Here is a 144,179-nt window from a genome sequence, read left to right as displayed (position 1 = left end):
TGAGTTCTTTAAAAGAAAGCTTGGGGAGAAGAAAACTTGGCATGTGGCACAGAAATGCCCCGTGGTGGCTGCAAGAGTCCCCTCATGGAAGGGGCTCCCGGAGTGGGGTGACCTGGGACCTCCTGCTTCCATTCTGTAGCCAGAGACGGAGCACACACAGATATACCTGGACACACACACACACAACAATTGCTTTATAAGACTTCAAACACACCTGCCAACCACACTTTCCCTACTTGACGAAGATGAGATTTTGTCAACAATCAATCGTTTGACAAAATATTGTGTGCTTATTCTCAGCCAATACATCCTCCAAATATAGGTTTGCTCAACACATGTCAAAATCTCCCGAGCTGAAGAGTCTAGGAAAGTCTCCAGAGGGAATTCCATCAATGGAAATCAACCATCTATAATCAATCAAGATCGATTGGTCATTTGCTATGGACTTGGACTGACTATGACCCTGTAGGATGAACAAATAAGCTTTTGCAACATTGTCCTCATAGCAAATAGTCAACTGAATTCTTGTTTTGTTAGTTATTTAGGATATTTTCCTTTGTGTGTATTGCATGTGTGCGAATTTGTAGATCTAACATCCAAGTGAGTTTAAAACATTGTTCACCCCATCCCCGGCATATAGGGCCATTTAAAAATCACAAGAAGACCAATACAGGAGTCTGTTGGTTTTGTAGTCAAGTATAGTACCTTCCGCTGCCTTTCCCTGAAGGCAGAAGGAAGGGGCAAGAGTTGAGTGTTAGAAGAGAGTGAATAAGACTTTATACTTAGTACCTCGGATGTCTCAGTGTTACGAAGCTTGGATGTTTCTTTTTAAGAAGTAATCATTCCATAATATCATGGCCCAGGAGCATCTGTGTGTGTTCCAATCATCTATTTATTTCTTATTTCCACTACATTATTTAAATGGAAAATCAGGGTCACCCTCAAGATGTCAGTGAGAGTAGTTATCTTTGAGCAAAAATAATTTTGTGAAGTGACTAGTTTCTATTATTTTCCAGTTATTTAAATAAAAATTAAAATAGAAAAAAACCTTAAAAATCTTCCAAAACACAAGAAAAGGTGATAAAGTTTCTGAAAATGTAACAATTATTTTACTCAACATTTCACAAATATATAATGGGGCTTTCTATCCAGAAGAAGATACTGCCCCAGAAGCTATGCAAGTTCTGCAAAGACAGATGAGATAGATATACAATATATCTATATATTTCCCCTTCATTGGTCTAACAAGCTAGGCAGGGTAAAGGTAGAGAAATCAGACTCTCAAAATATTCAACCTTGAGCAGACAGCGATCAGTCGGGGCTGCAGGCAGCTCACGCTAATTTTGTAGATACCATGGTTAAATCATAACTGCTCCTGAAAACTCAGGTGTTGAAAGCTCTGTCTTTGGCTTGGGGAAGGGCAAGTGGTAGATCCTCTAGCACACTGGGGGGCTAGTGAGCAGGTGGAATGGTTTGGTATCATGAGCCAGAAGGCAGTTAGGCCATTGGGGGGGTGTCCTTGAAAGGCATGTTGGGACTCCAACACATTCCTTTGCAGTCTCTTTGTTTCCCAACCACCATGAGGTGAACAGACTTCTACTGCCACATGCTTCCGCCATGATGGACTGGGCCACCATTGGCCCAAAGTAGAAGAGTCAAGTGACCATGGACTGAAGCCTCTGAAACTATAAGCCAAAAAAACCCTTTTCTCTTTTAAAATAATTTTCTTACAAATTTTGTCACAGAAAAAAAAGTAACATAGTAGGGTTTCAATTCTACTGTATTAGAGTGAAAGCATTTTTAGGGGTATTAGACAAAGAAAAAGAATATTTGAAAAAAAGAGGCAGAAATTAGGAATCATTGGGCACGACTCAGGAACTGTGAGTCATAGCATTCCACTGTAACAGGTAAATGTTAGGACCGTGCTGAGAATTAAGCCTGACAAGATCTTTTGGGGCTTTGAGTGGCATTGTAAAGACCCCAAACTTCACCGAGCAGAGAGATGAAAGCAGGAAAAGACTTTGGTCAGCAGTGGGCCCTAAGAGAGAATTGTGTGAGTCAGACATGTGGGAAAGGGAAAGGCAAGGAGACACTCACCTACTAGGCTACTGTGGGAGTCCAGCAAGAAGAGAGAATGTCCAGATTCGGGTGACCATAACTGCAACAGAAAGGAGAGCGGGGAGCCAGGACTTGATTCAGAAAACGAGACAAATACAGAAAGGGAAAGGAGCAGGACGAGGCAGTGTAAAGGGCCGAACAATCTGAGCTTGCACGGGTTATGTCTGGGCCATTTACACAAATAAAGGCCCAAGCTGAGAGTGGTTCGCAGAGAAAAGAGTAAAGTGGGTGTGGGAAACGCGGCCGGCAGTGCACAAGAGGGCGAAGTCAGCCGGCAGGGTGACGGCTCTGGAACCGAGAAGGTAGCTGAGCTCTGCAGGAGAGGACTTGGAATCATCACCATGGGTGCAAAGGAGCCCCTGGAATCCCTGCAGAGGGTGAGAGGGAGAAGAGAAGAGAATGAGAGAAGGGAGGGCGGGATGGAGAATGGAAAGCCCTGCTCTGCTGCAGAGAAGCACTGTGCTGCCGAGTAGTTGGAGCGCTGCTGGGAGAAAGCGGCCCGCAGGCCCATGTGCACCTGAGCAGGGAAAGGCAAGAGAAAGACAGGTGGACAGCAGAGTGGACGCGGCTGATCTGAGACTCAACAGCACGGAGCCACTTTGTGGGCTCTTGAGCGTGTTTCAGCACCGGCTTTCGGCCAGAGGGCAGCTGCAAGGGGGTGAAGAACGGGGAGGCTGAGAAAGAGGAGCCTGAGTATGGAAGAGGGAAGGTGGGGCGCCGGCGTACTGTGAGGGGCGCTGTGGACTTCACATGCAAAGAGGAGGAGGAGCTGTCAGAAAGAGAGGGACCAAAGTGACCCTCAAGGAGAGGCTCGGCTTGGATTTGGTCATGACCCAGCTGGGGACATGCAGTTCAGCGAGGTGGACAAACCCTTCCTCCGAGGAGAGAGATGGAAGGCAGGGGATGAGGACTGAGGTGTTCATGAGAGGGAGCAGACAGGTTGACAGCGTGACTGTCCCTGTGACGTGGGCAGCCAGTGGCACCTCGTCTCGGTGTCTGAGAATCACAAAAGCTTTAAACACGAGGCACCTGAGGCAAGGACGAGGAGACACGGTGGCAGTCAAGAGAGGAAGGCGCACAAAGCTGCAGTGGCTTCGTTTCTGTCTGGGCCCTGCGGTCTGGGCGAGACAGGCCTTGACGCTCAGACCTGCAGCTGCTCGGGCCAGAGGCAGCTTCAAAGCCAGGGGCTAGAAAGGAGCCCAGCTGGGAGTCCCGGGCAAAGACCGCGCCACCTGAGCCGTCCTGAGAGCCCACTGCAGGCCCCTGGGGCCAGAGCACAAGGTGAAGTATCACTAAAACAGGATTGGCATCGAGCCACCTTCCTGCCACTCCCTGCGCTGCAATGGCCGATTCAGGGACACACCTGGTCCCCGTCCTGGGAAGCGTGAGACGTAAGTCCTAGAAAGCTCATTGCCAAGGGCAGAATCCTAAAATTCGTACTTTTATAGCTTTTAAATATTCTGAAAGTGGGTGCTTCCAGGAGTAAGGTAAACAGTCCCGTTTTGAGGGGCATTTGATTAAATTCCAAACATATCAGTGCTCCGGGGTGCGCCTGGTGACTCTGATACCTCTCGGCAGGTTTGCCAAGAAAGTGCAAATGCGAAAGGAGCCAGGAGGAACAAGGGGACCATTCTCCCAGGGGCAGGGTGTGGGCTGTGTAAAAGAGAAATGCTCTCTCTGCTCTTGTCTGCCCGGGGGAGGAGACCCGCATGGAATACATTAGCAGGGCAGCAAGGGCTGGCCCTCGGGAACAATCACACTTTGTGCTCCGTTCAAAGAACTCCCAGCCCCTTGACAAGCCCTGCGCTCTGGCTTTCTCTTTGGACCCTAAGAAGACTCGGTCTAAACAGGCCCAGGTCCCTCAGGAGCTGCCTCTCCCACCTAGGTCCACTTCCTCGGCCTGGCTCCTGCTTCTTCTCATCCAGCTCTGGCCTTCTTTCCGTCCTACCTGCCTCTCCCCATCCTCCATCATTATTGCCTAGGAAGAAACAAAACTATCGAACGCGCCCGAGGACATTTCCTTTTGCGATCACTGGGAATTCTCGCTCAGGTTTTCCAGGCGAGTGAGTAATAATAAGGTCTGCCTCCCCGCAGCCAGAGCCTGCGCTGAAGCTGCCTGGAGTGGTACTCAGCCACCCTGCCAGACGTTACTTCATGTTTGCTGGGCTGTGCAAAGTCCCAGCGCGGAGTAGCAGGAACTTGGGGTACCACCTTCTACCAGCTAGAGCAAGAATAAGTCAATATTTCAGCCATCGGTCCTGCTGAACTTTAATCCCGACCTAACTATTTGGTGCATTAGAACGGGGCCACAGAGGTTCCCAACAACTCATCCTTGGCCATCCACTGAGTGCAGGGTTTGGGGCTCAAGGTCTTCCGGCCCGCCCTCCGGTCTCTGGAGGCCACTTCCGGCCTAGCGAGGAGGATCCCAGGTTGGCAGGCGAGGGCTGGCAGAGGCTAGGAAGGCAGTCTCCCAGAGAGCTCGGAAGTCCCGTTAATTTAGCAACAGCAGCAGTAGCAGCAAAGTCACGGTAGATGACTGAAAAGAAAGCCTATTTATTGTCTCCTCTTCCCCTCACAGTGAGGCAACAGCTTGTTTGTTGTTCTTCCTGATACCCCAGAGTCCAGCCCTTGATTGATTCCCGGTACAATTCCATGGACTAAATGAAGGAGGAAAGGAAGAAGGAAAAACAAACTGCCTTCAGCTAAGGTTCCATGGCAGAATTGACCATGGGAGACTCAGGACGGGGTCCTGCAGACTCCCGCTGGGGCTCTGGAGCTCCCATCGTGGAGCCTCCTGCACGATGCACAAGTTAGCAGAATTGGGAAAGCCAAAGCGAATCGCGTCTGCAGCCTGTGCTGTCCTCAGGCAAACAGGAGACCTGGGTTCGGTTCTGTCGCTTGTTTCTTCATCCTCACCCAGGTCACCAAACTCCACCAAGGCTCTGCCTGTTTTCGGGGCTCAGCCACACTACCCAGGTATGCTGCCTGCTCTCACACTCACTGTTTCTCTCTGCCTCTGTCTCTCTCTCTTTCTGTACTGAGGCTTCAACCAAGGCCTTTGCATTGAGCTACAACCCCAGCCCTTTTTATTTTGAGGCAGAAATTCACTAAGTGACTAATTTGCCTAAGCTGGGTTTGGAACTTGTGATCCTCCTGCCTCAGCCTCCCAGAGTGCTGGGATTACAGGTCTACATCACCACATCCAGCTCCTTGTATTTCTTTTTCAAGTGAAGCCCCTGGCCCTGTGGAATTGTGTGTTACTTGCTTAGCACCCTGACTATGTTCAAATATGTCATTCAGTGGAAAGAAAAGACTACCATGAAACTATAGAGAATACCTATTCACCAGCTTCCGCCCTGAGGCCTCCAAAGGGTGGGGAATTCAGTGACTCTGGGCAGTTCCCTCATTTTCCTTCTCACAAAAGTGTGGAAAGTTTGGTTTCTTCCCGGGAAACAATAGCCTCAGGGAGCTGGTTAGAAATGCAGCTTCCTGATTCCATCTTACTTCCTGTTGCCAGACGATCTTCCTGAGACACCCCTATCCCAGCTGGTCCTCTCCCCTGTCCTCTTTCCACTGAGCCTGTAGTGTCCTCTGGTCAGTGGTAACATTCACTGGCTCCCATGGAGTAGGGCCGGACTGGCTGTTCCACTGCAATTGCTTTCAAGAGGAGCAGCTCTGAGTTTGGGGAGCCACCGCTGAGCACATGACCCTGAGAAGCCAGAGGAGCACGCTGCCTCTGAGCTTCCTTTTGCTGCAGCCCCAGGGCTGGAGTGAAGCAAGGACACGGGCCAGTTGCCAACTCTGGGTTCCAGCCCCAGGAGATGTTTGATGTTCCCTCCTGGTTATCTGAGGTCCCTGTTTTCAAGAATTTATCAGAATGACCCAGACTTAGCAGACTTGATCTATGTACCTTGGACAAAACAAAATTTAAAAAGTCCTGTGAGGAGCCTTGGATTGTCAGCTTGAAACCTGTGTAGAGTCGCCTTCCTCTGGCAAACTGCTGTCAGATGCAGAAAACAGCCTCACTGGTGTGGCACAGCCTCAAGGCCTCCACCTTGGCATCAGGTGAGGAGCCAGGGCAGGCAAGCATGTAGCAAATATAAAAATGGAATAACCCTGTCCCTGCTTTCTACCTCCCACCTCTGTCTCTCCTGTCTCCTTTCTCAAATCTCCACCCCCGAAAAGATAATTTGGGGACTCGAGAGGAAGACGATTTCTCCACATTCTGGAAATTCTGACACACTTAAGAGAGAAAGAACCGAGTCCTTGTTCAGCTGCTGGGTTCTCATCTGCCATCCCTGCCTGGATATCTGCAATCGACTGCTCACTGATACATGCTGCCAACCACAAAAATTACTCAACTCCTGGCCTTTATATCTCCATCTTCCTCCCTCATCTAGGTTCCTCAAGTTACAAAAGCACCATAAATGGATGGAGAGACAGCTGAGTGGGATAAGACAGGGATGGCATAGTCTCCATTGAAGACAGCAGGCAAAGGTCCTGGAATGAAAGTCATGAGACTTGAGTCCCAGCCAGGATGCTGCCCCTGGTGATGCTGGGAGATTGTAGACAGTTCCCTATCCACTGTGGATCACTGCAAAATGAGGTTTGAGAAAAACAGATCTTTAGGCTGTTTTCCAACTCTTTGATAGCACGACTAAGCTGATATAACCCAGTTATGTCTTATTTGTGGTGTTTAGTGTCCTTGTCTGAATGCCCAGGGTTAGGGAGAGCAGGTGTAATTCATCGATCGTCATGGTCTGGAATGTGGGAGAGGGTGTGGTGATCTGCAGGTCTGCCCTAGATGGGACACATGGAGAAATGGGAGGCTAGAGAGTTCGATTTCCAGAGCCTTTTCTTTCATAGCTCCGTGACCACTAGCAGTCCTTTTGTGTGTATGTCTGTTTCGTTATAGTTTGGCTACCTAAAGTAACCTAAAGTCTGGTGTCTGGATGGAGCCTGTAACCTGACAGGTGCTTAATAATATTTTGGAGTAAGTGAATGAGTCTAAACAGCTGAATGGCGTGGCTAGAGCAGTCAGGCACCCATCAAGCCAACTTCTGTAGCCCTGGACACAAAAGCAGAAGCCAGCCTCAGTCCACATCTTCTTAGGCCCCTTGCTGACTCTGCATCTTATTTTCTTTTCAGACAGATAACAGTTCTGCAACTTCATGGGAAGAGGGCAGTGATGGTGCAAAGAGGGATTTCACTCGTACTCATCGAATCCCTCTTTTGCATATTGCTTTTTAGATGATTATTTTCATGGAGGGCTTTAATAAGAGGCGATTAGCTCAAGAACACATTTGGAAGGGAGTCCGGCTACCCTCATTGCTCTGAGTTTCCATCAGCCAGGTAGATTATTCCTGAGTCTTAAAAACCTCATTCTGTTCACCTTATTTCTTCACTTGGGTTAGAGAGTGCATGATTTGATAGCTGGGTGTTAGGCTTTATGGAAGAAAGTGTAGGAAGGAGGGAGGCTTTCTTGGTTACCTTGGCTCTGTGGCTTGGCAATCACAAAATAAAACGACTTTATCCCCAAACCAGATGTTTGTTTTAAAAAAATATCTTATGAAACTTCCTCTAAATAAAGAAAAACATACTCTATCAGAATGTTCTCCATGATTAGAAGTTTGATTTCTGCTATCTGGTTTTACCTCACCAGAGAGGAGCACCAAGGTGAATTTGGGATACATCTCTAGCACAACTCAGACTTGGTTTGGGACAATTCAGATTTTGCTCTGGATTCCAAGTAAAAGCACCTGAGGCCATCAGCATAGGTCCCTACGTGGCTCCTGAAGTTTCTAGGAAGGCATTGGTCTCTGTTCCTGGTAACAGGATTGAGGGATGGAATAAATCCTTGCAGTGATACTGATTCATATTCTTCTTGCACAATCAGCTTACTAGGAGCCTCACATGACCTTTTCCAACACATGTGACTCTGGAGTCCATGACTGCTGGGGTCTTTCTACCCCAGTGATCCTAAACCTTTTTGTTAGAATATTTAACTTGTCCAGACTTGTCCAACTCTGCATTCAACTTGCCGGCTATGAACAGTGGTTATACCCTGATAGCCAGAGGCTGACCCACTTGATTCTGGTAGCATTGAAAGTTTTCTCCTGAACCAGGAATTTGGGATTCGGTTTTATATTTTCCCCAATAGCACCTATAATTTTCTCCCATAGCAATACCCCAACTTGTAACTAGACACTTCTGATAAATGTCTAGACTTTAATCCTCTTACCAACAGGCACCAGGTATATTTTTTCACCCCAGTGTCCCTGGCCCTGAGAGAATGCTTGACACAGAAAGATCCTCCATTCATAAATGTCCATTGAAAGAAAAATAAATGAGTGTGTGAGATGAATGAATAATGCATCAGTGAACATCCTTGTGGTAAGGCCCTTGAAAAGTTGGAGGTAAATTGCAACTTTTCCCTAATTAAGTTTTTAGGTAAACAAATTATTTCTTGGGTCTGAGGTACAGGACACTGAGACGGAAGAGTATCTTTCCAGAACTCGCAGACTCGTGGGGGAAGCAGACTAGAGGTGGTGTGCTTACAGCTGAAAATTTAGTGACTATATGAAAAAGAAAAGCAAAGGGATTGTAGTCTTGCAGAGAGCAACCTTGGCTCCATCTAGAGGAGATCAGAGAGCGCGATCCCAGTCTGCAAGGGCAGGTGAGGGAAACTCAGTTCCAGGAACAACCACAGTGACAGATTCTCAACCCAGGAGTAAAACACATTTATCGCTCCTTATGACAGCCAAACATGGGCGGCAAGAGCAGAGAAATGACCTTTCCTAGATGGCCGAGGCAGGAATCCCACCATCTACCCAAGTCATAAGCTGTGACCTTCAACAATTTATTTAATTCTTTGTGTCTCGGTATCTTTATTGTAGAACAAGAATAATATTATCACCAGCCTCGCGGGATTGCAAGAGGAATAAATGAAATGAAAGCTGCAAAGTACTCAGACTAGAGCCTGACACATGGAACCACTCCATTAATATCAGTTGTTATTATCATTGTCTTTCCTGGACAGGACTCATGTCGAGTGCATGGTTCAGGGACAATGGAGAGGCAACAATGATTTGGGGATTAGGGCCATACTAATTTACAAAACTGTACCAGTGGTGTCTGAGTAACGCTGACCCACATCTCCATCCTCCATGGGATGGTGCTGATGTCTCTGATAGTCTGGAGAATGAAGGTGAAATTCTGTGGGTCTTACCACATTGCTTTCAAACCTACCTCCTCACTTCATGGAACAAACCGAGAAGTTAAATCATCCGTATCATCACTGTCATTAGCATATTTATAAAGATGTGAAGATCGGGGTCTACTTTTCCAAACTAAATTCTCTTTTATTTCCTGCTTTTGATTAGTCCTTGCTTGCAGTACATGACAATCACATTCATTGAGAGGAGTTGGTCCATGTACATAGCCCATCTTGATTCTTGTTTATTCCTTTCTCCTCCCTCCCTCCGTCTCCCTCCATCCCTTTGGGGTTCCTCGTAAGAGAAATCATGTGATATTTAAATTCACGTGTTTGATTTATTTCACTTAACATTGTGGTCTCAAAGTTCATCCATTTTCCTACATGACTCAAGTTTATCCTTCTTTATGGCAGAGTAGCACTCCATTGTGTGTAAATACCACACTTTCTTTATCCTATCTGTTGACAGACATATAGGCTGCTTCCAAGATTTAGCTATTATGAATAGTTCTGCTACAGACACAGGTGTGCATGGGTCACTGTAATATGATGTCTTTAACTTTTTTGGAAAGATACCTGGAAGAGGAATACCTGGGTCAAATGAAGTTTCTTTTTCAAATGTTGATTGTTAGATTTGTTTAACCAACCTTTGTTGAGCACCTTTTTCATGCACAGTAGTGGAAGATGACTACAACATGCATGACCCTTGCCCACAGAGCCAGGAGCTCACCTGGCAGACAACCTGTGCAAAGAATATTGAGCATCACAAATGGACACGTGAGTAACCAAGGAGGAGAGAGGAGAGCACCCCTCTGCTGGGAGGCCGGAAGATCTCCACAGAGCAGGAATGTGACAAACAGGGAGGAAACCCACGGACTCTCAGATCCAACCTGATGCAACTTCTAGGCTTAGGAAAGCATCGTGGACAGAAAGGAGTCATTAAATACCTAGGAAATTGTTCAACAATTAATTCAATGCGATTTCACTAGTTTTTGCAGTGCGTCCTTCCTACTCTACCTTCCCACATGACATCTCCTACTGGGGAACCTCCACTTCATTACTCATCCCTTTCAGTGCCTGTTTCCTTGTTACTCTCTTAAAGTCTTCCTCTAGTGTTGCTCAACAAACCTAGGTGCCCATGATGAAGCACACACCACCGGTATCCTGAAGAGAGACCCACACAAATGAGCATTTCCCACTGATTTTCCATGGAGAATATGAAGGTCCCACTCAGGAAAGGGCAAGGTGGCTATGAAGTCATTGCGGCTCCCATGCCGTGTCCTACCTGGCATTTTCCCCTGGACAGCCCAATACAGGAGTGTCCCATCTGGTGAATTTCAAGTCAACAACACAGACACACAACACAAGCTCCTGCCAGAGCCAAGAGGGCTGAAACTGGCTTACCCCACGTCTCCACCCAGCTTCATATGAAAGACAGGGGGCCCTAGAGGTATCTAGGGGAACAGGACCCCGATGCCACCCTGAAGCAGCAAGCACGGAACGCTGCACTCAGGGCAGATGCTTTTCCCTTTCCGACCTCCCCTCCCCTCCATACTTCTGCACACGGTTTAACCCTTGGGGATAGACAGCAGCAGGCAAAGTGCTTCCAAATAAAGTCACAGTTTCTTCTCTCTTCAACCTCTGAGCACGGTACCTCCAAACCATGTGCAGGCTTCACTCCTCATCAATCAAATGCTTCACTGACAGAAGAGGGGCTTGTGTTTAGAGATCACAAAGTCCCTATAACCCGTCTTCTCCAAATGCCTTGATGGTCTATGGTTTTATCAGGAATTTCACACCTCCCACCATCTAGGGAAGGGTCCAACCCTCTCCATTTCTGCAGTCTGAGGAGACCAGAGGACCATCAGAGGTGTGCAGCAAAGTCAAAGCTGTGTGGCCTCCTTTCATTTGGAGGGAGAGGTTCTTTCTTATACATAGAGTGCCCACAGTACTATGCAAAGCACTCTCCAAGTTTGGAGGAAAAAAAATAAGAAAGAAAGAAAATGAAAAATAGAACTTTGAAATATTTGGGGAAACATTCTAGAAAGCTCTAGGGGGAATAGAGAATGGTAAGATTATATAGACAGAGATGGACCAAATGAAAGAATTGAAGCAGAAAGACAAAGAGAATAAGATTAAAGAAAAAAAAAAGCGGTGAGAAAAGGATCTTATCCAGAAGCCTCTTCTTTTAGCAAATCCTTCACCAAAATGCACTTCTAAGTTCATTAAATGCAATTCCAAGTCCAGAATCTGTCCAAATCTGTGCACTGATTTCTGCAGGATCTATTAGAATACTGTGGAGCAAGTAGGCCCTGAAGCAAGGGCCACCGTGTTATCTTTCATCAGAAAATGAAGGCTGTGGCCTTGAGCCCCACCCTCACCTTCACCTCTGGGCCTCATTTCCACACCTTGCACCTTAGCCAGGTCCAGCTGGCCCGGCGACTGCTGTTCCCATCACCTGATCTCTGTCCCAGGGAATTACAGCGGCAGCAGGAAGGAACAGAAAGACCCTTGGCCCAGGGTCCCCATCCTTTGACCAACACTGGAATCACTCAGCAACTTTGCAAAATACTGAGGCTGGGGCTTCCCTGCCCCGGAAGAACAGGGGTCTCTGGAGTGGGACCCCAGATGTTCTCCGGCCAAAGCTAATGTTCCTGCCAGGCTGAGAATCTCTGCTCCAGCCCCATCCCTGAAGAGCCACTCATGAGTGCACTCGAAGGTATCCTGAAGTGCCCATGAGGTGTCAGGAACCGTGCTGAGCATTTAGCATTAATAAGACAAAGTCATTTGCCTTTTACCTTCCATGGGGAGGAGGCAGAAGACACATAGACAAATAAATAGAACCACATGGATCCAGACAGTGTGTGTGTGTCTCACAGAATATAAGCCAGAGGGATGAAATAGAAAGTAACTGGAGAAGAACCTGGCTGACCAAAGAAGACTGCTTCAAAGAGAGGGCATAGGAACTGGGAGTTAAATAACACAAAGATCCTGCCATGGGCTCTGGCTAAAGAGTGAATGCAGGGAGAGGAGTCACATGTGCAAATGTCCTGGGGTGGTTGGCCCAGAGACTTAAATATTGGCATGGCTGGAACAGCGTCCCTCAGTGGAACAGGCCCAGTGCTATCTATACTTTCATTATCATATCATTGCTTTGCAAAGATGCATGAGGTGTGAGAAGCAGTCGGGAAAGAAAATCTCAACCAAAGAAACAACTCAAGGGTTGTCCCGTGTCATTGTTATCATATCCCCCACTGTACTTTCTGTGACCCAGACACCAATTGACTGCTCCACAACATCCCAGTGATCACACCAGGATTCAAGTTCAGATTCCAGGTCTGGACTCTTCTGGGAAGGCCTGGACAGATTTCTGCAGTGATGCAGCTATGTTCCAGGAACCTGCGATGGCAAAAGGCTGAGACAATTTCCACTTATTAGACTCTCTCCTTACGCAAGAAGCAAAGTTGAAAATAAAAGTCGAACGTCCTTCAAAGGTGCCAAAGGAGGACAAGCTGGCCTGCCACCCAGCGAGGCAATGTGCTCCCAGGCGACCTTTCCCCTGTGGCAGTCTCGTCACTCACTTTTGCAACATTCCACAGCAGCCCAGTCACATGATCCCTTTCACTCTACCCAGGAAAGGAACTTTGGAAAGGGGGGTAATTTTTTTGCTAATATTTTCTTCACAACATTTTAAATCATCTTCAATCATATAAGTAATGCAAACTTGCATTTTCCTTATTATAAAATCAAAATAATACAGAGGAGAAAGCCTCTTTGAATATTACCCAGAGCTAACTATCCTCAGCAGACTGTTTCTCTGCATTCTCGTACATATCTTTGTTGCATGGAGAATGTTCAGGAATTTCACACAAATGGCATCACAGTGAAGTCTTCAAAGAAAGTTCCATTCAATGCTTCATGTAAACATTGTAAAAAAGCTACATAGGGGCTGGGGATTTAGCTCAGTGGTTCCGTCGCTTGCCTCACAAGCGCAAGGACCCGAGTTTGATCCCTGGTACCAAAAAGACCCCCCAAAAAACCAAAAAGCTACATAGATGGCCACCAGCGGGAAATGGCTAAATGCACTGTGGTCCACTCAGATTATGGCATTCCATGCAGCTATTTAGAAGAAACCGTGGCTCTAAAAGCACAGTGAAGCTTCAAGAGACATTTCTGAGTGCATTAATCAGGGTTTTCCAGAAAAGCTGCCCTGTGCAATAATGGAGGCTGAGAAACCCCACCGTCCGCCATCTTTAAGATGGAGGCCCAGGAAGGCCGGTGGTGTAGCTTAAAGATTTGAGGGCTGGACAGCAATGGTATAGATTCCAGTCTGAGTCTGAAGGATGAGAACTGGGAGTGCCAAAGCGGGAGGTCGATGTACCAGCTCAAGTAGTCAGGCAGAGCTGGACCCTCCTCCAACTTTGAACCCCATCGGAACCCTCAACAGAATGGACAATGTCCGTCCACACTGGAAAGGAATTCTGCATCACATAGTCAGTTCCAATGCCCAGGCCTCTGGAAAAGTCTCATAGAACATACTAGAAATAGTATTTGATAAGCTATCCCGGCATCCCATGGCCTGGTGGAGCTAATGCATAAAATTAATCATCATACTGAGTTTCCTTAACTTTTAATGGACTTGGCTTTTCCCTTCTGTCAGTCATATATCAGAATTGGGGCAGATACGGCCAGTTACACAGGAGACTGGGGAGAGAACAGGAACAGGTTTCAGTTCTTTTAAGGAAAGAAGCCAAGTCCATTAAAAGAAAGAAGAACACAGAGTGAAAGAGAATTCAGTTTGGCAAACCAGGCATGACATCCAAGGGAATGTAGTCACCTCATCATGGTTCAGAAAGATTGGTTCTACAGGGAATCACAAAGGAAGGAGAGATCCAGGAGGTGGATGCAGGGGAGGAGAGATCCAAGAGATGGACGCAGCCCAGAGATGGTGAATTCTCTTTTCTGCAACGTGCTCAGCCCCGTTAGTGGTACCTGGGTTTGGAAAGTAGGCTGGAGTGAAAGGTCAGAACCTCAGTCTTCACAAGTAGCTTAGGAAGAGCACAACTAGAACATCATCGTTTTTTTTTTATTTATTATTCATTTAACATCAAATTTATCTTCTTAACTGCAAATAGAACTCTTAATAAGAAGAGATTAGTTCTTGCCATCACACAAAAGTTATACTTTTAGAAAGTGATAAATACAAAAAGAGAATCGGGAGCAGAGACAGGGGTCAGAGCAGACTTTCTGAGAAAAATATTGCAGCAGAAGGAATGTAAAGGCCCGTGCTAGGCAGTCGAGCAAGGGCAGAGGGTCTAAGGCCAGGAAGATGACAGGGACTTGGAAACTGGAGACACTGCTATGGAAGCGGGAGGAGGTGGATTAATTCCATCCACCTTGCTTCACTCATTCATACGTTCATCTGTGAAATGTTCATCAAGGGCCGTTGTGCACAGCACTGTGCTAGAACTCAGAATTACAATAATAAACAAGGTAGCCAGGGCTCCTACCCTCATGGAGCTGGCAGTCTATTGGGGACAGAAAGTCTAATGGAACAGAAAGAAATAACAGCCGTAACATGAACGTCATGTGCGAAGACAGAGTTGTGAGAAAGCTCGAGGCTTTGAGGAGATGAAGATGATCTCCAGTGGGATGGGTCTAGAAGGTGAGAGGAGAGATCCAAGAGGGTGGGAGGAGTGAGATCCTGCAGCATCCTGAACATCATGACAAGGAATTTGCATAAATTCAAAACACACTAGGAAAACAGTGAAGTCTTCAAGCAGAAGATGAGCTGAGGACATTGGGTGACAGGATCCACTCTAAATTTTTTAAATACCACTTCCATGAAATATAAGAATGGATTTGAGAGAGAAGGTGGCAGCCGGGGTGTCAATTAGGATGCTACTGGAATAGTCTTGAGAAGAGTTTCAGGAGCCCGGAGCAGGGGGATAGTAGTGGAGGCGAGAAGATGGCATATGTAAGAGGAATCGCAGGATGGAATCCAACACCTCACTGATGGATTGGAGTAAGGGATGAAAGAGAAAGGGGAAGACGGGAAACTCCCAGCAGGGTGCTACCCAGACACCGGGAATGTGGCTCCACATAAAAGCCAGCTGCTGTGGGAGGACTTGCTGCCTGGCGCCTGTCTCTTCTTTTATCCTTCCTTAGTCCTTCCTCCCTTTTAAGAGTGCCCTTTATAATGGCTATCCAGCAGTATACTCTACTCCCTCCATATGCTTTTTAAATTAATTTTCTTCTTTACGAAGAACATATTTACATGGGCCAGAAACCAAAATGATACAGGTCTTACTGAGTACAGTATCCATTGAGAAACCTGGCGGCTGCTTCAGTTTCCATCTACTCTGTTACTCACCCAGTTCTCCATTGTTAGACAGGCCGTCTATTGGCTTTGCATGGGCAGCAATCTTGGCGGTTTAAAACAACTCTTCAGCTTGTGACTCTGGGATGGGATGAGCCGTTCTTCTGGTCTGGTGATGTTGGCCAGACTCTGTTGAGGAGGTTCATGTGTCTGGGTTGGTTGGCCAGTTTCCTGGAAGCTGGATGATTTAGGCTGGTTGGTAGGCACAGTGCATTTACTTAGCTTAACTGTACCATTTTAGAATTCCCTTCCCTGTGGAATCTGGACTATGGCAGACCACACCACATATTGCATGAGATTGGCAAGGTAACGATGCTGGCAGTGTGGGTGCAGGGTCCCTGGCATCATTGCCTTTTGCAGCTCAAGCGTGCTGCTGGTCTGCTGGTTCGCTCTTTGACATGGGCACAGCAACAAGACCCACAGATTCTCCAGCTCCCACTGATCTCCTCCTTCAGCTTCCAAGTCCTGGGCCAGGCACACATGCAGCTCCCTAGCAAAGGGAGGAGAGGCAAGAGGAGACAGATACAGGCTCCTGTTTGCCCTCACTGTTTCTTGCTTTGTGCCCAGATTTTCCTCTGGACCACCTTCATTGCTTCACTGACTTCAGGAATAGCGTCAGCTGCAAAAGCCACAGCCGTTCATCAACTTCTTTTCCAGCTCTCCTTTGTGGTTGCTGGTTAATGACTTTCAATTGTGCAATACCTAAGCCCCACACTAAATCTCTTCTTCCACATGACTATACAGTTGATAGGCTTCCAGCTAGGCCATGGGGGGTGAGGGACAAGGTGGTGGGGTAGGCAGCTGGTCTTGTGTTTCTCGTCATCATCATGGGGCCAGAGTGGGCTTCTTCACATGGCAGCCAGAGGATTCCAAGGCAACAACAAAAAGCAATTTCCGTGTTCAACATTCTTCACCGTGGCCCACGCAAACCCCATCCCCAAGTCTAGAGGCAGTGTGACACGGTGCTGGCCAAAGAGAGTGGGAAAAGCATGGTGGGAAAATATAAGCCCATGGCTTCAAACGCAGTGTGCTGTGAACACATCATGGTGAGGGTTGCTGCCAAGGCTTTAGAAGTGCAGCACCAGGCCACACAGGCCAAGCCACGGGCCACAGATAAAGACTCAGGAGCATCTCTCCTGCTCAGCAGACTGGACTCCTTGCTTCTTTGTTGCTTCTTTTAAATGGAGATCTGACATTTATTTGCAAACTCACAGTGACCCACCACCGTTTCCCTATCTCTACAGCCAGCTGTATGTGTGCTTTCCCCGTTCGCTTGACTCTTCATTCCTGCCTCAAGTGATCTGTGAGGGCAGCTGTCTTGACTTCTTGTACCCTGCCTGCCCAGGATCTGTGAGCAAGTCAGCTACTTCCTGTTGAGCTGGCGTCCTGCATGTGTGCCTTTCATCTGATGAACCCAAGGGGACCTCAGGTTGGATTTTTCCCAAGCCAGAGCAACATTCTAGTGGGCATCAAAAGACACCGGTACTGGAAGCAAGGTTTGCACGTGAGGGCCCCCAGTCACAGGAGGGACAACTAGGACACCTGTCAGGTGAAAGAGGCATCCCATGGAAGGCACCCTATAAACATACAAGTCCAGCTCCCTTTGTTTCCCACTCAGGCAGAGCTGTGGGCTTGGGGCTTTGATACAATAGGTCACCCCAATTTTAGTGATTCTTCTGTGCACCTCCAACATTTCTTCATGGGACTGAATATAAGCCAAGATCACTGCTCAGAGTTTTGGTTTTTATTTTTTCACTTAAAACATGTCATAGCAGTGTATGATTCTATTCTTCTATAAAGCTGCCTGGTACACTGTTGTGTAAATGTACTGTAGTTTATCAGTACCTCATATGTGGATGACTGGGGTGTTGCCGATCTTCTGCTATTTTAGCATTGCTGTAAAGACTCGCCATCTCCGGATGTTATTTACATTCTTATTGCTGCCCTTTAAGACATCATAGTTTCCTCTGGTGACTGTTTACGCACCTGACATTTCTCCTTTTGCCTGTGTCTCTTGTGTTGCTCTGACATAGTCTGCACATTGGAAAGGATACCGCACTATCCTCAGCGGGGTCATTCACCAATTTTAAGATACAAAACATTCGCTTTAGAGACGCAATAGAACTTCAGAGTCCCGTTCATTCCCTAGGTCCTTGGAGTAGTCCCAGAGTAGAGCTAAGACCTACACTTGAACTAGGCGCTTCAGGTTGTGATGAAGCGGATCGCGTGCTGCACACACAGACGCAGACCTCAGAGGTCGGGGACGTGGAATCACAGAAGCCAAGCGTACCAAAGGCTCTCGAGGAGCGCATGCTTTCTCTAGAAAAGCCACCCGGGTATGGCAGGCGTTGCACTGCCTGGGTCATTCTTCCCCTCTCTCGGGAGAGGTCTCCCCGCTGTGCATTATGGGAGTCCTTACGGTGGTGGGAAGGGCGCAGGAGAAGGTGACCATGAGACTGCTCACCTTGGCAACAACCCAAGCTAGGGACCATGAGGTCTGGGCTTCCGAGAGGAAGGAGGGCAGGGCTACCCCTGCTTTGTCCCCCGCCTGCTCCAGGAAGACAAAACCTACCAAAGCCCAGCAGGTCGCCATAGAGGTAAAAGAGCAGAGGACAGGGGCTGAACAGGAACCCAGGAGAAAGCGCAGAGCAGGATGCGCACTCAGGAAGGCGGCAAAGGCTCTGAGCTTCAGCTGAGCGGCTGGGGGAGCGCGGGCCTCCTGGACTCAGCCCATTCCCTGGGCCTCTGCCGCACGCCTACGTCACGATCCATTGCAAAGTACTTGCTGGCGGGGCTCCTCTTAGAGCAGTGTCCCCTTCCTCCCAAACACTCACCTCACGGGTTTTTAGGGTCTTTCTTGCACAGTTTCTGTTTCTCCCTTGTAGGCCCAGAGCTCCTGGAGAGTTAGGGGTCCTTTTGAATTTTGCTCCTGTCTCACCTGGCCACTTCACTGGCTTCCCAATCAAAAGGCCCAACCCCACTGCCATCTCTGGATGGGATTCTACCCTTCGGCACCTGGCTGCAGAAATACGTGAGTAGCGGAGGAAAAGCGAAGCTGAGCTGTGAGGAATCGAAAACTGGTCCATCGAAACTTCTCTGACTCTTACACACTTAAAGCTGTAAGCAAAGGATTCAGTTGCTGCAGTTGCAACTTACAGTGAACTAGAAAATGCAGTCCATGTAATTATAAATTATTTTTCTTCATGAGAAAATCAACAAAATAAAATTCATTCTTACATCTATGTCTGTAATGTGCAAACCTATATGATATTAAAAGAAAAATCTGATCAACAAAAAGGCAGTGTTTTTCTATTCTCTTTGCCGAAAACAGTACTAAACTATAGGCATGTGAAGAAACTATCAAATGATATGCAATCAAAATGTAATTTAAAAAATCAATGCACCAGGAAATTTGAAATTGTATTTTGTGACTTTTTAATGTTTACCAACCTTTTAAAAATCTTTGTTGCTGTGGTCATAATTTTTATTCTTTCCCCACAGGCACACACCATGACCTTCGTGTACACGAAGGTAGCAGACAGTTACTTTAGGTAGTAGACACTTACTTTACCTTGAGAATGTGCAAGAGGTGATCAAGCTACACATGAATGGTCATATTTTAAATTTTTATTGCTTTAAAAGACACATTACCATTAATTCTCCCCTCAAAATACTCCCCCTCACTTCAAACACATATATCCTACTATTTTTTATGCTTTCTGAAGTAGTTCTGGAAGTCTTCTTTCATATATTTATAAGATGTGAGGTGTGATAAAAAATATGGTGAATGTTACTGCTGTGTACAGTCCAATACAAAAGCAGGCTCAAAGAAACATGATGGTGTGTCCTTACCCACCTTATTCACTGGATCTGGCACCATGCAACTTCTGGCTCTTCCCTAAAATCAAAATGACCATGAAAGGTCAATGCGTTGAGTCAGTTCAGGACATCAAGGCAGCCATGAGAGCAAACTAAAGACACTCATGAAAGAGTACTTCCAGAACTGCTTCCAGAAGTGGCAAGAAGGCTGGGTAAGTGAGGGGAAGTACTGTACTCTGAGGGGATTTGTGTCGATGTGCATTTTACTGTAATACAGTTGTTAAAATTTAAACATTCACTGTATTTGTTGATCATATCTCATAATATCAGTTCAGAAAATGTAATGCCAGTCCACTATATCACAAGAATATTCCAAACTGACTTAGGGTTAATTCTTCTTTTATCTTTACTTTGTACATGTTTCAGAATGGAAAGCTTCAGTGGGAAAGATGGTATTAGCTGATTTCTTTTATATATTTTCTATCTTAGGTTTTCCTTCTCCACCTCCTCCACAGGTGAACAGCAGTTTCTGACTCTCCTAAGGTCAGAGGGAGTAATAAAGAAAGGTCTTTTGTTTTAGTCCACGCTTGCGGTACAGAATGATCACATTCATCGTGGGGACTCCATATGTGTACATAACATATCTTCATCCTTTTTACTTCTCCTCCCTTCCCTTAATGGAAACTCAAATGCTGGGCTCATGGCCATTGGACCAGGCCCATTCTGTCTCCTGGGGAGAATTCCGGTGGGCTCACAGGAGGTTCTACTCTGAGTTTCTCCCTTCTGTGGGTTCCTTGATCCAGGAAGTGTGGATCTATCTCCCTTTTGAGCGGGTGCTCTTCACCCCTGTGTCACCAAAGTGGCCATTCACAGATCCATGTTGTCCCTGCTCCTCAGTACCTCAGGGAGCATGAGCCACTCATCTCGAACTCTCTCTCCTCTTCACACTACATCTTCTCCTTAAGAATCTTTCTTCTCCCCTTGGCCCAACTTGCCCCAGGGATGGAGGCCAATCCCAGTCTGAGGATTCTCTCCTGACACCAGAGCCGGAGCATGGGACAGGCCTCCTTGTTTTATAGAGTCCTGCTCCCAAGTCCATAATGGTTTCCTCAAAGTCCCCTCTCACCAGACCGGAAGTGAAGGAATAGTGTGTCACCAACCACCCATCCCTTTTTATAGTGGTATTCTGACTGAGAGGTGAAAAATTCAGCAACTGGTTCTACAGAGGTATTGTAAATATGCATGACGATAATTTTCTACCTTCCTTTGGAATTTCCTGTCTATTGTACTTAGGGGCCTGACCATAACTTTAGTTTCAACATCTTATTACCCACTCAATTGCCTTTGCTCCTCTGCTCACTGGAACAGTAAATTGGCTGCTGTAGAGAAAGATGCAGCCTTTTAACATGTTAGATATCAAGTGTTTGGGCTGGCCCACTCTTCCTCTCTTATGTGCTCATTTTTAATTTCTTAAGCAGTAACAAAATTGAACAGAAATACTTTTGATGGTGGATGGACCTGTAGAAATTCAAAAGTAGTTAATTCCTTGAACAATGAATATGCTTTGAGTATTTCTTTTGTGCAAAGCACTCTGCTAGGGATTACGCAGAGGTAGCTTGTGTGAGTGAGTTATCCTCCACACGTCTCACTCCTTCTTACTGTGTATACTCATCCAAACCCAGAGAAGCCAAACTCCATACAGGCAAGGGGACACTGCTAATGACACAGTGAGGCTGCTTTCCGTGTAGTAATAAACCCAAAGGGGACAGGAACTCAGAAGCTGTCATCTTCATGTCCCTAGAAGAGAGTTCCCATCATTGGGAGGGCCCTGGATTTCAGTGCCTGGCTCTTCTACCCATGGCCGGACTATGAATCCCACGAGTGTGAATTTCCATCTCTCCCTGGGGCCCAAATCTTGTCCATTTCTCCCTTGTATTCTTATTTTGAAGTTGTTTATTTCTGTTCAAGTTAAGCCCCTCAGGCTGCAGCACTTGGTGGAACTCTTCTCAGTCCTCATTACCCCTGCAGGTTGGTGGGTAATTCCCTGACTTTTCCTCTCTCGGGTGGCTTTGGCAAGGATCCATTTCATGAGCCCTGAAGGACAGAATTCTTCTCCTGAAGTGTTAATTTCCTCAATCAAGATGGGCTCTAGTAGGAATTGGCTCTCTTTTGCCAGTGCTCTCTGCTTTAGATGGGTAAGAGCATGAGATGTGAGAGGAGGACAGTAAATTACTTTCCTGGAACCCAGGGGAATATGGAGTGACCTCAGGCATCTCCTCCCAGAGCCCTCTGGGAAATGGCTGCAGCTGCCATTTTAGTTTCCCACAGACAGCATTATGTGTCTTTTCTTTTTAACAGCTTCAAGAAGTAAAGGCAAATTTATCTTCTTTATGACCATGCCAGGTTCTACACTTTGCTAAGCCCTGAAGGTTTCCTTAGGTCTTAAAACAAGCATCAGGGGTTTTAATTCTATTTTAAAAAAGAGGAAAGAACTGGGTGTTCCAAAAGCAGACCACATGGTTGCCACTTAAAAGTACAAGTTTATAGCAAATGGCTGAAACTTTCTAGTAATGCTGAAATTATTTTGTATCAGTGTACTATTTCCAAATATTTTTCAGGATTCATTTGGGAATGATTAAGCTAATGTTACATCTTTTCAGCCTTATGAAAAAGATGCCTTTCAGTCGGACAGAGATTTCAGCATATCGCTAAGGAAATGAAACCAGCTGGGCCCTCTTCCCTTTCCTGGCACATAGAGGAAATGGGCCTCTGTTATCGGGGCACCTGAGGACACTCGGGGTGTCTGCTGTGTACGTAAAAGAATGAAGAGCATGCAGCCTCCAGTGCTCCCCGCGGTGTCTAGAACCAGCGTTTAGGCAGAGGAATAACACGAATGAAGTGCAAAGTACTGGTCAGGGCTGTCTGGGAGCAGGTCAAGACAGGAATCTGCATGCTGCAGCTGGCCAGCAGCTGACCGGGTGTTAGGAGGACAGCATGCCCAGCGCGCCCAGCGCCAGGAACCCCTGGCTGCAGTGGGCAACCCCATGCTGACAGAGAAGTGTTTTGCACGCTGGACATATTCCTGTGAGTGCTAGCCAAAGCCACTGATACTAGATGGAGACAGACAGCCCATGCAAGGTGGGACAGAAGAGGGGCCAGATGAAAGCAGACGCAAATGGAAGAGGAGCTGTGAGTCTCTGGGTTGCTGCCTTCTTTGGTTCAGGAGGGAAGGTGCAGGGCTGGAGAGGGAGCCTGGGGTTCTGGAAGACGCACAGACACTGCTCTTATTGGCTTCTGTACTACAAGTCCAATGAGTATGGCGTCACTCAAATCCCTGCTATGCTGCTGCCTCTCTACCTCCCATTTCAATGAACACATCTTTATCCCTTCAGGTGTTCTGGCCCCAAGCCTGGGAGTCATTAGTGGTTCCTCCTTTTTTCTTATGCCTGACATCAAAGCCATCAGTTAGCCTTCCCTCCAAAACATAACTGGGCACTTTTCTCCCCTTCTACTCATTACCTAATTCAAGCCACTGTCCCCCCCTCTTACATTTCTGCAGAACCTTCAGTGGTGCCTACCTCTGCCCTTGGCCATCCAGTGACCTTGTCACTCCAGCATGAAGAGGGCTGTGAGCACCAAGCAGGTACATCAGGACGCTGTCTGAGCCTTTAGGCACCTTCTGGCCAAACCTCAAGTCCAGGGTTGCTCACTGACCTTGGAGGCCTCTGGGGTGGGTCTTGCTTACCCCTGCACCCTGCCTTCCTCATGGTTCCAATTCACCTGGGTTAGTCTGCTTGCTGCATCTCCACATCACACTCTTTCCTGCTCCCAGATCTGGATCTTCCTTCCCTGGTATTTTCACACCATACTTGTTCACTTCCCGTTAGAGTCCTTCCATGACTGGTGCTATGTAGAGTGCTCTCTCCTGCAGCACTCACTGGCTCCTGAATTACCCTGATTCAGCACTCTCTGCAGTTATATATTTCTCTCTTTCATCACAGGTAAATTTACTCTTGGCTCTTGTTTTCTGTGTATGTCTCCAAGCCTCAATGGGTAATGTGTCTTCATTTATTCATTCATCAGTATTTCTTGAGCATCTACCTTTTGACGTATACCATACTAGTTGAGACACTAGGGAACCCATTGGATACCCCCTCATTCCCAGATTTCCTGGCATTCCAGAGGAAGAAACAAGCATCCATCGTAATTATAGGGGTAAATTTGTGATCATAAACAGTGATAAATGCTTTAAAGGGAAAGCATAGAAAGGATAAGAAACTGCATAACAACAATTTCACTTATGTGGAAAATTAAGGAAGGTTTCCCAAGTAAAGGATGCCCACCAATTTCAATTTGCACTCAGTGTGTGAAGCCATCTTCAGTTTTGGTTCATATACCATTTGGCCAAAGTCCAGCCATCCAGAAGTTTCTTGATGCTTTCTCTCCATTTCTTGGAAGGTTTTGCCATCTGCTTGTCATGGGTGTAAAAGACAGAGCTTTAGGTTAGGCATCACCACATATAGGAGTCCTGCTTCTGACACTTACAGACCTGTATGGCCCCAAGCAAACATTGAAACTCTGATATTTAATTTCCTTAGTTATAAATGAACAAATCTGACATCCATCATCATGGATTTATAACTCTGACTTTTGTTGAGTTGCTTGATCACCTCTTTTGTGAGCCTTACACGAATTAGATGTTTGAATACCCACTACTCAGATGTACCTGTGTACTTTCCTTTCCCTGTCTCTCTCTTAGGCCTCACGTCCCTAACCACCTATAATGTTCTAGACATGGATGCACTAGCCTCATACCAAGAAAGCACAGCATTTTCTGTGAGTTTCTAGATGAACTCCAGATAACACCCAGCCTTCTCTTGATATCAACACAAGGGGACAGTGAGACTTGTGGGTCCTAGGTTTTTATTCAACACAGGTTGGAGCATTGATTGAAAGAAAGCTGGTGTAGAGTTTATAAAATGCTTTTCTTGAAGATATAAATAGGTGCTCTTCCCTGTCATTCTTGGTGAAACTGAGAAATTTCTTTTCTATATTGTACATCTTAATGTCTTTCTCCCTAAGACTTGTGTTTCCTCAAAGGGTCTGGTGGTCCTACTAGCTTGCCTAGTACCCCAGAAACTGGCAGTGATTCTGTGCTTACTCTGTGATGGCCACTGCTCTGCATGTTTTCCCTTAGCCCAGCTCCAAATACTGGTGGTTGCATCCATTTTTGAGAGAAAAATTGTGGCCCACAGACAGGAAGGCCGTTGCCCAAGTTTGCACGGGCAGCAGTGACTTGTCCAGCTGGTGCTGAAACCCCAGGGGTCTGGTTCCGGAGCTTATCCTAAGCTTGTACCCAGCCTCCCACTAGCTGTGAATGTAGCAATGTGCGTGCAAAACCACTCTGCCCCGAAAGAAATTGCAATTTTAGAATTTCAGGTGAGGTGCAGATAAGAGACACGGAGGATGACTGAGGGTGAAAACGGGGTCATTCGCAAAACAGCCCTAAATAACTCATGTGTGGGGTGCAAGTGTAAGCGACATCAGGAGGGTCCGGCTGGTTGTAGCATGACCTGCTCCAACATTCATATCTTGGCCTCTCTGAACGTGGTGATCACACAGCCAGAGGAAGACCAAAACTTGACTTTGGTAGACTAACCGGTGTGTGTCTGCTGTGGGTTGTGCGGTGGCCTCACGGCCCATGCTCTGGGGACATGGAATGCGTGATCCTGCCCTGGGCCTGTCCAGCAGGTGACTGGGCCTCAGCCAGCAGAAATAAAGACAAAGCCACTGAGACTCTGCACGTCCCCTCATCTGTGGGATACCAGGTAGGTACTGTCACGTGGATTTTACACACGAGGACACAGAAGTTCACAGAGACTCAAGCGATGACTTCGGAGCCACACGTCCAGCAAGTGGCAGAGCTTGGATTTAAACTCAGGTCAGCTTGACTCCTAAACCAATTCGTTTGCTGAGTCACTGCACAGTCTGAGTCACTGAAGCCCTCTTTCTCAAAGGCAAACTGCTCTGGCAATTGTGAATTTCGGAAGATTAACTCATGACCAGTCCCTTGTTTATTTTATTGGCCTAATGTGCATCCAGTTGTGTCATAAAGAATTTGAACATGCAAAGGCTTTTGAAAACAATAAGAAGAAAAAGTTCTCCAGCCCCCGCTTATACTTGGCAGCCTCACTGCTGGTTTGAAGCAGGATATGAGGGAAAAACATACATAATTAGCATCCACTCGGCCATAGCCTCTCAAGCCACGGTTTCTTGCCCTGGTATTAATCAGTGGACTTTTATCCCTAGCCAATGGTCACCCCCCTAAGGGTCCCAGCCCGTCTCCTCCACTCAGCCCCCAGACTGAGACCCATGGTACAGCCACACATGCTGTCAGGTAGAACCCTGGCCCCAGTGCCTCACTCCACAGCAAAGGGAGGCGAGTGTTTGGAATGGCAGCTTTTCCCAACCCCTGGGGAATCCAAATCCAGACAGACACCCAGAAAGCAGCCAAGCATTCTCTGTCAGAAGGTTCCAGCAGGCGGCCTCTCAGTGCGGTAATTCTCATGCACCATGCCGGACTCTGGCCAAACCAGGGCTTCCTAGCTACAGACGGAGCCGACAGTCTCTGTCTGGGTGTGCGCCGAGGATGAGTTCCCTAGAGAGCCATACGCGAAGTGCTCGGGGTCACGGAGGAGGGGCCCCTTCTGTACCTGCTGTGGAAAGGGGTAGGCATCATCGGGGGAGATTTCACAGAAGAAATAACCTTGGATTGGAGCCTTGAAGGGTAAGAGTGGTTTCACCAATGATCTTGTATCTGGAGACGCACACTGCCCTTCCCCCTGGCCTCCCTGGTCTGCTTGTGCCATCTAACTCACCCGCAGAGCCATGGTGCAGTCTTTGCGAAAGAGCTCACACTGTGTCCTCTCTCCCAGCCCTCCACTGGCCTCCAAGCAAGGCCCGCATTGCTCAGTCTCCAAGACCCTGCGTGACCCCTCTCCTGGCTACCTCCCTCTCCGTTTCACTCCACTCTGTCCTCCCCCTGTTCCCGTTCCTACATCCCAGCTACTCTGGCTTTCCTCGGGCTTATGTGTGTGTTCTTTCAGGATATCACATTTATATCAAAATAATCCTTAGGCCTTCAAAATATTTATTGTTGAGAAAGAATCCAGCACCATAACATTAAATGCATCTTACAATTAAAATTAAATGCAAGAATGTCTTTGAGCTTCCTAGCTCAGGGCCTTTGCAATTGTTTTTCCTGTGCTTGAACTACCTGCTCCCAGATCTCTGCAAAGACATGGTTTTCTCTTCCTTAGGATTGAGAAGGGTCTACCATTGAAAGGTCTTCCCCATTGTCTTAGCTAAGCCAGCGCTGCCCAGCGGCCTCAGACACATATACACAAACGTCTCTACTCTATTGTCGCGCTCTTCACTTAGTACCACAGCCAGTTTACTTCTGCTTTCTACACCCACTGGTCTTTACAATTAGAATGTAAGCTCTCTGAAGCCAGGGACTCTATTTCTCTTTGCTATTTTCCCAGAAACTAGAATGGTGTTTGGCAAATAACAAATGATCGCATAGAGACGGGAGCTGAGAATACAAGTTCAGCTTTGATTCTCTAGTTGCATAATACACTAGTTTTGTGGGTGGCAAAAGGTTTAGGGAGGTAAGTGCTAAAAACAAGCAAACTTCTGCCACAAGCTCTTGAGCTGCTCTTGGTTCGGGCAACAGAGCTCACTGGCACATACAGGGGTCCTGGGAATGTGTGTGTCCCCGTGTGGATCAGTGATAACTCTCAGAGTAAATCTTGGCTTTTTGATTCTGTTTTCGTGAAAGTGCCTTGATTTTAGCAGCCAACTTCCCAGCCTTCCTGTAAAACATTTTAGAACATGGTTATTATGTATTTAGTGAACTGTCAACATGTAAATTGATGTTGTCATAGATTTTCAACCATCGGTCCCTATGAAGCAGTAAAAGCCGTGTTCATGGCTGAGCTGTCAGAAAGGCCAACTAATACTCTGTTGTGTGCCTCGTAAACCTTAAAAAGCCTTTCACCAGCTCTAAATGTGACCTTACGGTCTTTTAACACTCCTATATAATCTCCAAAGAAATCATAAACTTGGCGAGCTTCCGTTCCATACGCTAGGGTAATCATAGAGGTTTCCACTAGCCCTGGTCCATAAAAGGATCCTGGAACTTTTCACGTGGCCCTTATATCCCAAGCACAATTAGTGTAGTGCTGTCTAGTGACTGCCCAAGTCAGGGCAGGGGGGTTTGATACCTTCAGACCCAGGGAAAAGAGAAACAACCTGGACTCGGACTCTGATTTGAAGATATCTTCCCAATGTGTATTTTCAGTATTTCCCACAGCTTGGAGTTGGAAAGGAAATAACAGATAAAGCAGTTCACAAGAAGATTAAATTATTAAGCTATATAAAGTGATTCACAGAAGGTTCTCTAAATTCTCAATTGGTGGTGAATAATGATGATTGTATTATATTTATATCATGCCACTTAATTCATGGTGTTAAAATCTGACTTTGTGTCTGACTCCTGGCAGACAGAAAACTAAAGTCTAGGGGATTCATTTTTGCAGCAGTAGAAATTAGCAAATTGTCTAAAAATATATTAGTTACTCAAATGATGCTTGGTTTGACCTGGTTTAGAGGACCGAGCATTGACGTCTGTGTCCCACTCTATTGCTGATTAGTCGTAAAGCATAGGGTAACCCTGTTTAACCTTAGTAGGCCTCACTGTTCTCATCCGTAAAACAAAGCATTTGGATTTTGTGGTCGCTAAGGCCTCTTCCAGTCCTAACAGTCCATGGTTCTTCTAATGCAGTGCTGTTGAGTAAAAGAGAATTATTAGGAAATACTGGAGCCAAAGTCCATTTCCCTTTGCCCATCCTGACTATATCCTCCTTAAAGATGAATTATCCAAATGGTTTCCAAGCACTCCAACTGATTGTCCCATTATTGAGATTCCACATCAAATTTCCAGAGTTTATTCTAACCAAGGAAACATGGCAGAAGGTGAAGATGGATATGAACCAAGTACGGCCCTGGTTGCTGTCATGTTCTGCTTTCTAACGACCTATGTGTGAGTCATCTAGCAAACAGTTACTTAAGGGTTTAATTTAAAAATGGTTTAGTTCATTTCATCAGATGATCACTGCCTGCCTACTCTGTGCCAGATACTGATTTGATTATTCAGCCATAAATAAATGGGAAGAACCAGTTCTGTAACAACTACAGAACATTACCTGTAAGACTGATACTTATTCAAAGCTAAATTGAATTTTCTTTAGTCCAGATAAAAGTAATTATATGGAGCAATCCAAGGCCGTTTTAATCTATTCTGTACTGCTATAACAGAATGCCCGAGTCTGGGTAATTTAGGATGAACAGAAATGTATTGTTTGGTCCCCGAGGCTGGGACATCTAAGATCAAGGGCCCCGCATCTGATGAAGGTCCTCTTTCTGGGTTGTTGATGACAGAGGGCAGAAGGGAAAGAGAGAGAGAGATGGAGAAACAGAGTGAAAGAGAGAGAGGGAGGGAGGGAAGGAGAGAGGAGGGGAGAGAAGAGAGGAAGGAAAGCGGGAAGGGAAGGAGGAGTAAATGGGGCCCAACTCCGCCTTCGTAAGGACTCCACTCCCATGAGGAGAACTCACTGCCCACAGCAGCCTCAATCCATTCTCCCTCCCTCCTGCCTCCACCTCCTAATGCTGGTGCAGTGGAGACGGAGTTCCCAAGGCGGGCTTTCTGGAGAACACATTCAAACCAAGTCAGTTAGGTCCTAAAACAAGTGAAGTATAGGAAGTACCTGTGTCCTGGGTTCCAGAGGAAATCTGCATGAGTTGTTCCCACAGAGGCTGAAACTCAGTGAGTGTCACTCGCTCTCTTCATCCCATTCACATCGATGCCCAGAAGTCATTTTATGTTGCTCTGTCCTTCACTCCTAAGTTTCAAGCCTGCATCATGAATATTGCTGGGATTTAGCCACTTCTTACAGTTCAGCCTAAAATAAGCTGTGAACACTTGTCACCTCTCTCTTTGCACTCACCTCTGCTTCTTCCCTGCCTCTGTCCATCTGCTCTCCACACTGACGCTAGAGTGAATTTTCTTAAGTTTAGTTTTGATGGTATCTATTTACACTGCTTAAACCAGAAATGGTAAGGAGAGGGAAGCATCTAGAACCATTTATAAATGTAACAACCAGCAATTAGTGATTAAATGCACCTAAGATGGGGTAGTAAAACTTACAAAGAAGGAATCCAGGGTGACTTACATAACACAAGTGGTGGTGCTATTGACCCAAAGAAAAAGAGTGCAGGAGGAGGAGGGTCCATGGGGAGATGATGCAGTGGATTCTAGGGCTCACTGGTCAGGGCCTCTCACTGCCCCAGTTGCTGGGAAGGTGGCCATGCATGGCTCATAACAGAGACCCCCCGGGAGTGGCCATCAGTCAGTGAACTGACACCTCTCCTTCAACTCACCCCTACATCTGCCTGAGAGTTCCTGTAACCAGGTGATGCAGTGAGGAAATGTCAAACGAGACCTATGGATGGGTCAGCTCAGTACCCACGTTCAAGGCAGAAACGGCAGCTGCTGCGTTACAGTTCCACTCCAAGAGGGCCCTGAAAGACAGTGGTGAGAGGAAGTCTTCTCAAGGGGCAGATCTTCAGACTGTGCATCCCATCACTTGTGGGTGTGAAGAGAGAAGTGGCTTTGACTCCATGTCACTTGCCGGAAGATGGATGGGTCTCAAACCCATAATGTTAAGGGAGATGAGTCAGACACAGAAAGTGAAATATCACATCGGTTTCTTTGATATGAGAACAGAAAAAATAAATTCAAGAGTAAAATAAAGGCGAGGTAGTAGAAAAAGGGGAGTCAGACATTTTGGAGATGAAGAAGGAGACTGGGGAAGGGGGAACGTGGGGAGAGGACATTGGAAATGATGGAGATGTGACACACATGTGGACCTGTTCCCCAAAACGTATGTAAGTATTAGGTATGGCAAACGTGTACCAGAAAGAGCAAAGAAAAAAAAGAATATGAACCCAATGTTCCAATTTCAAGAAAAGTAGGAACCTAGATTCTTAAGTGAAGACTTCCGATTTCTAAATGATGTTATCCAAACCAAAGCTTGTTTTTAAAGTAATGAGGCTCAATATAGTACTGGTCAAACAGATACAGTTGTCAGTTTGCAAATCTTGATGTTCAATATTGCTATCCGGAAGTTATATAAGAAGAAGAAACTGAGTGGGAAGCAGCTAAAAGACTGATAGGAGGCTACAACAGTGAGGGTTTGAGAGAGAGAGAGAGAGAGAGAGAATGAATGAGTGAATTGTGGGCTGAAGAGTCCAGTCTGTGGTCCAGGCCAGTGGGCTAAAAACTCAAGCAGGAGTTGATGTTGCAGTCTTGCGTCTGAATTCTACAAGGCAGCAAAATAGAAAGAAAGGCAGGATTTCTATGATCAAGCTTTGAGGACCATTGGTACTTTTTTGGAAAGACTCAATCTTAAGGCCTTCAACTACTTGGATGAGGCCCAGCCTCCTTAGGGAGTGTAATCTCTTTGACTTAAAGTCAACTAATTAAAATGTTAGTCATAGTTTTAAAATACTTTGAAATCAATGTTTATACTAGTGGAATGGTTTTGCTTTGTTTTATTTTATGTTTTGGTCCTAAAGGTTGAGCCCAGGACCTTCAGGACACTTAACCTAGAACACTTAACTACATTCCCAGCACTTTTTTACTTTTTATTTTGAGACAGGGTCTCACTAAGTTGTCCAGGCTGTGTTCAAACTTGCAATCCTCCTGCCTCAGCCTCCCAGAGCACTGGGATTACAGATGTGTGTGTGCCATCACTCCCAGCTAGATGATGTTTAAGCAAACAACTGAACATGGCAGCCTGGCCAAACTAGTCTATAAAATTAACCACCAGGGCCAACAGAGCTTTAATTTAGAAGGAGACAAGTTAGAGCATGCTACACTCTAAGGAAAAGCCAGTAGGAGTAAGGAGGACAAGAAGGAGCCAGAGGAAAAAGCTATGTAGGTTGAATGAGGCTTCAAAATGAACAGGAAGAAAGAAGGTCCTGGGATGGAGTGGAAGGATGTATTGAAAAGAAGAAGAAAACCCCACCTTCTGTGAGAACGGATTGGCAGACTTGTCTCCTGACAACCAGGTCATTCTGATTCCCATGCTTGCATTTTTAAACAGTTGAAAACGAGTAAAAAGAAGAATAAGATTTTGTTGCACAAAATATTTAAGTTTCAATGTCATAAATAAAGTTTTATTGACACATAGCAGTGTCCATTCATTTGCATATCATGAATGGCTGCTCTCACAATATGGCCGCAGAGTTGAACATAAAGCATAAAAGACACTGATTCTCGACAGAAACTCTGCCAACCATAGAATGAGGTCACAGACACGGGGAGAGCATGTAGCACACATCCAGGGCCGGCACCTGCACCCTAAGCAGGCTGAGGCAGGCAGCCTGCTGAGAATGTCACAGAGCTAGGGCAGGGGTTCTTCATTGGGTCACAGGCAGCAGTGGGTCCTCATTAGACAACAGCACTGTGGCTGGAGAGGCCTCACATGCAGGAATAGGTGGGACATGGGCATTGTGGATCCATGAAGGACTTGTACGTTTTGCTCACAAAGAAACTTCAAAAATTAGGAAGAAAGAGGGTTTGCCTTCTTTAGTTGTTTGAACACCACAGTAAAAAAAAAAAAAGTCCAAAACAAACAACAAAACAACAAAACCAAAAACAAAACCAAAAAACACCTATGGTCTAACCTCTTGATGGACATCTTGAAAGTGTTTTCCAGGGCGTTGTCTGAAGGTCACAGGCATGAGATCCGCTCGAAGATGCTTCCAGATTTATTGAATTAGATTCTCCAAGGAAAAAGGAATGCTTATCATTAACAAGTGCCTCAGGTGATCTTGTAGTACATTAAGTTCGAGGTTTATCTAGAGGCAAATAAAACCAAAAAAAGCAAACAACAATAACTATTCAATCTTGAAAAAGAAGCTCCAATCAAATCCACTTGAAAATGTAACACAAGTTGAAAAACAAACTTATGTCTGGAAAGCCCACAGATAGGTGAATATAGCACTATGTAAAAGGTTGCCTCTGTGTTTGGAAAATCGCTGTATAGTCTGCTGGGAGTAGAAATCCGTGTAGGTACAAAGGGTCATCAAGAAGATCATACACCCTGACCAAGTTGGATTTATCCCAGGGATGCAAGGATGGTTCAACATCCACAAATCAATAAACGTAATACATTATATTAACAGACTCAAGGACAAAAACCATATGATTATCTCAATAGATGCAGAAAAGGCATTTGACAAAATCTAACACTTATTCATGATAAAAACCCTACAGAAAATTGGAATAGAAGGTCTTTATCTCAACTTGATTAAGGCTATCTATGAAAAACCAACAGCCAACATCATATTAAATGGTCAAAAACTGAAAACTTTCACGCTAATATCAGTAACAAGACAAGAATGCCCACTATCACCACTCCTGTTTAATATTGTTCTTGAAACATTAGCCACAGCAATTAGAAAAGAGAAAGAAATAAAAGGAATAAAAATAGGAAAGGAAGAAGTTAAACTGTCATTATTTGCTGATGATATGATACTTTACATTGAAGACCCAAAATACTCTGCCAAAAGACTTCTAGACTTAATTGACAGATTCAGTAGAGTAGCTGGATATAAGGTCAACACTCAAAAAACAATAGCCTCTTTATATACAAATAATAGACTCAATGAGAGAGAAATTAGGGAAACAATTCCTTTTACAATAGCATCCAAGAAAAATGAAATATCTAGAAATCAATCTAACAAAGGAAGCAAAAGACCTCTACACTGAAAACTACAGCACCCTGAAAAAGGAGATTGAGGAGGATATAAGAAAATGGAAGGACGTCCATTGTTCTTGCATAGGAAGAACCAATATGGTGAAAATGGCCATACTTCCAAAACTATTATATAGGTTTAATGCAATCCCAATTGAAATTCCAATAATATCTTTCACAGAACTAGAGAAAACAATCCAAAAATTCATTTGGAAAAAGAAGAGACCTAGAATAGCAAAAGAAATTTTAGGCAACAGAGATATGGCTGGGGATATTACAATCCCCAACTTGAAATTATACTGCAAAGCTACTGTGCTAAAACAGCATGGTACTGGCAAAGAAACAGACCTGAGGATCAGTAGAATAGATTAGAAGATGCAGAAACAATTACAGTTATGCTCAACCACCTCATCTTTGACAAAGGAGCCAACCATCCTCATTGGAGGAAAGATAGCCTATTTAATAAATGGTGTTGGAAAAAGTGGATTTCAATATACCAAAGATTAAAACTTGACCCATGCCTATAACCATGCACTAAATTATGATTGAAGTGGATTAAAGATTTAAATATTAGGACAGAAACACTAAATTTGCTGCGAGATAAGTTAGGTAGAACTTTTGAAGATATTGGTATAGGAAAAGATTTTATGAATAAAACCTCAGTGGCATGGGAACTTGCAAAAAGAATCAACAACTGGGATCTCATCTTATTAAAAAGCTTCTGCACTGCAAGAGAAACCACCAACAGAGCCAAGAGACAACCTACAATGTGGGAAAAATTTTCAGCAACTGTACCTTAGACAAAGAACTACTATCTAGAATATATAAAGAAGTGAAAAAAAATCAGACCCCCCAGATTCAAAGACCCAATTCAAAAACGGGCATCTGAAATGAACAGACATTTCTCAGACAAGGAAGTAAATGCAGCAAATAAATATACGAAGAAATGTTCAACATCACTGGTTATTTGAGAGATGCAGATGAAAACAACACTGAGATTCCAACTCACCCCAGAAGGAATGGCTGCTATTAAGAAATCATCTAATAACAAATTCTGGCCTGGCTGTGGGGAAAGAGGAACTCTGCTCCACTGCTGGTGGGAGTGTAGACTGGTACAACCACTGTGGAAATTCGTATGGAGATGATACCTCAAAGAACTAGGCTTAGAGGTCCCATTTGACCCAGCTATCCCCCTACTGGGTATCTTCACTAAAGAAGTAAAAGAATCATACCACAGTGATATAAGTGCATCCACGTTTACAGCTGCACCATTCGTAACAGCAAAAGTTTGGAAACAGCCCAAGTGCCCATCAGCTCAAGACTGGATAAAGAAGGTGTGTTTTTTTAATAAAATGGAGTAGTACTCAGCCATAAAGAAGGAGAAACTAGAGACATTTATAGCTAAATGGATGCATATTGAGGCCATCCTCTTAAGTGAAATATATAGGACACACGTGTGTAAATACTGAATAGTTTCTCTAGTGTGAGAAACTGAAAAGTGTAATTAAGGATACACACAGATGAAATGGCCTAATAACATATTTCTTGGATTGTGTTTCCATTGCGTGTCACATGACTGTATTGAAATTTAAATTAGGGAGAAGTTTGGCTTATATGGAGTCTGCTAACTAACTGGAGTTTTTTTTCCAGATCATTATTTGTTCAGTGCTGGTTTGGGGGATCTTTCTGAAATAAATCACATCCTCTGGTTTCTTGTTGGTGCTTGAGATGCTTTTTTAAGTTTATGGAAAAATGTTTAAGTGCTTTTCAGTTCTGTTGTGGTTGAGTTCTACTGTATTTGAATATTATTATAGTTTTTTCCCCTCGCATTGTTCTTCTTTGAGCGGTTTTAATTTTTTGTATGTGTGTGTGTGTTTGATAATAAAGTTATTTAATAATAATAATAAAAAAAGAGATCCGTGTAGGTAGGTGAAGTTTTCTGATCGACTATAGCTGGTTAGCATAATCAAAACGATCAAATTGAGTTGGTGTGTAGAAACGAGTAGACAAAACATGAAATGATTTTATTCTTTCACTGTGAGTCCAGCTAGATTTTTAAAATTTGAAAATCAATTCAAACTCACTTCATGTGTTTTAAGTGCAAAAACACTTTAAGACTCCGCTATCACGGAATGTGTCCCCTAAACTTCATGTGCCAGAAGGAAACTGAATCCCCAGATTAGGAAGCTGGGGTCTAAGTGGGGGTGTTTGGGTCATCGGGGCTCTGTCCTCACATGTGGGACAATGAGGCTATGAAAGAGCTTACGCAAGTGTGACTTCTCTCCTCTCTTCTGCTGTGTCCCCATCACCTTCTACCCCACGAGGGTGAACAAGAGACTCCTCACTAGCTGCTGGTACCTTGGTCTTGGACCTCCTGGCAAGGAGCAGTAAATTCCTACGAGCAGTAAATTTCTGTCCTCTGTAAAGTACCAGTCTTAGGTATTCTGCTGTGCAGCCCAGACAGCCCCAGATAGACAGCCCTGAAAGGATTCATGTTGCATGGCCAGCTCGAGCTTCCCACAGGACAGAAATAACTTTGCAATTATTGCATAACTACCATAAGTCTTTGATGACAGCTAGTAAGACAGGGAGGAAAGGAATCAAATGGTTATTTCTGTGGCTGAGGAAATTGTGATTGTGATAGCTAAGAAAATCACAAGATAGTGCTCCATTAACCTGCTTAGAATAAAAGGGTGATTTCACGTTAGAATAAAATCCTAGGGTATATCTTTTCGTCAGGGTGGATGAAGTGTATGTGGTTAGGGCTCTGAACTCCATGGAAGGGAAGCGTCATGGGGAAGCAATACTGGAATCTTCAACTTCACTGCAATTAGAATCTGCTACCATTGCTTTTAGTGAATGACACAGAGTTAGGAATGGTGAAGGCCAGGGAAGTGGCAAAGATGGGGAGAAGAGCTATGATTGATTAGGAAATTAAAACTGACCTTGCAAATTGGATAATACAGGTAAGCAGGCCTTCTTCGTTACACAACACTAGCTAGAATTTTCCCTGAGTTGGACAGCAGTTCTCAGAAAATCCTGGGACAAAAATCAATAGCCAGAGGTAAAAGAAAGGCATGTGCTATGGGCTGATTGCAAAGCAACAATTAAAGCTGACTTGCTGGTTACCTGGGGTTGGCCATATTTACCTTGGTTGTACTGAATCTCAATTCTTAAAAAAAGGAGGAAAGATATACCTTCTAGTGGACCGCCAGAATATTAACAAATGATGATAACAGTTACCATGTACAACTGCTCTGCTATATGCCAGATATTGTGCTAAAAACTTTACACACATTTTCTCATGGATTTCTGCCATCACTTTATGAGGGTGGTACTATTATTATATCTAATATTTTCAGGTGGGGAATTAGGGTCAGAACCTTGCTTAAGTTTATACTGGGTACTAATAACAGACTTTGAATTCAGTTCTGATTCTGCATCTTCTTCAAACCACTAGGCTAAGTGATTATTGAGATATCTTGAAAATCCTCTGAAATTCTCAACAGAGTTAACATTTCTCTTTGGACCCTTAAATTCTGTCCTCCAATTCTTGCTCAATATATACAGGAAAATTTCATGTTCCCGATACTCTATTAGCCCAAATGGTAGTGTTTGGCACCTCTGTGCATCTGTAGAGTCTTTACAGTGAAGGGTTGAACATCTGTCAAGCCTACTGGGGAATATACAGGTCCACTGTTTGTGCCTTTAAGAAGAATTTTACAGGCCAGGGATTTAGCCCAGTGGTTTCGCCGCCTGCTGCGCAAGTGCAAGGACCTGAGTTCAATCCTCAGTACCAAAAAAAAAAAGAATCTTACAAATGTATTATGAGGAATAATTACACAAATGGGGAATAATACAAAAGAATTATATGATCAAGAACTGAAGTAAGTCATAGATGGCTTGAGTAGTTCATGTACAGACACGTTGCTCTGTTTCAAACATATAGACATCCAGTACCAGAGAAGAAAACCAGAAAGGCATAGCTGAACTGTACTAAAAGAAAACAAACTGCTGGGCATGGTGGCACACACCTGTGCTCCCAGCATTCTGGGAGGCTGAAGCAGAAGGGTGGCAATTCCAAGCTCCATTCAGTGACTTGGCAAGATACTGTCTCAAAAAGAGGGGAATGTAGCTTAGGGCAAAGGCCCTGGGCTCAATCCTCAATACTGAGAAAATAAAAAGAACAAGGAGGAAGAGGAAGAAAAAGAGGAGGAGAAGGAAGAGAAAGAGGAAGAGGAGCAGTAGGCTAACACTTCTGTTAACTTGGCAGAAGCAGAAATGTTACACAATACACACACTGGGCTCTGGGGGCAGAAACTAGCTAGCATGGCCAGTGTTTCTCTGGGCTAATAGGAGCAAGGGCTCCATGGGAAATGAGGGCTAGAATTTCTCTTCCACTCACTAAGAATTGTCTTAGAAATTGCTGACACCTTCCACCTACTGCTCTAAGCTTGTAGGGCATTGAGGTCAAAAGGAAAAGGACACTGATATAGTTTTACTGCCAGAGAAAGCCATGCAGGCTTGATGATTAGACAGACAAGTGAAGAACCCAGGAACACTACTGCTCAAAAGCCCTGCACTGCCATTGCCAGACCTATTTACACTCACAGCGAGGGGAGACCCCTGAGATGGAGAAGTGGTGATTAAAAAGGAGAGAGTGAGAGAAACATAAAACATTCTCCTCCGAGTCAATATTTCACTCCCACTTAAAGAAATTGAAAGATGTGCAAGAGCACTGTGGAAAATATTGTGGACTGATTTACTTAGTATCCATCCTCAACTTCTGTTGAGCTGCCCTCCTGCTACCATAGCAGCTAGAAAAAGAAATACAGTGTTACCTCAGTTCACCAGCTTGATTCTTTCCATGATTCTGGTTGCAAACTGAGGCGGATGAGGACCAAATCAAATGCAATGGTTAGGGTCAATGTGGAGTGTATGGGGAAATTTGATTCAGTTCTTGTCTGGTTCAGTTTGTGACCAGAATTCTGGAGAGAATTGAGTTCATCAACCAAAGCAGCTGTGTACTCACTACCCCAGCTTCCCTTGCAGCTATGGAAGGCCATGTGACATGGTCCTGACAATGAAGTTCCTGGGGAAGATATTTTTTTCTTGAAAAAATAAAAAAGACAAAGTTTCAGTAAAGAAAGCCCTTTTGAATTTCAGCCATGAAACAATAACAGCTGGATATGATAAGTAAAAAAATAAAATCTGAAACAATGATCAAGTTAAAATTTTTTAAATTATCAGACTGAAATATCCAATAAGTGGAAAAAACTATATTGAGCACAGTAAAAAGAAAAATTAGTGAATAAGAAGATAGCAAAAAGAATTTCCACACAATGCTGCATAGAAATCAAGGAGATTTGGGCTTTCTTGTTTTGTGCAATTTTAAGAGGTGGGTGTTGGGGCAGAGATGGAGAAGGCCCAACAAACTCCCAAAGGGAATTTTTGAATAAGAATATGGAACAACAGCAGAAAAGTAATATTTAAAAGGTAAGAGTTGATCATTTTTCAGAATTGAAAAAAAAATGGAATCCCAGCTCAAAAGTGTACATGAAAGGGATATTAAGATAAGTATTTTTAGAAAAGTTAAACAAACAGATTAAAGAGTGGAAAATAGAAGATTAGACAAAATTGTGTTTAAAAAGAATAATAGAATTTGAAAAGCAACTAAATAGATCATTTTCTGCTCTTTAAATAGACCTTATTTTTAGGGCACAAATAGGTTCATAGCAACAGTGAAGGTAAACCTCCCCTGTCCCTCTGGACACCTGGTACCAGAATGGGCTGTTTATTACAACCTGCACGGACACATCGTCATCATCCCAATCCCCTAGCTGACATTAGGGTTCACTCCCAGCATTAGACAGTCTTGAATTTTGATAAATGCATAATATCATATGTCCACCATTTTATTATCATAAAAACCAGTTTGACTGCCCCAAAATTTGTTGTTGTTTGCTTATTAATTCCCTCTTCTCAGCAACCTCTGATCCTTCTCCTATCTCTACGATTTTTCCTTTTCCAGGACATCATGTACATTAGTTGGAATCATATGGCATTTGATCTTTTCAGGCTGCCTTCTTTGACTTCATAATGTGCACTGAAGATTCCTTCATGTCTTTTCATGGCTTGGCAGCTCATTTCTTTTCAGTGTTGAGTAGTATTCCACCTTGGGATGGACCACCAACAATCTTTTCACCTCTTCAAGATCCTCTTGGTTGCTTCCAAGTTTGGGCAATTGTGAATAAAGCTGATAGAATATTCATGTGCAAGGTTTTTGTATGACCATAAGTTTTTCACCTTATTTGGGTAAATACAAAGGACCATGATCATTTATGGATCATGTAGTAAAAGTGTGTTTCGTTTTGTTAAAAAAAAAAAAAGCATAGTCCTCAGGATTGGTGTTGTTCAGGTTTGATATTCTCAATTTTGGTCATTTTTAATAAGCATGTAGAGATGGCTCATTACTGTTGTAATTTGCATTCCCTTAATGACATGTGATGTTAAACATCTTTTCAGATGCTCATTTGCTGTCTGTACACCCTACTTGGTGAGATATCTTTTCAGATCTATTGTCCATTTTAAAATTGGCTTTTTTCTTTTCTTATTGTTCAACTTTAAGAGTTCTTTGTATATTTTGCATAACAGTTCTTCATCTGATAAGATTTTGCAGGTATTTCCTCCCAGTCTGCAGCTTGTCTTCTTATTCTTTTGAAAGACAGAAATTCCTTAAATAGAAAATGTCATTGAAATTCAGCACACAGAGGGACACATAGATTCTTAACCCATATTAATGACACAGTAGACATAGCTGAGAATTGTTATCATATTGAAAGACAGGTGTGATCAAATCACGAGAGTCAGAACAACACGTGAATGCTGTTAAAATGCAACAAAGGATGAGCAGCTCAAGAAATCCTTTAACAAGAGCTCAGTAGGGAGAGAACTGGAGAAAGGGACAAGAAGTGATCAGCAAAATAATGACAGCTAAGAACTTATAGCATAGACATGAAATAAAATACCCCCCTTAACACATCATGGGCACTTTCAGACTATTAAAGACAAAGAAAATATATTAAAAGATAAAAATACTTGATAGATTTTCTATAGATGAATGAGTTCTATAGGGCCTATTGTAAATTTAGCATCAGCACTGAAGTTTGTCAGTAGACAGCGCAATAATGCCTTTGAGGAAGGGAGAAGTTACCCGTGAGGTTGGAACACTGTATTCAACTAAATTAACACTTTTATATGCAAAAACAGAAGATCTACTATTCACACACCTTAATCAATTTACTAAAGCCTTATTATTATGGATCAATAAGAAACAACAGGAAAGAAAGAAAGAAGAAAGAAAGAAAGAAAGAAAGAAAGAAAGAAAGAAAGAAAGAAAGAAAGAAAGAAAGAAAGAAAAGACATTGAATGCAAAACAAATAATACATTGTTAATTTGGGGAGATGAGAATGGACTAGGCATGTTAAAACTAATGGAAATATTTTCCAAGTGAACAGCAAATTTTCTAGCGTTGATTATTAAATAAAATGTATTCCTGATAGAAAAGTCACCTTTACCATATATTAAATTTCTATATAAATAATTTATTTTGGACATCCCACCATTTGAGCTATTAGCCTTTTGCCCAACAAGTATAGTATTATTTTGATAATATAGCTCTATCATTTTAAAATGTGTGAAGAATTTCACTTTTTTTCTATTTTTATTCACATTTCCCTGGTTACTTTTCTTTTTCATGCTTTAACTCAAGCTTCAGCACACTTTCTCTGAATAAAGCCAGATAATAATTATCTTGGGTTTTGATGGCATAGTTAGTTTGTGGCGACCACTTAACTCCGCCAGGGCAGCATGGGGAGAAAACCCAGAACCAATATGCAGTGAATGGGCCTGCCTGTGTCACCACAGCTTCATTTACAAAACAAGCAATGGCCTAGGCTGGGCTGGTGGGCAGTCTGTTAATCCCTGCTCTATTCCAAACCCTTTCTTACTTCCAATTTGTGTTCAGTACCAAACCAACTTTACCATATTCCAATGTCCTGCCTGCAGGGTTAGTACCCGAATAACCTAAGTGTCCATGTCCTGTGTCATCTGTGTATCTCTCCACCACAACGCCATGAAACAAATTTGGAGATCCCTGTATGGAAACCACCACTCACGGTAATTGAGGACAGGGACGACCCCTCCCTCACCCGGACAACTCCAGGGCTTGCAAGAGTGTTTAGCACAGAGTAGAGACTCCGTGAAGTTAAAAGAAGGTAGAGAGAGCAAGGGATCTGGAACCTATCCTAACTGTCCTGTGTGATATGACAGACACCTTGTTCAGATTTAAAAACAAAATTAACAACAAGAGGGAGAGAAAAAATTAAAACACCAGTATAATACAGAGGAGTAATGACTGGTTTGGAATTAACATAAGCTCGGGGGGGGGGGGGCACTGGATTGGCAAGTAGAGGCCGGAGAGAAGGTCGTGTTCAAGCAGAGATTTGGGGGATGATCAGGAATTCACCAGGGGAAGGAGAAGGCAGAAAAAAGAATGTTCCAGAAAAAAAGAAGAGAAAGAGGAGGCTTACAGCTCAGGGGTGAAAAGGGCTGTAATTGCAATAATTCGGTGTGGCAAGAGGAAGAAAACAAGGGGTAGATGAGATAATAAACTGCAGTGAGGCAAACGCAGGCGCACCCTGGGTCTGAAGTCTAGGCTTCAGGCACATTCCATTATCTAGCATTTTTCCCAGACTGGGCAAACAGTGAAGGAAGCAAAGGGCATGGATGCACCTAAGCAAAGAAAGATCCTGGAGTCTCGGGTAAATTGTGATCAGCACGAAGCAGGGGAATGGGAAGTAGCATCGGTGTATGGGGCCAGAGAAAGAAGAACTGGTTGTTTAGTCGGGAACATCTGCTCTCACCGGTAATGGGAACAAAGGGAGGAGGAACACACTCACACCCAGGAGCTCGTCTGCCAAGCAGTTGTCAATGTAGGATTCTCTCCTTCCTGTTCCTACTCTCCTGATCAAACACACAGCAGCAGCGCAATGTGCTTTCTGGGGCAGAGAGAGGCTTCACAATTGAGGGCCGAGGGAGCAAATGGAACATCTGCTCTGTGAAGCCGCTTGAAAAGCAATCTAATCGTTCGGGGAGAACATCTGGGCTGCAAACTCCAGACAACCAGTGGTGGAAAGAGATTGGGGAAATAGAGGGAGAAGGAGGCAGAGCAGATGCAGAGTGTGCTGTGACCCACAGAGGAGTGACAGGGACTCGGGGAAGTGGTGTGGCCCCTCTAGAGAGATCGGTCACCTGGGGTCCCTTTCACACAAAGACCAAAGGTAGGGGGCATTTTCACCTTTTGAGTTCACTGAGAAGTCTCATTTGGCTCATACCACGTGGGAAGCCATCCCCAACTCTGCAGAACACTAAACACCACATGGTGAACAGCCACCAGGAGAAGGGAAGATGGGGGTGGACGAGGAAGAAAGGACCCACAATATGTTTTTAGATGAACAAACAACTCCCTGGACCCAGCATGGTTCTCATCCCTTATCTTTCATGTGCAGGCAGCCCGTTAACATGGGAAATTCAACTGGACTCCTTTAGGTGGATCAGAACATCTTAGGTTTTCTTCATTCTCTAACAAATATCTGCATTTCTAGTTTTTTTCCCAGGACTGTATAAGTCTCTGAAATCAATTTTAAAAATATCTTTTAGTGATTAAGAGTTGTATAGAGTCTTTCAATTCTCAAATGTCAAGGAGTTAAAGAAAATGACTTATAGGTAAACAAAATTCCCTTTGAGGATCTTATGGCTGGTAAGAAGTAGAGCCTTGGCCAAACTAGGTTTCCTGATCTGAATTCTGAGTTTCTTTCTATAAGCCTAAGATTTAGGGAATAGTTAGGGAGACATTGCACATCTATGCTCTAGGACAAAGTGCTTGCTTCAAGCCATGTGGCCATTCAGTGTTAAGAAAAGCAAGGGGCAGGTGGGAGAAGAGAAGGGAGAAATGATTCCTCTTGGGACAGGAACCTGGATAAAGTGTGGGCAAGACTCATGTTTCCCTACATGTGAAAAAGCTTTACCCCATACACACTTTTTTTTGGTACCAGGGATCGAACTCGGATCCATGTGCTTGCACACCAGGTGGCGAAACCACTGAGCTAAATCCCCAGCCTCCCACACACACTTTTGTGCAACACAACATTTCCATATGCTTGAACCCTGGTGCAGTTACAGAAAGCATTGGCTGCAAAAGAAAATTCTGGGGCCTAAAAGCTGCTTGGTAAGGTGCAATCATCAAGTGCAGATGCTGGTTAGGGTCTTGGCATCTATACAACCTTCTCATTTTATGGAAGAGGAAAGTGAAGCTCAAGGAAGCTTCATCTCTAGTAATATAAAGATGAAAGCTGTAAGGGATATCCAGCCTTCTATGTCACAGATGTTTTAGGAGCCTTGGGTGGCATAAGTCAAGGTTTTCCGGAAAAGAAGAAATAGCAGAATATAGAAATGGATAGATAAAGAGATACATGAGAGCAGACTTACTGGAAATCAGCTCAAATGATTGTGGAAGCTCAGATTGCCCACAACAGATTGTCTGCAAGCTGGAGACCCCGGGACACAGGCAGCCTGGCTCAGTCCAAGTCCATGAAAACTCAGGGACCCATGAGTGTCAGCCCTGGAGTCCAGAGAGTGGAGAGCCTGGAATTCTTGTGTCCGAGGGCAGGAGAAGAAGTGCATCTGAGCTCCAGGAGCGAGCCCAGCACAAGGTGTTCCGGCTCTGTCGGAGGCCTGGTCAGACGGGACCCACCCAGAGTGAGGGCTGATTTTTCCCAGTGACCCCACTGAGACTCACATGCCAATCTCCTCTGGAAACACCACAGACACACCCCAAAATAATCCCCTTTCAGTTCTGCAGGTATTCCTTAACCCAGTGAAACGGACACCTAAAATCAGCCACTGCAGGAGTCTGTGACTAAGGTCCGCCTGAAGGAGTTCATTGTGTGTGGTTCATTATCACAGACAAGCAGGGCCACGTCACATCGTTTTTCTAACCAACATTTTGTATTGGACAGGTCAGGTTAAAAGGAGCCAACAAAGGCAGCAGAAGGAAACGAGTCCCCAAAGGAGACAGTCTGCCATGTGTCTGAAATTGATTAGCTATTGCTGTGTTCATTAGAGCTGGTGGTACAGACTGGGCATGGAGGTATGGGTGCTCAGAACCATCACTTGGGAGGAACAGAGAGGAGAAGAGGCCTACCTCTAGGGGCTGTGGGGGAGTTCAGTCCCATCTGCAGAACAGCATCCTGAAGGAGCAGCACCAGACAGCAGGTGGTGAGTCAATAAAGCACCCAGCATCAGAGACATCCAGGCTGCAGCACAACATGTCCTGACCCCGGGAAGGACCATATTGAAAGAGAATGTTGGGAACACATTGAATTCATACTTGAACTTGCTTGACTAAAGAATGGGACCTCTGCCTAGGCATGCTCAGCTTCAAAGGAGGTCCATTTGGAACAGCAGGGAGAAGAATTAGCAGAATACAAGAGGAGGCTATGCCAGAAAACCCAGGCCAAGAGGAGAGGCAGCTGGCACCCAGGAGAGCAGAGGCCACCAGAGATGAGGATTCGAGGTCTGGGGAGCCAGTGGGCAAAACTGCGGCCTGCCATAGTGGGGAGATTAGCAATGGAGAGATGCACACAGAGACAAGATCAGGATTCTCTTCCCAAGAAGCGGGACAGAGTATAAGCGCTCCCCTTGGCTGCTTTGCCTGAATTTAACTCATTCCAAAAAACCTGTTATTTAGCAAATCCTCAGAGAGTGGAGAATCATTATAATAATACATTCATAGTCCTTTCTTAAAACTCAGTTACCAGCTATGTCACTGAACAGTCCCGTGGCAATCTAGTATGCATAACATAAATCAACAAAACACTAAGAGTTTTTCTATTTCCTCATGCATAAAGAAAAATTAAACACGTGGCAGATAAAGTACAAAATGATGGTAAACATACATTTTAGGCAGTCATCTCTCTCCAAGTTTTTCTTCTTTCCAACCTTTCTGCCAATGAATGGGCTTTCCAAAGCCTCTCAGGCAAATCGCCCCTCTCCTCAGGCTTTCCCACTGTCTTAGAAGAAATCATCACTTCATCTGGGGGAAATGACCCATAATGCACAACACGTTTACATAATGAGATGCTGCTCTATTGGGAAAGAGCTGAGGGACCACCGGAGCCCGCTTGCCTGCTCTGTCACCTGTCATCACCTCGAGTTGAAACAGTTTTCCTGGCAGATGAACACTGATGCATTTTTGCATTTTGTTTTCTGGTCAGTTTTTGAGTCAGGAGACTGCAGGTAGTGAAAGATTCCTGTAGGAGACGTGGTCTTGGAGACAAGAGTAGTAGGTAAAACTGACTTACAATTTTTGTGTCTTTCATCTGGGCCAACCACATTGAGAGCTAAAGATCCTACCGTCATGCTTCAGGTAGAGTCAAGTCAGTCTGTAAAGCATAGAGTAGTTTTAGTTCAAGGTCAGAGTGAGATTTTTCAGCCAAATGGGACTATAGCATCCAGGTGGCAATCTCCAGGCATTCCAACTTTAGTGGGCTGAGTAATTGCAGAGTTTTACCTTGACCCAGACACTTCACTGCTTCCATCTTACAGGCGGGAAAACAGAGGTCTGATTGAAGTATCAGAGCCTGGATTTGAAACGAGATCTGTCGTGATGCAAATGAGGCACTGGATGTCAACCCCCCTGAAAACAGTGTAACTCCAGGTGAGTAAAAGCATTTGATGGCTATACGTGAGTTTACTTAAACTTGAATGATGCAAAGCATCTATTGAGTCAAGGATTGGTCAAATTTTCTGTAAAAAGGCAAATAATAAAGAGTTTAAACTGTGGACTCTATACTCTCTGATGTGACAACTTTGTCTTTGGAATCTGAAAGCAACCATAGACAATACATAGACAAATGGGGACAGCTGAGATCCAGTGGAGTCATATTCACAAAAGCAGGTAGAAAATTGGAAAATTGAACTTGACCTTTGGGCCATAGTTTGCTGACTTCTCTTTTCAGGAAAAAAAAAATCTTTCAAATACCTATGAACTTGTTTCAGGATTCTTAGAATTTATTGACTCACATTTTAAAAATTTGGACTTAAACACATTTGTTCTAAGTTATCCTTGAATTAAGAAAACAGTTGCTAATTATTTAATACTACAAATTTCCCTGTCCACATTGCATTAGCTACACACTACAGATTTTGAAATACTGTATTTTTATTGACATTAAGTTCAAAAACATTCTTCAGTTTCTTTTTAGTCTTCCATTTAACCTGCAGATATTTACAAATGTGTTGTTTTTAATTTCCAAATATTTATAAAATCTCCTGATATTCATGTTATGGAGTTCCCTTTTAATTATTTTATGGTGAAAACATGAACTGTATTTTTAAGTACTTTTAAATATCATTAAATTGTTGTTCCCCTCTCCCATCATGGTCTGGAAAAGGGTCTATTTTGATGACTGTTCTGTGTACAGTTTGAAAGAATGTTTTTTGTTTCTGCCTGGTAGATTGTTCTATAAATGTCAATCAAATAAAGTTAGCCAGTGATATTCAAGTCCACTATGTTTTTGCTAATTTTCTTCCCAATTCCTCAATAGTACTGAGAAAGGAAGTGTTGAAGCTTCCTATATTTGTGCATGTCCCTGTTTCTCCCTTTTTTGTGCTAGCACTTTTTGCTTAATGTTTTGAATTTCTGTTTTCAGGTACAGATTATTTAGAATGAACCTTTTCATCATATAATTTTACAGTGCATTCTCTGGTAATTTTCTTGTAGTAATTTATTGCATTAAATGGTTATTTAAAATTTTTGGTTAGTAGTAAGATCTTATATTGGAAAAAACAGTAAATAATCTAAGCTTCTGTCTTAGGAAAACTTGAAATAGAAGAGCAAATTAAACTGAAACATAAACTCTATGTCTAATACTAATATAGTCACGCCAGTTTGACTTACTATTTTATTATTTGGGTTCTGTTTGTCTCCTCTAATTTTTTTTTCTCTTTCACGCTTTTTGAGTCTTTAAATTTGTTATTGTTCCATTTTAATTTTTCTACTGTTGTTCTAGTTATGTCTCTTTGTTTTATTTTTATAGCAGTTGCCCACAAGTCATAATACCCATGCCTAAAATTTCACCATAGACTTAAGAATTAATATTTTACCATTTCGAGTAAAATATGGAAGACCTGCAACCAAGCACATCCCTTCACCCACACACACACCCCCATCGGCGCTACTGTCACCTGTCACATTTACCTACATTTAGTGTCCCTTCAGACACTGTTAAAAATTTTCCCTTCAATAATCATACCAATTTTTAAAGAATTTTAAGATGAGGAAAAAGTCTGTTCTATTTACCATTTCTGCTGCTCTTTCTTCATCTTGGAAGCTTTGCATTTCCAGTCAAGCCAGAAGGACATCATTTAGATTTCTTTCCATGCAGCTCTGCAGGTGCCAAGGCCTCAATGTCCCTTCCTCTAAGAGAGCTTTTGTTTTACTCTCATTCCTCAAGGATATTTTTGCTGGATATCGAATTTTTCTCTTCAGTGCTTTAAAGACATCATCCCCCACCTCAGGTACAGTCTCCCCTGGCCTCTGTGGTTTCTGAGCCAAAATCTAATTTTTTGATCTGCTGTTCTCTGAACGTCAGTGTTTTAAAGCTTCTGAGCTTTGAAGTGGGTCGTTAACACAGCCACAGATAACTGACAGCCGCTCAGACTGCTGGTCTGGATTTCCCTGACTTTTCTGGAAGACAACCACCCATGTTCTTCACATGGGGCTCCTGGAACCCCTGCTCTGTGAGTCTCAATCAAGGGCCCCTCTTTTATACCCTAGTAGCCTACACCACCCTTCCCGTGTTGCAATAGTCCTGCGTGAATGTGCAAAATGCCCTGTGATTGCCTCTGTTTCCCCAGTGGAGGGAACCAAAGAACAGAATGGCTAACTGACGCCCCCATAATCACAGAGGACAGCTCATTAGTGGTTGAGCCAGGATTTGACCCAGACTGTCTGGCTTCAGAGCTATGTCTTTAGCCACAATGTGAAGCTGCCTCTGACTTACCCACTCTATTGTAACAACCTAGAAAACTATTCTGTATTGCCAATAACAGCCATGTAAAGGGAAAAATATGCCTATCTTGTTCATTGTTGTTATCCTTGATACCTAATCTGATCCATGGCGGGTAGATGGTATTCAGTAAACACTGATTGAATGACATAACGCTCTGTATTTTATTTCCAATTTTATATGTGTACCTGTTGCCTCTATATTCTGAACTTCTAGAGGTTAGGGGCCTTCAATTTTCATCCACCCATCTCTACATTCAGAAGCTTGAAATATCATGGGTTCTCAATAACTATTTAATGAGTGCATGATTGTTAATTGAAGAGATAAAGTATGTAGTGTGGAGAGCCAATATACTTTATAGATCAAAAAAGTGCATAGACCCCAGTTAGGAAAACCCAGGAAGTCAATATCAGTGGAAGATAAATATAAGTGAAGTAAAGGCAAACAAGGGCCAGGACTTCCAGAATGGGCTTCCTATCAAAGGTTATAAAACTCACCAATACTCCAAGAAAGGGCATTGAAATTAAGACGATACTATTTTAGTCTCCTAAATTATCACTCAAAATTAATGACACACGAGGGTACGGTGAGATGATTTTCATGCTTTTGGAAATTCAAATTGGCACAGTTGTATCAAGAGTCATTAAACACATGTATACACTGGTGACTTTAATTTTTTCCATGATAATCTATTCCTAAAGCTGTAATGAGAATAGTGGACAAAGATTTGGTGTCTTTGTTAGTTAAAATGGTAAAAAGATCAGAATTAATTGAAATTATATCAGCATTACATTTGTGTTTAGGAGGGTATGGAGACATGTTCACTACATATTTGCATAGATTTTTAAAAGCCTGAAAAAATTTTCCAAATATTAACAGTGATTAACTCTGGGTGATAAAATTATGAGTGACTTGAATTTTTATTTTTATATTTCACTGTATTTTCCAAATTTTCAACCATTGGCACATATTTTTTTCTTAATCAGATGAAAACAATAAACGTTACCCAAAAAGACTGCAAACGAAGTTTGCAGCTGACCATAAGGCCCATTATAAGTAAACAAGCTGGAGTGAGCCGTTTCCAGAAAACAGACGTAATAACTGGCAGGGAGGTGGGAAAGCAGGCAAGCCAAAGGCCCTGCTCTTTCAGCAAAGCAAAGACTACACTGCTGGAGGACACCCTGGGAAAAGGGTTCAGGCATCAAGGAGTGAGGGGATCCAAGAGCTGTTGGAAGGAGAACATAAAGGTTTACATCTGCCTATTAAATATGTCTTTGAGAAAACTTAAAGCAAACAAATACCAGCTCTGCATGCTCTAAGCGAGCAAGCTGCCAATCCACAGCCAGAGCCAATGCAAGCTTTGGACCCTTGACTTGAGGCTCTTAGCAGGAAGGAACTGGAGACCCCAACCCTAATTCGCAGCCACACCTCTCCTCTCTGCTTGGCCCCCGTTCTGCTCAGGACCAGCTTGGATGATGGTTCCAGGCTGTTGGGCTTTTTTCCCCAAAGCCCTGATTGTGTCTGGTCCCCAGGACTTTGGGGGATGATTAGAGAGCTCTATCTGGCTATCCAAATGTGTCCTTGAATTGTCCTACAGGAAGCTAACACTTCATACATCAAAGCCTGATACCTAAAGAAAAGCCTGGATTTCATTTCATCATTGGTCTGCCCTGCCACTGACTGCCCTGAGTAGGCTTCCTCCCAGATACAGTGTGAGAACAAGGCCTAATATAATGCCCCTCTTCATTTTCTTATGGTACCAACCTTGATGACAATATTTTTTATCCAAGTGATAGAAGATGATCAATAAATGTTCATTGATTTACCGGTTGATGGCTTTCCATTTTCCCAAGTAGGTGGCAAATGCAGTTATTCTAACAGGATTGCCATTCCTCGTCCAACACCATCACTGGACAGTAAAAGTCAGGCACAATACTTTTTCTGAAGTGCAGAAGGGACCTCAGCAGGCTCCCCACAGACTGCAAACACCGCCAATGTATTACCCCTTGAAGGATATCCATTTGCTGTTCCTTCTACATTCGGCTGTTGATTCACTTCTAGCATTTACTTAATTCGGCCTTGAAGTCATAGAATCATCCACACTAGTATTAGTCTTTGAGAATCAGAATTAATTTCTTTAGCATCAGAATGTATCATGGATCACCTCATTGTAGAAGGGAAGGGATTGGGCATGTCTTCAGCACCCCTGCAACTTCAGTACCCAGTTCAGTACCCAGTACAGTACCCAGCACAGGTACCTGCTTGGTAAATATTTATAAAATGATGTCCATTAATTGAAAAGTACATAATTGCCAAAAGATACAATAAGTTAATATTTTTCTCATGCATTTGCATTTCAGAAATTACATCACACTGACATATCTTTTAGAGGGAAATAATCAGGCTTGAAATTATAATAAAACTTCTCTCTAAGAGGGTTTTCTGGCCCTTAAAGGATTTAATATAGTTAAGTTTATAGAAGTTATTCAGAGATTATAACATCAAAATCTTCAAAGACAATAAAACAAATTTAGTGCTAGGCTTAGAATGAACATGATTTCAATTTTCTTTGATGATCCAGAAGGTACTTCATGACCACATAATACCCTGGGGCCATCATTATACATCAATTACTCTTCCCAGCAATAATTGTTAATAGAAATTTCTGGTAGTTAGATGCCAAATTAACAAGCTGTTCCTGCCTTTGGAGTTCATGTGCGTACAGACGCTGCCAGACCCAGGCTGAATGAAATTTTTTTTTATTCTACTGCTTTTAGAGTTTTCCCAATAGAGTAATCCGAAGTCTAATTACATTTGGGGGGATTTTATTTGACAGCCAACATGGCCAGTTTCTGTACCCATCTCCAAAAAATAAGATGTCATTGATTAAGCCCATTACATTGGCATTGGTTAGTAATCCCAAGCTCTACTTTTTATGACCGTGTGTGGCCTTAAGAAAATTGCTTAGCTTCTCTCTTGAGAAGTTGCCTTTTAATAATTTTAGATTTTAATTATTACCATTATAATTCTCATAATAAACATCCCCTTAACTTTTTTATTTCAGTACCGCAGATCAAACTCAGGACCTTGTGCTTGTGAGGCAGGCATGGGGCCACTGAGCTAAATCCCTGGCCCTCCCCTTAACTTTTAACAGGGATAATCTTTGTACCTAGCTTGTAGTAGTCTTATTGCAAGGGTTACACATGTTGGAAACACTTATCAGGTCATAGTTGTTCAATTAGAACAGGACTGTTATGATTATGTGGTTTATTCTGTGCTCACCATTAAATACAACTTCAAGCAAAAAGCGTCATCCCCTACCCATGCAGAGTCTCTTCTATTTATTCATTCAATTTACTCAGCATTTATTTTGAATATGCACTGTGTGCCAGTCTCTGAATCAAGCATGAAGAAAAAAAACACAAAAGAAACTCAGCATCTGTGTTAAAGGAGCTCATAATCTAACTGGAGAGACACGCGCACAACTAGACAAGTGTGAAGACATGCAGTGTGTGCACATCCAGTGGCAGGAGCAAGGCTGCATGGAAGGGTCTCAGGGAGGTCTTTCTTGGGGAAATGATACCTCTTAAAAACTACCGTGGGTGAAGGGAGTGGAGAATGGGAGTAATGAACGGCTACTGGGAAAAGGACACTTCAAGAAGAAGGAACACTTACAGAGAAACACGAAAGAATACGCTTTTGTTTGGAGAGCATAAGGACTTCAGATGGCTTGGAACTGCCGGAAGATACAGTATAAGGCAAAGAGTGGCAAGTGATAAGATGGGAACGGTCAGCAAGGGCCACAGAGCACAGAGGAATGTTTGGATCATGAGCCATGAAACTTGAGAGACTAAAGTCGTAGACGTGGCACCTCCCATTGCAGCACTGTTAGCGTTCTCCTGTTCTTTGCCATGGCTCTCAGGATGGTGGAAGGTTGAACTATGGCAGATGCCCCAGGCAGGAGGCATAGAAAGCAACTTTCTCCTAAAGTAATGAAGGAAGTGTTTGGGAATGGATTGAGTTTGGGTCAGAACGCCCAAGAATGAAGGACTCCAGAAATGTTCATCTGGTCTGGACTGCTTCACTTTTTTCCGAGTTGGGTACCAAAGCTGGTCAGACAAATGAGCTGTGTAGAAGGTGAGTCCCTAGACCTTTGGAGATGTTTAGAAGGGGCCTTGCTCCATGGGAGCTGTGTGTCCCAACCTTAATCTTTGCATCTCAGCTGAACTTGAAGACCACCATTGTCTCCTGGGCATAAGACTCAGTTGGTGGGAATGGAGGGCTCTCTGCTTCAGACTATTAAGAGAGGCACACTCACAGGTGCCTCACAGGCTCATGACCCATGGCTTGTAGCCTTGTATTCCAAGAAGTTCAGGATTCCTGCAGCTCAGCCAAGTTTGGACATTAATGTCCCAAAATCAGCAAATAAATGTTGTATTGTGGCCAAGGCAACAGCAGCTGCTTCTGAGAATATAATGGGGTAAAGAGGGGACACAGGATGCTTTGCTGGGTTTTCTTTCTCCATGAAACAAACTGGAATAAAAAAGAATTAAACCCCTAATGCTGATTTTTAAAAGTGATTAACAACCCTTTAAAAAGATATATACATCCATTGTTTATGCAAAGTAGTGTGGAGAACTGAGTTATTGACCCAGATGATTTCAGACAAAAGCCCTTTTGACCCATTCACCTAAACTATTTGGATAATTGAGAGCAAACATCATTTCCTGTTGAATTATCTGAAATTCTCTACCTCACTCAATTGTATAGACACAGTTCTGAATTACATTCACCGCCCCCCCCAACAAAGAAAATACCAGAAATGCTGATTTGAGGAAAGAGCTTGACATTTGAGGGAAGGAATGAGCCTCCTCAAAGCATTCCAAGATAATTTTTAAAAAGCCTCAGAAAAATCAACAAGAAAGAAAAGGGTGATGTGAAGTGCTTTTAAGTTGACTGTCACTCTTGAGCATATACAGATGGCCCCATGCTCTCTCCAATTAAAGGCAAACTACCTGCATGATCACATTTAAATCCCATTTAATCCAGAAGAATGTGAGCAAGACACCTTCCAACACATCAGCAATGGATTTGGGCTGGGAGTAGGAAAGTCATCCAAAATAAAACAAGGATGTGGCCTTTGAAGGTGGTCGTGTTGGACTCCATCACAGTGTGCTAAGGATCTCAGAAGAAGCCGGAGCACAAATGGATCTGGATTTTCAAAGGACAGATAATCCAAGAATTGAGTGATATTAGCTCAAAGACTGCAGAGATGAGAGCCAAATTGTTAATCATTCTCCCCTTCATTGTCCTGGGTCATTCAACTGTCTCAACATTTTAGTAAAAATCCAAAACATTAGCAGCATGCATTATCTGTAGACAGCTGTCCAGTGCTGGGGAGCAATCACAAGGATTCACATTCTCTGATTTTCTCATCCCTTTTCCATCATTGAGCTGCCCCAGGAAAAAGCCACTCACCCAAAAGTAGACATGAACTCCAAGCAATATTAACTGTCGTAACTCATTTGAAGCACGTTCATAGATTTTGCCAAAGCATAATTCTATTTTTTCACCCATTGTCTACAGGGTCAGATTGGGCTTTCATATGCTCGGAAGTTCCGCAGTTCTCTGTACACTAAGCCTCAGTTCCATTAATGTATAATGTATTTGTCTCCTGAGGTTAAGTTCCTCCAATAAAACTGGAATTTCCTGGAAGGCAAAGATTAGGATTCATCCTTTGCTTGTCTCCTACACCAACGCACTGATTAAGGAAGGGGCTCAATGAAAATAGTACGTGAGTTGATTGGTACAAAGAGAAACATGATTGTTGGTTTACGGCTGACCCAACCAGTTAATTTAAAAGACAAAAGGTTCCAGAATGTGTTTTGTAACAGAGCAGTTGGCATTTGGGGGTTAATTACACATCCTCCATGGGTATAACACTTGGCCTGGAGGTCACAGTGGCCCTCCACACCCGACTCTGCAGGTCGTACTGCAACTTGCAGGTCACTACCGAAAGATCTAAAGCTGAGTGAGAGATCAACTTCTAGGACATCAATACAGGGGCCTCAGTTATAAAGATCAATTTATATTTTCTGTCAGCTTTGGCTCATTTCACCATGAGAACACAAGGTCAAAGTCTCCAGAGAAATCTAAAGATCACCAAGCTAATCAACAAAGCAGAACTGGCTTGGTACCTAGAAGGGGATACATCCTGGGGAGTTTTGCAAAGCTTAAATATATGGAGTCAGTCACTCTGGTGATTTCGAAGAAGCCAAGGGAAACAAACGAAGCTTTATTTGGGGTTATAGAAAATGAGACCATGTCAGAGACATAAATCACTGGGGGGAATGTTTCAATTCCAAGGTAAACCACAGCTAAATGCTCTCTGTCTGGACAGCCCGCCCTCCAGGAAAGCTGAATTTATACAAGGTCAAATGGAGACCAAGGTCAGAAGCAGGACTGGGAATAACACCCTTAATTCCCAATTTGCTTCAAACCCAAGCCGAGTGTGACATTCAAGGCTAAGACAAGCATTATATCAGAAATACGTCAGCCTTGAATAAAACAAAACAAGTTCACTGGAATTGTGGAAATTCTATCCTTAAACAACTTAGTTTTTGTAAAGGGAACAGCTTGCCAACCCAATGGTGACACTGAGCAATGTGTGGGTGCCTTGCGTGCCACTTGGTACAAAGTACTTCACACGAAGATCCCGCTGGATCTCCAGGGTTGCTCTAGGCAGTGGACAGGGCAGGAAGTATCACTGCTGAGTCTGGAGAATACTGGGACCACGAAAGGTTAAGGCATTTCCAAAGTCTATTAGCTAACAAGGGGTGGTGTTGAGCTGAGTCTATGACTCTACGCCCACCATGTTCCTTTCAGTAAGTGACACATTGGCTGCTGTCCCTGATTGGCGTGGACCACTGCAGGCAAGATCGAAGGAATACAAAGGAAGAACTCCTGGCCTTGAGGATCTGGCTGGAGAGATGGGGCTGATGACAAATATTATTTGTAATCACATGTAAGAATCTCTCAAGCTCTCAAAAGCAACACACTGTTTCCTAGTAACATTAGAATGTGAAAAAAAGCTGTTGCTGGTGGTGAACTGTAGGATCCCAACAGCTAAAGATGCATTCCAATATGAAATGTTGAGATGTGAAAAAAAAATTGTACTTCTTGGAATTCACAAGCTAGAGTGACACAAGACAGCACACGACATCTGTTAACCTAATAGGTTCGATGACCTTTAGTCTTTCAGATGTCAGAACAGTTTAGACAGGGACAAAGTGAGCTAATTCGCATTGGCCACACTGGAGTTTACACTCAGTGGCATAGCCTTCCAGAGCCTATGGGCTGGTGGGCATACATGAGACATGGGTGGCATCTTCTGAGATGGTGTTGTGTGAGTCATAGCTGATGGTCCTCTCAGGGGACTTTAAGGCCACCAGTGGATCTTTGTGTTCACAGGAAACATGATCACTGAATACAAGTCAATTTTGGAGGAACTGAGAGGGAAATGGATTTAATGCTGTGCCCAGACGTTCATAGATACTGCCCAAAGCTAGATGTGATGAAGGATACCAAAATATAAACAGAATTTTAAAAAGGATCTTGGAAATTTCTCATATAAAATGAACCATGTTGGCCTTAAAAGAGAGATCATATTGATTCTATGATGCTCTAGGCTACTCAGAAAATTTGTCTTCTTAACAGCCCCTTTGCTGAGAAATACAAAGAAAGGGGATAGATGCCCTGCCTTTACAAAGAATGGAATTTAGAAATAGGAGGAGTAAGAAAAACACAGAAGTCTGATTAAATCAGAGGGAGATTAAGGACTATCTTTTCCTGACTGAAGGCAAATGATCATTCAATTATCCCTTAACTATATATTTTATATAAAGGGAGCCTTTATCGTGTCTTAGAAGTAGTCATTCTATAGTCAAATAAATTTAGGAAATTCTGAATATTATATGCTCCTCCTAAAGAGTCAAAGTATACATCAGCACATTAAAGGCACTGAGAAGGCCTGCAGTATGGAGATGTAATTCACTTTAATGGCATTTAAAATTGACAGAATTTGCCCAAACCAGGTCTAGTTTTGAAACTCATGTTCTTAATCACTGCTCTATATTCTAAATAAATTTTTTCTCTTTTTAATTTTGAAAATCTCAAATTATACATTAAAAAAGAAGTAATGATATGCATCCATGTGCCAATAGCAGAAATGAGCAAATATTAACATTTTCCACATTTATTTCTTATTTTTACATTTAAAAGTAGAATGAGAATATTACAATAAAGGTGAGATCCTCTTTTCTTTCCCCTTATCACGCCCCCATTTCCTTCTCAGAAGCAAGCACCACACTGAAATGGATATGCATTCTTCTAATTGCTGTTTCTCCATTTTATAACAAATATATGTTTGGAAACAGTATCTAACATTCCACGTTTTAAAATGTTGTATAAATATTATCAAAATGTATGTATCACTCTAAATTTTCTGTTTTCATTCAAGATCACATTTCTGAGAACTAATCCTTTAGTTTAACCGTTATATAACACTTCATCATATGAAGAGAATGGAGTTTATTTATTTATTCCCCTACAAATGGCCCTTTAGTCGCTTCCAATTTTGCTATTACCAAAAGATGCTGCAATCAACATTCTTGTTCTTGTGTCCTTGTGCACCTGTGGAGGGATCCTCTAGGGTATATACCTAGAGGCAGAGTTGCTAGGTTATGGACTTCGCATATTTTCAATCTTGCAGGAGATTGCCAAATTATTCTCAAATGACCTTCCAATCCTTTTCCTATTTGGTCCACACACTCCCAAAGCACAAGATGCTATCAGGAAAGTTAACAAGGTTGTGCAAAAAGAACCAGCAAACCCTAGTTCCAAATTCTAACAGTTGTCTTCCAGCAGTCCTTGAAAAATTTTCAGTATTAGTTTTCTTAAGCATAAAATGGGGATAATAATATTTTGCTGGACTTACTCCCTGGGCTTTGATACAAACACAAATAAATTGTGAAAGTGAATGTTCTTTGTAAACCAAGAAGTACTCAGTCATGTTGTTATGATTTAGATAAAAAATATACCCCCGAAGTCTCATGTGTTCAGACCTGGGGCTTTCAGAAGGTGATTGGATCATGGGGGCAGTATATTACTCAGTGGATTAGTCCATTAATGAGTTTATGATTGAATATGTTATTACGGCATGGGGCCTGGTTGGAGGTGGGTCACTGAGCACATGAGTTGGAAGGATATATTCCTGCCTCTGGCTCCTCCTGTCTCTTTTTCTGCTTCTATAGCTGCCATGAGGTGAGCATCTTTATTCTGCCATACCCTTCCACCATGATGGTTCTGCCTTAGATCCAGCTGACCATGGACTGAATTCCCCAAAACTGTGAGCCAAATTAAACTTCTCCTCCTTTAAGTTGTAGTTGTTTGGAATTTTTTCCAAATGATGGGAAAGCTGACTAATACACATTTTTCTTATTTTGTTAGTAATCATACGTACATAAGTCTGTGTTTTTCAAATAAGTGAATATCTATTGTTTAGTGGGCATTAAATAAAAACTAAGCTCCTGCACCAAAGAAGATGGAGGTTATTAATTGTTTTCAATTTTTTGACTCCCACAGTGCTAGTACTTTATAGACACCTCCCAGTGGTTTACAATTCTAAAATTCATTTGTAAATACACTGTTTGAAATCCAAAACAAATTTTTATAAAAGGACAGTATGATCAGGTAATATGGGGTCGTGCTTGCCTATAAAGTGTTTATATGGGAAGGGAACCCATATATATGAAGTACCAGCTATATATATACATATATATATATGTGTATATATATATACATATATATATGTATGTATATATATACATACATATATATATGTGTGTATATATATACATACATATATATGTGTGTGTATATATATACATATATATGTGTGTATATATATACATATATATGTGTGTGTATATATATATACATATATATATATATATAAAACAGAAGCTTTACTAAATAGTGTTGTACATGTTACACAATATAGTCTCCCTAACAACCCTGTGTTCTAAAGTTTTAGTAATCCCATCTCACTAATAGGGGGGTACAGTATAACTAACCTGAAATCATGGAACAAGGAAACAAGAGAGTCATGATTTGAAGCCAGGACTGGTATTATGTGTTCTTTCTACCACCTTGTATGGATATCCAGTGCTACTTCACCACTTGTAACCACAAGTTTATGGGAAAATAAATGCCAATAAGAGGCAAGAAAAAGCAGTAATAGCTCTGGGAGTATGTGTGTCCCCAGCCAGAGCCATTTCAATTCCCACTAACTCATGAGCAGTGAATGTAGCAATTCAGGGCCGGGGATTTAGCTCAGTGGTTTTGCCGCCTGCTACGCAAGTGCAAGACCCAAGTTCGATCCCGGGTACCAAAAAAAAAAAAAGAAGAATGTAGCAATTCAAATGCTGGTTCTCCTTCCAGCAGTGATCTCAGAAACATAGATAGACAGAAGAAACTACAAAGGGAAAACATATTTCCTTGGGATTAGAGACAGAGCTATTTCTCAAACCTGTCATCCCAGGGTGACCATTCCTATAATGTCTAACATCTGTGTAGCTCCTCATCACTTACATACAGAAGGTATCTGCAAAATGTAGAAAGATGAAAGAGAACTTGATGTATGATGATTGGGACCTCAGAGACTGTTTCTCCTAACTTTTCCAAATAAATACTCATAATTCAGAGTGTATGTCTACACTGCATAAATTGCTGTAAACAAAAAGTCTGAGACAACTGTTGAAATCAAGCATAAAACTAAATTCCTTGAAAGACAAAGTCCCTTTCTATCAAATGATCTCATAGTCATTTAGAAAATTTCAAATTTTCCTTGAAGCAGCAATAACTAATTTGAACAATAGGAAGAAAGTTCTCAAACACATCAACAAGAAAAACTATAAGCTATCTAAAGCTATAAGCTATAAAATTATTCCAAAAAGAAAGTTATAGACTAAATCTAACATATGAACAGAGTCTCATTTTGATATCATTGTGAAGCTAACTTTACAAAATAGTGTGACTGGCTTCCCACCTTTTTTATATTGTTTGGAAGAGTTTGCATCCAATGGGAATTATCTGTTCATTAAAGATTTGCTGGAATTCACCCATAAAGTCAGCTGGACCAGGTACCTTTGTGTGGGAAAAATTCCTGGCTTCTGATTCCATATCTTTTATGTTTATTGGCCTGAGGTGTTGGGCTCATTTTGACAACTTATGTTTTCCTTAAAATATTTTCCTTATTTATGTTTCAAATTTTTTTGTACAATGTTATTTCTGTAATTTTTATTTTTAAAGCATTGATGGTTATGATTCTATTTTTGTTTTAAATACTGTTTATTTATGCTTTCATTCTCCTTGTTCTTTCTTTTGTTTTTCCATAGTATTACTTCTTTAATAGGACTTTTAAAAGAACCAGTTCCTAGTTTTGTTGATTGTATTAGCAATTTTCCCATCTCTGAGACACAGTACTTGACAGGCACAACTTAAAAGAGGAGAAGTTTAATTTGGCTCACTGTTTCAGGGGGTTTAGTCCATGACTGGCTGGCTCCAAAGCAGGGGCAGCATGGTGGAAGGGCATAGCAGAGAAAAGCTCCTCGTCCCATGGCAGCCAGGAAGGCAGAATTAGAACAAGAATATACACTTCCAGGTCATACCTCCATTAACCCACTCTTCCAACCAGGCCCCACTTCCTACTAGCACAGTCAGATCTAAACTCATCCATGGGTCAGTCCACTGATGAGTACAGTGCACCTTCTAAAATCCCCACCATTGAACATACATGACTTTGTGGGGACCTTTTAGATATAAATCATAACATGGGTCATTTTTCTAATTTAATTTTTCTTTTCTCTTGATTTTTTCCTCTCTATTGCTCTGCCCCAGCTTCCTAAACAGAAAAACTAATTTACTTTTAAACTTTCAATTTTCTAATAAACCACTTAAAAATACAAGTATCTCTTAAAGTACCAGTGTGGTTACTATCCTACAACTTTAATTCAATTCTAACTAAACATTTGTTATTTCCATTAAGTTCATGAATTAAATTGACGTGGTTTTGTTGGTTTTAATTTCAAAATATCCAGTTTTTTGGAAAGTTATGTTTTTATTTGTTTTCTTTTTCTTTTTTTTTTTGGTACCGGGGATTGAACTCAGGTCTTTGCGCTTGCGAGGCAGGTGGCGGAACCACTGAGCTAAATCCCCGGCCCCGGAAATTTATGTTTTTGTTGTTAACCTAAGATTTAGATTACTGTAGTCAATAAGTATGGTTCATTCAATATCATTCTTTGTAAGGTTTCTCTTTTTAGCAGAATAAAATCATCTTTTTCCTTGTCCATGACTGATTAAAAGCTGTATTATTACTCTTTGTTGAATTCAAATAGCAATAATAGTATTTGGTCATTCTTATTAAATGTGTAAGACCAACTGCTGTATATTTTGGTGCTGATAACTTTTCATGTATTCTTATAATTTTATGTTTTTCTCTTACTATCTCATTTTTTCGTATCTCTTGAGCATTTAGTTGGATTCTGCACATTTTTGTTCCATTTTTCCTCTCCTGCTTTAGTTATACGTTCTGTTTCACTTCATCAAATGCTGATCTTTATTCTTTTAGTCTTTGAACGTATATTTTTCAAAACAGTGTAGAACTAACCAGTCTTTTTCCCCATCCCAGATGAAAAAAGAAACTTAATATACAATTCTATCTAAACATTTATTTCTTTTAGCTACTCACCTATCTCCACTTCTAAATTCTCAAATGTCGCTTTTGTTACACCTTCAAAAATTTCTCAAACAGCTCCTTTCTACAGTGAAATTTGGAATGTCCGAGCTGTTTTCATCATTGAGTCACTGTTTCCCTGGAGTGACCTTTCCTCTTGCTAAACTGCCTTGTCATTCCCCCTCCCCGAGAGCATCCCTACTTGATTTATCTTTTTTGTTTCAAAAGTCTTTATTTCATCATCAACTATGGAATGAAAGTTTGCCCAAGTATAAGATTCCAGATTCAATGGTGTTTTTTTCTCAAGTGTTTCAAGGTATTTTCTCGTCTTTAATTCCAATATTGTTGATGAAAAAGTATTTTAAACTGGTATGCACTCCATTGCTTATAACCCGACATTCTCTCTTATAACTATTAAGAATTACTTTTCTACCTTTCGCCTTTTCTTTGCAACAATCTAAGGGTTGTTTTCTTTTTTTTTGGATTTTCCTTGTTAAGTTCTTCAATGGTTATCTCTCCTCCATTTAAACTATTCTGTATTTATGATACTTCTATTAGATGAGTATTGGAACTTTTGTGCCTTGCCCTTATATATCTTTCTGTCTTCTTTTCAACCTCTTTTGCTGTATTATGTGGTTTTGAAAAGAATTCTTCTGTCAATCTTTTTGGCTTATTTGTTTTTTCTACAACTCTATCCAAAATGACATTTTCTCTATCTAATAAATTTTATATTTAAATACATATGCACATACAAGGGGTGATCAAAATATATGGTTGATATTCAAATTAAAATTTTTATTGCAGCAAAGATACATTGGCATTAATCCCTGTCACAATACTCCAAATGCAATTATTCTATCATTTCTGAAGCGGTTCAGGAAGTCCTCTTTTGTAAGTGTCTTTACAAGGAGTAATTATCAATAAGGTGAACCCTGCTGCTCAGTGCCATCCAACATCAGAAAGGCAGGCTCATAAAAATAGCGCATCCTCATCCACCTTATTCACTGGCTCCAACACTGTACAATTCTGGCTCTTTCCCAAAGTCAAAATGACCATTAAAGGGAAACATTTTGAATCAATTCAAAATGGACATCGAGGTGACCACATGAGAGTCCAACTAAAGACACTCACGGAACAGGACTCCAGAGGTGCTTCAGAGAGTGACAAGAATGATGGGATAAATATGTTCAAAGCAAGGGGTGAGTATTTTGAGGAGCATTAATGTCAATGTGTCTTTTATTCTAATAATTTTATAAATTCAAACATTCAGCATATTTTAGATTACACTTCATACATATGCACATATAAACATTCACCTAAGTATACATATATATACATATTTCTCTCAACATTTCTAATAGGCTGTAGTTATTTGCTTGCTTATGTCCACTTGTTCTTATTTTACAAACTCCTGTCCTTATTTCAAGATTTCTTCCCCTACCTGCTTAAGGTTACTAACATATTATTTTATTCAGTGTCTTTTTCTGTCTGATTTCCTAATGCTATTTCCTAAGATGAGAGCTCCTGTCTTTGTGAGCTTGCTGTGACCCTGTGGCCAGGTAGTCATTTCTCATGGGTTTAGCGCTGTTTGCTTATGAGTTCATCTTTTGCAACGGAATTCTCATCACTGTGTCCCAAGACACACTATCTTCCTTATGACTTGTGGCTTTCTAGGATGGGTCCTTGGCAGTACGTGGCTTCTGGTAAAAACATCCGGAATTCTTTCTGGTATCTCCATTCTCATTTTTCTTCAATGGATTGGGCTTTGGTTCAAGAAAAATTTTCCTTTCTATTTTATTTATTTACTTATTTCTAGTGCTGAGGATTGAATCCAGAGCTTCCCATATACTAAGCACATGCTCTCCCACTGAGCTATACTTTCAACCCTTTTCCTGTTTTAAGATGTCATTTTTATTATTTCAATATCTAATTACAGTTTTTATCTTACTTTTCTGAGTTTAGGCTGAAAGATGAAGATTTTACCATTTTATTTGTACTCCTAGTTGTTTTTGCCCTGTCTAATCCGAATTATTAATACTCACTGAGACACAATTCATAATGGGTACATCTCTACAGATATGAAAAATAAGTTGTCATGTACAATGTTTTTCCTTACATTTGGTTTTGATATTAATATTAAAATATTTTGTTCCTTTCTCACTGAATTTGTAACATCAAGGCTTATAATTTTGCTTTTAACCTTTTAATTTGTGTACAATGTGTTCCTTATCCAAAACCAAATAATTAGACATTACTAAAAAGCAGTTTGGGAATCTGCATTTTAATAAGGCAAATTTGCCTATGGTTTCTTTTTGCTAAAACTAACATATATGATCTGTCATTCTCTACTAAGACATTTTGAAGCTTTTATATTAATTATAAAAGATGCTACTTGTAAGACTTTCAAAGATGATTCTAAACTTAAGAATCAGAAAGTATCTTTTTGATCTTCTAATTTTTTCCCATTTAGCTCTCATTTTGTGATCTTTGTTAAAATAATCTTAGATTTAAAATCCAAATTATTTCTACTATTGTCCATGTTATTTTCCATTAAAAAATAAAATTTATATTGAGTTCTATAGCCACATTCATTATAGTTCAGTCATATCTGTGTGCTACAACCACTAGCTTCGATTCTTAGGTCTAAAATATTTAAACTGTTACTTTACCACTTTTGTTTTGCTTCATTACTCAGTGGGTTAGAGAATGATTTCAAGCACATTTTTCAAGAAAGCTACCTTTTCTCAGTTTTCTATGTATCTGTCTTGTTTAGCATTGCATCTAAAATGGCTGCCACATAGGAAACATAGATATTTTCAAAATAAGTTAATTCTGCCACATTTTAGCACATTAGTACCTACAAGAAGAAGTAAGATAGCTTGGTTGTATATGATATCCTTGGTTCGTAGTTATTTTTCCTCCCTCAAAACTCAAAACTCTGTAAACACTGAATTCATTTCTAAGAAGTAGAATGAACCCTATTTTTGCTTGTTCTCCCTGAATTCCCAGTAGACTTTCTTTATTCTTTGAGCCCAGAAATCTTGCCCAAATGAATGTAAGTGGAATTCTCTCTTCACTGCTTTTCCGCTGGAATGGAGTAAACCTTCGAGAGCTTCACATATCCCTCTCCGCACCTCAGTCACAACTGTTTTATCTTACATTTTTCATTGACAATGCTATTCGAGTGGTACTGTTCTCTTTTCTTCTTCAGAAAGAACCGGTTTTGTTGGTTGGCTTACTTGCTCGGTTGGTTGTTCTCTGGTTTGGGCCTTACATCTGTCATCTTCTCTCCATTTTTATACTTCTTTGAATTTTTCCCCTGCATTCTACAACAGCTAGGATTTATCTTTCATGCTACTTACTGAATTTTGTGTAACATTAATTCTGCTCTCTTATGCCCCTGATGTGGATTTCAAGGTTATTGGATATTAGTTCTAGCTACTTGATCTCATTATTTCCTTTTAGAACTGATTCTCTTTTATTTTCCATGAGTTTTATCACATCCCCTTATGTTATTCAGTTCTGTTAATCTCATATCCATCCATTTTCATCACTGCCTATCTTTTCTAAAGGCAGCAGCCCATGTCACAACTCTCTGAGGCTAATTAGCTGTTTAAAGCATAATGTGGAGGATGCCCCACCTGGGCAGGGGTGCCCAAAGAGTGATCCACAGAGAGATGCGATCTGCACACTGTTCTGGTGGTGTAAGTACACTCACCTCTAAGCTCCATCTGAGCAAGACACAGTGCGATAAATGCTCTGCGCTCCTGCGCTTATCCCAGGGCTGACAGTTGGCCAACTGTCCATCCCCAGCGCTGACTGGAACCACTCTTGAGGAGCATTGTTTTAAGTGATTGCAAGATAAGGATATAGAAGGGAACCACATCCCTTAGGGCTGCTTTAAATTTCCCCAGCTGGAAGTGCAGTTTGGTGGTAGAGTGCTTGCCTAGCTAGCACGTACAAGACCTTGTGCTCAATACCCAGCACCACTGAATTAATTAATTAATTAACTCTAATTCCCACCACTCACTGTTACTAGAGTTCTTTATTTCATCACCTGTCTGATCCGCCGCTTCTACATTGTTGGTGGGAATGTAAACTAGTGCAACCATTAATGAAATCAGTGTGGAGATTCCTCAAAAACTAAGACTAGAAATTCCATTCCACCTAACTCAGTATCTTCCCCCCAAAAGTTAAAGATGTCATATTACAGTGATCCATGCATATAGCTAAATCTTGGAAGCAGCCCATACGGCATTCAATAGATGAATGAAGAAATAAAATGTGGAATTTATACACAATGGAGTACTATTCTGCCATAAAGAACTTGAGTTGTTTGTAGAAAAATGGATGCACTTTGAGTGTTAAGTAAAATAAATTATCAGATGCACAAGCTTAAATGTGGCATGGTTTCTCTTGTAAGGCAGATCCAAACTATAAATGAAGAGCAAAATAAAAGAGAGATAATAGGAAGTAGCAAGAGAGCTTTCTCAAAGGAGAAGGAGATCAAGAGATAGAGGGAAAGCGGATGGAAAAAGGAATTAAGATTTGTTTGTACATGTACCAGCTCTACACAGGGATTGCAAACACAGACTAATATATAATATTTTGTCAGGCTTGTGCAGGACACAATGCACGTGGGAGGGAGATAAACCCTAGAGGTTCCTGGTGATAAAGCAACCATCAGTGGAGGGCTTGGGCTTTCTCTGTGCAGTCTTTACAACTAGACTTGGCAACTGAATGGATATTAAGGAAATGACACTGGGAGCATTCCAGGATAGTTCCCAAGTTTCCAGTTGCAATGACTGGGTAGATAGAGAAGCGAAGAATTTTTTTTTCAATACCGAGGATTGAACTCAGGACCTTGAGCTTGTCAGGCAGGTGTAGTGCCCCTGAGCTAAATCCCCAGCCCAAAGGTAAGACTTTTTTTGAAGGAGAAAGAGATTTGACTAGAAAGAGGGTAATTTCAGTTTCATATGAGCTGCTATTGCAACATCCCAGTAGAGGTATCTGTAGAAGATGTTTGTACACTTAGGATCTATGGGCTAAGCATACAGATCTTAAAATATCAGCTTCCGAATAAGAACAGAAACTGTGCCTGTACATGCACCACCTGGGCAGAGAGAGACGAGAAAACCCAGGAACAATGTTAAACCAATAAAGGGTCAAGTAAAGAAGAAGGAGCAAGGAAAATAGAGCAAAACAAAGCTGGAAAGGAATGGAAGTTATGGAAAGAAAATAGTCCTGGGAGCCAAAGAAAGAAAGAGCCTCAGAGGGACTGTTCCACAGGGATGAATGCCATTTAGAGGTCAAACCAGAAAAGTATTGAAAATCAACTCTCCTGGTTCTGGAATTAGGTTGACAACGAACCTCAATTTTCAATGTTATTGCAAATTTTTTAAATCCTTTAATTTATATGTTTTGTTTTGTGGGAAATCAAGAAATGCTACATAGAAGCTAGTCTCCAGTTGACTTTCAAAACAAAAGTCTACACTGCTACTGGTTTTTTTGTTTTGTTTTGTTTTTAGTGTTTTTTGCAATCCTTCTCTCTTGGGCAAGGACCATTGGGTTGCAAATAATAGTATCCCATTCAAATTAGGGTGAGCCAGAAGTGGAATGTTTTAAAAATAATACAAATGTAATTCATAGAACCCAAAGCCAGGAAGTCTAGGGAGGCCTCATGGGAGACCGGAATGAGGAACTGGAAAGCAATCAGGGACCAAGATAGCTGCTTTCTCTCTCTCTGCCTTTCTCCAAACCCTGTGGTCTCCTGTCATTGCTCTCCTTTATTCAGCTTCTTAATTCTATTCTCTCTGCAATTCAGGTCTGTATTTCTCCATGGACAGAAATGAAGAGGGCTGCTAAGGTGACTCTACTTGTCCTCTCTTCTCAGCTTTACCTAAGCCTACAGAGTATTTGTGTGTCTTTATTTCACATTTTTAGAAGAAATTGATTGGCTCAGCTTTGGTCATGTGTCCAGCCTGGACCCAATGTATAGTGAGCAAAGAAAATCACGTGTCCTTTTCTCAGTCTGAGAATGGAGAAAATGAGACAGACCCTGAGAAATGAGCTCACCTAGCTGCTGCTTCTTCCCAAGCTCATCTAGTTCCTTTTTCTGCTTGACTTGTTGTCCCTTCATATTTTTGTTTCAGAATGTTCCCTTCTCATGAGTCTCTGCCTTTATCTTTCAAAGCCTGTGTCTACTTGCATCTTATTAAATATTCTTCTGGTTCTTATTAAAAATAATTTTTGAAATAATCATCTTCATTTTTCAAACCTCAGAAATTTATTCCCTTTTTTCCTGCCCTTAAGTTTTCATGGGCCTAAAGGATTTCTCTTTAAGAGAGTGTATTTTTATACCTCTCAGAGTCTCTCTTTTCTTCTGAAAAGAAGAGCTATCCATAATTAATGTTGGCCAATAACAGGACTGGGGTTTCACTTGTCCACACCCAGGATGACCCCCATTAAAATACTAAAGATGGAAAACGAATTGACATGAATAAATTCTTACCCAAATATTATTGCCTATAAGGTCTTTGTTTGGTGTTCCTCTAATAGACTGGGAAGTGAATTCTACACCAATCAAGGAAGAAAAAAAAACTATAGTTCCCAACATACCCTCTGTTACTAATTCCCAAAGATTAAGATGCTTAAGATATTTTATCTTTAATCTATCAGAGCTTCACACGGTGTATAGCAAATATTTGATCATGGTTTGAATTCGACTTTTTAAAATATGAATTTCATCATCTCATTTATCTTCCTAGGCCGCTTTATCCCTGAAATCAAGAAAGAATTCATATTTGTTAGTCTGGAATTCCAATTCCATAATAAATAAATTGGTCCTGACTTCACCCATCCTTAGGAGAAATGCTCCTGCTAGCTCCTCACACATGCCCTAACTGGGCATAGCAGGGTACTTGAGATTCCAGTATGTCCAGTGCATGCTCACATTTGCACACCTGCCTTACCTGGGCTCCTCCCCTGCCTGGACTCTCTCCCCTCTCCCACTTTGTGTCCCCATGGAATCCGCATACTCAGACTGCCAGTCTCGGCTCCATCAAAACTACAACACCTGGACAGACCTGGACTCTCCTCCTCTCAGTCCCCGTGTGCCCACTGGCACCTGTACATGCACCTTCTGCAACTGTTTTTAAAAACGTGTCTGTTTCCTGATGAGCCACAGTGCTCCTTGTACCCAGAGACAACATAGTTTTTATCTCTGTAAGTTTAGCTTCTACCTAGAATTAGGCAAGAACTCCATAAACATCTACAGAGCAATTACTTCATGTCTAGTGATTATGCTTATAGAAATAAAAACAGAAACACTCCAGGTGGTAACACAACCCAAAGCCATTATTTAAACATGAATTAACTGGCCAGCTGTCCTGTAGCGCATGATCAAATCATCTGGAAGAAGCATGAGAAACGACCAGCCTTCATCCTAATTCACAATGACACATTGGGCTCCATGACCACCAGGCAGTTAAATTATGTTTTCAGAGACAGAGTCGTAAATAAAATGTGTACTTTTGACCAAGGTCCTTAATGTTCTCTTTTGTCACATGAGCCAAGAAGAAAATGGATTGTTCAAGTAGCTTGCAAGGAAAACACTAATAAATATTTTCTTCATTTGTGTAACACTTTGAAGGTTGCAAAGTACTCTCATATCCCGTGTAACCCTCACAACAGTCCTTTGAGTTAATACAGTGAGGATGATAAACCTAGTCCATGGGTATGGACTTTTTAAGGTTCCAGAGATAAAACAATATACCCATAGATTTCTCTGCCAAAAGATAATGAAAGTAGCACTCAGCCCGAAATCTTGCAGCTCCTTTGTATAAATTCTCATTTCATTTAACTGGTCAGCAGAGAAGCCCAAGTAATATACACATTTGACAGCCACATGACAGCAGCATCAATAACAATCTACAGGAGTTTGTTTTGCAATTTACATTATCTACAGGTTCCACATCATTTCATTCACTTCATACAACAACCTTGTAAAGTAGATTGGACAGATATTCTTATAGGTGCTTAGGAGTCTGAGGTGCAGGGAGAGTAGGTGGCCTTCCCCACGACAGAGCTGATACCTGATTCTTTGCTCTATCCATTCTTTGCTCTACTCACAATCATATGATGAAAAGGCTTGATGATCATTAGAGTTCATGGATGCTGGAGGAAGCAGGAAAGATAAGTAGAAGTAATTAGCTGCTGGGTAGACAGCTCCACAGTTATCTCAGGGGCAGTCAGGACAATGGTGATACCTAAAGACAGTACCCAAATGTCCAGCTGTGCTTAGTGTTGAGTGTGAGGTGTGTTTCTAATTAAATGGGAAATCACATATCTTTAGTCTTGGGGAAGTATAAACTGCTCATCTTTGCAGAGATGGATTTTGAGCTCTTTGAATTTGTACATTTCCCTCAGTTGAACTTTAATCCTGGAACTTGGATACCAGTAGTTCTTCCTTCCCACTAAAGCACGGGGATTCCCCTAATACATATGCTCACTTCTGGATTTGCACACACAGAGGTCACACACAGATATCCACATGAAATTGCATAATCACCCCTTATACACACACACTGGATTTAGACACACTCATACACAACTTTTGATTACACTGTCCAACAGGAAGACATATAGATACACAAAACCCACATAATGTCTTTCTTCCTGCCCATGTGCTAAGCCTACATTCCTTCAACTAAGCTTACATGTCCACGTGACCTCACACATCACATGCCAAGTTGAACAATGACCAAGAGTTATGCCTACATTCAGGTCCTGAATGTACCTGGGACATTATTTGAACTTCACATTAGGGGCTGAAATCACCAAGAGAGGATTTTCAGGCTCTCTAGGAAGGAAAAAGGGGCAGTAGAGTAGGAATATCATATGGGGGAATTTTTTATTGATAAATCAAAGCCCAGGAAATCAAACCCATCACGAGTATCTCTCCACAGTGTCTTTCCCACTGAGATGTCATAATACTTTGGGAAACTTCTCCTATGAGCAGAGCTGGCACATTCCCAGGGACCTTTCTCAATCTTGCTGAAGTCTACATGGAGAAGGGTAAAGGCCACTGGATATCAGAGACCAAGACCTAAGCTTGAAACCCAAGTCTGCCTTTGAAACATTCTGAGCTTCAGCACCCTCATGTGCAAAAGCAGCAGGATAATATTCAAAACTAGAGCTGTAGTCACAATTAAACGAAATGCAATGACCTACAAAGTCCCTGGCCCAGCCTCTGACATACTGTAAGCTCTCGATTAATGATGGGACTGATGTTATGTTATCCTCTAAACACATGGGATGTTACACAATGACAAACTGTCTAAGACAAAGGACTGGAATTTTAGCTGAATTATTCATTGCAACATGAACAACACTGGGGAGAAAACTCATAATTTGGATTCTTGATAAAAATTGGACAAGGATTTACGAATCCCTCGCATGAGACTTTGATTTCCAAATAGCTAGGAGAAAGGATTTTTTGCTTTGCAGAGAGAAGTTCAAGTTCAAGTTCACCATGTTAATTTGGGCAAAGCTTGATTTCCCAGGAAAGATGCAAAACAGAAATAAGAATATAGAGATAAGTGCTCTTTTCCAGGATCATAATGGCCTAAAGTAAGACAAAAGCAGAAAGTATTCACAGGGCAATTTCAGAGTGCCAATAAATAGCTCTGTGACTATTAACCCAATGCTTGCCCTGAAGAGTTATGTTGTCTGTGGAAAAATAAGAAACAGATGTCTCAAAGATCAGCTGATAACTTGAATGACCAAAGCATCAGACTATCAGGTAGGGAGACCTCTATGATAGAGTGATAAATAGATTGCACATAGAGTCAGATGTTTGAGAAACTTATCTAAGCCTGAATTCCTTTATTTATAAAATGGAATTAAAATTATTACTCATAGTCTTATAAAGATTAGATGAGATATTGCATGTGAAATGCTTAAGACAAGACTTAGAACAGCCTAATGGTAGCAATTATTATTTTTACCCATTATATAGTTTTGTTTTAAGGGTGAAATAAAAATATTGTGAAACATTATTTCTAATTTTGTAAAATGTATTTAAAACAGCCACATGTATTTCAAGGGGTTTCCTAGCATCAGGGTTTCCTATTCTAAAGCTCATTTTGATCCAAAGGAGAACTCTATGAAATTTGTATCTTATTTCACTTTTTACATCAAAAAGAAATGAGAATGTCACGCATGCTTCTCCTTTGCTTCTCTCCATCCTTCTCTCTCCCTTCATAATCACAAGCTCTGCCCAGTTCTACTGAAGAGAACCACTCCCACCCCACCCCTCAAAATGTCACAGGGAGCCAGAATTTACCCCGAAACTGCTTACCAGAATATTTGCAAAACATTGCTGCTAGTCTGTCGGGCTGCTTGGCCAAATGTGGCCATCCTACAAAGCTGTACTTAAACATGAACTAAACCTGTCTGTAAAGCATTTAATAAAGCTGCAAAAGTTAAATAGCTCATAATAAACAAGCATATAAAAGTGTGAAGCCCAGGCTCAGCCACTACCTTTCATTAGCACTTCGAGGAAACCCGGGACCATTCCTTCCTCCCCACTGCCCAACTGACAGTGTGGAATTGAATCGAGAGTATTGTTTCCAGGACTCTCTCCACTTTGAACCCAAAGGATTTCACAATTGTTTCATTAAATTGAATCTGAGATGATCAGATTCCTCTCACTGAGGTAAAAAATTAATTTGAAAATAAATTTATTGAAACTCTTGGAATTCCTGCATTAAGTTTGAGAATAAAAGGGGATATTTTGCTTATTTCCCTAAGCATATAATTAGGCAAGGAGCAGGCATTTGGGCTTGGCTGCCTAACATCCAGTTCTTCTTCTTAACAATGTCCTATTTCCTTTCAGAGAGACTCTGCTGCATGGATGGCTGGGGCCTGTGGGTGTCTGAATAAACCTGCTTCACTGTCCTGAGGGCAAAGATGGAACATGTGACCACACTGGGCTAATGAGAGTCCACCTCTGGAACAGCTGTGGGTCTCCATTGAAGAATCAGTGATGGGAATGAAGTGGGGTTCCCCAGGTGGGGGTCTCTGGCTTCCCCACTCTACAGTAGCTTCCAGGTGGGCCTGTTTAAAAGCCCCTGCTGCCCAGCCCCTAGAAAAGCTCACACTCTATCCATCACGTCAAATCTTTGGCCTCCTCCTTGGTATTGTAAGTACCTACATCTTCCCAGGAAATTCCTTTGGTGCTCAAGTTTCCTAGAGTGTGACTCTTGCTTGTGCTAAAGGATCCTATTTGCTAGAGAATAAGTAACAACTGCCACTGAGTCCTGTTTAATTTCAAAAGAATAAGCATTGAGTGCAGAAAAAGCAAGAATTATGTAATGATAATCTGTCCACCTTGCCATTCTCCCATAAAAGAAAGACAGAAGGAGAGAGAGAGACAGAGAGAGAGAGACAGAGAGAGAGAGAGGTGTCTAGGATTTATCTAGCACAAATTATGTCTCAAAGAAATTCAATCAAATGGCTGTCAAAATTACATAAAGTACTCACCAACAGGCAAAGCACAAAACCTGTATCAAAATCTTTAACTGAGAGGGTATGGTCTGGAAGCTTCTGTTGCATACAAAATGATTTTAAATCTCTTAATAGCTGAGAGCTTCATATAAATATTTGCCTAATGGCCTGAAAGGCACCAAGGAGTAATAAAATCTCTGTGAGTTGAAACCTTATAGATTACAGTTGGTGGCTCCAAACTGTTTGAGGTTAAGAGGATTTGTGATTTATAAAAGACTAGTATTGTTAGCCCTTCCATAAAACAGCTACATCTCACAGGCTCGTTTTTACCGGGAGCCGTCCACTGGAGCCAAAATGATACACAAAATGGAATGCCAGCGTCTATACTTTGTTCAAATCCCTCCACCTCTCCAGCCAAGTCATCTTAAGTGAAAAAAATAAAACAGTAAGAAACTTGGGAAGTGAGTTGGTATTTAATACAATTCCATCAGCTTAGTTTCTGTCTCTACTGAAGTCTTGCTGAAGAAATCTTAATTAAGAAGGTGGAGAATGCATCCAAATGCATATGTGATATATTAAATATCTGACAGACCATGTGCTTGCTGCCTTCCCACGCGCGCCGGGAGGGAGCTTAGCCTGTCCCTGGGCTCAAGGGCAGCTTGAAGCCATCAGAGCCCTACGATGGCTACTGTCTTTTTAAAACTCTCAGAGCCTTGCATTATAGGTTTCCTTCCAGTTTCCAGTGGTATGAGAGACACCGCCAGTATAAATCTTGTTGTCACAAAAGAACAAGTTATAGTATATATTCAACCACACACATACAAAAACTTTCAAATAACATTAACTTAAACCCACAAAACCAAGGAGAGTCAAAAGCAAAGCTGAAACCCTGTCCTCAAGTCACCCTGTTGTGTTTAGATCTTGAATACCAAACTCTCTTCAGCGCATCAGAGCTTCACCACCAATGCGAAGACAATTTTTAAAATGGCTAAAAACATGAAGGCAGAAAAGAAAAAGAATGGAGGGGAAAAGAAAAATCTCATAGTTCAAGTCTAATTGACAAAGAAATTACAAAGCAGTTTTCTTTGTGGATTTTTTTTCTTCTTCATGTGTGGATCCAGACACCCTGCCAGTCCCCATAGAGAAACAAATGCTGAAACAAACAGAAATGAAGACCACACGGGGGGTATATGGAAGTTTCTTCTCTAGTGTAATGGGTTCTAAGTACGGATTTCATAAAGCAAGTGTCCTGCTGACTTAATGATGTCTATCTTGCAGTTAATTCATGAGTCAAGCCTCCAGGTTTTCCATGGACACTCAATTGAAATAGTTAGGACGACTGGCTGTCCTCCTGTTCTGAAAGACAGCAGGCATTGTCAAAGCTGGGGCAGGACCAGTCTGAAGCCATGAAATATCAGTGGTTAAGGACCTCTGCTTTGTAACTAGAGACCTGGCTTTCTAGCCTGGCCCAGCAGTCACCTAACCAGATGTGAGACACAGGGCCAGGGAGTCCACCGCTCTGAGAGGTGGATGCTGCAGCTCTGAAATGACCCAAGCATCCAGGGCTTCCATGAGACTCACAGGAGACCTTGCCAACCTTCCCTATTGTGCTCAGTGTATGGTAACCCTTCACCAAATTATCCCTATGTCTGCAAGCATCGAACACATCAAAGGGCAAAGACCAGGCCTCTTTAAGATCAAGATGGGAGGAGGCCGAAGGCTTCTAGATGCTCTCGCTATACAGAAAGTAACTTTTGCATAGGGAAAAGGCTATCAAAGTGAATTGTTTCTTCCACAAATATGCTAACTATGTGCCAGGCACTGAGGAATTCAAACACAAACAGAGAGAAGGGGTCTGTGCCTTCAGAAGACAGCAGTCTAGAGAGGGTGCAGACATGGAAAGAAGCAGTTAGCACAAGGGATCTGACCAGGGCCTGTCCATCTGCAGTGTCCTGGTGCCCCTCCCCAAGCCACCCCACCAGAAACCACACTGGAGCCCCATGCTGTGTTCATAACCCACTTCCTGCCAAGCCAGGGAGAGTACTTGAATTATTTGACCCTGAGCCATACGGCCCTCCTACAGTGAGCCATGAGCTCCCTCACAATGACCGAGTATTAGGGTTCTACCTGTCCTGAACAACTTGAATGTGATGGACTACATTGTGTCCTCCCCAAATTCACATGTTGAAATCCTAATCCCCGGTATCTCAAGACTGTGATGTTGTTTGGCCTTTAAAAGTGATTTAAGTGAGTCTGGTAGGGTGAGCCCTCATCACTCTGATTGGCACATTTATGAAGAGATTTGTATACCTACAGAAGACACCAGGGCTGCACAAGGTGGAAGGCCATGGGAAGACACAGCAAGGAGACCGTCATCATCCAGCCAAGGAGGGAGGCCTTCACGAGAAGTTCAACCTGCTGATATCTTGATCTTGGACTTGTTGCCTCTAGAACTGTGAAAAAATAGATTTCTGTTGTTCAAGGGCTGCCCATCTATGGTATTTTCTTAGGCAGCTCTAGCAAGCTAAGAGATGCTTTCCTGCAGAAAGCAGGAGATGCAGTAGAGAAACAGGAGGCTTTGTGCCCTACAGGGGACAGAAGGGTATGGAGTGAGGGGAAGAGGGCAGTGCTGGTTATCAAATCGTGGGACCCCCCCAGGAAATGCACCATCTCCCCCAAAGGTCTCTTGATAAGGATATCGCCCAGCATCAGTTCCATCTAGCCAAATACCAGCCACACATCAGTGCTCACAATTGGTTCAGTGTGATAGTTTCTTGGCCCGGTGAGTCTAGACAGGAGAGCGCCAAGAACAGTGCCAAGCACATTTTAACCATAGCTTGCATTTTACTGAGCTCACACCCTGCACAGCCACTGTTCTTAGCACTTTGCATGCAATAACAAATTTAACACTCAACACAACTTTACGTGCTATTTTCCTATGGCTGATGCAACAGATGCACACAAATGGAGTGCTTAAATCAACATAATTTATTCTCCTATGATTCTGAAGTCCAGGAGCTAGACCAGAGGCTAGAAGTCCAAACTCAAGGTGTTGGCAGAGCCGTGCACTCTCTGAAATCTGTGCAAGAGCACCCTTCCTTACCTCTTCAGCTTCTAACGGCTGGCGGCAATCCTTAAGACCTCTTGGCTTCGACAGCATCACTGCAGTCTCTTTCTCCAATGTCACATGGTGTCCTTTGTGTCTCTGTTTTCGTACAAGGGCACCAAACATTGGATGAAGTGGAAGTCATGGTAATCAGTGTGACCTCACTTTCACGAATCACATCTGGAAAGACTCTACTTCCAAAGAAGGGGACATTCATGGGTACCAGGTAAATGTGAATTTGGGGGACACTATCCCACCAGTACTCATAGAGTTGAGGCTATCCAGATACAGAGATGAAATAACATTTCCAACATTACCCAGGTAGCCAGTGGCAGGCCCAGATGCAGCATCGAAGCACTTGCTCTTAACTGCTGCTGTACCATGCTTCTTCTGATATACTTCCGAAGTGAGTTAGTGAAGCAGCCTTCAGTGGCCAGAGGCTTGTGTGCTCAGTTACGTTGCCCTAGCTGAACTCCTTACTATCCCATTCTGAGACCACTGCCCCAGCCTCCAAAATAAGAGCTCACCCCTGTTTTATCCTTTCTCAAGTTCGCTCTTCACATGACCTCCAGATGTGTCTTTTCATAACCAGATTTGATCAACTTATCACAAATTTTAAAAAATTCACAGCACTCAGTGTCCTTCATTCAGTGGACTAAACCTCCATGCGGGCAGGGACTGTGCCCATTTTTGCTCACTACTGTATCCACAGCAATAAACACAGGTCTTAGGATATAGTAGGCCCTCAAATATAACTCTTAAGTGAATGGGAGAATTAACAAAGGGATGGATGGATGGATGGATGGATGGTGGATGGATGCATGGATGGGTGGATGATGGGTGGTGGATTGACAGTGGATGGTGGTTTGAATATCGTTTGTTCCCCCAAAGGTTGTTGTGCTGAAGGCTTGGTCCTCAGTGTGGTAGTGTTGATGAGGTGGAACTTTTAAGAAACAGGAACTTTTAAGAATCAGACCACTCGATTGATGGTTTCAAAGTACGTGGACAGCATTGCTTCTTCCCTTGGAGAGAAAGGGGATGATTAAATCCCAGAAACATCTGCATTGCTGAATTTAAAAATTAATGTGAATTGATTCATTATATTTGAAATCATCATTTATTTTATGTGTAACCAAGAAAACAACATAAATAAATACTTTTAAAAATCAATAGGTGCCCAGGCACACCCACCAGCTGCCAGCGTGGCCCTGTGGAGCCTGCAACAACAGCCCCCTCCCCACCCCCCGACTCTGGCCTCTTGGCTGTGCAGCTACCTGGCTCTACACTGTAGAGGCACTGGGAGACATAAAGGCCATTGTCCTGAGCTGCAGAAGTGAACAACAGAGAGAGGGCCTCTCTCAGGCTCCCTGATGAAAACCGAAGCCCACTGGAAAAGTGAAGAGAATCTCTGCAATAAAGGCACACCAGACCACCATACTTAGTAAGTTAGAGGGATCACCACCTCCCATCAGAACCTGGACTATCTTCAGGGTTAGGGTGGCTGGAACCTGCAGTAGAGCCTTGCAGAGTTCAATCCTGCAGGAGGACAGGGAGCTCAACTTGGGACTTGCAGCCAGAAATCAGTCTGAATTTCATGGGTCTGTGACTGGCTCACTGAGACTCACTGACTTATAACTGCACACAGCTGCCCACGTTGTCTATTGTGACAGCAGAGAAATACCCTGAAGGAGGCCCTTCATTTTTATCTTTTATTTGTTATTTTCAAAATTACCACTGTTTTTTTGCTCTAATTTTTTTTCTCTTTTTCTACCCTTTTAAAATTTTTATTTTTATTTTTTCTTTCTTTTCTCTTTCCTTTCTCTCTCTCTCTCTCCCTCACTCCCTTGCTGTCCCACATTGTTCTTCATCTCCCTTTGTGTTCCTTTTCTGGCCCTAATTTGTATTTCTTCTTTATTTTTGTTTTCTCCTCTTTTGCTTCTCTCACCTGTGTCCTCTGGCCTCACTGCTAACCTTCGCCTATCCTGCTATCTATCCTCCCTCCCTAACTCCTTCTAACTCCCTATCCTGAAGGGTAAAGTTGCTATATAGAACAGTTTATTCACTATAAACATATGCTGGGTTTGTCCTTGATTTTGATTAATTCACACAGTTAAAGGTGATAGATTAATAACTACCACAAATTGTCATTTTCTAAGAGGTACTTGATGCTATTGTGTTGCTGATTATATTACTTGGTCTAAGGTGTTGTGATTGATCTAATCAGTTGTCCTTCCTGGTATAATGAAAATGAGATGACCTCAGAGCCATTAGAGACTCAAAATTTAAAGACCAGCTATATCCAGAAGACACCTCTGAGAAGCAATCATTCCATAAGGGTTCTAAATACATCAACAAAGATACTTACAATAAGCAACTTCAAAGTATCAACCCAGGAACTAAACCAAGGACAGTACCAAAAACAAAAATGAGAAAACATTTAAGTAAGGCACAGACTCAGACTTCCACCCCACAAAAGGCAAATTCTGGGGGAAATGAGTTGGAAAAGTCTGATAATCAACCACCTGGACACCCTGAACTGATAGCACAGAAAGTAACAAAACAGATGAATTAGGCTCTAGAAAAATTCAAAACAGAAATAATCTCCCAGATAACTACAGAGATGGTGAGCAGAGTAAAAGGCATGATTAAAGGCTCTAGAACAGAAACAGACTAAAAAAATAGATGAGCTCAGAAACATGCTGGAAGCCATGATTGCCCAACATAAGAAAGAAATGGAATCTATGAAAAAGATTCAAACAGATATTCAGGAAATTAAAAACTCCATTGAAAGCATGCAGAGCAGATTAAGGGAATGTGAAGATAGAATATCAGATATAGAAGACAGGATCACAGTTAAGGACCATGAAAACAGAGATTTCTTAAAAATAGTACGGAACCATGATAAATCAATCCAGCAGCTGCTAGATGATGCAAAGAAGAATAACATAAGAGGAGTCACGCGGAAGACACCAAATCAGCCCACTGCAGACAGGCAGGTCTGTGCACGCCCTACTGAGGTCCTCAGTCACGCAGAAGACACTGAATGACCCTGCTGTAGACAGGCAGCCACCTGGTTACACACTACAAAGATGCAGAGGACACCAGACCACCAGACCAAGGTACTGAGTCTTGCTGCTCCCGACCCAGAGGCAGGGGCTTCTGAGCCACCATCCTACTGCTCCTGGTCCAGAGGAAGGGGCTTCCTGGTCACCATCCCTCCCGCTGTTCCCAGCCCAGAGGAAAGGGCTTTTGGGCCACCTTCTGTCCCACTGCTCCTGGCCAAGAGGAAGGGGCTTCCAGGCCACCAACCCTCCCACCATTCCCAGCCCAGAGGTAGGGGCTTCTGAGCCACCATCCCACTGCTCCTGGTCCAGAGGAAGGGGCTTCCAGGCCACTATCCCTCCCGCTGCTCCCAGCCCACAGGAAAGGGCTTTTGGGTCACCATCCCTACCACTCCTCCTGGCCCCTGTCCCACCTCTCCCAGCTCAGAGGAGGTAATCCGTGCAGGTGCTAACAGCCTCCCGCCCCAGTCAAAATGGGAAAACACATAAATAAGTCTCAAAACCAGACTTTCAGATCACCTACAGCAAAACCCCAAAGGAAAATGAGATGGAACACTCTGATACTCAACCACCTGGACCCACTGAACTGGCAACAAAATGGAATCTGGAAAAAATGAAATCAGAAATAACTTCTCACATAACAGGAGAAATTGTGCCCCTAGTGCAAGACACGATTAATAAATCTAGAGAGGAGCTCAGGAATATGATGGAATCCCAACATAAGAAACAAATGGAATCCATAAAACAGATGCAAATAGATTTCCAGGAGATGAAAAACTCCATCGAAAGTCTACACAGCAGAATGAGCCAATGTAAGGACAGAATTTCAGATATAGAAGGTAAGATTCCAATTAGTGACCAGGAAAAGAAAAATTGCTTCAAAATTATAAGGGAACATGAGAAATCAATCCAGCCGCTGCTAGATGATGCAAAGAAGAATAACATAAGACTGATTGGGCTCAATGAAGAAACAGGAGAGAGTGGAGATGACATAAAAAATCTCTTCACAGAAATAATGGCAGAAAACTTCCCAAGCAGGGGAAAAGAGCTTGACATACAGATAAGTGAGGCATATAGGACTCCAAATAGCCTTGATCAAAAAAAATCTACACATAGGCATATAATTGTTAAGATTCCAGAAACACAACAGAAGAACAAAGTTCTCCAAGCAGTCAGAGAAAAGAAACAAATCACATACAAAGGAAAGCCCATCAGAATCACAGCTGACTTCTCAACACAAACCATCAAGACAAGAAGAGCTTGGAGTGACATATTCCAAGCCCTAAAAGAAAACAGCCTCCAACCCAGACTGATGTACCCTGCAAAACTATCTTTCAAAATGGATGGAGAAATAAGATACTTTCATGACAAAGAGCACGTTAGGAACTTTGTGAATACCAAACCAGCACTCCAAAGAAGTTTACACAATATCCTAGGAACAGACATTGAGGATCACAACCCAGGAAGCAAAGCAGAATGAACCCATCTGGCATGACAAGAAATTAAATGTAGAGGGGGAGAACCCAACAAAAAGAAAAAGTCATGGCAATGACAAGTCAATACATTTCAGTTATAACCATCAATGTTAATGGTCTCAATTCACCAATCAAAAGAAATAGACTGGCAGAATGGGTCAAGAAGCAAAATTCAACAATATGCTGCATACAAGAAACACACTTAATTCAAAAGGAAACTCATAGACTGAAAGTTAAAGGGTGGAAAACAATACTTCATGTGGCAGGAACCCGAAAAAAGGCAGGAGTAGCTATCCTCTTTGCAGATCAAGTAGATTTCAAACCAACACTGATTAAGAGAGATGAAGAAGGACACTACATCCTTGTAAAGGAAAGAATCCAAGAGGAAGAGATGACAATCATAAATATCTATGCACCAAACACTAGTGCACCCAACTATATAAAACAAATACTAATGGACATGAAAAGTCATATATGCACTAATACAATTGTAGTGGGGGACCTCAACACCCCACTGTCACAAATAGATAGATCAACTAGACTAAAAATAAGTAATGAAATACTAGAACTCAATCGAACTCTTGAACAAATGAACTTAACAGATGTTTACAGAGTCTTCCACCCCACAAAATCAGAATACACATTATTCTCAGCTGCACATGGGTCATTCTCCAAAATAGACCACATACTCACACATAGAACATGGTTAAGTAAGTGCAAAGGAATTGAAGTTATCCCCTGTATATTATCAGACCATAGTGCGATGAAATTGGAGATCCATAGCAAAAGAAACTCAAAAAATTTCATAAACACTTGGAAATTGAACAACACACTTCTGAATAACCAATGGGTCACAGAGGAAATTAAAGAAGAAATCAGACAGTTCCTTCAATTAAATGACAATGACAATACAGCATATCAGAATCTATGGGACACAATGAAAGCAGTCTTACGAGGGAAATTCATACCAGTGAATATGCATGTTAGGAAAACAGAACAAGCCCAATTACACAACCTGATGCTGCACCTCAAGCTTCTAGAAAAAGAAGAGCAGGACAACCCCAAAGCTCATACAAGGGAGGAAATTATAAAGATCAGAGCAGAAATCAATGCAATGGAGACTAAGAAAACGATACAAAAAATCCATGAAGCCAAGACTTGGTTCTTCGAAAGAATCAACAAAATTGACAAACCCTTAGCCAACCTTGTCAGAAAAAGGAAAGAAAAGTCCCAAATCCATGCAATTAGGAAAGAAAAGGGTGAAATGACAACAGACCCATCAGAAATCCAGAGGATCATCAATACCTACTTCCAGAACCTATACGCCAATAAGATGGACAACACAGAAGAAATGGACAGATTCCTAGATACATATGAATTACCAAAGTTGAACGAAGAAGACCTAAAAATTCTGAACAACCCGATATCAACCAATCAAATTGAAAATGTAATTAAAAACTTATCAACTAAGAAAAGCCCAGGCCTGGTGGCTTCACTGTTGAATTCTACAAGACATTTAGAGAGGAACTGCTGCCACTACTGTTTAAACTCTTCAATGAAATTGAAAGGGAAGCAATACTCCCAAATTCATCCCTGGAAGCAAGCATCACCTTGATCCCCAAAGCAGAGAAAGACCCAACTGAAAAAGAGAACTATAGGCCAATCTCACTAATGAACAGAGATGCAAAAATCCTTAATAAGATACTGGCAAACAGAATGCAGAAGATCATTAAGAAGATCATACACCCTGATCAAGTGAAATTCATCCCAGGGATGCAGGGATGGTTCAATATATGAAAATCAATTCATGTAATACACTTTATCAATAGAGCCAAGGACAAAAACCACATGATTATCTCCATAGATGCAGAAAAAGCATTTGACAAAATCCAACATGCATTTATGATAAAAACCCTACAAAAAATTGGAATAGATGGTCTCTACCTCAAGCTGATAGAAGCCATCTATGAAAAACCAACAGCCAATATCATACTAAATGGTCAAAAACTGAAATCCTTCACACTCAAATCAGGAACAAGACAAGGATGTCCACTATCACCACTCTTGTTCAATATAGTTCTGGAAACATTAGCCACAGCAATTAGACAAGAGAAAGAAATAAAAGGAATAAAGATAGGAAATGAAGAAGTCAAATTGTCATTATTTGCAGATGACATGATACTCTATATAGAAGACCCCAAGAACTCCACCAAAAGTCTTCTAGACTTAATAACCAAATTCAGTCAAGTAGCTGGTTACAAGGTCAACACACAAAAATCAATAACTTTCCTCTACACCAATAACAGACTCACTGAGAGAGAAATAGGGCAAATAATTCCTTTCACAATAGCATCCAAAAAACTGAAATACCTAGGAATCAACCTAATGAAAGAAATCAAAGACCTCTTCTCTGAAAACTATGGCACTCTGAAAAGAGATTGAAGATAATATCAGAAAATGGACAGACATCCCCTGCTCCTGGGTAGGAAGGATTAATATAGTGAAAATGGCCATACTTCCAAAACTGCTATATAGATTTAACACAATTCCAATTGAGATCCCAGCAGCATACTTCACAGACCTCAAGAAAACAATCCAAAAATTCATTTGGAGCAAGAAGAGACCCAGAATAGCAAAAGCAATTCTAGGTAACAGAGACATGGCAGGGGGTATCACAATCCCCAACCTGCAACTCTACTACAAAGCTACTGTGATAAAAACAGCATGGTACTGGCAAAGAAACAGACCTGAGGACCAGTGGAGCAGATTAGAAGATGCAGAAACAATGCCAGACACACTCAGCCATCTCATCTTTGACAAAGGAGCCAAACACCCTCACTGGAGGAAAGATAGCCTCTTTAATAAATGGTGCTGGAAAAATGGGCTTCAACTTGCCAAAGATTAAAACTAGACCTGTATCTCTCACCATGCACTAAACTAAAATCAAAATGGATTAAAGATCTAAATATTAAAATAGAAACTCTGAACCAGTTGGAACAGAGGTTAGGTAGAACTCTTGAAGACATCAGTGTAGGAAAAGATTTTATGAACAAAACCTCAGTTGCCCATGAACTAGCACAAACAGTCAACAAATGGGATTTCTTCTTATTAAAAGGCTTCTGCACAGCAAGAGAAGCCACCAGCAGTGTGAAGAGACAACCCACAATGTGGGAAAAAATCTTCACCTGCTCTTCCTCAGACAAAGGTCTACTATCTCGAATCTATAAAGAACTTAAAAAGATCAGACCTCCCAAATTTAAAGACCCAGTCCAAACATGGGCATCTGAAATGAACAGACATTTCTCAGACAAAGAAGTAGAAATAGCAAATAAAGATATGAAAAAATGTTCAACATCACTGGTCATTCGAGAGATGCAGATGAAAACAACACTGAGATTCCACCTCACACCAGAAAGAATGGCTGCTATCATGAAATCAACCAATAACGAATGCTGGAGGGGCTGTGGGGAAAGAGGAACCCTGCTCCACTGCTGGTGGGAGTGTAGACTGGTGCAAGCACTGTGGAGATCCGTATGGAGATACCTCAAAGAACTAGGACTAGAGGTCCAATTTGACCCAGCTATTCCCCTGCTGGGGATCTTCCCAAAAGAATTAAAAGAATCATACCACAGTGATATATGTGCACCCATGTTCATAGCAGCGCATTTTGTAATAACTAAAGCTTGGAAACAGCCCAAATGCCCATCAACTGGAAACCAGATAAAGAAGATGTGGTTTTTTTATAAAATGGAGTACTACTCAGCCATAAAGAACGAAAAACTAGAGACATTTATAGCTAAATGGATGCATATTGAGTCCATACTCTTAAGTGAAATAAATAGGACCCACATGTGTAAATACCGAATTCTCTTGTGTGAGAAACTGAAAGTGTAAATAAGGATTAAAATGATTAAAATGAATAATTTATAATGTGAAATAGGAAGAAAAGGTCCAAAGGGGTAGGGGTGGTGGGAGGGGAAGGGGAAAGGGAAGAAGGGAAAGGAAAAATTATGAGAAAAGAAAAAAATAGAAACAAAGTCTATGTAAATAGGGAAGGGTGGAGGGGGTAAGGGTGCACAGGAAATGGGGAAAAAATAAGAACCAGGACACATCATGTACAGGTACAAGCACCCAATGATAAATGTAAACATACTGCATACCTAAAATGTGCCATTAAAAGAATTTAAGGAAAAAGAAATAAAGAATCACAACATTCAAAGGCTGGGAACATAGCTCAGTGGTACAGCACATGCCTGGCAAGCGTGAGTCCCTGAGTTCAATTCCTGGTACCAAAAACAAAACAAAACAAAACAAAAAATCAGATCATTCAGGGCATGCTCTTGGAAAGGATTAATACTCGTTTCTTAAGAGTGAGTTGCTGCAGACTGAGACCACCCCGCATGCGTGGCCCACTCTGCATGTGGCCATTTCCCTTCTCACTTCCCTGCTTTCTTCAGTGGTTGAGTACATGAGACCACCTGGTCTTGGGCCTTCAGCCTTTCAAACTATGAGCTAACTAAATCCTATTTGTTTATAAAGTTCCCAGACATAGGTATTTTGTTTTAGAAACAGAAAGTGGACTAACGCACACACACAAACACTCGCACAGGTGGCTTCCACTCACAAGGGGGACTTAGAACCTTGTGATGTCACCACCGTTGCTTTATTTACACTCTGCGGCCTCTTGCTTTCTGACCCTGCTCTTGAGAGGTCCTCATCTTCTTTTTATTGCTAGCTTCTAACACAGTGCTTATGGGAGTGTGAACATGGGATAAACGTTGGCAGGCTCAGTAACTGAATGAAGAGTCTCATGTCAGTGTGTGTACATAAACACAATTTTTATTTCTATTTTGACTAAGGCTCGACTGCATATACAGAATTCAATTCTCAGATGATGAGGCAACTTCTTGGCTTTCAAAACTACCCCAGATGTCACATAACTCATAAGAATCTGAAGCCAAAGTCTTGGTCCAAAAACAGACATCCTAGGGGCAAATTATTAAAATGCGATGGAGGCTCCTACTACTCTCTGAATTTCTATTTGTCTATGTGATGGGTAAGAGAGGTGGAAAGATGGAGAGGCTGACAGCATAACCCAGCCTCGAGGGCTGCTTTTCTGTAACTGACACAACCTTACAGCTTCAGAATCGTCACGTCTGAAGTCCATTTCAAAATTAATGAGCCTATTTACTCGCTTCTTATTTAATGTAATTAGGGGGGACAAGATGGCACAGAGGTTAAGTGCGTGGGTTTTTGAAGCAAAGAAACCAAAGCTGCTCGTTGGCAGGCCACTAGGAAGCAGGTACCTACAGATATTTCTTATCCTCCTCTGCCAATTCCTCTTCCTTCCTGACCTCAAACCCTGGCACACCCAGGATTTGGGCCTGGCTTTCCTTCCCTTTCTAACTATTGGGGTTCGATCAAGCCCAGTGATCGAACTGCAGTATGTATGTGAATGACCTCTCCTCCCTTGCCAGTCCCCAGACTTCTCACTGCCACATCTGCCTGGTCTATGCCAGAGAGAAACAGTGCAGAGTGGAGGGGAGCTGAGACCCCCCCCGAGCCAGTGTCTGCGTTCAAGTCCTGACTCTGCCACCTATTTGCGTCAGGACTCTGGAAAGTTTATGGAACCTGTCTCCTTGTCTGAGAAATGGGAACAATGCCCTACAGGATTCTTGCAAAGAATAAGGACCTTGATAGATTTAAAGGATGTATGTCAGTGTCAAGAACACGCAAGCACTCAATACAAGGTGTACCAAAGCCTACAGTGAATGTTTAGATTTTTTTTTTTAAATTGCAGTGAAAGACGAATCTCCCTTAAAATGCTCCCTCTAGCTTCAAGCACATTTATCTCATTGTTCTTGCCACTTTTTGACGCAGCTCTGAAAGTCTTCTTTTGTGAGTGTCTTTAGTTGCCTTGCTGAGGCTGCCTCAATGTCCTGAACTGATTCAAAACATTTCCCCTTCATGGTCATTTTGACTTTGGGGAAGAGCCACAAGTCTCACGGTGCCAGATCCGATGAGTAAGGTGAGTGAGGACACAGTGTCATATTTCTATTTGACAGAAATTGCTGTTGATATAAACTATAAACTGCTTCAGAAAATGACAAGAAAAACAGGCCAAGTGTGTTTGAAGCAAGGAGTATTTCTCATGAGGATGAATGGCAATATATCTTTTATTGTAATACATTTTTAGAATTTAAGCGTTCACTGTACTTTTTGATCACCCTCATACATGGCAATTGTTGGTATTACCACCAGTCATTGTAAGGGCCTCTTTCTTTAGATGCCACAGAAGCATCTCATGGTCCCTAAAATAGGACTGTATATTCTCTTGAAAACTCATCTCTACCCTGGTCTTCTCTTATCCCTAGCAGACTGAGTTATCTTACTTTCTTCGTATATCTTACCACTGCCCAATGCATCCTTACTGGTGCCTGTGTTTAACTGTTTGTTGCCTACCCATCCCCGATGAAGATTTAAGCTTCCTAAGGGCAGTGCCAGGTCTGCCTTGCTCACTGCTGTCAGTCTTCTGGCTCCAACAGTGACGTGTACCCACGGAGCAGCTGCCTCATACACAGCTGTTGAGTGAACCAGAGGATAAGCAGTTGGACTCATAGTTGGTTCCCACGTTCAGCACCTACTTACTAGTCAGGGAACATCAGGACAAGACTCTACCAGCTGTTAATGGGACAGTAGTGTTTCCTTGAAGGGTTAGACGCATGTTAGGTGCACTTCACATCCTTATCACAGTGCCTGGCCCACAGTGAGGTTCATTATAAAATTTAAAATGAAAATAAGCCATCTAGTAGAAATTTAAATGGATTGGGTCCCTCGTGAGTGTAAATCCAGACACCTCGATTATTTTGATGTGATCTTTAACTGACAGGATGGAACCTTACACATGAATTCCAGATTGAATCCCTTTTTAGATGGGATTTGAATTTTGTAACTATTTACAAATATTTATACATCAGGAATGATCTAAAAAGACATACAAAATGTTAATATAGACATGCCCAATACTTCTCTTCCCATCACTTCTTCAGCCCTTGACCCCTACTGTGTGTGTAATGCTGTGGTAGATGTGGAAGAAAACGAGTAGTGTTAGAAGCAATGCTACATAATTCTAGGGAAAAATCATTTGAGCAGGCCTAGTTCTCCTGCCTACAGCCCAGCTAGGACCTTCCAGACACAAATGCATTTTGGCCTCTGGTCACAACTGAGACCTCAGTGATCCCCCCGTGATCCCCCCGGATGCTGCAATCTCCCGGACAAGACCACCCCTGCGGGAGACGCCAGGGAGGAACCAAATCTTCATCTGCATAGTTCCTCATTGTTCTTAGATTTCCACTGCCCCTTGTCTTTTGTTACACCTTGTTTATCCCAATGTGAAGTACTGAACTCTGCATTTCACTTGTTACATCTGTTTCCCCATGGACTGAATAAAAGGTGCTGCAAGCTAGGGGGTTTTTGTCTTTGCCGCCCAGAGCAGCACTGATCAGACCCAAAGCTCAGCTTCTTCTCAGTCTCATTTATCTACCTTTCCTGTAATTCGCCGTGTGCTGCCGTGGCTCACAGGAGACTAGGACTCACTGCAGAGGTTCTGGTAACGTCCCCTTCCCCTGTTCCCTACAGAGTAGAAGCTTTAGTCCCACCTTGCAGGTAGTTCAATGAAAATTTCAGCAGGAAAGATACCTCATTTATGTAGTTTTTCAGTTGACTTATTAATAAATACACGTTGAGCTCCTGGTTCGTACCAGCTACTTGGGCTCCACAAATGCCTGGCTGAGGTTATGCTGCCATAATGAAGGTCACCCCAGGGTTTAAGGACAACTGAACTGCACTTCATCCTGATGGAACAATTTGACATGAGTGTCCAGGCTGCTGGTGCTTCTCCTCTGCTCCGTCCTTTGCAAACCCAGGTTTTTCTTCCTTGCCATCCCGTAAGTCTATTTTTCAGCCTCTGTGTGGTGAACCTCAGGTCACAGTGGGTTCCAGCAGCCAACAACAAAACAGAGAAATAGCAGTGATGTCTGCCACTGTGCCCTGATTCTCTATGCAAAAACAAAGTCATGGCTACATGTAACTGTAAAGCAGGCTGGGAAAGGTGGGCAGCGATCTGCCACTCTCCGGCCATAGTTCTGTCCCTCTGGGAAGAAAGTGGGGTCAGAGAGGTGGCAGGGAACAAAGCCCTTGTCTTTCCAGGCTGTGTGCCACCCTTTCTGGGCTCGCAGTTGAGAGAAGCAAAATAATCAGATCCTTGCAAACTATGATAAATGTCGTGAAGAAAGGTATGGGGACAGAGTGAGGGGACACTTCTAGTCCAGGCCAGAGCATTCAGGCGGCAGGAACTGGCCACAGACAGTCATGGTAGCAGACAGGGAGAGTTAGTGTAGACCTCCAGGACTGTTTCAACTCTTAACTAAATTCACTAGCTGTGAGCCTTCAGATGAGTCATTCCACCTCTTTCTGACTTAGTTTCCTCATTTGTAAACTAATAATTAGATATCTCAATATGCCAATAACTATTGTTGTTAGTATTGTTACATCCTAAGTACCTTTGCTGTGTGGATTCATGGTGAGGGCCACCATACTGGCAGGTACCAAACACAACTAACACTGCTTTGGGATACAGGGAAACGTCTAGCACAGGGTCAGGCGTTTCATGAGTGGTAATCTGGCTGAGTTATCAAGGGGCAGTGATGCTTTTCAGGCAAAGACATGGCCTTTTATCATGGCAAATAACTCAAAAGTTTCTGTTTCTATCTCTCAGTCTGTGAAAAAGCCCAGGTGTGACCAAGTGTGCCCGATACATCAAATGAAGGGAAATGTCAGATTAGTAAATCTTTGAGCTGCTGCCCCCAGAGTGCAAATAATGTTATTTGCACTTACACGTGTGTCTAGGAAGTGTCGGTGCTGGCAGGTGGGAACCCTATCTAAGCTGTCAGGTGGGTGGATATTCCTATGCCTCTGTGTTTTCCAAGTGGATAACTACACCCTGCATTTGGGGTACTTAGCAATGGCCCATTTGGGGTGTCTCCTCACACCTGGGCCTGGATGGATTCCAGGGTGTCGAGTGGTCCTCTGAATCAGGGACTCCCCTTTATTCACCAATCGCCACAGCAACCAATTAACTCTGATTCTCATTTTCTCTTCAGATGGTTCCTTCACATGACAAAGGTGACCCTGACCACAGCTCACAGGAACCTCACAGCTCCACCTCCTCCTCCTCCCTACTGTCTGAGAATGTGTTCTTCTCAAGAGGGGGAGAAGCATCCTTTCCCTCTGTTCTTTTTTCCCAGGATCTTTCTCCTCACACTCTCTAGACCAGAGCCCCCAGAAAATTCTCTCTGTGGTGTGGACCTTGAGAACAGAAGGCAGGAAGGGGAGTTGTTCACTTCCTCTCTTCCTTGCCTTGTACCCACTGGACACCCTCAGGGAATGGAGTCCTGTTGCCTGTTTAATCTGGGAATGGCAAAGGGACCTTGGAAGAAAGACCCATGACCAGACCTTCTCCACCATGGCTCCAGGGCTTCCGTCCCCTCGGGAGATGCACTCTGCAGGCTGCGATTCAGGAGCAGAGGCCTCCCTGCTACAACTGTTTGTTTTCACTTGCTTTCATTTGTTTCAAGTGACAGTGAAAATAGAAATGATTAAAATTCTGGGCTCGCCACATCCAATCAGGTTATCTGGCATCTCTAAAAAAAATCATTCTTCTCTCAAAATATTTCACTTGTATTTCCAAATGGCAACCCCAGAGTTGAGTCATGACACCCTGTTTGGAGAAAGAATCGACCCTCTCATTTGTCACAGAACATTTAAAGTCCTAAAATCCAGGCTGGGTATCAGGTACCAAGTATCAAACCACAGAGCCAGGAGGAAAACAATTGTTTTATGGACCCACATTACATGCAAAGAAATTATAGATGAACCAAAAGGCCCTCTTTGCTTTAGAGAAAGTAAGAATGAAGACATTTCCTTGAGAAAGTGAGAAGTAGCTAGGCATGGTAGAGCACGTATGTAATCCCAGCACTCAGGAGGCTGAGGCAGGAGGATTGCCACATGTTCAAGGCCAGCCTGGACTACATAGTAAGACCCTGTCTCAAAAAAACAATCGAACAAAAAAAAAGCAAATACACAAAAAAGTGAGAACTAGTTCCATCTGTTTAGAGTGTGCATGAAGTCTGTGGGGGTCTGAGTACAACTTCAGAAGGGTGTTTCAAATAAAATATAGGGCACCAGTTAAATGTGAATTTCAGGTAAGCAATGAGTGTTTTTCTAGTATACATCCCAAATAGTGCATGGAACACATCTGTACAAAAAAAGTATTGTTTTTCTAAAACTTAAATTTAACTGGGAATTCTGTATTTTCTTCTCTGTCTTTAACCTGGCGATCCTTCCTGGACAGAAAGGCCCCAGAGGACCGGAAGTGTAGGGAACCTTTCATGGAGCGCTGGAGGAAGGCACGTTTGCTCAATGTCACCAGTGGAGGCTCAGTCTTAAAGGACATGCAAGCCCTGAGCAAGTGCACATGGAGAGGACAAGGCTTTTTTTGGCAGAGGAGGACTGGAGATTGAACCCAGGACCTTTGTACTGAGCTATGTCCTGGCCCTTTTTATTTTTTTAAGGTGTTTTGTTTTTTTTGAGACAGGGTCTTGCTAAGTCATTAAATTGCCCAGATTAGGCTTCAACTTGGGATTCTCCTGCCTCAGCCTCCCAGATTAAAGGCGTGTACCACAGTCCTTGGCTGAGGCCTCTTTATAGAAGGGACCTTGAGACCAGAAAACATAAATTTGGCATGAACACATGAGAGACATAAGAACATAAGGTCCCACAACAGGGTCTATTTTGACAAATAAAGAAAAAGGCAGCTGGCCAGCCCTGAGCAGAGATGACAGTTCCCTAGCCATACCTGGCTAAGGAGTTTTATCAAATTCTTAGCAAGCAGCAACTATACATCGCATATTAACTGATAGCTGCATATTAATGCAGATACACAGGGTGACGCGTGATTGTGTTGTGTTCGTTGTTATGTAACCTACTTGTGATCTCCACTCCAAAGATCCCATTCATCCTTTCTCAATTAAAACTTAAAGAAACACTTAGCTGGACCTGGTGGCAAAGGCCTGTGGTCCCAACATGTGGGAGGCTGAAGCAGGAGGATCACAGAGAGTTTGAGGCCAGCCTGAACTATATAGTGAGACCTTGTCTCAAAAAGCAAAACAACCTTAAAGAACCACATTAGGAGAAGTGTTGTAGATGGCTTTCTGGGTGTATCTGAGTTCTGCCTGAACACTCTAATCAAGATTTGAGTTCCTGGAAAGGTTAACATTTGGGATCCCCGGAGCAGAAGGCTTTATTCTGATTTGCAGGGTGGGATGGGAATAAGAACATCCATGCTGTGCAGGGACCCACTGATGTGTGGGCAGAGAGGGACACGTGGATGGATTGTTACGACACAGGACGGCATGTCAAAGGGCTGAGGGAGGGGCTGGGTGCTACACAGAGACTTCTGTCCAGGTTTGAGGTGTTCCTCAAAGGCTTCCATAGATGGGCAATGCCTGAGCCAAGTCTGAAAGAATAAATAGAAGGGTAACCAAGAAAAAAGGAAGCCGTGTCCCAGACAGGGAGGTCATGATGAGTAAACTCAGAGGCAAATAGTTAACTGCCAACTGCCAACGGCCAGGTGGGAAAAGTTGAGAGACAGGCCACAGAAACAGGCAGGAGGAGGCCACCAGAGTGCAGTATACTGGCCTAAGAGCTCCCATTTTTCTTTTCTTTTTTAATGAATTTTATTGGTACATTTTAGGTGTACAGTATAATGACATTCATCATTGGAAATTTGCACCTTTACATAATCTCTCTTGGTTCTTATTTTTCCCACTTCCCCTACCCTCCCTTCAACCCCTCCATCCCTCCCTACTTACAAAGACTTTGTTTCCATTTTCTCATATTAATTCCATTCCCTTCTTTCCTTTCCCCTATCCCTCCCACTTCCCCTTCCCCTTTGCCCCTTTTCTTCCTATTTCATGTTAGCCATTATCCTTTTGATCCCATTTGACCCAGCTATTCCCCTGCTGGAGATCTTCCCAAAAGAATTAAAAGAATCATAGCACAGTGATATATGTGCACCCATGTTCGCAGCAGCACAGTTTGTAATAGCTAAAACTTGGAAACAGCCCAATTGCCCATCAACTGGAGACTGGATAAAGAAGATGTGGTTTTTTTTATAAAATGGAGTACTACTCAGCCATAAAGAATGAGAAACTAGAGACATTTAGAGCTAAATGGATGCACATTGAGGCCATACTCTTAAGTGAAATAAATAGGACACGTGTAAATACTGAATAGCTTCTCTGGTGTAAGAAACTGAAAGTGTAAGTGAGGATCAAAAGGTATAATAGATAATGTGGACTAGGAAGAAAAGATCCCATTTTCTTTCTTAATCATGAGCAAGCTCCCAATGCTTCTGAAAGCAGAGAGGTAGGGTAGAGTTGGAATTCTAAGGAAGGGTTGTTTGTAAGGACTATAAGGGAAGAGGAGACAGAGTAACTCCAGTATAAAACTATTCATTATACAGTGAGAACCACCAGGATTTGAGCTACAGCAGTGTAAGGAACAGAGAAAGAAAGAAAGAATTCAGTACATAACTACCCGGAAGACCAATAGGAGGTAGCAACTGATTGTATGAGGGCATATGAAGAGACCTGGATGAGAGAAGCTTCCAGCTTGGGTGACTGGGCAGCACCAACTGAAACAGGGAAAACCAGCAAGGGCAGAGGGTGAGTCTGGCCTGGGCCATGCCAAGCTCTGGCTGCCTGTGGAATATTCAGATAGACATCACACAGGAGGCCGGCTGCGTGCAAGACCTTCAAAGGCTGGCATTCTTATTTCTGGAAACCCCATCCCACATGAAAGCAAATATATTAGAATTCACCCACATCCCACATTCAATATAGTATTTGCAGTAAAAAAAAAAAAAAAAGTTGAGAGGATTTTTATAATGTTAATTTTCAAAATGACTCACAATTCATTTATGATTGGTTATGGTTTTTCCAATTATCTGCAAATTGAACTTTCTTAAATAATAAATACACTTTTGTAATGAAACTGACACAGTACTGTGTCATAATTACATAATTCTTACTAAGTTCGCCCTCACTGGGCTGTTTGTGTGTTGTGGAGTTCTTTATCCCTTCATTTGGGTTGGCAGGACCATGAGAATTGCTCTCAATTGGACCCAATTGGACCCAAATTGGTAGGACCACGAGAAGTTCGCACTCTACAGGCAGGAAGCCAGGGGGAATCATGAGCTAAAACCAAGACAGTCTTGTGAGCAGGCAGTTGAACATGTAAGTACGCTCAGGAGAGAGAGTTTTGTAAATTCTGGGTAAAACCACAAAAATGAATTTAACTGCTCAAGAAAACATAAACTGAGAAAGCAACTGGCCTAAGGAAGTTGAGAACTCTGCAAAAGGGTTGGAGAAAAGCGGATTTCCCAGGGGAGATGGAAGGCTGCAAAGAGCAGGAAGAGGAGAGCAGAGAACTAAGGCAGCATGAAGAGAAAAAGGGGTCTCCTGGATGCACCCTGGACCACTCTGCAGTGAAGCTGAAACACTCAAAATTGTCTCCTGAAGTGGTGCCGGCAGCAGAGGTTGCTTGATACAGTGGGGACAGGGTGTGTGCAGAAGGCGGGGTGAGTGGCCTTAGCTGGTGTGGGGAGGACACAGCTCATCTTGAGAAGCAGCTCCAAGGTCAGGAGTGGTGGGACAGACAGGAGAGGAGGCAGCAGAAGTGGGGACTGTCCAGACTCAGGGGACAGGGCTGGAGCAGAGCACTGCTGAACGAGGCCTCTGGTGTTTACGTACGTAGGAAAAGGGCCTTAGAGATCACGTGTGCAGCTCTCTCTCTCTCTCTCTCTCTCTCTCTCTCTCCCTCTCCCTCTCTCAGAAATTTCAAAGAATAGCTACAAATATATACATATATATTATCCATAATAGTGGAAGACACCTCTCCTGATTCCAAGTGAGAGTCTCTCTTGCCAGTAATTATGTAGTCAGAAGAGGAAGAGAGTCTGAAACGTAAAGGAAATTGAATTCCCCTTCCTAACCAGTCACCTATCCGTCATATGTATGTCTATCCAAACCCTGTTTGGCCCTATTTAAAGTGTTCATTCACTCAACGAGCAGTGTGTGTGGGTCCCCTTCCCTCTGCCAAGCCTAGGGCTCTCGGTTCCTATGGTGAGTGACACGCTCTCAGTGAACATTATTTGATACATGAAGCAATTCTCCCCCCTCCCCCACCATGGTTCCTTCCAACTCCGAAGGTCGCTCCAGTTTGCCAGATCTGGAATTTAATGAGCAGCTCTTGCTGACCCTCTCCCAAGCCTTCCCTGCCCACCACAGAGCAGATACAAACCCAGCCTCCCTTGGAGCCTGGGCTGGCGCTGGATTGGAAGTGGGTTTGGATTGGTTGTGTGCGAGCAACAGAAGATGAGAAATGAATATACTAACGTTAGCCTGCATTAGTCAGGAAAATTCTAAGAAACTGTTTCCAAAGAGAGGTGGTAAGAGGATTTTTTCTCCTCTATTAGACTTACATAACTTGTAAAATAACAGGCTGCCATTTTAGAATAGTTGGTGTTGGCAAGCTGTTATTGTGAAAATTACATGAAACTATTCCTTTTAGAAAATATTACTTCAGGTTTTAGGTTAGAACTTAATGCCAAACTCAGATGAGTAGTTGGTCTACACAATTATCGCCTTTTTCTTAGAAGTAAGGGCAAAACCTCAAAACATGCCACAGCAAAATAGCTATTTCTGTCACTGGCTAACAATTGAAGGACATCCACAAACCTTTGGAAATTAATATCCCCAGGAAAATCTATTTGACAAAAGTCACAAGGAAGTTATTAACTAGAGTTCAGTCACTGACAAGAGGTATTATTAATGATCTCATCAAAATTTCAATGCCTTTAATGATCACATTGCAAGCCTTATTCCCGACGAGTCAGAGAATATTCAATTATTCTACAGTAGTTACTTGGATAGAGATCAAGTGAAAACAGATGAAGAGCTCGAGTTCCAGGTAATTCTGTAATTCTTTAGGCTTCACACAATTCGAAGGGTTAGGATCTGAGCCTTTCTGTCTCCCACTGCCCGCCGGTGTGGATTGTTAATAAGGTTGGGTTCCTTTCGATGTTAATTGTTCCCTGTTTCTCTTCCAAATGCTGATGCAAGGGGGATGAAAGTCAGAAAAGTCCTCCGTGCTTTGGCTTTGCAAAAAGCAGCTCAGAAAGCTCATTTTATTTCCAGATTGGAAGAGACACTTTCAAGTGCCCTGGGTCTTGAATTGCCATCCCTGAAAGACTTTCCACAAGGGAAGGAGGCTTGCTCTTCGCACTCCATTCTTCCTCTCTGAGATCCCCACCCGACTTCCAGGCTGGCCCCAGGTCCAAAGCCAGGATTCTCTGCTTTTGTTGATGCCCTTGATAAGAGCTAGAGCTTGGCCACACTCCAGCACTGAGCCGAACATTTCATACCTATAACCTATGTTTTCAGAAATATGTATTTTATAATGTTTCTCTTCTAGATTGCATCTCCGGTTACCTAAAATGATACTCGGGCCCCTGAAGAGCCCCCAAATCAAAAACCATTTCCTGATTTCCTATGATCCATTGCAGCACAATGCAAAACCTCAAAACGTGCCACAGCAGGAGCCCCAGGACAAAGGTCCATGTGAAATGGTCATAGCTTTCAGGGGGCTCCGGAAATAAACATGAGCCACTCAGGGCTCCCCATAGGTGGTGCTGGTCCCATGCCGGGAAGTCCTAGGAGCAGAGACAGCCCCTAGCCCCACGGGGATGGGGGAGTAAGGAATGCTTCCTGAAGAGCCCGAGGCTGATGCTGAAGGCCGTGGAGTTCCAGACTCATGCTCATCACCACGTGCCTTCCAACCGTGCTGCCATCCTGAGCTTGCTTGCTTCTTGGTCTGGTCCCTCCTTTCTGTTCCCTGTAGGACTTCAGACCACCCCTCCATGCAGAGTCCTGGTGGCCCACTTGCTGTGGCCCCTCTCTGCCCGTGTTCTGTGGGGCACTGTGGATGGCCAGGGGACAGCTCGAGTTGGTGGAGACAGGAAGCCCCCACGCTCAGTCTCAGCACACATCAGGCATGGCTGGTGCCCATTCAATAAGCGGTCTGTGGGTAGATCCCATCCTTTCACTAAGCCATGCCTCCTTGCTCACTGGCTCATCCATTCATGAGATGGCGAATTAATGGTTCCCTTTGAACAGCTGGCTGAAGGATTCTTTCCAGAGAAGGGACTGTCCTAGATACGAAAGCGTCTTGAGAAGCCTCTGCAGGACACTCATCAGCTATTACCAAAGACTCAGAGGCAGGCAGTTCATCTAGATAAAAGAATTTAGTTGCTTCTGAGACAAAGAGGAAAGGGAAGAGAAAGTGGGAAGGAGTGTAGATAAGGGAGGTAACTTTTTGTCACCATGCCTACACAGTGCTGTGGAACAGCTACCTACATGTAGCTTCCTCAGCATTAGGGATCACAAGTTGTCGAGTCGTCTAGAAATTACAGAAAGCCCACAGGAGGAGGAGTGTGGGTTATAAGCACACACCTCATCACTTCTCATAAGAGACTTGAGCACCCATGGATGGGGTATCTGCAGGAGGACATCCTAGACCATTGCCCATGGATACCAAGGGATGAATGTGTTTATAAAGAAACCAACACTCGATAGGTTAAGGCACTTGGCCAGAACCAGCTTTCCGTAAGATCTGGGATGTGAACTCATGGCTTCAAGGACTCCCCTCTCTGTCGAGTACCATCCTTTCCGTAGACTGTGAGACCCACTGGGTCTTTCCTGTGTTCTCCCACACTGGTCCAACTAATTGCCCACTGGGCGATAGCGGTGACCTCTACTGAGGCAGCTGGAGGCGAATCGCGCAGAGTGCTCTGGCCACACTTCAGGCCTTTCAGCTCCAGGCTACCTGGCATTGGAAGAGTTTCGAGCCGCTGGCCCCTCTCCAGGGGCCTCCTCATTTCCGTCTCCAGCACGCACCTGCAGAGCCACATTTTCCGCAGCACCCCCGAGGTTCGGAGTCATGGAGGGAGGTGTGGGGAGAGCTTGGGGAAGTTTGGGGAGGGGAGGCCAGGAAGGCCCGGCTGTGGGAGGCACGTGGCTTTCAGAACATGCTGGCAAGAACAGCTGGGCAAAATGAGAGAAAAACTAAAAGGAGAGCAGTGAGAGAGACAGAGGAAGAAGACTACTGGATAAAGTCAAAGAGAGCATAAAGAAGGAAGAGAAGCAGAAAAGAAGAAAAGGGAGAAAGGAAGAAAACATCCAGGTGAATAATGACCACAAGCACACCTTGGGATAGGACAGAGCTTTCCACTGGAGACACACAGGGAAACGCAGATTCACCTCTGTCCCCAGCTTCTTTCCCTGAGGCCGCATCACGGAGCCTGGAAACCCTTTCTGCTCCCTCTGCTCCTCTCCGCTCCTCTCCTATCAGCCCCCAGGGACACGCTCACTCCCCTGCCAGCCCAGGCCAGCTTGAGTCTACTTCACGTCGCTGGCACAAGGGACAAGCTTGAATTTTATAAAAAGGACTTTACCAAGAACCAATCAGAAATAGAAGGGAAATTGCTGAACCTGCCACTCTCTAAGCTTAAGGGAACAAGATGCGGCGTGCCGGCTGCTGGACCTCACCTTCATTCTCCTCGGCTGATGTTTATTGAGAGCCTGTCATGGGCCAAGCCTGGCTCTAGGCTCTGGCTCTCCATCCATCGGGGGACCCAACAGGATGGAGAAGCTCCGGCCCAGACCCACCCCCTCCGGCCTTCGGACCCAGGCACCCCACACCCAGCGCACTGCCTCTGTTCCTTGCACCTGCCTAGAACTTTCCATCTGTGAGTGACTGAAAGCTAACCCAAACCACCCTGAACAAAACTGAGAATTTGTTGCCTCAAATAACTAATGGACTGGCTTCGGGTGTGACTAGATCCGGAATTCCCACGCTTTCCCTCAGGAGTCTTGTCCTTCCCCTCTCTGTGCTGGGTCCGCATCTCAGCTCTGTCCCTCAGGCCCTCAGGGCTGGCTGGCAGTCCTGAGCTTCCTGGGTCCTTGCAGGACCTGCTCCTGAGAGAAAAAGAGAGCGACTTTACCAGTGATCCCAGTGAATGCATAGGCATCTCTGATGGAGCGGGTGGGACCACAGGACCATGCCAAGCAAGGCCGACCGAACTCACTCTCACTCCATCCTAACTGAAGTGCACAGGGCAGTCACAATCTGGAAGCCACAAACAATTCACAGTGGGTATCCTCACTCCTTTCTCTTCTCCGTTCACCGGGACATACAAATTACAAGTTTTAAATGACTTACTTGAAGATCTTAGGAGAAAAGGAATCGTCCTAAACAAGAGTATGTTTAAGGACTTGCCCGATGAAGATCTTATTCCACTTTTACCATAACTCTGTAGGTCACTAACTATAAAGGCTTATGCTAACACACTTAATTTTAATTCACATTAGACACTGCATATCAACACCCAGCACAAGGGACAAGCTTGAAAAGGGACACCTATAAGCCTGGCACTTTGGAAGGTTGAACCAGGAAGGTTGCAAGTTCAAGCCCAGCCCAGGCAACTTAGCAACTTAGCAGGACTTTGTGTCAAAATGGAAAAAAGTAAAAAGGGCTCGGTGTAAAGCCCCTGGATTCGATTCCAGTTCTCTCTCTCTCTCTCTCATTCATGGGAGAGGCTGTAAAATGGAATGACCTCTGTAGGTGTGCCCAGAACTAGCTGGGATGAGGAATATGCTTAGCGTTTGGATGCCAAATTGTTTGCCATGGCCAACACCAAGTAGAAGAGGCTGAGTGAGGTAGCCCAACGGTGGCTGCACCACAGGGCACTTGGTGAGGAAGACCTCACTGACTCACCTCCACTCTCACCTCCTCGGCAGTGTCTTTGGGGTCTCTTTTGACATTTATGTGTCTTCTGCATCCTTGTGTCTCCTACAGAGCTTGGCGTAGTGATGCGTCTCCGGCAGAACTAGATGAACGGCCTTGGTGAACAATGAAGGACAAAAGGGAGGAAGAGAAGAAAAGTGGAGTGGAAGAGAGAGAGGCTGAGAAGCAGCTGGAGAGGAGAGGAGAGCAGAGGAGAAAGGAGGCTGGAGGGAGAAGAGAGAAGGAAAAGATGGAGGAGAGGAAAGTAGAGAATGGAGGAGAGGGGAGGGAGGGGACAAGAAAATCAGTGGGAGAAGTGGGGACAGGAAAGAGAGGAGCTGAAGTGGGGAATCAGCACCTCAGTCCCCTGAAGTCTCGCGTTGCTGTTACTGTGAGGTCAGGAGGGAGACGTGAGCACCACGGTGTGGTTTCCTCGTGTGCAGTGCACACCCCTGGCCCCTCACCAGAGCCTCGTGACAGGCCGTGCAGTGACGGCTGGAAAGCTCTCCTTTGTGCATGATGGTCACTCAGTGTCAGCTTCTACCCTCACCCTTCTGTCATCCCAGTGACACTGCGGGGGGCCCCGGGAGGGGCAGAGTGAGGCCCCCCAGGACCTCCCAGCCCCTCAGAGGCCACGAACAGCTCTCTGAAGAAGTTCAAAATGCACCTTGGAAAAAAAAAATTCTGCAACCAAAGAGCCCAGACCGTTTCTAGAACCCAATCCAAACCAAACCTTCTTGAAGGTCAGAACGTGTTCTGAGGTTTCATTCCACTATTTTTCACTTATGCAGTCCCCAGCCCTGCCAGGGCCGGGCTAGGATTGGAGCCCAACATGGCCAAATACCACAGCCCAAGCCCTTGCTCGGCATGTGTCTCTAGCCCAGGAGCCTCCGGAGCCTGCGGACCCACAACCACCTTTAGGAGCAGCTGAGAGCAGAGTCTGGGGCATAAGGCATGAGGCCACCTGAGCTTCCCCATCTCCCAGCCCTGGGGACACAGAGGACTTACGGCGTCCTGGGCTCCAGTGACCCAAGCACACAGCTGCCAAGAGTGCAATACGTGGACTGGTTTTCCCGACAGAATCTTCCTCTGGCCAGGCCAATGTAGAACGCAGTCCCCGAGCTGAGCACGCACACGTTCTTTAGGAAAACAAATTCCTCCGTGCCTGTGATGCACCAAGAGCTCCGAAACTCATTTCTCACGAGAGCAACAGGATGGAGGGTCAACTGCTTAGGAGAAAACAGAGGGATAGAGGGAGGACCTGGGAGACTGAGGCGGGAAAGAGAGAGGTCAAACAGGGACATCGGGAGGTGCCAGGAAGACTGTGTGCGTCCTGTAGCACTCTGCGCTAGCCAGTGAGCTCCGTGGGCTTTGAAGGAATCTGGGGAATGGCCATTCGGCCCTGGAGGTGAGGGCGGGCAGATGTACTGAGACGGGTTCCCTCAAGATGGGGAAGAGCTGTTGATTAGGCCAACGTTTAAACTGCTGATAGAATGTGTGGGGGGGGAGAGAGAGAGAGAGAGAGAGACAGAGACTGTGACAGAGAGACAAGAGAGAATTTCGTAAAGTAGGCAGAGAGTCTGTAACTTTCCTTGTATTTTAGGCCCCTATAACTTGCTGGTTTAAGAACAAATCTCAATTTGAATCCCACTTCTACCAGCTTGACTTTGGAAAAATCCGTCTCATTCTGCAAAACCTATCTGAGGCTCACTTTTTCCTTTTCCTGAACACAGGGATAGACTAGAACCTAGTGACAAGAATCTGATGTGATTACATATGTAACAAACGGCGTTGGCACAGTAATCGTTCAATCATTAACTATAAGGAGAAAATTCCTGTTATAAATACGATCCCTAAAAGGTCTGAGACTCCAAATGAAGCTCGGAATCAGTGGTCTGGGTGGTCCCAAGCTGAGTTCCGGTTCTGGAAGCCTCTGTGTCTCTACCCCAGGCCCCCTCCAGCTCCGATCCACATGTCCTTTTCCCTGAGAAGAGGGACAGGGTGACAAGCACACACTCCTCCCTCTCTGATCTTCCCATTTGCATTCTTTCCCTCCACATATGGGCCCACTGCCAGCCACGCTCAGCCACTTTAGAGACCTTTATTGCACATCTGGGCTAAGCACCGAGGTCTAAAACATTAGGGAGATCCCTGGAGTGAGATGGACTCGGAACAAGACTATGGTCCGTGGAAGTGATTCTTCAATGTGAATGAGCATCAAGTTGCCTAGAAATCTTGCAAAAACCCAGATTTCTGAGCTCACAAGCTCCTGGGTGAGGCCTAAGGATTTCCCTTTCAAACTGGTGCCCTGGAGTTGGGGGCCTCACATGGAGAAGCAGTGGCCTAAGGACTTGGAGCATCTTCCCCACCACTGTGACTTAACAGAGCAGTGTGGCTGGAGCCACTGTAATGGAACATGGTAGAGGAGGTCAGGTCCTCGAGGGACCCTCTTAGATGCTGGATTGTCACACAGGGTCTTGAGATGCTCGGTAAGGAAGGAGAGAACTGTTAACATCCCAGAGCTCAGCTGGCAGCCCTGAAGGGCAGGATGGCCTGAAGCTTCCCAAGACACATTCCCTCCTCCCCTGCTTCCAGCATCAGAGTTTTTTCACAGTAGGTGTTCGATTAATATTTATTGATGGGATCAGAGGAGGAACCTGCCTACATCCTGGGCCACAAAATGCAAACAACTCCTCAGTAAATATTTAGACTAACAGCTATAGACAAGCTCCAAAGGATCTGACCACAGTCATTATTTATTGGTCATTACTATCATTATGCGTACGGATCTAGCAAAGTGCTTAGCACATGATGAATTCTCCATGGATGCAGTTGACTCTGGCACCCTGTTGACCAAAGGGCTATTCCAACCTCCACTGTCTCGTTCTCTGTTCCCAGCCTTCTTGTCCTCCTTGGACAAATGACTTTCGCTAGCACTTCTTAGAGACATATGAAACTTTTCGATTTGCTACTCACCACATGACTACAAATATACTCATTTCTCTACACATCCTCACCTTCTCCCCTCGTGTTTTATACAGGCAACTTCCTGCAAAAGCAACCCTTATACCTGTGATGTGGCCAACCCTCCCTTGCTCTCCTCAGTCACTTAGATTCATCAGTTCCATCCCTCTTCTTCCGCCATCTGGAACCTTCTCTCCCCCTGACGCATCTCAGAAAATGGACAAGTTCTTTCAAAAACAAGCAAACAAGCCAACAAAATGTCTTGTCTCTTCTGTAAATCTCTATGTAGTTTTTGCTCTGAGTCTTTTTCGCCCTACACAGGCGAGTTCTTGGAAATCTGGGCCACCCCTTGCTGATTTCCCTTCCTGCTTTCGTCACCACCCCAGACTGGCTTCCAGCCACCTCTTCACTTACGCCGTTCTGGTCAAGGTCATGCTGACCTCTGTATTTATAAGTCCGGTGGTAGATACACATGTGTTGCCTTACTTGACCTCCTAGTCCATTTGGTGTGAGGCATTGAAACTGCCTTTTCCATTAAGGCTGTCCTTGTTCCCAGCTGTCTCCCACACACAGTGCTTCGAGCTCCATGTATCAAAGCTGGACTGTCTTTCCCTCCAAACCAAACTATCCTTACCTATGTCTAATTTAGGACAGTGTCACTGTCTTATACTTCAGCTCACCCAAACCAGGAACTTCAAAGTCAACTCCAATCTTTCTTTGTTTACCCTATAGATTTGATTGTTTATTTAATCCTATTATCTTTCTTCCCTTAACAACTTGGGATTCACCTGTGGCACAGCTTCCTACTATTGTGACGATTTTTCAGAACATTATTACACTCACTGAAATTATTTCCACAGTCTTCTAGGCAGTGGAAACATCTCTAGCCTCTCCTTATACCAAACAATCTTCCCTAAATTCAGTAGACAGATATATAACACTGGTTAAGGAGAGAAACCGCCTCCCTTCAAATTTAGGCACAAGCCTTTTACCAACTGTGCTGTATCGAGCAGTTTATTTGGCTTCTCTCTGCCTCAGTTTCTTCTAGTGTAAAATGAAGATATTAGTCTTCACTATAGAGTTCCTGTGAGGCATATTCTAGTATGTAGGTGACTGTCTGGCAAACAGTAAATGTTCGGTAAATAGTTGTTGTTAGTGCTGCTCAAGTAAACATTAAAAATTAAAATCAAAACTCAATGAAGTCAGCCCTTCCAATTCTCCAACATGGCAGACACGGGCCTGCCTGTTATGTTCCCTTCCTGCTCTTTGGGGTTCACATTCAAATTCATACTCCAGTCTAAAGCACAAGTCACACACTCTTTAATTTCTTAAATATGCCTGGTATATTTTCCACACTGTTTTCTTTTTTTCAGGTACCAGGGATCGAACTCAGGACCTTGCACTTTCAAGGCAGGTGCAGTGCCACTGAGCTAAATCCTCGGCCCATGCCTGGTATATTCTAGTCCTTCCTCCATAAACTTCTACTCATTCCTCAAATCCTGTACATTGTCTGTTAAGTCTAACAATTTCTACCACCCCAAAAGGAAAAAAAAATACTTTCTATATAACACGTAATTCTCATTTCACATATATTTGTGTATAAACACATATCTGTGTGCATAGATACTCATGTGCATGGACATCGGGCTGTACTGCATTTGTATATTTATTTGCACATATGTCTCTCTTAGAATCTAAGTTCTTAAGGATGTAATCTGACTGGTCTCAGGATACACAAACTTTGCCATATAATGGACCCTTATACCTATTTGCATTCCTGTGTGTAAAATGATAGCTGCATCAGACAGTTTCTAATGATGCCCATCACCCATTTTGTCCTCCATTTTACATGCATACTGCTCCATCTATCCAGAGTTGGAGGCAAACTTCCTCTCTTCTTGAATTCAAGCTGGTCTTGTGTCTGCTTTGACCAAGAGAATATGATGGAAGCAACGTTTTAGAAATTTTAAGCCTGGCCTTAGGAGAACTAGAAGCTTTACCCCTTTTGACTCCAATCACAGCGACACTCAGACCCACACTGCAAGGAAGCAAGAGCCCACTGACAACCTGCGCAAGCCTGTCTGCTCCCCACCACCCAGGGAAGAGGCAAGCCACCCATCAGAGCCCGGCTGCTCCCTCCTTGGGGTGGAGTGGCATGCTGTTTGCCTGGAACGGGCCTGGGACTTTGACAGCTTTAGTGCTGAAAGTCTCTCGTATCCCAGAACCCTTCAGCATCTGGCAGTAGGGCGCGCTCCCTCCGGACACCTAACACTGTTGACATCTCCTCCTGCACCGGGGGCAAGCCACTCAACTGTTGCTGCCAGAGGTCTCCGGGATGGAAAAAAACACATTCATTACCTCCAAGGTTCATTTCATCACAAGCCAAAGAATCATTCCTGAAGCTATTTCTGACCTCCAATCATGCCCAGCCACATGGCCCAGTAGTGCCTGCCAGAGGTTATACAGTGAACCCAACTAATACAATGAAGACTCTCCCAAAGTTATATAATGTGAGTTCCCTCTCATTATTCAATTCCCAGTGAAATGAAAGCCCAAATGTTAAACCCCAAATAATGTCCTTTTTTAGAGCTCTAAATACAAAAAATCGAATACACATGAAAGGAAAATCCTGTCCAATTTCTTTATCTGCTGGTATTTAGGTTCCTTCACCATCTCCTCAACTGTGCTCCCCAGGGCCTAGTAAAGCTTGTCTAATTCCTAACAGGCAGGACTTCAGCTCTTTCATTCACCATCATGCTACCCAATCCACACAGGCAAATCTGCACATGAGAGCTTTTCCAGCCTTGTTCAGGGACCAGGTCCTCAGAATCCATTTCACTGATAAATCAGGCTTACAATGTTGTTGTCAACCACAGACCACCATGGAGACCTGAGGCTACCCAGGAGGACAGTGTGGAGAGGAACAAACAACCAGTACCAAGGTGGGACTTTAAAAGGTGAGGTTCTCATCCGGCCCAATGAGAGATGGAAGGAGTTGACCCAGTCTTGTCCCAGTTTGTGACTTGCCCTTCCTACATTCAGGCAAGATGATGCTATGATTTCAATGTGCCCTCCAAATCTCACGTTGAAATTGATGGATATTTAACAATATTGAGACACGAGGCGCTAAGAGGTGATGAAGCTAGGAATGGATTAGGCCTCGTGAATGGAAGCACTGGTACAGTGAGTGTGGGGAGTTATTGCGGGAGAGGGTTCCTGATAAAAGAAGATGAGTTCCACCAGATATTTTCCCAACACACAATGACACAGCAAAAAGGTCCTCTCCAAAGAGGTAGGGGGTGGCATGCTCTTGGACTTTCCAGCCACTAGAGCCATAGAGCAAATAAACTTCTAATGTTTATAAATTACCTAGTCTGTGGTATTCTGTTATAGCAACAGAAAACAAGACAGTGAATCTACGTATTTCCTCCTCTTGGAGGTCCATAAAATTCTCCTTCTGTTTCAACTATGTTTTAATAAATGTCAGTTCACTAAAACCACAGAACTTTGCCTGAAGCACCATCCTTAGGAAACTGCTTATTAGGAAAGGTACTTTTCTGTACACCCAAAACCCTGTTCATTTGATTCCCTGAACTATCTTCTTACTGAAGAAGCTATCAATAAAGCACACATTAAATACAGTAGGGAAATGAGCTCTCGGAACCAAACTGGGGAGACAGGAGGGATGTACAGAATTTTTTAATTTTAATGATTAAACTGCATTTTTACTCATTTATCAACTTTTTAAAATATTAATACCATAGGGTCTATAACAGTAGTTCTGTTTTAGGGGGGAAGTTTCCAGACATGTATCATGGCATGGATTAAAATGTATGAAGTTCCAGAATGCTGAGAAATACATCTCCTCAGAAGTACAGTCTTTCTTATGGTTGTCATATTGCAAATATATGAACTAGGTAAATACACAGTGAATGGTTCAGAGGACACTAGATGCCTTTTTAAAAAATAAAACCCTTAGTGTTTCAAGGATCACAGGGAAGAAAAGATCTCCATATTGGAGTGGAGGCAGGGAGACAGGGCACTTGTCCCTAAAATGCACCCTCCCCAGGATTGTCTCTCACTAAGAACAGCAGCCGCTGCTAAGCCACCCTCGGGAATGGATGGAACTTCTCCGTGCTCATGCTTCGGTCCAGGTGTGGCAGTGTGAGCCTCCCCTAGCAGTCGCCCTGCAGCCTGACCAGATTCTTGAAGGCTCCGGAATAACAACAGGAGAGAAAGTGCAGATGAAACTGGAGCCAGCCCTACCTCTCTGTTCCAAGGGAAATTCCTTGAAACCATCTAGTCTGCTCTTCTATCACCAAGTCAATGGACCCTGGGAAGTCCAGAAATTTGTCAGGCCCTTACAACTTTGGGCTCCCTCTGTCAGGGTGTCTTGTTCCCAGCAGCTGTCTCTGCCTCAGCTTTAAATCAAGCAGTACACAAGAGATCAGCATCTATCCTCACTACACACACACACACACACACAATACAGTCCTATGCAATCCAGACTCTGTTAAAAATATTATGTGGCTTCCAGGGGAAGCACAGTTGTGTCACATGTATCGGACACAGAAAAATTCCCTTCTTAGGATAGCTTTTGTTACTCCAAAGTCTCCTTCTCATTTTTGACCCACGAGGCATCTCCCTCTTTTTCTTCTCCTGAGCTAGGCGCTGTCTCTTAGCTCCTCTCTCATCTCCTTTCTTTCTTTCATTCTTCTCCTCCCTTTCCCCCTTGGGAATCCACGCAAGTTCCTGTCGTTGTTTGATGTGTGTCAATTCAGTAACCGTCTTCTGCTACTTAATTACATCTTTGGGATTTCATCTTCCTCCACTAGAAATTTATCAAAGAACTTCCAGATAGGTACAGTGCATATCCAAGAATAATTCTCCCAAATACACTCTCTCTGTCTTCACCCAGAAATAAGCTCAGAGAAGAATATAACACTAGAAAATCTAAAACATCCCCCACCTTCCATGATCATGGACCGCAAGCTTTGAGCCTGCCACAAGGGCTTGGCATCATATTGAAACCTCCACCACCCTGAAGTACATCTAGATCTGAAAAATAAGACAGGAAGAGTTTAAGAAATGATTTTTAGTTTTCTCTGTGAAGATCTATCTACTATTCACTTGATTGACTTAGGAGATAACGTCTTCTTCACACATTTGCAAGTGGACAGGGCCTCACCCAGTAGCCTAAGTATGGTCACACAGGTGCTACAGCATCCTGGCCAACTGCATGGGGGACAGGCCTGTGGGGCCACACAGGGCCCAAGCTCCGAAGGGCCCCATCAGCACTGAATAAGGCTGCCTCCTCTTCATTTCCATTGGCCCCACCATTTCTGCTCACTGTTTAGAGCACAGAGAATAACAGGATGGGTCTTTCCCTTCCAAGGCCTTAGATTCAGGGACACACAAACCGTCCTCATCAGATGCACAGGGAGATTCCAGAGGTTCCAACCGAAAGGCCCCAGTCTCTGTGCCCCCTGGTGGGAAAGTTGCTGCTCTGTACAACTCTAGGGGGCGCCAGCTTTGTTACCTTATTGCTTCAGAGGCCCCCGCCCGCCCGCCCAATTCTCCGTGTGATCCCAGGCTTGGAGGTAAGGAACATGACAGCTCAGGACGAGGTCTCCAGGGCAGCCCATTCTCCCCTCCCATTGCTCCATTGCTGGAGCACGCTGCATAGCCCCAACCCTCTCTTCTGTTTCCTGTTTCCCTTAGGAAACCTGGACTCGGGCAAAGAAAAAGCAGCGTTGTCAAAAGCAGTCTCGAGGAACAGGTGCTTGGAAAACGAGGGAGGTTCCTAAATGGTGAAAGAGAGCAGAGATTCGTAAAGAAAAGGAGGCCCAGAGAACATTTTTGTTATAAATTAAATTTCATAATGCTGCCAGGAAGATGAAAACGCTCGAAAGGCCAGGATGGAGTGGGTGGCTGACAGCTGTAGGCAGCTGCAGTGGAGAGAGAGAAGAGGGAACCATTAATGCACAGCAGTGGGAATTGAGGCTGGAAATAATGAGCGGGAAACCCTACTGGGGAGCAGGGTGACACGATTCGAGACACATAATGGGCCAGTAACACAGTTACTTAGGGCCTTTATCCTCTGCTGAAGGAGCTTTAATTCGCTACTAGGAATTCTGATGCACTAACATGTGCTGCCCGGGGAAAGGAACACGCTGTTCAGGCTCAAGGTCTCTGAAGCGGGTGTTGAGGCTTCTCCCAGGGGAGCACAGGGAGTCCACTTCTGGCGGGAGCTAGACGAGCCCAGCTCACCCGCTGTGCTCCTGCGCTGTCCCTGCCTGGCCGCCCCTGCTGCTGTGTGGCAGCCGGGTTGGGACGTTCTCTTGCTATTGGGAGATTTAAAGGGGAGGGGGGAGCTTCCAAATAACCCAGATTAAAGCTCAGCCCCAGGGGGTAGCATCAGATGGGAAATATGAATTTAGTGAAAAAAACATCTAAACACTTGCAGAAAATTTGAAAACAGAACCATCTGTTACATAATCGGATCCAGTAGACACCACACTTTGTACCACCAGCTGCTGCCAAGCAGGAGATTATGAAATCTTGAAAGAAATGCTCTGCTAAACGCGCTTCCTTGTTGCAGGGTTAACTTGGGGCAGAGCCGTAGGACCAGAAGGGGTGAAACGCTGAGCGCTCCTACCCCAGCTCCTCTTCCGAGTGTTAGTCTTCCTGTCACTACGGTCCCCCATGATGTGCATGGAAGGAACCTCGAGCCAAGTGTGTGAGGTCGGAAGAGAGACTAGGAAACAAACCCCACAGCCTCTCTGCTCTTCTTCCATGTGAATTCCAGTCCCCCTCTGCCCTCCTCCAGAGTCTCCCCTCCCCTGCCATTCTCTGCCCCACGAGGCCCAACAAGGCGGGACAATCTCCAAAAAAGATATGGGAAGAGAAGTGAAGCCAAGATGCAAAAGGATGTCAGCATCAACACCCTGGGGCTTTTTCCTTTCCTGTGGCTTTGCTCACGGGTAGGAAGGGGGGTTACGGAAAAGAAGCAGTCAACAGAAGCAGTGAAAAGACAAGGGGAAGAAACTAGAGCATCCCTGCTACTTCTACCCCTCATCTTTGCTTGTGTCTTTGGTCCTTCTCCAGCTCTGTGTTTGAGAGTAAGGTCCTGCTTACTCTGGTGACAAAACTCTTCCAGGTGTGGACAAATACAAGGTCTCTGGTGACAAAGGTCTCACAGGAGAGCACAGACCTGCAAACTCTGGAGCACAAAGCTTGTCTCAAGTGCCTCCTTCCCACTGGTCAGAATCTAGAAGGCTGTCTCCACCCCAGTTTCTCTGTCTTTCCCTCCCTATAATCCCTAACAAGTGCTTTTGCCTCCATCCCCCAAACATAGCCTGAACTTCTCTCCATCTCCTCCTCCTCTCTGGCCCGGAAGACTCACTGTCTCCTAACTCGGCTTGGGCAGCTTGCTCTTGTCCCACCTCCATCTTATCTCGATCCAGCAGACTCAGGGTTCTCTGAGAAGCTTGACTCTATTGATGTCCTCCAGCCTCCAACCCCTGGGCCACTTCACGTGGCAGCTGGAATAAAGTCAAACTCGACCGTGCACTCTGTGACATGCCCCTGCCCATGTCAGCCTCAGCCATTGTCACCCTCGCCCTCTACAAAGGCACTGCTTTCTTGTTTCTTGAAGAGCAGGCAGGTTCTAGTCGAGGGTCCCGGCAACATCCCCTCTATGGCCAGAGGGTCCTCTCCTGAACCCACACCTTTCTCCCCCCTTCTTGTTCTAGCTCTCACCACCCCTGCAAAATCTTCTGGCCTCATCACCCACCTCGTGTCCTGCACAGTACTCGACACGACCTGAATTTAGGCAGCCGGCCTGTTTGATGATTTGTTTATTGCCTGTCTTCCCTTACTAGAATGCAACCTCACTTGAGGTCTGGGAATGTTTCTAAACTATTCATTTCTATGCCCTGATCAGTGTATTCCTAGCTGGGAACACCACAAAGAGACTGAGCACTAAAAGACATTTAATACTGTATTCTCTCTCTTCTCAGGGGTTTAAATTCAGTAATCTCAGAGCATTATTTAAAAACTTAAGCACATAGAGTACCTTTGTTGGACAATCATGCACATTTTTACCACTGAAAATTCTTTTCCAGAGTGTTGTGTACTCCTCAAAGGCTCATTTTCCCACTGGCAGTTAGTGAAGAGCATTGGACCTACCTCGGGCTCAGGAACTACCACTTGCAAACTCTAACTACCCAACAACAATCCTCACCCTTGTGCAGCAGCCCTCTGGGGCCGTTGGGAGAGAAATGGCTTCCAGTTTTCTTCCAGTGGGGAAACTGAGGCTGGGTAACATTAGCTGACATCCCCCCAAGGTACAAAGACAGGGAGGGAATTTCAGCTCAAGCCTTCTGGCTTCCCGTTCTGCTGGGCTGTGTCTCATTAGCTCATCAATTGCTCACAATATCGCCGGGAGGTCAGAAGGGCAGGATCCCAATCCCCGAGACATTCCAATGCAGTCTTCACTCCGCACACATTCAGGCCAACCCTGTCTGGGAAGCCCCTGTCCGCCCCATCGAGCAGGATCACAAGTGCAAGAGGGCTCTTCCAAGCTGCTGCCTCATGTACAGCACAGACAGAAGGTGTGCCAAAGCCGCCTCCAGCGTCACCTATCCCGGTGCCTAAGTCACTGTCCCTGGGGGCTCTCCGAGGCCTCTCTCCTTCACCCCCACCCACTTACCTCCTCTGGGTCACCAGGTAAGGACCTGCTCTCTCCCCAGCCCAGCTTCCTCTCCTTTCTCGGGCCACAACTCGTTCCTTAGCTGTGAGCTAGATGTCTGCGTTCAAATCTCTCCCACCACTCTGTAGTGTGTGACCATGACAAATTACTTAACTTCTCTCTGCCACAGTTCTTGATCAGAAAACAGGAGTCGCAAGTGGAATTTTCCTTGTTAGGAGGGCCCAGTGGGTTACACTGGTTAATGTCTACAAAGCTCAGGACAGTGGAAGTACCAGGGAGTTGGGGCTGTAATAATTATCATCAGTGTTTCTAGGTCCTTGTTCACATGCCTCTCGATTACTGTTTTACCTCCTACTTAGACCCTTAACTTCTGTCTTCTCTTCCTTTTCCAATCCGTTCTCCATCCATAGCCAGAGCAGTTGCTCCCACACAATTCTGATCATGGGGAGCTCCCTGGCCTCAAAGCCTTGTTGAGCTGGGGATATGGCTAGGAGCTAGAGCGCTTGCCCAGCAGGCATGAGGCTCTGGGTTAGATTCCCCAGCACTGCAAAATAAACCAACAAAAAAGACACAAAGCCTTTCTTGACTCCCACCTCAAAAGCCTCAGTCTCAACATCAGCTCTCTGCAGCCTTCGCACCAGCAGAAAGTGGTCTCTGCCCCACGCGGCTCCACATACCTGACGTCACCTTTCCCTGAAACTGCTGAATGTTCTGCATCTCCGCACTTTCAGTAGCTGTGGCACCAGCAGCTGCTCGAGGGCTCAGATGGTTTTCCATTCTTGCTCTCACTTCAGCAGCATGCCCTGTGCCCTGGAGAGGAGACAACCGAGGCATCCTGTTCACCAGTGCCAGAGACAACTGCTCACTCCAGTGCCCACTGTGGCTCACCAGGCCTTGGCTCAGGGGTCAGAGACTCTGAGGAAACTGGGAAGGCAATGTCGCCTGGTGCCCTGCCCTGCCCTCTCAGTCACCCCGCCCTCCAGCGCCATGTCCTTGCACTGAGTGACCTCACGCCCAGGCGACACGCTTCCATTGTCCCTCACTCTCAGTGAGCACCACATGCAAACCACCAGCAGGTCGTGTCCCTTCCGGCTTCCAAATACATCCAAATGCATCCAGTTCTCTTCCTCTGCAGCCATGGTCTTTGACCTGGACAACGCCATTGGCTTTTAACCAGCGCTGCTTCTACTGCTGATTGGGTCGAGGCCGCCTGCCACAGTGACACTGCCACAGAGTGTGACCGTACGACACTTTGGCTCGGGGTCCCACGTGGCCTTCCACTCAACGCGGGATGGAAACTGGTGGCCCCCGAGGTCCTGATCTGACCTTTCTATTCTCCCAGCCCACTGCAGCCTCCTCTGCTTTGGGTGTTTGGTTAGGACCTTAGTGGTCTCTCCCGAGCCCTAAAACAGAGCCTTTTACACATCTTTGGCACACGCTGTTTTGGTGTCTTACACCTTCTCCTCATTCTCCATCCTTCTGGTTTCAGACCTTAGCAGCTGTCCCTGTCCACCCTGTCTGAGAGAGGCGGTTTTCTGTTTCCATTCCCAAGTTATTTCCTCCACAGTGCTTATCAGCCCTCCAATTATTGTATACATTTATATTTGTTTCTTTGCTTTTTTGCTGCTCTTTTCTCTCTCCACATAATGAAAATTTCATGAACCCAATAACCATGTCAATCTCGATGCAGCCATAGAACTTCTGATCAACGCCCTTAACAGTGGATACTCAAAAAGCATTTGTCGAATGACTGATGAATCTGTCATTATGGCCTAACCAATGTTCTGCACTCTGGGTAAAAGATTCAAATGCTGGCATGAGAACTGCTACACACATCTGGACCTGTCTAAACCTGTGGACCTCCCTCCATGAGACTGTCCATGTGTGCTGGCTGGCACCATTTCTAAACCCATGACTGTTATTTCTTTCATAGTTCTGACACAGTTTCTATTTTTAAAAGATTTCAAAGGTGCTTTAATCCAAGTTTGAAAATTTTATTATTGCTTGATGCTCTGCCCATGTATAAATGAGCCTAGGTATTAAAATGTTACCTGGGAGTTTCACTACAAAGAAGTTGAAGGGGGCCTCATTCTGTTTCTCTAAGTTTTCAAAGAAAGGAAATGAGGTCTATTAAAATTGCTTGTTTTATTCAAAGATGTGTGTGTGTGTGTGTGTGTGTGTGTGTGTGTGTGTGTGGTGTGAAGCTTGAGGGATGAGTCAGTTGTTAGGCTAAGCAAAATCCCATTAAATACAGTTGTGCTTACTGACTGAGGCACTCTGAAGATTTCCTAAAAATTTGTCAGTACAGAAATGAGTCAAATAGGTCAGCTGGATTCCCTCTCTCTCTCCCTCCCTCCTCTCGCAAACCTTGGCTGAGTTTCTGCTGTATACCAGATACTACTAGGTACTGTTAAAGGTGACAAGGACACGCTTCCTGCATCCGGGAGACCCAGGTATCTGTAGGGAAGACAGGTGTGTAAACAAGCAGTGGCCCAAACATCACTGTTCCAAAAGCAGGTGTGCACTGCCGTAGTGACCCATGGCAGGGTCCAGGGTCCAATGAGAAAGGCTTCTTGGTGAAGGTCCCAGCTGCATTGGGTTCCCCTCATGCGGGCTCAGTGTGGGGTCAGTCTCATGAGGACAGCAGTTCCAGGGGCAGCACCACAGCCCCTCTGTGTCCTTCAACCCAGCTGCTGGTTCACCTTGAGCCAAGGGGAGCCCTGCCTGGCCTGGGACTGTAACGGAGACCACCGCCCTCGGAGAATTGACATCCATGGAGGAAGCAAGACAGAAAGGGCTTTACAAGGGGAAGGACGCTTAAGAAAGAGATCAGAGTAGCAAGAGTGTTAAAGGGTCCTGAAGGTCCTGTGGGACCCTTGCTTCCCAGAGGGGCCAGGTCTGGACGGAGCAGGCATCACAGCTGACTCCAGCCTCTCCCTGCGCAGCTGCCCTCCCTGGCACACCTTTCTCTGCAAGACTCAGCCTGGTCTCCTCAGTGGGAAGAAAGGACTCGCTGCACCTTGCTGGGTGACCTCAACAAGCCCCCACTGCTCTGCACCCCGTGTCCCCTTTGGTCCAAGGAAAGTACAGCTGTCGCCCACTGTAAGAAGGTGTGAACAGGGCAGGCTGTGTGAAGCTGCCCTTGGCGGGGCTCTGAACAGACTCCTGCTCATGATGTCCCTAGGGCGCCCGGGGTGTGGGGACCCAGGCGGCAGGGGGTGCAGCTGCTCCTCCCTCCCACGTGGCAGGCTGAATCCCATCCCGAGTGCCCCTCGGAGGGGCTGCTGGCTGACTCCCCGGCCCCGGCCAAGCCTCTCACCCTGTGCTGCACGGCGTTCTCTCTCTCCCTCACACACTGCACAGGCAGACTTCCCGCGGGCCGCTAGTGGTCATGCTGCCCTGCCCCGGGCGCACATCTGCCGGGGGGGGGGGGGGGAAGCCACTCTGACTCGACCTCAGGCACAACCTGACACGGGCTGCTTCCCCGGCCAGTGGGGAAACATGTGGGATGGATTAAGGAGCCAGGCAGGACATCAGGCGGCTGCGAGGGACCCGATCGCCTCCCAGACCGCGGTGCAGGGTGGGCCGTCAGGTCCAGCACCTGGACAGCCTCTGGGCTGCCCCCTGGCCAACCTCGGGCCCGGGGATGTGGGATTTGAACCCCGGCAATCCGATTCACAACCTAGGAACTGCTGTCTCAGTGTCTGAAAGAGAGAAGATAATGACCGAGAGAGAGAACCCAGGGACCCGCAAGAGGGGCTGACTGAGACCTGAGCAGGTCAGAATACTAGGGAGGAATCAAGAGGAGCAGCAAAGTCTCTGCAGCTCATTCCTGCAGCCTGGGTACAGCCACGGCAGGGAAGAGTTCACAGCAAGGTGCAGACGACCCCTGGTAGTGCTCGCCCGAGGATGCCCACAAGTGCGGCTTTTCCTCTCACCCTCCCACCACTGTGTCTGTCCCTGTGAGCTAAAGCAGCTTTTGTGCAGCTGTGCCTTCCCCAGGGGCCGTAGAATCCAGTCCTGGCTGCTTTGCGTCAGCGGCCTGTCCCCGTCTTCAGCTGGAATGTGAGCTTCACTCTCTCACCAGCTGCCCCGGCGGAGGCACCAAATGCCTTCCCGGGTGAGGCCCCAGTGACAAGGTCAGTGTGTGTGTCCAGGCGCTCGGACACACTGAGGGAGACGTCCCCTCCTCTGTAGGCACAGGTGCAGGGGCTGGGGAAGGGACAAGGAGGAGGAGGAGAAACGCGGTGCCCCTGTAGCCAACAAGGCGCTCGAAGTGCGGCACTGGACCACTGAGACCCTTCTCCTGGTGGGAGATGGCTTCGCCGGCAGCTAGCCACAGCGCACTGCTTCCGATCAGTGAAAAGACTTTCTCTCCTCCTTGGAGGGAAATGTCTGTCCAAGCCTAACAGGAGGAAGGCTGAAGTGTAAAGGAAGCTTCAGTGCAAACGCACCAAAACGGAGTCTTGGAGAAGCTTTGGAAATGCCAACAGGGTCGTCATCTATTCCCGGAACTGCTGCCCGCAGCATGGCCAGGTCCCCTGTGAAGGGGACACTCCCCCCGAGGCCATCCCCATGGGGCCTCCTGAGGGATGGTGCCCATCACCGCCCTGCCCCTGGAGCTTCAGTTCTCCCCACACTTAACTGGGATGTGAGGTTATCCGCAGGACAAAGACCACAGCCCAGATTGCTGGACTTGCTGATGGGCTGGTGACGCCCCTCCAGGGTCACTGAGAGCGAACTGAGTCTGTGAAATAGGGGACATGGAAGCTAAAAGGTTTCAAGAGGTGGGCGGTGGAGGCCCCAGGGTCTACCCTGACCTGATCCATTTTGGTGGCATTAAGTACAGGCACATTGTTATACAGCCAGTGCTTGTCCCTTGGCCCCTATGAAACTTGGTACCCAATAAACACTAAAGCCCCACTCCCTCCCTGAAGCTCCGACCTGCAGCTCCAAACCTGTCTCCACGGATGTGACTCGTCTAGGGCACCCCAAAAGTGGCACCACACATTGGTCCTTTTGTGTGTCTGGCTGTTCTCACTCAGTCTTCAGGCTCCATCTACAATGTAAGGTGTATTAGAATCTCCTTGCTTTTCAAGGTGGATAATACCCCTTTGTGTATGTAATACATTTTGCATGTCTCTTTATCTTTGGCTGAGTATCTGGGTTTTCTATCTTCCAGCCAGCGTTATAATGCTGCTATCGCCATGAGTATGTCACCATCTCTTCAAGACCTACTGTCCATTCCTTGGGAATATAGCCATAGAAATGGAAGTATTGGTTCATATAGTATTTCAATATTAATGGTTTTTTTTCAGTACTGGGGATCAAAACCAGGGGCATTCTACCACCGACCACATCCTCAGCCCTTCTAAAAATGAGTCTCTATTAGTTCATGTCCACAGTACATAATGATGACATTCACCACAGGGAGTCGATACAAGTACATAATAGATCTTAATCCCTTTTGCACACCTTTCTTCTTCCCTCTCTTCTCTCCCTTCCTCTTCTACCACTTTTGGTTCTCTTCCCTTTTGCACAGGGTCTACCTCCCTGATTTCAGCATTTTTAAATGTTTGGAAGAACAACTATCCTGCTTTCTATAGTGGGAGGACCGTGGCACCCTCCCCAGGAATGCACAATCCACTTTCTGGGCATCTCTGCCACCACGTTACAGGATTTCCCGTTGTTTCTTTCTTGCGTAATGTGGCTTGCCTCCTTTTGGTTTTCCTTTCAGATGGGCAATTTGTCTTTTCTCCTGTGAAAAATTTCCTGTTCTCTCTACTGCTGCCTGCTACTGGGGGTGGGGGTGGGGGGAACCACCCGACAAGGGACAGTCTCCTGAGCCCTTTGCAGACACCACAGCCCCGACAGCTTGAGGTGGGAACTAGGAGCTTTCCCAGAGCTCAGAAGGCTTTAGGGGGGGCTTCTGTCTTTTCCAGAAAGTCTTAAAGGTGACGGCTCTTTCCACTTTTGCTGAGGAAAGTTATTCCCTGAGAAGGCAGGAAGTAAGATGCAAAAATAACATGGAAAACAGCAGAAAGGGAATCTGTGGATGAGACTTCTGGGCACTCAGCTCCTCCCGACCAGGTGCTGTGACTGCAGTGCTGAGCTCCTGCAGCCTCAGTTTCCCCAAGAGACAGCGAACGGCCACACTTGTGACACAGTGCCACACTGAGATTATGACGTCTTCTTCCACAAACTACATATCCACAATGTCCACAATGCATACCTATCTGACGCATCTGTATGCATGCATTTGTGTACACGGAGCATGCACACGTTTTTGCTCCCTGAGTGCTGCCCATGGCAGGCTGGGAGAGCCTCATGCTTCTCGCCATCTTGGCTTCCTCACCCCACATGTTCTCATGGAATTCCCTCCGAATTCACTGGCGGACTCGCCGTCCATCTTTGTAAAGGCTCAACTGGGGTGCTTGGCATTTGACATTATCCCTCCCCCTCCCCACGAACTTACGCTACTACTAACTTTCCAACCCACACTGGAACACACAGGCATTCCAATTTCAATGCTATCTATCACCCTAACCCTAACACTAACCCTAGCCCTAACCCTAGACGAACCCTAAGTCATCCTCAGGTACCACTATTTCCACACTATACGTGACCCTTACAAGAAGAAGAACCCTAACCCTAACAATCATACCCACACTCCAAACGTCAGTTATATGAATTGGAATCCTAAACCTAAACCTATTCCTAACCCTAACCCTAAGCCTAAGCCGCAGGACCGAATCACAAGACCCAGGTGCTTGACATTTGACATTATCCCTCCCCCTCCCCATTAAATTACGCTAATACTAACTTTCCAACCCACACTGGAAGACACAGGCATTTCAATTTCAATGCTATCTATCACCCTGACCCTAACTCTAACCCTAGTCCGAACCCTAAGTCATTTTCAGGTACCGCTATTTCCGAACTATACATGACCATAATGCAAAGAAGAAGCATAACCCTAACAATCATACCCACACTCCAAACGTCAGGTACATGAATTGGAACCCTAAACCTAAACCTACTCCTAACCCTAACCCTAACCCTAAGCCACAGGACCGAATCACAAGACCCAGGTGCTTGACATTTGACATTATCCCTCCCCCTCCCCATGAAATTACGCTAATACTAACTTTCCAACCCACACTGGAAGACACAGGCATTTCAATTTTAATGCTATCTATCACCCTGACCCTAACCCTAACCCTAGGCCTAACCCTACCCGAACCCTAAGTCATTTTCAGGTACCGCTATTTCCGAACTATACATGACCATAACGCAAAGAAGACTCCTAACCCTAACATTCATACCCACACTACAAACATCAGGTACATGAATTGGAACCCTAAACCTAAACCTACACCTAACCCTAACCCTAACCCTAAGCTGCAGGCCCAAATCCCAATACCCATGTACTTGACATTTTATATTATCCCTCAGGCTCACCACGAACTTGCGCTAATACTAACTTTCCAACCCACACTGGAAGACACAGGCATTTCAATTTCAATGCTATCTATCACCCTGACCCTAACCCTAACCCTAGGCCTAACACTAGACAAACCCTAAGTCATCCTCAGGTACCGCTAATTCCACACTGTCCGTGACCCTTATGAAAAGAAGAACCCTAACCCTAACAATCATACCCACACTCCAAACGTCAGGTACATGAATTGGAACCCTAAACCTAAACCTATTCCTAACCCTAACCCTAACCCTAAGCCACAGGACCAAATCACAAGACCCAGGTGCTTGACATTTGACATTATCAATCCCCCTCCCCATGAAATTACGCTAAGACTAACTTTCCAACCCACACTGGAAGACACAGGCATTTCAATTTCAATGCTATCTATCACCCCCTAACCCTAGGCCTAACCCTACCCGAACCCTAAGTCATTTTCAGGTACCGCTATTTCCGAACTATACATGACCATAATGCAAAGAAGAAGCATAACCCTAACAATCATACCCACACTCCAAACGTCAGGTACATGAATTGGAACCCTAAACCTAAACCTACTCCTAACCCTAACCCTAAGCCACAGGACCAAATCACAATATCCAGGTGCTTGACATTTGACATTATCCCTCCCCCTCCCCATGAAATTACGCTAATACTAACTTTCCAACCCACACTGGAAGACACAGGCATTTCAATTTTAATGCTATCTATCACCCCCTAACCCTAGCCCTAACCCTACCCGAACCCTAAGTCATTTTCAGGTACCACTATTTCTGAACTATACATGACCATAACGCAAAGAAGAACCCTAACCCTAACATTCATACCCACACTCCAAACGTCAGGTACATGAATTGGAACCCTAAACCTAAACCTACTCCTAACCCTAACCCAAACCCTAAGCCGCAGGACCAAATCACAAGACCCAGGTGCTTGACATTTGACATTATCCTTCCCCCTCCCCATGAACTTATGGTAATACTAACTTTCCAACCCACACTGGAAGACACAGGCATTTCAATTTCAATGCTATCTATCACCCTGTCCCTAACCCTAGCCCCAACCCTACCTGAACCCTAAGTCATCCTCAGGTACTGCTATTTCCACACTATCCATGACCCTTACAAAAAGAAGAACCCTAACCCTAACAATCATACCCACACTCCTGTGCTGCAGTTTATCCAACCACCCCCTGTCGGTGGGCCTTCAGTTTTCCCATCTCCACAGGGCAGCAGAATATGGCTCTCGGGCAGTGAGTGCCTCCTCAGGCCCCACCCTCACTCAAAGTCAGATCCAAAGGCCTGGTGAAGGGCTGTAGAGCCCTGGGTGATCTGCCCCCTACACTGTTCTCTGTCTCAGGCTTCTCTCGGTCACTTGTTCTGCTCCAGCCATGTTGGCCTCCTTGGTGCTCCGCAAACCTGCCTCTCATGCTTCTACCCCAGGACCCTTGTAGGTGCTCCTCGCTCAGATCTAGAAGTCTTTATCCATATCCCCCCCTCCCTCTCTCTGTGCTCTACTTCTGAGGTTGCCCCTAGCTTCCTAGTCTAAGCAAGGGCTTTCCCTCCTTGCCCTTCCTTCCTCCATTTCCTCCCTAGCACACATCACTCACTTATTTGTGTATTTCTCACCTCTCACCAGTAGGGCAGGCTTCGAATGCTCGATCCTGGGTCCCTGGGTTCTGCCACAGTGCCCGAGACTTATCTGACCTTATGTTAGGGTTTGATAACTATTTCCTGTAGGTTGGATAAATATTCATTGGAGGAATCTGTGGGCTCCCTGGTAAATGAATGAGCAAACCCACGCACCCACGGACACAGCCCACTCAGATGTGAGACGCCATGGGGCATGGAAGAGAAAATCAGAGGAAAACAGGGGCTGCTTCCATGGCCCCGTCAGGCTGGAGCTTCTCCAAAGTCCTCATGAGGAAGCACCGGGCATGACACGGGCTCATGGTTGGAGAGTCACACACCATCCCCAACACACAGCCCCACTGCTAGCTGAAGTGCAGCTCGGCCTCTTCCATCTGATTCTTGCTAAATCCAGGCTTGGGCCCTCTGGGCCCACCACAGAGAGGGCTGGACCCAGGAGGCTGTACATCAACACCCTGTGGGAAAGTGGGACGCAGTGACGCAGGGCCCTGGGACTAAGCCACAGCTTGGTGTAAGATCGGAGGGGTCACTTAACCTGTGTCTCAGCCTCCTGGGTATCAGTGACAAAAAGAAGAGAATCTGCATCAAAAGGTTCATATTGCTAAGGTAAATAAGTTGATATATGTGAAACACTTACTGTAGAACACAGGAATAAAGATGTTAAGACTACAAACTCTGAAGATAGACTGCCTGGCCACAACCTGGCTCTGCTAGTTACTAGCCTTATGGTCTTGGGCAAGTCAACTGATCATTATGTGCCTCAGTTTTGTCATCTGTAAAATGGGAAGAATCGCAGTCTCTCCTCCCAAGAATGGTGTGGGACTTGCCAGGGATTTAGCTCAGTGGCACTGCACCTGCCTTGCAAGTGTAAGGTCATGAGTTCAATTCCTGGTACCACAAAAAATTAAAAAAGACTCTTATGGAACTCGAGCCTGTTGATAACGACAACTGGCTTCACGCCGTTACTGCAGGGGTGGAACGACAGCAAGGATGGAGAAGGCATCACCCAGTGCCCAGGGTGAGCACTGAGAGGCAGGAGGGAGAGTCAGGAGAACAGAACACAAGTTCTGCGGGGGCCAAGAGAGAAAGGGGAGCTCTAGGTGCTGGGGTCCTGGATTAGCTGTTGCTCCTCACTGGGGAAGGTTACTTATCTGTCTGTGGAAACAGGCTTGGCTCAGTGACTTCCTTGGCCAACAGAATGTGAACAAAGGGACATGTGACACCTCTGAGTAGACGGAAGCTTCCAGAGGCAGCGTGTGGTGACCTGTGCTCTCCTTTCACTGCCTCCCCAGCCATGGAGCATGTGTGGAGACAACTGAGCTGCTTTGGCCCTGTCTCTGTCCTTTGCAGTTAACACTCAGCTCACATGAGAAGCAGGGATGGTTTAATCTCTAAGGCCAGAAGCCTTCCTTGCTGCAGCATAACCTGGTGGAACCTGGCCCAGTCCTGTGGAGGTGCCGCTGCCAGGGAGCACTCCTGCAGTCTTGGTACCTCAGTCATTTTCCCTGGGGCGGGCAGTGGCTCACCCAGTGGGCTGAGGAGGAAAGAATGGCTCCCGACGGCTCAGCCACCTGTGACTGTTCTTATTTGTCTGCTGAGGACAAAGGACACTTTGCCTTCTTGCTGCCTTAGATCTGCATCTCCCCTGGAAGAGGCGTGAAAGTGCCCATTCATTTACCGTGAAATCTGCTGCAAATGGCAGAACGCATCGAATAATTACTGGTCAAGTGACCTGGATTAAGCAGGTAGAAATTTATTCTTTTTCTTGTGTAAATGAAATTCCAAGGTAAACAGTTCGGGACTAGGGTAGCATTTCAAGGCCACCAGGAAATCCAGATCCTTTCCTGCCATTGCTCCATCAGTGCCATGTATCTCAGACCCTCAGGGTAGAATCCTGCTTTGTAAGTTCCAGCTCTCACACTTGCCTTCCAGTTACCAGGAAACAGGAATAAAACGAAGATGGGTTTCTCTCTAAGGACACTCCTAATACTTATACAAACTACTTAAATCCTGCTATCCAGAGCTCACCTGAATGGTTATGCCCAGCTGAGGAGGCTGGGCAGTTTGTTGTTACTCTCTTTTGTTTTGTTTTGCTTTATACTGAGTGATTGTGCTTGCTGCTAAAACCTGAGAATTTTATCACTAAGAAAAAGAGAATATTGGGGGAGGCAAATAGCAGTCTTGTTCTACTCAACAAGCCCATTAGCCACTGGCTGGACCCAGCTCCTCAACAATCACGAGGAGAAATATGGACCCCTCCTTCGCTTTGCTCCTTCCGTAGTTCTGCAAATATTTCAAACTCAGAATTGGAAAAGCAGTCATGAAAGGAATGATACTTATTGAAGTTCAAAACCAATTAATAAAGTCCAAAATGTCTATATCGAAGTCCAAAGCCTTCAGCCTAGCACAATAGACCAGGGAAGATGGTAAACTTTTACATTTGCTTCAACTTTGCTCTGGAAACAAGGTACCAATGAGCCAAAGAAACACATCCACCAAAAACAATGGAAAGAATTACAGACAAGGTGGTTATGAAAATATGAGGATTTGGGTCTATAGTGTGAGCACCTTACACAAATAGCATATGGCAATACTGAAAGATTGCTCTGAAAGGAGCTAAATGGAAAAATATGCTGTTATTTCTATCCATCAAATGCTAAGGCCAAGGATGCCAGCCCTGCATCCCCAAAGAGCAAGGAGATGGTGCGTGAGAGCTGAAGCGTGCTGTGATTATTTTATTTTTTTTATTAACGTGAGGCCAGAGCCAACCAACTTAATGTGAATCACCATGATTCTTTTTTTTTTTTTTACAAAAATTGTATCTCTTTTATGTTAGAATAAAAACACAATCCCTCACTCTTGCCAAAGGGTACACGTTATTCAGGATAGATCATTGCTGCTGACAAAACACATTTAAATAAGTCAGATTCTTTCTCTTATTCACAGAATGAATCACTTCATGTCACATACACTTCATTTTTGACTCATAAATTACGTCACAACAGGCTTTGTAAGACTTATAATTATTGAAGCTATTTTTGTGCTGCTATTCACTGCCTTCTCAGCCTTTCTGCATGAATAACCAGTTTTTCCTCTTCACTATTTAGTATCCGACCAAATAGAACGGGTGTCAGCCAATCAGCATCTTGGGTGATGACTCATTTGCATTCAAAAGTTTAAAAATATTGGGTCCTTATCAACAAAAATTAAGCCTGCTGCTTCACACAGAGCAAGGGAGCTGGGTCAAGCAAAAGATGCTGTTCCTGCTGCTGCCCTGGCTGGCTAACAATTTAAGTGTCTATGACAGAGCCAGAAAGACCCTTCCATCACAGAGACTTATATTTTAATGCAAAATAATTACTACCACTGGATTTACGCCTTACAACTCCCTTCATTTCCATAGAGCTCATCTGAAATACATAGCAGTTTCAAGTGAGAACCTTGCCCATGAATTCATCTGGAGCCAGAGGTCCAAGTTAAAAAACTGGTCCCCATATACCTTTGACTTTTAATTCAAAATTGTCTTGAAAAATCCCACTCCTTCCATTCCTCCAAGTAGCATGCTTTCCAGAAAATCCAGATAAGATTATGGAGTGCTTTCTCAGAGCAGTGCCTATATTTTCCTGTATCAGGATGGCCTGGAGGTACCCATTAAGCATGTTCCTGGGTCCCTCCCAGATCCACAGACCAGAATCCAGGGAGGGGCAGAGCAAGGTGGCAGGTTCTCAAGCTCTGTAGGTGATTCTCCAGCCCACGAAGACTCCGAACTTCACAAGGACTGGCCCTGGGCAGGTGGCAAAGGAAGGGTCAAACACTCCAAGCAGGGAGAAGTAAGAAAACTGGGGAGTTAACAAATGTTCTTGGAGGCAGCAGGCCACGATTACCCATTGCATCCACTGCTGACCACTGAGCCAAGCATCGTAGGAGGAGTTCTGAGATGCTTTGGGGCCCTCCGTGCCCTGGACCTCTGCAGCACCATCAGGGCCTTCAGTCAGATGCTGGTTGCACAGCTGAGAGGTGAAACATCCACCTTCTCTGAAACCAGGAAGACTAAGTTTAACCCCAAACACATCTGCTGCTGGCTGCAGGAACCTGCAGAACCTGCTTTCTTTCTGGGATGAGATTTTCCTCTGCGAGTTACTTCAGGTCCTAGACAAACTGTATGTGGTAATAATCAGCAGCCTGGTATTAAGTTCATGAACCAAAGTACCACTGTATTCCAAACCCCAAAACACTTCCGGTCCTGAGCATTTCAGATAAGTGACACTCAACCCGTAATAGCTAACAGACACTACCCACTTACTGTCACGCTGTTCTAGACCCTTTCTTAAGTGTTCTTCTATTTAATCATCACAACTTTTTTTTTGCAGCAGGGATATTATGATTATTCCCTTTGGTACGAATAAGGAAACTGAGGCATGGATCAATTAAGTAACTTGTCCAGGAACACACAGTTCTTTCTGTTACAGTCCCAGGCAGGCTGAACCCAGAGCTGGAAGTTCTGTGACCATGCCATGGGTTCTCTGACGTCACACACAAAGGTTTCATGCGTGTCTCTCTGTCCAATTCCACACCTCAAAGTAGAGCCAGGTCATCCCAGCCATGGGGTTGAAGTCACATAACACCAGCAGAAGTGAGAGGGCTATGCTCACAGGGCTGAAGCAAATCCTGCAGAGCCAGCTGCCTCCTGCACATAGCACCTTCCTGCAGGAGGATCCTCCACCGCTCCTCAGCCAGCCAAGCCGCTCTACCTCCTCAACCTCCGTACCGTCCCACCGTAAAATGCGGGTGCTGACCTGGCTCAGTCCTTCCCAGAGGCTGCACCTATGCGAGGCCAAACTTGTGAAGAGCTCCGTGGGACAGCGGGGAGCGCTTTCCTCTGCTCCCCGCTAGGACACACACAGCAAACGCTCGAACATTGAAGGCTCTGAAAACTCTGGAGATGAAGATGACTGCTTACTTTAATGCAGTTTCCAAAATCCATCTGGCTCCCCCTTCCTATAGAAACTAAACTTCCTACTCTCGGAAACTGTAAAAGAGCTGTCCACTTCTTGTCACAAAACCACTCTCACTGGCGTCCGTCCCCTCCTCCTCCACTCTTCCTGCAACAACAGAGCCGCCCTGGCCCTGCTAAGGCTCAGGGGTCCGTCCCCTCCCGCCTCTGTCATAACCTTGAGCTATCCTTTTCCACTTCCTGTCCTGCATTTTCAAACACCCACCCTCCTCCTACGGGCACCACCAGAAAGCATTTAAACATGATCAGATAACCCCACTAGAAGAAAATCTCTCCCTAGACCTCACTTCTCCTTCCAGCTCTCTCATCCCTTCCGTTTCTTCCACACTCAGTCTCTCCGAGAGGAATCTATTCCGTGTCCCACATCTTTCTCCATGGATCAATCCTCCTCTTTCAGCCTGGTTTTTATCCAGCAGCCATTACTTCCAGAGCAGCTCTTGCTGGGATTGGCCATGCTCCCCGTGTCACCAAGTCCCAGGGAGGGATCTTTACCTTCCATCTCCTCTCCTGAGCTGATGAAGCCCCCCTCTCAAAATGCTCGTGCCACCCAGGGGTTTAGGGAAAGCACCCCTCATCTGCAGTCCCTCCTACTCCTCCGGCAGCTCTTTGCAAGACTCTTGGTTCTGTGTCTCACTGCTGAGTGTCAGAATCCCTCAAGATGAGTTCTCATCATGCACATGGCTCCAACTACAGCATGGTCTCCAATCCAGCACGCAGCCCTGAGCACCAAACTCGCACCTCAAACTGACCACTTCCCATTCCTACCTGGATGTCTCACCTCAGCCTCAAACTCACCATGTCTATGATCTTCCTTCTACAACCCGATCCTTCTGCCGTGTTCCTGAAGTAAGAAAACTAGAAGCCCATGCATCACCCTTAGCAGCCTCTCTTCTTCATCCTCTCCACCCTCTACTACTGACACCAGCACCAGATCTAACTGGCTTGGTGCCTAATTGCACTGAAATGAATCCAATTCTTCCTGTTTCTACCTCCACCACCCTAGCTGAAGTCACTCTTAGTTTTCACCTGTTTTCCCTTAACATCTGGTCCTGCTGCTTCCCTTCTGCTCCTTCTCCATGCCCCAGCTTCAATTCACCTTGACTCAAAACCCTTTGGTAGTTTACTTAGCTTTGGAGATAAAAACTGGAATCCTTAGCATGGCCTACAAGATCCTGCCCTATCCGGAGGCCTGTTCCCCACTATGAAAGTGGGGCATAGACAGCGTAAAAGGCAGAGCCAAGTGGGAGGTCCTTATGTAAACTGAGTGGTGACTTCAGAAGGGACTGTAGGTCCCAGGCCTTCTTTGGCAGTGGGATCTCTTTCTCACACATCTCTTCCCACCATGATGTGGCCTTTCATGTGTAACACATCCCAGAGGCCCACACAAGAGCTGAGCTAACGCTGGTTCCCTGTCCTGGAATTTCCAGAACTGTGAGCTGAATAAACCTCTTTTCTTCATAACATTAGCCTGTCCCAAGTATTTGATTGCAGTGACAGAAATCAGACTGATACACCCCTCTAATCCCAGTCCTCCTCCCAGCCTTTCCTCTATCCACATGGTCCTTTGCTCTTGGCACTGAGGGGCAGTGATAAAGAATGATGGTAAACATTCTGTAACTCACAAGGAAGCCCCATGAAGAAGAACTTCCCAGCCCCAGAGTCAATAGTGGCAAGGCTAAAAACATCCAGGCTGAAACCAATAATCCTTTCTCCTTTTCTCCCCTGCTAATAGTTGGTTTAGTATTCCAGTGAAGCCAGTAGCACAAGGTGTCCACCCGGCCACGGTGCCTGGTCTAGGGGCAAGCACATGTCCTACACTAGCTCCTTTGGACTACAAAGATAGAAACCTCACTCCGTACTTGGAGGAAAGGTTCTCTCCCCATTCTTCATTCCACTGGCTAGAAATATATAAAAGTATGTCGCCCTACCTGCCACGGGCAAACAGCCTGGAAAACACACCAAGGATGACAGAGCAGATGCACAGGGAAAGCCTGAATTGCATGGCATGGTCAGCTACTGGATCAACCAATCCTGAAGCCCATTTTGCTGCTGAACTTCTAATTGTATGAGATAAATAAATCTCCCAGTCATAAAAATTAGCTTCACTCATGTTTTCTGGTACTTGAAATACTACCAAATGACCTATGATTCCATTCAGCCCTTCTATTCAGTGAGTTTATGATTTAAGATACAGTAAGATCCTTATAGCCCTGGTCATCTTCCGTGGAAAGGTGAATAAATCTTGAAGGTGCTGGAAAGAGAGGCCAGGGTGGACTTCATTATAAACAAATTGAAGACCACTTCTTGTCTCATCTCCTACTTGGGCAACTCCACATTTTCTGTGCTTTTCAGATCTCTCTCAGGTGCATTTAGGACATGACGGAAGACCCTTTACTTTACTAGGATGACGACAGGTGTGTTTGTGACCCCATCGACCTTCCCTTCTGCCTTTCCTATGGTTCCAATGCCAAACAGCTGCTCCATTCTCCTTCTGATGCTTTGGACATTCGGGAACCAGGCTGCCACAGGCACCATGTCCTTCAGAGCCCCAGCCACGGCACGAGAGACAAAAGCCCTGAGACAGCTGCTGCTGTCGCTTACGAGACTTCTAGGTGCTGTTTTAAGGACAAACTGGGCCACATCACTGAGTTCGGTGTTAAGACAGCATTTGAGCAGCATCAGTGATGGCTAGGATCATAGAGCACTTGTGATAACCAGAGCTGAACGTGTCACTGTCCTTATCTCTCTGAATTCTCTGGGCCGCCCTTTGATGCAGGCCCTGTTATAAACCCTGCTTTCCAGACGAGGTAATAGGCCAAAGGAGATTTAAAAAAATTGCCAAAGTCCACACAGCTGGTAAATGAAGCCATGTTTCCTGGACCATGGAAAATAAAGGTAGAGTGAATGAGGCCTGTGATTTGTTTTGTTTTAATTAAATCAGTCTTTTCTAAATGTTTCCATTAAAAAATAATAGACCTGAAAGATAACTTAGCAAACAGTGTAGAGTGTGGTCAAGGCATAGATCTCCTTTTCCCGGCCATTCCTTTCTAGTTGTCCCTTACAGCTCGCAAGGATACTCATTGCTAAAAGGTTTTGCAAAACTCTCTGAATGTGCAGAGAAGCATTTTCCCCCGTAAGCGTCCTTCCCTACCTCCTTCTTTGTCGAGGTAGCTGTCTCCTGACACGAGTCATCCTCTTCCCTGCCTCCCCAGGACTCCTTCCTAGAGGGCAGGAACTGCCTCAGCTGACTTCCACGTGGTCATCTTGGGGACAATCACAGGATGTGAGCTCCACCCCCGCCTCATGCGGTGAGCGAAAGCAGAGGTTTCCCGAATTCTTTCTGGCAGTGCCATCAGGGAGCAGTCCTTTGCCTTGTCCGAGTCATCATCATAAATCCACAAGCCCTGCCTCGTTGCTGAAATGTCAGGGTGAACCTTCAGCTGGACAGCTAAATAAACACACAAGGTCACTGGCAAGGACAGACTTCTTCCCAAGAGTCTTCGTCCTGGAGCTCTCCAAGTGAAGACAGCCCTTCATGTTAATTTGGCTTATTCTCTTTGTTCTGCTTTCACCGTGCACCACTCAACTTTATTGTTGAGCTAAAGTGTGGTTCTCTCAAAAGTGCTGAAAAAATAACCCTGGAGCAGGTGCTTCCCAATGCACAAGCTCTTCCAAATGCCCAGTGTGTTTGTAGGAGGCCCCAGTCCCACCCACTGCTAACCCAGGCACTTTGTCCCTCACCATAGCATGTGCCCGCAGCTTCAGCCTAAGGATCGTGAGGCACAAGCATTTGTTCCTCATGAAACCAAGTGGAGAAGGGGCAGTGGGCTTTGTAGCTCTCTTGGACCAACTCAATCCTGTTCAGAACTCAGAGAGAAGCTAGGCATTGGCTCAGGTAAGTGGAAAGAGAGCCCCAAATGCAAACCCAGAGCAGTGCACAAATGGGCCCTTCATCCACCCTGATGTTGGCCTAGGGAACCAAGGTCTCTCCTTCCAAAATGAGGTGTAAATACAAAGACTTAATCTCTCTTTCAGTGTCCATCCCCTGCACCCTGAAGCCGTCCACCAGACAGGGCATCTGGTACACCCCAGCTACGCCACACCTGGCCTCTTAGCCTAAATCCAACCTTGTGCACAACACCAAAGGATCATTTTCTGATCCCAGGAAACCTAGAGTGGGATGATAGTGCCTGACTGGTGGGCTTCATGAAGATTCAAGAGGGGAAGAAAAATGTTGTTTTGATCACAGATACATAATCAGGGATTAGGAGGGTGGGACTGTTGTGAAGTTGCAGCCCTAGCAAATTCCTCTTCTCCCATCAGGGGGATGTGATATTCGCCGTCTCTCTGGAACTGAAGGAGATTCATTCCCCTGCAGTTATCGACCACCTACTGTGCACCTGACTCCCTTGCTGGCACTGGACACGTATTAGTGAGTGATCCGGACAAAGACCCTGTCCTTGTGGGATGGGAGTGAAGGTGGAGACAGAGTAGACAATAAACACACTAGCAAATGTTACCATGGGATACGTACATGAAGAAAAAGGGGAGAGTAAATAAGGATTAAAGAGATCAGGCATGATGATGGGGTAGGGGGTAGGCTTCTATTTAAAATAGAGCAAGGAGTCTCGGTGAGAAAGTGATTGTGTGGGTGACACCTTGTCCTCCATGTAAGTGATCATTCTCAGATGCTTGTGGGAGAGGAAGGTGGCCCCCAGAGCATGAAGGGAAGGAAATGGAGGAGGGCAGAGGCTGAAAAATCTTTTACTCCACGAAATGAGTAGTTCTTGGAGAGAGATATCTGCTGCTTTGGGGCCCCCCCAGCACCTTGTCCTGTCTTTCATCACTTTCCCAGTTTTCCCATCCCTCCCCAGCTGCCAGCCCAGAAGGTCTAGGTGGGACAGGTCAAATGTCACCACTCAGATTGGGACCACGCAGGGCTGGCAAATCAGCATCCTGGTCATGGGGACTTGTTCACAAGTGGACATTTGACCTACATTAAGCTTAAAATTCAATTCTTAGATTTTCACTTTCCTAAAGAAAAGAGATGTGATTTCACCGCCTGCATCGTCAAATTCATAGACTGTAAACCTGGAGCTTCCAGCAGCAAACCCAGAGTCGCGTTACGGAGCAACAGCTTGCTTAAGAATGATGCTGGAACAGAAGGATGCAGCGTGCCCGAATGGAGAAATAGACTCCCAATGGCGTCACCTCAGCACCTGGAATCAGCCCTACCTGTAGCTAGAATCCCTAGCATTTCAGGTTAGCTGTTAAGAGTCTCCTTTGTTTTCTGGATCTACTTTCTCTTCCTTGGATGGGAAAGTCCTGGTTCCAACAGTAACTACGTGAAGAGTTGTCCTTTGCAGTGGTCTTAGTGTCTTGCCTGTTGAACCAAAGGTGTTCTTCCTGGAGTGAGAGGTCAAGGACTAGCGTGATCTGCAGAGGGAACTACATTGAGGGAACTGCAGACCACCCACCTATCCCGCATCTTTCACGTCCAAACCATTAAATTCCCACCTGCATGCTCCTTCTCATGTCAATCCATGCAAAGCTTTCCAGGCAAGCAGGCAAATACTGAGTCCAGGGGTGACACTGAGAATCAAATAACTTTTGCATCTAAGCCCTTCTGACCCTGGTAGCCCTGTTTCCGGTCACCCATCCCTTGCACCTTCCTCCCCTGACGCCTGCGTCCTTTTTGGTTCTGGGGATACCAGGGACGCGATTTCCTCCTGCTGCCCTCAGTCTCCCTGTGTGGGCCTTAGTCCCACTCTTCGCTTCCCTGCACGCATCGCCTTGCCAGGGAGGGATATGCCTTCCCACCCCTCACCTTTGTGTTTGACTTTGTGCTTAACCCTGTGTTTGTCCTGGCCAAGGGTGTGCAGGTGGAAATGACAGCGTGCTAGCTCCAACCTTTGACCTTAAGCTCCTTGCATATTTCCACTTGTGTTGCTGTGCTTTGTTATCGTCAAGACCCCAAGGTCTCAGGAGGTGGAGGAGAGCCAGCCATGGCCTTCTGGTGAGTTACCCCGTGCAATCAAAGAGGTACAGCTGGAGACAGAGCGGACCCACTCCACACTGAATGCACACGAGTGTCGTCCTGAATAAATGACTGTTTTCTGAAGCTCTAGAATGTTACACAGCAGTTTCAAACTATCACACCAACTTCTTACTAACCACCAATAGCACCCTCCTGGCCTGTATTCTTGGACATTCACTGACCATCTGCACCTCCAGACACCCTGGACATGCTGGAATAAAACATTCAGACTATGTTCGAGAAGAAGGACCTCTCTTTTTAGCATTTCTAGGTAAAATACAGGATGCCCCACTTAACTAACATTTCCAAGAAAAACTGAATGTCTGCGATATGATGATGTCTCCAGCAATATTTCCAAATATTTGTCCAAAATTCCAATTTAACTGGGTAGTCTGTATTTTTTTCATTTGCCAAATATGACAACTCTATTCCTTTATTACTCACTCTGATGCGGGGGGGTGACCCTCCCTGCACTGAAGGTTTGGGGTCATTTATTCTGTGCTCCATGGAAGAGTTACTTGGGATGAGAATTCAGAGGACTTGGTTCGCTCAGTGTGTTTGAAGTGAATGCCTGTGAATGCTCTCTCCAAATATCAAGACGCGAGCTGAGGTGTGCAGACATGTGGGGGTCTTACTCTCTGTATTCAGTTTACTAAATCAGTGACGACTCCACTTCTCAGGAATGATTATGAAAACCTGTCTGTCCTCAGCACACCAGGGACAAAGCACAGAGTAAACACCAGCAGTCACATGTTGAGATCGCAAATGGCTGCTTGAACGATCATATCTTTCTTTGTCCATATGATGAAAGGCTTCGGCTTCAAAATAAAACTCACATCCAAGGGGCTTTCATTTTTCCTTTGATACGCAGGCATAATTCCCTTTTCTTTAATGTTATTCCAAATTGCGTTGTGTTACAATGGGGTTTTTGTGATGGCTCAATCTCTCCAGGCGCTTGCTATGACCACCACGCTGCTCTCTGGGGTGTAAGTGCACTCACTCTAGCAAGGACTCAATAAATAATTTTATGGCCTCTGGTAGTTCATTCCCTTAGCTGGAGACAGCGTTGCGTATAAATTCTTTTCCATAAAAGGCTTTATTGAATGGCTACAACACAGCGTATTCAGTAATCCACGCCAGATTCCTTTTCCATCAGCGATTGTGAGCTCCTATGAGGTATCAGGTGGTATTGTAAACGTGCCCAGTGGCTCTATGGTGGTAGCCACAGTAGGCACCACTGGTTTACACAGTTCCTCTTGTTCTTCCCAGCCATCCGACAAGGGCAGCCCACGGAGCCCAGCCCATGTGTATGATGCATGTGGGCTGCTCGCTCCCAGGCTCTCTCCATGACCTCCTCCCAGGCTGGGGCTTATTTTTTTATGCTCAATTTCATGTGGTGACAGCTCATGTCACTAGGGCTATACAGGATTTGGTTTGGTTTGGTTTTTCACTGAGTCTTCAAAAATGAGTATAAATGCACAGAGCATGTCAGAAAATTAAACTCAACTGATCAAAATTAAACTCCACCAATCAACCTTCTATTTCAAACTCCACATGGTGGGCTATTTGGCATATCATAAGGAACAATATAGTTATGCAATGGAGTTCTATATTTGCTGCTTCCCTAAAAAGTATAGTGGTATAAAACAGGAGGAGTACCTGAGGAGGAGTCCTGCATTTGCTCCTTAGCAGCTGTGTGATAGCTAGTTGTAGTTAACATCTGGCAAACTGCCTAACTTTATGTGCCTCAGTTTCCTTTCCTGTAAAATTATAGAGACTGCACTAGATGACCTGTGCTTCAACAATTACACACATCTCCCTAGTCTTCTTTCCTCTCTAGCGTCCAAGTCTTTTGCTCTTATACTAGATTACTTTTTTTGAAAATCTTGGGCATCATATATGTTTTTAACACCTGAGGACTTTTTAAAATTGTGATATGCATGATATGTGTGTTAGCATTTCAATTGTTTTTATGTGTACAGTTCAGGAGCATTAACCATTCCACAGTGTTATGCAATCATCAACACCACCTACCTCTGGAATTTCATTCAACTTGCCAGGCTAAAATTCCAAACCTAGTAAATATGAACTTCCTGTTAGGCCTCCCCCACCTGCTATAAACCACCATTCTGCTTTCTGTGTATGAAAGTTCTTTTGGAAGCAGGGAAGAGACAGGGTCTCACTACACAGTTCAGGCTTGCCTTGAACTCACTATGTAGACAGGGCTGGCCTTGAATTTATAGTGATCCTCCTGCCTCAGCCTCCCTAGTTCTGGGATAACAGGCATGTGCCACCATACAGCTTCCTGTCTATGAATTTGACTACTCTGGGGACCTATATAAGTAGAATCACACCCATAGTATTTTCCCTGCTGTGCCTGACTCCTTTTGCTTAGCATCATGTCATCAGAGTTCATGCACATTGCAGCAAGAAATGTGTAAGGACGTTTCTCTGCAGCAAAACCACAAAATTTATGATAATTCTGTAATGTCCTCCCAGTTTGGCTCCATTTCTCTTCGGACACCTCAAAACTCTCATTTTACAGCTAGTTTGTTCAAATGAGGATCCAAACAAGGCCCCCGCTGCTTTTAGGTGAATGTCTCTCGGGTTTTCCTTTAATCTCACAGTGCACGCTCACCCAAAAAGCCAAGTACCTTTCTGTGCTCAAGAGACTGGCCCACTTGCCCTGTAGAATCCATCCACTTAGCATCGGTGGTTGCACTCGTCTGCTGTGGGAGGCGCTCAGCATGCGCCTCCACCCTCTCTGCTCCCCAAAGGTGGCGGGCAGGGCTAGGGCTTGGCCCGGCGGCTGTCCTGTGTTTTGTCAGGGTGACTTCCTGGGCACGCTACCTCTGTCCTCCTGTTCCCTCCAGGAGTCCCCAGCTCTGCTTTTCCCACTTGCTCATGTTAAGGTGACCCAGGTGATGTCACCAGGAGCCCAAGAGAATTGCAACACTGACAGCTGCCTTCCGCATCGGCTCCAGTTTACCACCCCCTGCCCAGCTTTGCCCCTTTGCTCAGAGGCAGAAACCCTTCAACATCAATTGTTTTCCAACCAGTACTTCTTCAGCTCCCACCCCTGGGAGAACCTCAGTTCTTCTCACAGAAAGTTTATTGCTTTGCCATGTGCTCAGTTCTTTTTTGTTTATTTTCCTTTCTGTTTTATTGAAAGCACACAAAGCAATGCACTTGTCCCAGCCATGCATTTCGATGGTGTGGATGTAGCTACGCTCCCACCATACCCTCGGCAGCCCCTTCATCTCAGGACCTGCTACCTGCCCGGCCCTCTGCCTCACCTGCTCCTTCTGAGCAATTTGAACCCAGGAACTGAACCAGGGTTGGTGGACTCTGAATTGGTGCCATTTCCAACAGAGGTGTCTTCCCGGAAATTCAATGTCAAGTGTAAAAGTGACATGAGGTTAACGGAGTAACACCTGGCACCGAGCAGGGCTGGGAAGCATGGGGAGGGGAGGGGATGGCCCCTTACCCTTCTTGTTCCTGGCTCCCACCGTCCTAAGCAACAGGGAGGGAGCTGGCAGGGCTTCTCCTCCGCAGAGTGGCATGGTCTCAGCCTTCACCCTTTCCCTTCTTTGGGTTTATTGACAGGGTTCATGGTGTGCACACACGTGGAATATACAAGGAGTGCAGGGAAATTAGCATTTGCATCCTTTCAGACGTCATCTCTGTGTGAGGGGACGTCCTCAACTCTTCTTAAATTTCTCTGAAGCGTGTAATTGATTGTTGTGGGCTACACTGCCCCATTGAGCTACGGAACATTAGAACTCCTTCCCCACTACCACCCAACTGTGTGTTGGTCCCCATTAGTCACCCTCTCTCTCCTCCCCTTCTGCTCCCCTTCCCAGCCTCTAGTGATCTCTTCTTCTTTGCTTCTGTGTGATCAACTTTCCTAGCTCCCACAAATGAGTAAAAGCAGGTAGTATTTGTCTTTCTATTTCACTTAGCCTGGTGTGCTCCAGTTCTACCCACACTGCTACAACTGACAGGATTTCCTCCATTTTTGTGGCTGCATAATACTCCATTGTGCTACAGACCATATTTTTTTCTCTACTCATCTGTTACTAGACTCTGGTGGATTCCATATCTCAGCCACGGTACACAGTGGTGCACTGAATATGGGTAGGCAGGTGTCTCTGATGTCCTCACTTTCCAGGAAGACATCTGTATTAGAAATGGCTCTAAGTTAGAATCCAACAACCGAGGTTCAGTTCCTAGGTCTGCTCTTAATTAGCAGCAGGACCATCCAGGACATTCCAGATTCCCCCACAGTTCTATTTCCTCAGTGGTAAAATGGGTATAAAAAAAATCCATACTGTGATTTTAGGGCAAAATAAGTTGATCCATATGGCAAATGCACTCACAATGGACAGGTTTCCTTCCTCCCTCCTTATGTCATAAACTCTTTAATTATTCTCTTTTCTCAACAGCAGCCTTGCCCTCTGCTCTGAACAGATCTGTCCCGGCGAGCGGACCCTTGCATGAAGTGGGTGAGAGTCCAGCATGAGGTCCGCATATACCAGGTTAAGGTCCTTGAAGTATGTTTAGGTCCTTCGGTGCTACTGGATGACTCCAACCCTGAATGCCAATGTCTCTGTTTGCTTTCCTGCTTAATTCTCAGATGCATTACAAACACAGCGATATCAAAGAGCAATATCCGATTCTGCCCACCACATCAGACTTTGCCACTTCCTGAATCACTTGGCCAGTGCGGTCATTGGTCATCCCCGATTGTCAGCAAAGCATTCCTCTGTTCTGCTAGAGGAAGTATAAATCGAGAACACTTTTTGTAAGACAGTTTGACCAAAATAACACCCCAAAATACATTTAAATTACACCCTAGCAATTTACCATTAAGGATAGCTACTAAGAAAGTAGTCAGAAATCAAAATATCTGGTAGAGAAGTAATTCATTCAATGTGTGTTTATTTTTAAAAATCTAGGGAGAGGGAAGGGGGCCCTCAATATCCAAACAGAGAGATATGACCAAATAAATCATGGCTCTCCATCCATGGAATCCAACTGAGCCACCACAAAGCCCATGCTAAGTGAAAACCTCATGCCTAAATGCAGAATGTTAATCTGTTGCTGAGTGAACACAGCTAATGACAAAGCATCACAGTCCATTTTGTAAACCAAACATACTAAAGGTTTAACAGTAGTAACGTCTGTGTGAAGGAATTATTGGTGATTTTTGTCACTCTCTGTACTTTTCCATTTGAATTTTCCAAGTTTTCTGCAATCTGTTGAAATTACTTACAATATTTTCAAAATCTGTGGGAGAGACGTGGATGATCTTTGTGTTTCTAAGTAATTAGCTAATAACTCTAACTAATTAGCTTATAACTCTAAGTAGTACCACATTCCAGGAGAATAGGGCAGAGACCCTAACGGCCATTGTTACATCAAGGTTAGGAAGGTCTAGGATTGACTGTGTTACTACTTCCCCACTCTGTACTGTTACATGTTTTCTGGATACATGTAGAAGATTCTGAAATGGGTTCCCCTCAACCCAGTGCACAAAGCAGAGGCCTGTCAGGGCAGGAAGCAAAGCTGGAAATCATTGTTTTACTCCTCTATCCAGCCCACTTGCTTAGATGAGACCAGTCGTGTCCTTCATGTATGGTGCTCTGTAGCCAATAATTGGGGTTCACATGAATAAGAAGACTACACACACACACACACACACACACACACAAGTGTGCATGCACACCCAAACTGTGAGAAGATAAAAACTGTTTTCCACCATTGCCCTCAATGCCCTTCAGGAGAGCAATGTTTGTTTCAAGGAATGCTGTGATAAACCCATTTAGAGTCGAAGTTAAAGCTATAAGGCCATGAAACAACCGATGCAAAGGCTATAGGGAAGGGCACAGAACCTCCCTGCATAAGAGGAGACGACCCTATTTGTTCCCAGAAGAGGGTAATGTGGGGAAAGACGAAGGAGATGAGAAGGGTAGATCATGCGTGTGGTACATAGGTCATTTCTGCAAGGTTCAGGAGGGAACGACTGGATTCTGTGTCTGAGGGAAGGTAATTAGGAGGCCCACCAATTCAGCCTGCCTTGCTGGGACGTTCCCAGGGTTAGCAGGGATGGTCCTCCGTACCAAGAACCCCTCAGTCCTGAGCAAACTAGACTCATTAGTCACCCTGGGACAACGTGTGGTGACAGAGTGAGAGGCTCACCTGACATCTGGGCTACAAAATAAAGTTCTAAAAGTCCAAGACACTGTCGAGTTTGTACAACATTCTTAGTTTTGCAACAGGTTAAATGAGCAAAATAGGAAAGAGAACATCTCTTCCCATATCCAAAGACTATAATTTTTCAAAAGCCACTGCTTAACCCATAAAAATTCCTGATGAATGTGAAAACCTTGAATAAAAGCTTCTCTCTTGCCAAACTTGTGCCCTGCTGATGGGCAGCTCAACAAACCTCTGTGACATAAGTAGAAATCACAACTCCTACAAATAAAACCAAACCATTATATATACACTAAAGATGTAAATGTTACACTACTTCAAAATACTGAGGTTTAAATGAATTCATCTGTGTAATGATGACTTAAAAATAGTTTCTCTGGTCTTGGCTGGTTGGTGCTGCTGTTTGCATTTCTGTTCTGTCTTCAAATCTCTGCAGATGTGTTAATACTGCAGACACAGGACTGAAGGTAAATCTCAGGGACTGCTGTGGGCTGGAGCCGCTCCTTAGCCCATAGAAGCTGCCAGCTTTTCCATGCTAGGTTTTCTCACTCTTTCTTTTCTAGTTTCTCCAGTTAATTCTCTACAGCTCCAGAACAAACTAAAGAACAAACTGCTATATATAAATAAGCCAGGATTTGCTGGATTTGAAAAGAAAATGCTGTGGGGAAACCCAAGCCATCCTGAAGAGGGGTCCAAGCTGAGGATGCAGACCATGTGAGGGAGCCAGAAGTGCATCCTCCAACCCTACGGGAGACATCACAGCTGTCCCCAGTGAACCCTACTCAGATCACAGGCCTGTGGCCTAAACACATGACAAATGTTCTTCCAGCCATTAGTTTTGGTGTGGGTTATACAGCCGTGAAACACTCAGCAAATGATAGAACTCATGGGCATTTGGGCTCCAGAATCCATATCTACAGTTGATATAGAATGGTGCATGGCCCAAATCCCCATTCAGGACTGAAAGCTAAGTCCCTCAAAGGCCTGTTCTCAGGCCTCTGGAGGCCTTGCCCATGGTGGAAGAGAGCCTCCTGGCTGAGTCATGACCCTCTCCAGAGGCACTGCACACCCAAAGTCTGGTGGATGCAGGGACATAACACTCAGTCTCTTGTCCCCAACTCAGGCCAACCCTGAAGGACTTCACCAGCTTCACAGCTCTCTGTAGGGTCAGCTAAGGCCTCATTGCTTCTGCTCCACAGCCCAACTTCTCTCTTTTCCCAATCTGGTTCTTTCACTTCCTCCACAGGTGCCAATCCTGAGAGGATGCCTCCAAAATGCCAGCATGTAAATCTCTACTGCAGGCTTCTCCTTTAGGAACGCAACCTGCAACTCTGTTCCTAAGCATGAATAAAACAGTAAGAGTGGAAGGAGATGTTTACAAGGTGGTGGTGGAAGCCTGCAATAGGCCGCACTTGATGGGAAAGGGACAGAGGGAGTTTAACATATGGGAACGATATTTATCGGATGTGTACTGCACGTTGTGGATGTAAAGGCAAGAGATTAGAAAAGTTTACTATCCAATAGAGGATGTAGGCAAGGAAGCAAAACGATGCCATCCAGTATAGTAAGCACTACATTAGGGAAAGGATTTGAACAGCACCATGGAGACACAGAGGACCCCCATCTCTGAGCTCAGAAATACAAGAGATCAGCAGACACTGTGAAAAATATAAAAGTATGGGAAATGGTACATGATGTGGGTAGAAAAGTCGACATAGTTATGGACCATGAAAGGCTTTGAGTACCCTGGTTACTGGAATGTAGAAATAGAGTACTTTGCATAGGAAAAGACAATACTACTGGCAGGTTTCAAGAAGTGGATCGTCAGAGCTATTTCACCTTTTAGAGAAATCACAGTGGCTACCTCTTGGAAGATAGCTTAAAAAGTGGCATGACTGGAGACAGGGAGGGCATTTGGAGATGCTACTACAATAATCCAGATGGAAATCATGACTTTTGTCATCAGTATTCAGTGGCACCAACAAAGAGAATAAGAATTCTGCACCTCCAACTCTACTTCTTGCCAAAAATCACCCAATCTAATCTGGGCATTTTATAGTAAATGTGGCTGGTTGTACTTATTAAGTTAAGCAATTAGCTGATTAACCCTGTCTTCCTTGGAGAGGCTGAGACAGCAGAAGAAACAGCAGAGTCTGCCAGTTTCATGAGACTTGAGTTAGTTCCTCTACCTCCAACACTCCAGAGAGAAGCCCAGTTCCTCAAAATGAAAACATGCTCATTGGGCATTTCTGTGACACGCCAGTGCCAGCCAAATGCTGAGACATTCTGGACCCCGCTGGAGGGACTCTCCTGCTCAAGGGACCATCTTCGGGGATGAAAACATTTCTACTGGCAGCATGTTATCAAGAATATCTAGTCTGGGGCCAGAGATTTAGCTTAGTGGTTCTGGCGCCTGCCTCGAAAGTGCAAGGTCCCGAGTTCGATCCCTGGTACCAAAAAAAAAAGAAAGAAAATCTAGTCTGATTTGAGCTAGAATTTATTGGTTGTGTGTGTCTTGACATTTATCAGCCGCCATGTTTTGGGGTTATAGGAAAGCAGAGAGTTTGAAAAATGAAATAAGAAAGAATTCTAGAAAAGGACACTTCCTCAAGGGGCTTGCAATGGAATAATCCCAACACCATGGTATTAAGAGCTCCAAACATCACCGTAGTCCTTTGGGATCCAAGTCCCAAAAGTCTCTAGGTGGGGGATGGAGGTAGGGAAAGAAGTTTGTACTTTGTTTTACAAACCACAGTCTGTACACACACACACACACACACACACACACACACGCAACAATTCCAGTTTGTTTAATATAGGTTATATATGAACATGTTTCAGAAAATCAGATACTACAGCATATTACAGTAAAAATAAATGGGTTTTTTCCCACCTCATCTGTCTTTTCTTCCATTCCAATTTTTTTTTTTTTTTTTGATACCAGGGATCAAACTCGGGACCTTGCACTTGCGCAGCAGGCTGTGGAACCACTGAGCTAAATCCCCAGCCTTTCTGTTCCAGTTTCTATGTCAGAGGAGTCTCTGCTTCCAGTTTCTTGTATATCTTTCCAGTGATATTCTATGCATACAAAAATATGTAGATGGTAACATGCAAATCTCTTCAAACCACCACACATCTTGCTTTATAAAAACTTAATATGGGGCCGGGGATTTAGCTCCATGGCACCAAGCCTGCCTTTCAAGTGCAAGGTCCCGAGTTTGATCCCCAGTACAAAAAAAAAACTTAATATGTTGGAGATCTTTCTGTAAGCAAAGGTTCAGAGCATTTATCCAGAGATAAACACGGAGACTGTGTCCAATATTTCATTACTAAAATAATTCTGTAATGAGTACCTTGTGTGCGAGTTCCTGCATTTATCAAATAACCCATTTGCAGTGTGAGGTGACTGCATGGAAGGGTAGATGCATTTAGGGTTTGGAAAGATACTGCAAATCAGCCTTGTATCTTGGCTCCCGAGCCCCACCACACCTCCTCCTCTGTCGCTCCTGGTTTCCTAAGGGAACCACCTGCCGCTTTCTGCCCGAGAGAAGTCCTGAGCTGGAATGGTGTGCTTTGTCTAACTGCAGGGTCCCCAGAAATGTAGACAGGTCCTCACCCAACGACAAGTAGGACACGATGCATGTGTGCCCCGGCTTCCTTGCCTTTGGCGGGAACAGCTCAGTGGCTTCTCCTGAGGTCCCCATAGGACTGAGCCTCCATCGATCACAGTGGCAACCCTGTCCTTAATCACCCTTTCTTGCTTTCCTTCTCTTCTCCCTCTCCCCTCCCCGTCTCTCTCTCTCCCTCTCTCTCTCTCTCTTTCTCTCTCCCTCTTTCTCTCTCTCTCTGTCTCTCTGTCTCTCTCTTCCTCCCTCCTCTCTCCCTCTCCCTCCCTCCCTCTCTCTCTCTCTCTCTCTCTCTCTCTCTCTCTCTCTCTCTCTCTCCCTCTCTCTCTCTCCCTCTCCCTCTCCCATTTCCTTGCCGGTGTTACTTGGGACCATCTCCCAAATAAACTACTTGTATGATCTGAATGTGTCTCAAGGTCTCGGACTGGGATCTGGGGCTGGTGGCGGGTGTTGAGGTTTGGAGGCCTCCATCCTTAGGAATGGATTAATCCACTCCGATAAAGGCTAGTGGAAGTGGGTTTGCTCTCCGTCCCTCTCATCTTTAACATGTGGCGACACAACTGGAGCTGGACTTCTTGCCTTCTAGAGCTGTGAGAAATAAGTTTCCATTCTTCATAAATTATTCAGTCTAGGATATTCTGTTATAGCAGCACAGAACGGACTAAGACTACTACTCTTTCCCAAATCTTTGTCTCAGGGTCTACTTCTGAAGGAACCCAACTAAGAGGTGCCCTTCACACAGGGGATAATCATATGTGCTTCCTCCCCAGCATCTGCTCCATATTCCTGTCCAATCCCATGCCCTCTGTCGTTGTTCATTCACTCATTCATATGCTCATTCATCTACTTCATAAACACTTCCTGAGTATTTTCCATGCCAGACACCTTTCTGGCCTCTGGGTACAACACAGGCACTGGAGATCAGGTGAAATATCTGTATTACCTGAACTCCTTCCACCTTTGACATCTATCTTTGTGCATTTTGATAATTTATAAAGAAAAGAGGCTTATGTAGCTCACAGCTTTAGACACTGAAAGTCCAAGAATGAACACTCCCATCTTGACAGCTCTGTCAAGGGCTGACGGTGTCAAAGGGGAGAAGGTGTGCGACAGAGACCTCATGGCAAAAAAGGAAGAGAGAGGGGAAGACAAGAAAACCTAACTCATTTTTAACAACCTACTCTCCCAGTCATCAATCCAGTCACATGAGACCTAACCTAGTCTCACAAGACTGGCTTAATCCCTTCCAAAGGTGGGGCTGCCAAAGATCTGATCACCTCCATCTCTTAAAGTGTCTGCCACCACCCAAAACAATCACCTTGGGGGTCAAGCTTGCAGCATGTGAGCCCATGGAGACAGAGCTATCCAACCACCCCACTGTCTGAACTTCTTCTACAGAAGCAAAGTCCAATACCAAAGCACGATCAGGACAAAAGCCTTTGAAGTCCATAATCTTGACTAAAGCAACACGAGTGAGGGTTCTCAGCACTCCAGACTCAACTGTACCAATACCAATTAGCAGGTCCTGGCCAGGTTTTCTGAGGGCTGGGAATGGAGAGAAAAGGAGGTGGCAGACCCCAACGTGGGTCTTCACTGCAGAGATTTTATATGTTGATCTAAACTCAAATCTGGTCCAAGACAAAAAGAAACTGCATACCAAGCAACTTTGTCATAAGGCTACAAATGTCCTGCTTTCCTGATTTATGGACATGTTTTTGTTTTTCAGACTGTCTGTTTTCATAGTAAAGAATTTTATTCCCGGAGCGCTCACTGATGGAGGTATTATTGTTTTCAAAAAAACAAGAAAGAAAGTCACCCCTACCCCTGACAAACCCTACAGTCTGCCTTCTCTGCTGCCAAACCAGAGCTGCCAGGCATTGTTGGGGTGTCGGGGGTGCTCCGGCCACAGCTGAGCCCCGGCTGCACTAAACCTTGTGCTCATCTGTTCCGACCTTCCCCTCTCTCTTTAAACACCCTACTCTTCTATGTTCTCCCTTGCTCTGAACATGAGTCTGTTTTCAATTTTAAGGGAACAACGGGCCAATCCAAACATGGGCCACTCCATCCTTCACCCTCTCCACGCCCAGCCCCATCGCTGCTCCTGGCCATTGTCCCCTCCACCTGTGGGCCTCAGCTATTCCCCCAGCTCCTTCCCCAGCCTGTGATGCTAGCACCACCTCCCACTGCCCCGGATCTTCCGCTGCCCAGGCCCAAGGCCTTCCATCCTTCCACAAAAATGCTGTCCTCATAACCTGCTCTAGCTGACTTCTATTGTTCTTTCGTCTTTGATAATTTTTCCATTTAAGACCATCATCTATTCTCACTGCCTCCACATAATTTCCCCCTGTGTCTTCTTCCTTTCAACACAACATAGATACTTTCTGCATGTTCAAGTCCAATAAACTGTTTTTCAAATCTCACGTTACTCAAAATATTCCCATTAGTGGTTCTCAAACGTAAAAAGTTAATGTCATGCAAGACACTGAACTTCCTGGCCTCACGGCAGATCTGCTGAAGGGGGAGGACCCAGTAATGTTTATTTCAGTGATGGGTTCTATCTCACTAACCTGTCCTGTTCCTTTTTTTCTGATTTTATTTATTATTTCCATAAGTATATGCTTTGATGTAGAATGATTACACTCGTCTTGGGGCATGGGTACATAGACATATCACACCTTAATCATCTTTTCTTCCCTTCCCCTCTCCAGCTTCCCATTTCTGCTCATCTCCAAATCCCCTTCCCAATCTCCACAAAGTCTATCTCCCTGTTGGAAACTCTTTCTTTGCTTGGCTTCTTTGAACGACCCTTTTCCCCTTTCTTTTACCTTTTAAGCTCTTTCTTAGCCTCCTTCTTCCATTCACCCATAAACAAATGATATGTAGGCAGTGGGATACTTGAAATGGAGTTTTGGAAGTAATGCAGTTAAAAAATCCAGGGTACAAGAAGTGGGCATGAGAGCTGAGGAAGGACAGAAAACATGACTGGATGCAAGGAGTCAGGAGCCAAGAGGCCCAGTTGTCAGGACTGTC

General features: G+C 44.4%; 1 long non-coding RNA gene across 2 annotated transcripts; it reads right to left on the bottom strand.

Annotated features, from left to right (window-relative positions):
- Window positions 1-27,124: 27,124 nt before the first annotated feature.
- LOC110349180 (uncharacterized) lies at window positions 27,125-128,626 on the bottom strand. Of its 2 annotated transcripts, XR_015443565.1 has the most exons (8): window positions 128,422-128,626; window positions 111,805-111,937; window positions 75,948-76,049; window positions 75,159-75,297; window positions 32,340-32,513; window positions 30,030-30,170; window positions 29,597-29,641; window positions 27,125-29,504 (listed from the first exon to the last, which is right to left on the bottom strand). It is a non-coding gene; the product is annotated as an uncharacterized LOC110349180 (long non-coding RNA). The 2 variants fall into 2 exon arrangements; XR_015443564.1 differs by lacking the exon at window positions 29,597-29,641.
- Between the last annotated feature and the right edge of the window lie 15,553 nt (window positions 128,627-144,179).

This window comes from Heterocephalus glaber, unplaced genomic scaffold, assembly GCF_053883595.1.
Source record: "Heterocephalus glaber isolate CG9 unplaced genomic scaffold, H.glaber_assembly_v1.0 deba00001572, whole genome shotgun sequence".
NCBI lineage: Eukaryota > Metazoa > Chordata > Mammalia > Rodentia > Bathyergidae > Heterocephalus > Heterocephalus glaber.
This window is presented reverse-complemented; position numbering and strand designations above follow the sequence as displayed.